The sequence below is a fragment of the Danio aesculapii genome, chromosome 17 (assembly GCF_903798145.1).
Source record: "Danio aesculapii chromosome 17, fDanAes4.1, whole genome shotgun sequence".
In the NCBI taxonomy this organism is placed as follows: Eukaryota; Metazoa; Chordata; class Actinopteri; order Cypriniformes; family Danionidae; genus Danio; species Danio aesculapii.
The window spans coordinates 50,444,285-50,588,463 of record NC_079451.1 but is presented as its reverse complement, the minus strand read 5'-3'; the positions used below and the strand labels follow the sequence as shown (position 1 = coordinate 50,588,463).

At 35.9% G+C, this 144,179-nt stretch overlaps 2 protein-coding genes, 1 long non-coding RNA gene and 1 pseudogene across 3 annotated transcripts in view; all 4 read right to left on the bottom strand.

Moving 5' to 3' along the window:
* The window catches only part of LOC130244128 (tyrosine-protein phosphatase non-receptor type 21-like), a 67,522-nt gene extending 36,045 nt beyond the window's left edge, over positions 1-31,477 (bottom strand). The window contains 14 exon segments of the mRNA XM_056476412.1: positions 2,159-3,036; positions 6,275-6,353; positions 7,943-8,003; positions 10,511-10,618; positions 14,015-14,094; positions 14,281-14,368; positions 14,638-14,680; positions 14,683-14,725; positions 15,899-15,986; positions 17,992-18,062; positions 18,159-18,226; positions 23,984-24,081; positions 28,967-29,136; positions 31,472-31,477. Of these exon segments, the coding sequence (XP_056332387.1) occupies positions 2,159-3,036; positions 6,275-6,353; positions 7,943-8,003; positions 10,511-10,618; positions 14,015-14,094; positions 14,281-14,368; positions 14,638-14,680; positions 14,683-14,725; positions 15,899-15,986; positions 17,992-18,062; positions 18,159-18,226; positions 23,984-24,081; positions 28,967-29,136; positions 31,472-31,477 (1,881 nt within the window).
* A 22,187-nt stretch (positions 31,478-53,664) lies between these two features.
* On the bottom strand, positions 53,665-56,156 carry LOC130245031 (uncharacterized). The gene is made up of 3 exons (XR_008839280.1): positions 56,079-56,156; positions 55,940-55,997; positions 53,665-53,820 (listed from the first exon to the last, which is right to left on the bottom strand). It is a non-coding gene; the product is annotated as an uncharacterized LOC130245031 (long non-coding RNA).
* Positions 56,157-57,576: 1,420 nt separating this feature from the next.
* Positions 57,577-114,184, bottom strand: LOC130244127 (tyrosine-protein phosphatase non-receptor type 21-like; annotated as a pseudogene).
* Positions 114,185-116,645: 2,461 nt separating this feature from the next.
* On the bottom strand, positions 116,646-140,102 carry spata7 (spermatogenesis associated 7). The gene is made up of 12 exons (XM_056477643.1): positions 139,881-140,102; positions 138,129-138,221; positions 137,562-137,609; positions 134,939-135,048; positions 134,655-134,863; positions 130,818-131,051; positions 126,839-126,884; positions 125,530-125,636; positions 124,611-124,661; positions 124,048-124,125; positions 123,909-123,966; positions 116,646-121,795 (listed from the first exon to the last, which is right to left on the bottom strand). The coding sequence occupies exons 1-12, from the start codon at positions 139,918-139,920 to the stop codon at positions 121,388-121,390; spliced, it is 1,482 nt and encodes a 493-aa protein (XP_056333618.1). The 5' UTR covers positions 139,921-140,102; the 3' UTR covers positions 116,646-121,387.
* Between the last annotated feature and the right edge of the window lie 4,077 nt (positions 140,103-144,179).

Here is a 144,179-nt window from a genome sequence, read left to right as displayed (position 1 = left end):
TGACACAGATTCAATTTACTAGAACTTCTGTGTAAAGCTGCTTTGACACAATCTACATTATAAAAGTGATATATGAATAACACACGAGTAGCAGTGCGATGTGGCTGTATTGGCACTGTGGATATATGTTTATCAAATTGCTTAGTGTCCCCGCAGTGATGATATACAGCCACATTGCACTGCTATGAGTGTGAGATTGCATTTATACAACAGTTTTACGGCACAATCATGTATATAAAAAAGAAAATTAAACACGGAGAGTCTAAAAAACCCTTTTGTAAGAGAAACTATTTTTTTCCCACCATTCATTCACATCTGGAACTGACGTCAGAACAGCAGAAACCACTGCTCATTCACCAACGTCACTTTAGAGCTAGTGTTTGAATGATTCTCTAGCGTAATGTCTAAAACAGGTGATTTTGCTCACGTTTTAAGATTATAAGGCTGAACGGCATGAAATGCCATCAGTCTACAGAGATTTCCCAGTATTTCTCTGTTGCAATCAGGAGATCATAATATTACTATGGTATAAGTACAGCACTACAACATACAAAGAGAGAGAGATCGACTTAGAGTCCTTTACCTGTTTAATAATGATTTGATCAGACGTAGTTTGAAATTATGCTAGTTTTCTCTTAGGGTTTATTATGCGGTCTTTGTTACCATCTTGCAGATGAACAGTCAATGCTCTTTGCTCAAAGAGGCTAATGGTTGTCTGTCTCTCAGAAGTTATGCATGTATTTTAAAAAAGGCTCTATCCTTATAAATAAACTACATAGTTGCAATCTAAACAACTACATTCTTGCCTAAAAAGCCTCAAAATTACATTATGTTGTCCAATAGCTGCAATATTTGTCCAACTGTAGAGTGCTCCCTTGCTTGGTGCTGTATGTGAGCGGAGAACTACACAAGGGTAAGTGCTGTTACTTGCACGCCTATCGGCCAATTAGATTCAAGAACTAGACAGAACTGTTGTATAAAATAAACATGTTGAAAATAATGTTCAATTTCTTTCCACACACTTGCATATGCAAATCCCCATCATTCATAATTTATGTTGCGTGGTTGTTTGAACAGAAGTCCTGATGTTTCAGTGATTAAACGTGCATCATGATTCGTTACACCAGGGGTTTTCAAACTGTGGGGCACGAGACATTGAGGCGCGCACTCAAGTAAATTATGATGACGATTTTTATGCGTTCACTAGAGGCAATATGATTAACGTTAGCTCCACAGCTAACTATCAGGCACCTGTAGAGTTAATGCATTCCAGTAAAATATTTACAAATAAAATGGAGCGGGTGCTTTTTAAAACTAATGACGGTGAATGAATGAAAGTCAAACCGGTGAGCCGTCTGACAAAAAATGCCCTTCTGAATCAAATCAGCAGGATGCCCTTCTGGATCTTTCTCTTACTTTGAAAACACTACTGACTATGTTTACATGGACATCAGTTATTTGCCTTAAGACAATAATATAATTAAGGTGTTACGTGAAGTGCTTTTTGAATGTTGCGTCACCAGGCTATTCACGTTTCCTGCAGAGGCTCATGTAATTTTGAGGGTTTCATCTTTAATTTAATTTCACTGTTTCATCTTTCACTCATTAACATTTCATTCCCCAGTTTGTCACGGGGACGTGAATTAGACACGAATATAAAGGACTGGTGGATATAATTAAAATTAAAATTATATTAAAATTATATAATTTTTATATTAAAATTGTATTAAAGTCTTGTTGCCCATGTAAACATACTCAATGTTCGACTCAACCACACCATCAGGGCTCTGCGAACTTGGATCAGTGGAAGATGAATTACGGTTAGTCGTGTCAGGAATCCAACCACAGACTAGCATGTTGTCCTCACAGGCTCAGCCATCACACTGAATCAGGTAAGCTGTATATTTATGTTTCAATGTAATTAATTCTACACACTTTAAACACAGCAAGTAATATGTGAATGATGTTTGCGCATGCATTATCATTTTGGCTCGAGGGAGGGGTGCCTGGAGGGGGCGCGAGTGCAATTGGACAAATTGGAGGAGGCGTGTGTCCTAAAAGTCTGAAAACCCCTGCGTTACACCCCTACTCAGAATGGAAGCAGAATTATTTCTTGATTCAATTCTATATAAAACGTGTACAACATCACTCTCCTCACCTTCCTCTCCTTGAGCCTCATGTTCTCCAGTCCGTACGCCAGTCCTGCAATCTCGATGGAGTTGCGTTTGTGCATGTGTGGACGGCGTGCGGTGACTAGTGGTTCGCTAACCTCCTGCAGCGAGTGCGCCACCGGCAGACTGTCCTCTTGAAAGGTCTGCACTGAGTGATGCACACGGCGCGTTATCAGATCCGGGTTACTGCTGCTGACGTACAGGTGTCGGGACAGATCCGGGGTGCTGTTGGCGGGTCGAGGATGAGGGTACGGATACGGCGGCGGAGGCCAGTACACCTGATTCCTGATGATGTTCGGCGGTGGATATTCCTGCGCCTGCTGTAGCTGGACGTTGGTGAGTTCGGGAACGCTTACAGCGCCCACTACGGGCCGTCTCTCAGTGGGATAGGGGTATGGAGAAGGACTGTGGAAGCTGTAATTAAGGTGGAACGGATATTGTCCCGCGCCATGCTCTCGAATTTCCGGTTGGCTGTACACTAGCGGATCAGGTCGGCTGTAAGCGTATGAGTTTCCGATATTTAGATTCCTCATGGAGTGGCTCTGGCGCTCTGCAGGCGGGATCATGTTTTTTTGACGCATCACGGTTTCGTAATCTGGCGTGGCGCGGTAGGACGGCGGGATCAGGGCGCTGTGCCGGTGGGAGGGCACATAGTCAGGACGCATGAGGTCACTTCCTGTGATGCTGGGGTTGGAGGACATCGGCGACGGCTGCAGGTAGTGTTGTGGATTGTTCAGGGAGCTGGTGCTCTGCGCGCTGTAAACGCTGCCGTTTCGGATCCGCCCGTTGTACTCGTGTGGAGAGCGGTCCAGGCTGGTTTGGGAATGGTAGTAGAAACCATTCTGGTTGTTGATGTAGAGATTATCTGTAGGATAAAATGGAGTGTGCAAATATAGTTGAAGTCAGAATTATTCGCCCCCCCTTGATTTTTTTTTTCTTTTTTTTATATTTTCCAAATGATGTTTAACAGAGCAAGGAAATTTTCACAGTATGTCTGATAATATTGTTTCTTCTGGAGAAAGTCTTATGTTTTATTTTGGCTAGAATAAAAGCAGTTTTAATTTTTTTTTAAAAAACATGTAACCTCCTATAGGGCTTGAGCGTGGACAGCACATTTTAGCTCTTAAGTGGCTATTTAAAATACTTTGAATGTTTTAGATTTTGTTACAGACATACAGTGTCATCCTGCAACTGTTTTGCAGCATATAAAATGTCCCAAATACTATTTTTACTGTCCAAAATGGGAAAAAATGTTGTTTTTACTGTCTGATAATCAAAGCAAGTTCAAAAAAAAATGTTAATGTTAAATATTCATTAAAAAAATTCAGAAAAAAGTGTTTTATGTAAATTCAGACCACGAGTCCACATATATGGACATCATTTTTCTCTAAATTGCATCATGTTAAAAGATGCTTGTAAAAATACACCTGGGGCCTTAAGAGGTTAAGGTCAAAATTATGAGCCCCTTTAAGCTATATATTTTTTCGATAATCTACAGAACAAACCGGTGTTATGTAATAACTTTCCTAATTACCCTATTCTGCCTAGTTAACGTAATTAACCTAGTTAAGCCTTTAAATGTCACTTTAAGCTGTATAGAAGTGTCTTGAAGAATATCTAGTCTAATATTATTTACTGTCATCATGACAAAGATAAAATAAATCAGTTATCAGAAATGAGTTATTAAAACTATTATGATTAGAAATGTGTTGAAGAAAATCTTCTCTACATTAAACAGAAATTGGGGAAAAAATGAACAGGGGGGCGCCGAATAATTCAGGGGGGCTAATAATTCTGACTTCAACTGTAAGAACTTTATTATACAAATATAAGATTCTTAACTTTCCAATATATAAATGTGGACTACAAAACAAGGTATACAGTTGAAGTCTGATTTATTAGCCCTCCTGAATATTTTTTCACCAATTTCCATTTAACAGAAAGAACACATTTCTAAACATAATATTTTTAATAACTAATTTCTAATAACTGTTTTCTTTTATCTTTGCCATGATGACAGTAAATAATATTTGGCTAGATATTTCTTACGATACTAGTATTCAGCTTAAAGTGCCATTTAAAGGCTTAACTAGGTTAATTAGGCAAGTTAGAGTAATTAGGCAAGCCACTGTATACGGTGTTAATTTTGACAGCACATTTTGATTTAGTTTTAGTCTTTAGTTTTGGCCATTTTATTTTTTAGTCATATTTTAGTCTTCTGCATCACTTCAGTTTCGTCTTCGACTACATTTCATAAGATTTTAGTTACTAAATCTACTCTAGATTGTTGACTAAAATATATTTGGTTTAATTTAAGTGTAATTTAATTAAATATTGTATACATTTGTTTATACAAAATATTCTAACTTAAAATTAAATAAAATAGTTTAATTAAAACATGGAATACAGCTTTTTGCATAGAAGATTGTTTATATCATAAGTAATATGTAAAATTATGTGTCGACAAGACCAGTACACTACTGAAAATGTAGGACATTGCAATTATTTAGCAAACGCTTAATTTTAACGTGGTAAACTACAAGTCTTTTTAACCAGCCTGTTGAATAGTTTCATGCAATTAAATCTTTAAAAGCGCTTTGCAATTGCAAGGTCAGTCTATAGCAAGCTTTACTGTTGTAGATTGTGTTACAGTACATAGTGCTCAGCTTTATAGCAGAGTAAATAATTGGAGTAATGACATATGACTGGCAAATGATAATGTGTTATCTTGTAAAATGTGCACTCAGTATCATGGCTCTGTTAACTCGCAGAGGAATTATAAAGAAAAATGTCAAAATTAAAAGTGTGCTTCACTTCAAGGTGGTTTCGTTAGGATGGGACTCCCTGATAGGCAAAGATTATAACATTACAATATCATTACATCCTTGCAGTAAGAAATAATCACATCGCTGAATGACGTCCTGAATGAAGCAGGGTTTGTTTTGTGGCAGAGTTAGACTGTAAATGTCGATCGTGGCAGACGCCGACGGCACACATAAACTTAGCGCGAGTTAGATCAGGCCAGCTAAACTGTAGCCGCAGCTAAAGTAAAACAAATCCTCATGAAAATGAATGCCATGAAATAAAAAAAGATTTTTAGAGAGTTTACCGTGATGAATCCCCAGCCTGATGTCACTTTAGATTGGTTGGACTTTTTGTCTTGACATCAAACGTGAATCTTCTTTTTCTCTTAGCTGTTGCCATCTCATTATAGATAGTTTAATCAGACAGACACCCCTGTGGATTATGATGTAATTGCATCTTGCGTCTACTGTGGATCAGTTACTTTTCAAGAATGCATCACACACCAAGATTAATTCTGATTGGATATTTTCTAAAAATGTCCCTCAATCACATTCTCGTCTCGTTTTTATTAGCAAGCGAAAATGTCGGTATATTTTTATTATAGTTGTCGTCATCATCACTTCATTTTAATTTAGTTTTCGTTGATAGAAACTTGTTCATCACAAAAATTATGACGAAAATTTTGTGTCAACGAAATTAACACTGGTTCTATATCAGTGGTAGACAATCCAAAACAAGTGTTGCTTAAGGGGGCTAATAATATTGACCCTAGAATGCTTTTAAAAAATTAAAAACTGCTTTTATTCTAACTGAAATAAAACAATTAAGACTTTCTCCAGAAGAAAAAATATTATAGGAAATACTGTGAAAAATTCATGAATATGTTTAACAGCATTTGGGAATTACACCTTTAAAAGTGCAATTTCATTTAATTATTAATTAAATTAACTAATTAATTTTCAGTAGTGCATTTAGAAACAACTATTAAGGTGTCTAACTTTGTGATATGTGAATATTCACTACAAAACCTGTCATGTGTTCATTTTTGGAAACTGAGATTTATGCATTATATAAAAGTTGAACAAACTGATGTCTGGTTTGTTATGATAGGACAATATTTGGCTGAGATATGACTATTTGAAAATCTGGAATCTGAGGGGCTCTAATATAATATCTAAATATAGAGAAAATCTTTTTTTTAAATTGCAAAATCTCTTTGCAATAAAAACTTAAATAAAAAAAGAAAAACGACACAAAAAATATGAAATAATAATGATTGTTTATGGCAGATGATTTACCTTGTGAAGACGTGTATGGTTCGTTATAGTGGCCGTTAAAGTGCATCTGAGGTGGCATCATGTAGGGCTGTGGTTTTGGCTGCATCACATGACAAAACAAAGACAGCATTATTCAGCTGAACACATTACTTATTGCATCTCAAACCTAATGAGCTGCCTTCCTAGGCTGCATTTCAGCACTAAACAGAGTTTTCAAAAAATAAACAGTTTCAAAATTAAACAATTATATTAAAAGCTATTTATTGTATGACATTGTTTTTAAAAATCTATGATGCTGCCTTTATAGACAGTAGGGCTCCACAATAGATCGTTTCAGAATGGATGTCGCAATGTGTTTGTCTGCAATAGTCACATCGTAGGACATGCAATGTTGTTTTGTGGAATCATTGTAAAGTATAATTATAACAGAGTGAAACATTATCATTGCCATGTATTTTAAAGACACAGAGACATCACCTATATACTATCTAACTGCCGGTCAACTATGTTTATGTATAATAACTTTAACTGTTAAGAGCTATTAGTTACTAGTTAAAGTTATTAGTAGCTAATAAAGTCATGGTAACTAATAACCTTAACTTTTCTGATTAAAAATTTTTCTTGATTTTGATTTGACTTGACTTTGATTTTAATTTATAGAAAGCTTGATAACCTTAATTAGCGTCTACCCGTACCTCAATCCTGTAGCGCGGTAAAGTCTAGATGGAATAAAGCTGAGGATACTCATGTTAATATAGCATATTTTTGTGACACGGCACAACAAATAATATTTTTATATTACTGTGAGGGTTGGGTTTAGGGTTGAGGTAGGGGGTAGACGTTAATAAAAAACAATTAATACATAATTTAATAAATAATATAAATACTTCTCATTAACCTCCGAACAACCGCAGGACAGATCCAAGCTGCTGGATATACGTCATGTCTATTCATTAAACTCCAAAATAGATGAAGGTAAGCAACAGAGAAAATATTGTAGTAACATAAAAAGAGTGTATCTTATGTGAACAAAGCTCATCGTCTAGTTATATTGAAAAATAATTATTATTGCTGTCTGCATTGACATTCGCGTGTATTTTACAAACATTAAATGGTATGTTTTGCTTGTAGTTTTGTGTATTTGAATGTCTAAATTTTAATTTTAGCAGCTGATGAGGTGTGCTCTGACCATTCTTGGTCGTTACTCTTGACCATTATTGTTCGCTTCAGGGACCAGCCAATACTGATCACACCGGTGTGATCACATGTGTGAAAGGGTTAAATTAAATTATAATTACAATCTGTATCTGAATAGTGTTAACTAAGTAAAACAACCATAAATCCCTGCTTATTTTACTTTTTTTGTTGCTCTACTGTAATAATTTAATACACAGGGAAAAAATAAATCTCCCCGATCGATCTAAATTAGTGATTTCTTTGCAAATAGAGGTATTCAAGCCATCTGGTCAAATTGTATTTATATTGCAATGTATAATTGAAGAAAAACTAAATATTTCAATGTCAGATATTTCTAATATCGTGCAGCCCTAGACGGCAAACTTTCAGGTTTGAGATTGTATCAAAAACAAATGAGATTCTGCAGAGCTGACAAACACCAGAAGCGTCCTACAGAAAAAGCTCCAAAGCAAAACTGTTGTACAGTCCATGAATAACTGGAATAATGCTGACCAGAGACATTCTTGTGGAGGACCGTCGCCTCACTGGGTTTACAGGAGCTGGCTGAGTTTGTCTGCAATAAAACACAAAACAATAAAAGACACATTTGAAATGAACCAGAATGCAATAAAGCTCTATCTCTCGCATGCACTGGTATAATCGCAGCAGGTTTGCTTTGCATTGCAATCGCCTTTTTGTTTCGTTAACAAGTTTAGATTTGTCCACCTGAGGGGTTTGTGAGACGTATGCATCACCATATGGGGCATAAGTACAGGATGTGTGTTTGGATATAACTGGAAATTAAAACTGAATTTAGAAATAGTTTTAATCAAATCTTTGCGCTTAACAAACGAAATGCTAATGTATGTCTTCAGTGGAGTGCATACAACACTGTTTCCTTTTTCACCAAAGTAAAGGAGAAAAGTCAAGAGAAAGTAAAGAGGCTGAATGGAGGAGGTTCGTTCTTTATCCTCGCGCTGCAGATGCTCTGTTTAACTGTTTTCTTGCTAGTGAAGCATTCAATTTTTACACTTACAAAGTCCGCCATGTAAATGGCAAATGCACCATGGTGCGATGCAACTGACTCTTAAAGGGAATGAGAGGAGAGTCTGATTGTTTTTTTTCTGTATTTTTCTATCCTTAATATAGCAAAAGTGGATTCAGACAGGCCCTTAATGCTTTTGTGCCATGTGCTTTAGACTTTGTGCCTAGATCGTTAAAATAGAGCCCTAAATGTTTGCACCTTGACAGTTTTTAGCCTAAATTTGATCTGAAAAATATTAAATATATAATTCATTTTAAAACATAGCTAATAAAAATAGCATTGATACATCGTAAGAACTATTATCGCAATACTGAACAACAGTATCACATATCTTTCCAGTATCCTGTAGCCATAAGCTGCCTTACCACTCCACACGACTGTCGGAATACGCCCCCTTGTGGCATTCACACAGAATTATTAGCCTTGTCATCCACCATGGGAGAGAAGCGTAGCCCGAAATAAAGAAGTGCAAAAGCAAGAGCCATGATTCTCTGTGCTTGAATGAACGAATGAATACTATAAACCCATAGACCATTAAAACTTTTGGAGGGAATATGGAGACATATTAAAATAATATACATTCAATGCTCATTTATGAATAGAAACATTTTATGTTTAATAAAAACTTTTTTCGGATAAAAAAAAAAAATAACCAAAAACTCGTATTTCTCATCTCGCACGCACAGACCTGCTTGGACAACACTGTCCGGTCATGTTGCAGGAGGTTTGTCGCAAATATTTTAACGAATCCGCAGCTCAAATCAGATCCAAATTTTCCACATACGGAGATGATGGGAACTCCACGCAGCTCCCGGACTACTCTCCATTGAAAATGAATGACTTCCCGTCTGTTGTTTGTCATGTGCAGTGGCAAGGCGGCCTTAGTAACAATGCAGCAAGTCGCAAGAATGCACAGTAATGATATGAGAAGTAACGCAATGAGCAGTAACACAGCAAATAATAGTGCAGTGAAGAGTGCTGCTTATCAGGAAGTGATGTTGTTCTCTTTCATTCATTGGAAATGTTATTCGCGTATGTTTTATGCAATATTCCAGCTTCTGGCACACATCTAATTCGCATCTTAGGATGGAAACACAGCTAGTGAGTAGTAACACAGTAGGCACGGGAGGATAACTGGTTTCAAGATTCACAATGGTTTGGAAAAGTTTTAAAACTGCAAAATATTTCTGTTAAACTATATCTAAACTTATAAAGCGTATAAACCAACATCCAAGCCTGCTGTAGAGCAGTGCCGTGACTTTCCTGTATATCCACAAATAAAAAATATCTCCAAAGATGCCTTTTCAAGCTGTAAAGGAGGGTGTTTTTGAAACTAATGAAGACAGCAGAAGTCAACGGTTCACTTTCTTTATCCTAAGGCGTTTACATGGGGGGGGGGGGGGGGGGCTATTTGTAAAGCTTAAGCTGTAAAGCTTAACTTTTCGATTTTAGGTGAAGAATCGAATCTGTTTGAGACGTCCAATAGATTAATAGGTACCGAAAAAGTAGACGGTGAGGAATGGGGAAGTCCCAGAGTAAAATGAGAAAATATGATACACCAGTGTTTTGGAATATGGAAAAACTCTATTTAAATCTTCATCTATTTTTATATTACTTTTATATTACTATATTACTGTTTCTGTTTTATTTATACTTCTCTTTTATTCCTGTTTATGTAAAGCACTTTAAATTGCCACCATGTATGAAATGTGCAATATAAATTAACTTGCCTTGCTGCTCCAAATTTTTTCAAATGTTTCTTAAAATAAAATATAGTGTGTTCAACGGGGAAAAAGGCTGCTGTTTTTTAACCAGACATTTAAAACGAACTTATTTTACAGCAGTAATCACGATACTGTAAATCCGTGATATTTTTATCCAAGGTTATCATACTGTCAGAATCTAATACCAATTCATGCCTATAACACAGTGACCAGTAATACAGCAAGATGTAATGTAGTGAACATTAACTCAACAGCAGCACAATGAACAGCAGGAAATAACGCAGTGTGCCATCCGCATGCAGCCGTTCTCACCCTTTATCAGCCGGCACAGAGAGACGAGAGAGGGCTGGAAAGCGAGGAAATGAAAGAGAGAGAATGGACCTTTGAGGGCCCTCACAGTTCGGGCCACAAGCCGGCTCTCTGGAGACAGTAAAGGACAGCGGTGAAGAAAAGGACAGGAGGAGATTTGAATCATTAGAGTATTAGGTAACACTTTAGTTTAGGGGTATATACAGAAGGACATTTTAAATTTCAGTAACCCAGTTCAAGTGCCTTGTTTAAGGTCTGTTTTCTTTAAAAGTGAGTGATCTTCACTGCCTGATTGAGATACGATAAAAAGTGGGTCTCCGAATGTATAAGCAGCACTACATTAAACTACATGTTTTTGTGAATTGTGAGGACATTACATAGGTTTCCAGTGTTTTAATACTGTAGAAACTGTATTTTGTATTGCCTTAACCCCACCCTACTACTAAACCCAACCTTCACAGGAAACTGTGTGCAGTTTTACTCTCTGAAAACTCATCCTGTGTGATTTATATGCTTTTTGAGAGAGGAGAACATAAGCAATGTCCTCATAAGTCACCACTCTTGGAATATCTGTGTCATACCCATGTCATTATACGGATTTGTGTCCTGCTATGTCACAAAAACACATACATGCAGACACACACACATGGACAAACACTCACACAGAACAGAAAACACACACACTCCCCACTTTCCTAACCGCCCACCTGAACACCATCTTGACTATTTTCTCAGTTTAGATACGGGCCAGAAACATTTAATATCAGCTATTTATAATTTAATATGTACACTAAATGAAAATCCTATAGTTTCTCTCAAAGAATCTTGGGGAAATGACCTTGGTGTTGATATTACGGAAGAACAATGGGAGGATATATTGAAGATGGTCCACTCCTCCTCTATATGCACCAGACATGGCCTAGTGCAGTGTAAGGTGCTCCATAGAATCAGAAAAAGCTTTATTGCTAGGTAAACACACATACGAGGAATTATTTTTGGTGTCAGAGCTTCTACAGTGCAACAGGATAACAGAGACGGGACAAAAAACAGATAATAAATATATTTAAAAAACAGAAGTAAGTAGTGAATGCAAATATACAAATTGACAAGTGTATTCACAGGTATATTACTATATGCAACGTTATATGTGCAGCTGTTATGTGCAAATTGGCATGTAAAGTGTGTTGTTAAATAAGTGTATATGTGTATAATAAAAGTGTATTATTATCATCAAGTGTTCATGAGATGGATTGCCTGAGGGAAGAAACTGTTTCTGGGTTGGGTTGTTCTGGTGTGCAGTGCTCTGTAGCGTCGACCAGAAGGTAAAAGTTCAGAGGCAGTGTGCTGGGTGTGAGGGGTCCAGAGTGATTTTAGCAGCCCTTTTACTTGCTCTGGATAAGTATAGAGCTCATTTAAACAATGCCAAATTAGTCACATTTTTCCCTGATAGAAGCGATGCCTGTCATCGTTGTAAGCAGTCTCCTGCTAGCCATCTCCATATGTTCTGGAGTTGTTCTCAATTGAAAAATTTCTGGTCCAGTGTTTTTGACACGCTTAATAAATCTATTAACATAAATCTAGACCAGTGGTGCTCAACCCTGATCCTGGAGATCGACCTTCCTGCAAAGTTCAGCTCCCACCCTGATCAAACACACCTGAACCAATTCATTAGGATCTGAACAGCACTTGATAATTACAGACAGGTGTGTTTGATATGGGTTGCGACTGAAATCTGCAGTAAGGTCGATCTCCAGGAACAGGGTTGGTCACCCCTGATCTAGACCCTAACCCCTTGACAGCCCTTTTTGGTATTTCAAAAAGAGCTGACTTGACTGTTGCATCCCACCAGGTTACTGCTTTTTCTACTCTTTTAGCTAGACAAGCCATTCTTATCAAATGGAAACAGGTGATTCCTCCATCACATGACATGTGGATCCGAGAAATCTTTAGTTACATAAAACTTGAGAAATTAAGATGTTCACTTACAGGATCTCTCAAATCTTTTAACAAGACATGGAACCTTGTTTTAGACTATATCAAAGGCTTACCCTGTTCAGTTGATATCAGATCTAATAATACACAGTAATTAATCGGAAAGAGGAAATATCGACTCCTTAATGTGAACTTTTAAATCTTTTTTTTGCTTTTATTGTAAACTTGCTCATTTATTATTATTTTTTTAAAGAATTTCTTTTAATGGCGATGCAGTGGCGCAGTAGGTAGTGCTGTCGCCTCACAGCAAGAAGGTCGCTGGTTTGAGCCTCGGCTGGGTCAGTTGGCGTTTCTGTGTGGAGTTTGCATGTTCTCCCTCCGTTCGCACGGGTTTCCTCCGGGTGCTCCGGTTTCCCCCACAGTCCAAAGACATGCGGTATAGGTGAATTGGGCAGACTAAATTGTCCGAAGTGTATGAGTGTGTATGGGTGTTTCCCAGAGATGGGTTGCGGCTGGAAGGGTCTGCGTAAAAACATGTGCTGGATAAGTTGGCGGTTGTTACGTATTTTCTTTAAATAATTAAATAATGATATAAAAATAATAATATAAATAGTTTTTGTGAGTTTTTGTTTGTTGTTGTGTGTGCGCATTGCTTGGTTCTTTTCTCTCCGCCTCCAAATAGGTTTCATCATACCACACAGGTGCGGTGAATCAGGTGCCAGCAGATGGACGCCGGCTTGTTTGTGAATACCATTTAAACCGGACTGGAACATCATTCGGAGAGTCTCCTCTCTCCCGGCTTGTGTTGTGAAGAAGAAACTGTGTTGCATTTACTCAGCTAAAGTGTTGCAAGTTGAACGCTGAGTGTTGACTTTGAGATCTATACGGAGACACGTGTGCTGAGGAGGGTGCCTTTTTGTTTGATTACATTTTCCTCATGTTTTGTGGTTAGTAGGGAGGTAAGTGAATGTTATTTTATTTGTGTTTATTTCATGTGCAGGTAAGAGGGTTAACAACTTAGTAAGCTGTTGAGTTTTGTTTGTTACTTACTCCATAAGCTTTTTATAGTCTCCTTTTTAAAGTTTAAGTCAAATAAAATAGACTAAGTTATTTCCTTGGTCATTCGTCTTTGTTTTTCTTTTTTGACGGGAGATGAGACTCCGGGCTCCTCGTTAAATTAGAGGAGTTCTAATTATTTGAATTTAATATTATTTATTGTTACGGGTCTGGCTTGCTGTGTGGAGCCGAGCAAGGTTAGATTTCGTAACAGCGGTAAATTCCGCTGTGGCGACCACAGATTAATAAAGGGCCTAAGCCGAAAAGAATATGAATGAATGAATTTCTTTTCATTTTATTTTTAGTTTATTATTATTATTATTTTTTTCTTTCAGAGGATGTTGGTTTATAATTCATACATTTTATTTATTTTATTTTGAGGGGATAGTGGGAAAATAAGACTTTAAAGAAGTAATTTTTCCTATGTTGAATTGTATACTATGATGTATTGTCCTGTTAAACACCAATAAAAACAAAATAAAATAAAAAAAGAGAACACAAACACTTATATAAACTTACAGACTGCTGTTGTTAATCTTGTAAAACTTGTGCCTCGCCAGCCACATTCTGCACACATATTTGGACGTCTCCATGTCCTCCTGAAACACAGCCAGAACATTTTTACTCAAATCAAATCAGGCCAGAACATCAGCTCTTGTGTTTCAGCCGCTAAACGAATGGCGTTTGTTAGAGATCAGCAACAAACCCGGTCACTGACATACCGAACATCACCATGTAGTGTTTGTTTATTTTAGCCAAAAAAATACGATTATCTGCAGACTTACGGTCTGGAACTGGATTGTGTCTTCTTTGTTAGCGAGCTCCAGGGCAAAGAAGGACCTATTATGAGTCATATTATTAATGTCATTCCACCTGCAGAAACAACCCAGAGCTCGAGTCAGACACATGACAGCAATACAGCACCCAAAAACAGAAAATGAACAGCTTTCTGAAGACTAGGGCAACACTCATGGCCTGCAGGATTATAAAGGGACCACGCTTTTCTTATCGCTGGCCTAAAATGACAGCTTTTGTGACGTCTTTTCTCAAAATGCATGCCACCGTTTGCTTCACATCTTGTGTTTTGATGTGAAAAATGCAGGAATGCCAAACATGCACAAAAGAGATAAATGCACGCGCACCGAAACATGAGAGGAGCTTTCCCATTTTTGTGCTTGACAAAATCCCATCCAGACAGGAGCCGATGATCACGTCTGTGGCCTGAGAGTCCTGTTCAGACAACACAGAAGAACATAACACAGAAATCTGAAAAAAATATTCATTTAAAGAGCTGCAATTGACTTTTGTAGATGCAATTCATTAGATGATAAAAATAACCCCAGAGGACTAGGTGTTGGTTTAAATTAATATTAAACTTAAGTAACTTTTTTTCAGGAACAGACTTTTTTTTTAAACCATGCACTGTGACCATAGACTGTAAAATATATAGACGTAGTATCCATGAGGTCACCCATAGGTTTCTGAACACTGCAAAAGAAGCAACAAGTAGGCGCGGCCAACCGTCGCCATTTTGTTCCCACGGCGGGATACCAAACAAGGGCAAAGAGGCGGAGAGTGAGCAGAGCCACCTTTTTTTTTAGGACTACACCACTGGTTTCTAACCTACTATTCTCTAATTAGCTATTTCAGAGGTTACTGTAGGTCAAACTACCCAAACTATGTATCTAATTTGGCTTTACATTTTGGCTACATTGACGTAATTATGCATTCACAATGGTATGAACCATTATAGGGGTGGTCCAAATGTATATTTATATTATCTATTGTTTTATTTATTAATATTTTTTTAAGATACAGATCAGAGAAAACTATGCCACAGTGTTAAAGGGCTGACCTCCCCCACACATCTAGTTTTGACATCGTAAGAGGGGGAGGGTTATCAAGCATTAGTTATTCACAGCCTGCTTGCTTTATTTAAAGCTTTATTTTGTTTCTGAATGAAAGAGAATGTGACTTACTATTGTGAATTTTTCAAATATCAATTTTTCCACAGTGTGACTCATAATCGGGTGTGTATTATTTTAGGAAAAATATTGCAATGGCAGTAATGTTAGCAATCCCTGCCTTAACAAATCCTTTAATACATTTTTCCATCATTTACTTAAATAATGGGACTCCGGCTATGCATGCACGCATGAACATGTACTGGACTATTTTAAATTCATGCATTCACTGTGCTAATATTCTTTTTTCCATCAGTGTTATACATCTGCTTCTTGTTTTGACAACATCATGCCAAAACTGGACTGATTCCGGAAGATGCTTTGTGGTATTTCTAGTGCATGTGTTTCACACTTTCAAAGCAGTCATGTGCTTCCATGCATAATCTGTTGGCATGCATGAAACTGAATCTGCATTGCTGTTAACTGTCTGCAGCTTCACCTTGGCTTGGATGCTCTCCTCGCCGTAGCCCTCAATCTTCTCCACCTCCTGCATGTACAGTAACTCAGCCTCTGGTGCAGAAAGACCTCTGAGAAAGCAAACACACAGACAGACACACAAAACAGTTTCAGTCACCTCATTATCACACACATATATCATCTGTGCTGATTCTTCCTAATGCATCACATAAAACACTTATATAAAACCGTATTCATTAACTGTATGATTATTAGCTGTATGACTGTATTTATTTTATTACCGTATTCATTTTGTTTTTACAAATGTATTTATTTTGTTACAGTTTTTAATTTGTACTTATTTTTATTTTATCTAGATTTGACTTATTCTTTATGCTCTTTGGACATTACACAAAATATAGCATCAGAAAAACATGCCACATGCATTGAATGGCATGAAAAACAAAAAAGGTGTAGTCATTTATTTTACAATCAAGAAATATACCATCAACATTTTAATCATTGCAATCATTTTATTTAGATTTTATTTGACAAATATGATTTATTTATCAAATGTTTTCACGCATCTAAATATATTTTAAAATTTTATTTAAATCGTTTTTACCAATTTGTCCTCATGCTTAAGCTGGATTTATCCTTTCGCCTGGCACCGCATCGCACACCTTGTTAAACGGACGAGGCTTTTATACCCCCTGCGTTCGCCGATGTGATATTCTTTTAAACGACAGATGGCGGTCAACAGAAACTGACCATAAAGCCAGACGGATAAAGTAGAAAGTTTCCAGGAGAACGCCATATCATTAATATCTTTCAAGATTTTTAAACTAATCATATTTATAAACAATTTTAATGATAAGGATTTTTAAAACCATTCAAGATTTTTTAAATCAAACTTTGATGCATCACTTGCTTTTGTTCATATCTCGGACAGTTTTTTCTATTAAAGTTTATTAAAATATTAAATCGCAACAGAACATGGGCTGCTCTACAAATATATTTTTATTATGGCAGGAATACAAGCAAAAAAAAGCACATTTACTAAAAAATACTGATGTTTTGTTAGATTTTGCCCAATCCACAATTTACACATTACTGTCTGGCTAGTTTCTGTCCTATACTTATGATAAAAAGGCAATAATAGTCCAACATTCCTGACCATTATCACCAATAAAGCCTAGAAAAACAGGCCATCAGTATATTGTAAACCGATAGGTTCAAATATTCCTTCCCAGTTATCAAAGAAATAATTTGTTCCTTAATTATAGTTTTGTCACTATTAAATTGTTTTCAATTCAAAATTGTAATATAATCATCAGTGTAAAACCTCTGACAGGTGGAAAAACATATTTCAGTAATTATGTACCCGAGTCTCCACTTTTCTCATGGCCTCTTTTGGCTTTAACAAACTCATCCCTCAGGTTTTTCCAAAAACTTTCCTACTTTCCACACTGCTGTTGCAAATTCTAGCCAAGAATTATTGATCATCTGTTTTTTTCTATGATCACGGATCCTAAAGATGTCTGTACAGTCGTACCTGTTTCAGACAAAATATCTTCAAAGTGGTTCATTCAACTCAAATCAAATGAGGTGGCGCGCGAACTGTTCGCTCAAGTCTCAAAAAAAAATCATGCGCTCCGCCGGCTGTAATCATGTCGCGCGCACCCAAAGCGAACTCCTGCAAACGATGACGTCACATTCGCCACGCGCACTCAAGCAAACTAGCGGACACGTCAAGTATAAACCAGGCTTTACTGTGCATGACTCAAAATACTTCACAGAAATGTAATGCATTAATGCACATTTCTGCATGACAAAGAAAAAGAAACCCGGAGTGCACCAGAAATGGTTGAATAATCCAATTTAAATCATCAGTTAATTTAATTTCTGTCTCAAAATGGGACAAATATTTCACTTCACATCTCATGTCTGCTGAAGACACACAAATGTGCACTGAAATCAACCTTCGAAGGAAAGCCAAGAGCGTTTATGAAGCTAAAGCAGAAACTCTGCTTATAATTCAGGTCAGGGTTTGACGGCTGCATTGAAATCCTCTAACAGTAATCATCTGAACACTCAAACAGGGTGAAACAAACAAAGAAGGCTACAGAAACTCACCGATAGTTCTGATAGAGCATGGTGACTTTCTGAGTGGCTTCTTCCACAACCCTCTCGTCTTGTATCCATGGCTGAGAAAAGAGAAAACAGCATATTTATTAAGCTTATGATATTATTATGCGTTTTAAAATCAGGACAAGACAATCAAATATTCAATGATTGCTCACCATTGGAAAAAGCACGATTTTTTGAAGGAACTCCTGGGAATCATATCGATTGAAGTCTCCGAGGTCAGCTGAAAATATTGGGAAAACGTAAGTATAGTGTTAAATTGAAAAGTATTCATTAGGGCTGTGCGATTAATTGAAATAGTATCAAAATCACGATTTCTAAATTGCCTTACAAACACGATTTTCCTGCTGTATGCTATTCGAACCAATCATAACACAGTGCACAGAGCGCGAGAACAGGAGAGTGAGCTTAATGACAGAAAGGATGATGTACCGCAGAACCAGGTCATTCGTGAAACCTGTCAGTCACATATCACGTCTATAAGCGTTTGGAAAGCGCGAGCCGCATCACTTGCTTTAGCCGAGCTCCTCCATTCTAAAAAAACAAACTTGTATGCACAAAAGAGGTGATATATGAACAGCCTATTTCACAGCAGCGTCACATGACCCATGCATGCAATAATAAAAAAAATCTGTGGACACATAGAAATGTACATGCAACTACTTCTGTTATGTGGTCAAGCAGAAGAACAAAGCCTTTCTTGAATTTCTCACACACACGTTTGTTTTTGTGAAAAGTGGGTACATTACATTTCCTTTCATTTTATACTGTCCAAACCGTATATTGTATTGCCCTAACCCCACCCTACCCCTAAACCCAACCATCACAGGAGACAGTGTGCAGCTTTACTCAGGATTTATAAGCTTTCTGAGAAATGAGGATGTCACCAATGTCCTCATATTTCACCTCCTTTTTGTAATACCTGTGTCATACCTATGTCATTATACAGATTTGTGTCCTGATATGTCACAAAAACACATACACACACGTTATTTTTATTTTTTTTGCCACAGGTCTGTTCTAGAGACAATTTGTTACACCTTTACTCTGTGATTTTGTGTCTTTTATTAGAGATGTGTTACAGGGATTTGATAAAGATCCAATTGTTTTCCTTTGGAAATAAGTTTCAGATTCACTCTGTAAAAAGTTTATGTGTGTCAAAATCGTGAATAAAATTTGAATTTGTCTAGAGGTGGGTAGAGTACTTTTACTCAAGTAAAAGCAACAATCTTAAAAGTTAATCGAGTAAAAGTAAAAAAAGTACCTGATGAAAGAATTACTCAAGTAAATAGGTACTAGTTAATTTTTATTATATATATATAATAAGGTATACCCCGGTTTGGAAAAGTCAAGGTGTTATTTACGTTTTTTTGTTGTTGTTGATTGACTTGAACAACAGCATCTCCGGCCGAAATGATATCCAAAGATGCCGTTTTAAATTGTAAAGAAATCTGTGTTTTTGAAACAAATGCAGACAGCAGAAGTCTATTTATATAGTTGAAGGCAAAATTATTCGCCCTCCTGTGAATTTTTATTCTTTTGCAAATATTTCCCAAATGATGTTTTATATCAGCTAAAATAAAAGCAGTTTTTTATAGTTTTAAACCCATTTTAAGGTCAGTAATATTAGCCCCCTTAAGCAATATTAGTTATTAATGTTAGTTATTAACCATTATTAATGATTTGCCTAATTACCCTAACTTGTCGAATTAACCTGGTTAAACTTTTAAATGCAATGCAATATTTTAGTTTGTCAAAAAAATGCACAGAAGTAAGATGAATAAAGAAACAAAACGTTTACCGCAATTCAATTTTTTAAATTAATTAACCTTTAAATTATTCTATATTTTATTTACAAAGAAATATTTAATCAATTTACTAAATGCTTTGTAAGTTTATTTATTTTACAAAACAATTTATGTATAAAAAATTGTCTTAAGTTTTTGTCTTTCCTTTTACTAGTCTATTTGTTTACTTGGGGTAAACAAATTAATACTTAACTAATGTATTCTTATTGTACAACTTATTTAAATCTTTTTATTTTACAAATATAACCACTTTTTTAAAAATAAAGTCTTATCATAAATAAAAATGCATTGGCTTATGGCTTCAATGTTGTGTTTGCAATGTAAGATGTGAAGACGTGAGCTGACACTCCAGCAGGAGCACGTCTAATGTAGAGCAATCACATGTCTAAATTTAGCGAAGCCGAGAGAGGTTTTGTTATGGAAGGAATGGATTTAGCCTTTGTAACAGTAGTAGCTGAACATTAACAGCACGTCTAATCAGCCCGTTAGAAATGTTCACAGCTATGCAGAACATCTGAAGCATGAAGCTCCTTACACAGCAATGCTACTGCTCAAAAATAACTGCACAAACCATGCAGAAACAAAGGTCTTTTGACAGTGCAAATGCATCAGGATGATCAGTGCGGGATGTCAGTTTAACAACAGTCTGATAACTCACTCATGTTGCTAGATATATATAGTATTATTTGCCCTCCTCTGAAATAAATATATATATATATATATATATATATATATATATATATATATATATATATATATATATATATATATATATATATATATATATATATATATATATATATATATATATATATATATATATATATATATATATATATAAATATATATATATATATATATATATATATATATATACACACACATACATATATACACATATATACACACACACATATATATACATATACATATATATACATATATACATACATACATACATACATATACATACACATACATACACATACATACATACTTACATACATACATATATATATATATTTTATATTTCCCAAATGAAGTTATGGAGTAAGGAGATTTTATAAGTCAATGTATTTACTAAGATGAACTAAAAACAAACAATACTTGTACAGAATTTTGACACTTTAGGATTATAAGGTTCTATCTGACATTTTTGTCAAAACTGAGCCATTCACATTTTCTTATTTATTGACAACATATTTACATTGTGATTTTTTTTATAAGTTGTTTACATTTTAAGTCTTTTTAAAAAACAAAATAGTTTATCTACAAAGTTGAACTCTAGCTTGGTTTAATAAGGGTCTTTCTGTGAGCCAATCAGAATTTCGAATGCACGCAGGAGGACCAATCAGGATGAGCTTTTTTGTCATTTCACCGGACTGCTCCATTGACATACGGGAAAGACCGGAAAGACAAAAATCACACAAAAACAGAGCCAGCCAAATAATGCTGCACCACACAACATTGAGATGTGTGTAAATGTGATGATTTAGAAGTGTTTATTTGACATTGAGATGAAATGTTAAATTTTACTTTGTTGATTGTTTGTTTATTATAGTCATTTGCTCATTGTCTGTTGTCTTTTAAAGTCTCTAAATGTGATATTAAGCCTTGAAGGGCAAATACTTAATTTAATTCATGGGGCTTACAATTCAATAAATATAATTCAATAATTCATATAAAAGCATAACATTTAATAAATAACATATTACATAAAATTAACATCTGCACTGGACAAATATTTAGCACACCCCTGTACGCTTAATAAGAACAAGAAAAAAATATTCATACTAAAACATGAAATAAATGTAATATAAAGCAAATATTTTACTTTCTCAAGCATCAACATATTGTTACAACAACAACTTATGAATTTTTGGATTGTATTTGATTGTAAAGTAATGCTTCAGTGAACGATGTGCCAGATAGAACCTTATAATTCCAGGTGGAAAAAATAAGAAGGTTCTATCTGCATTTACAGTGTGGTTTACTCCAATTTGCAAATGTAAGAGAACTTACATAATTTACATTTAGAGAGCATTTAAGGTCTCTGTCATGTTAACGTAAGAAAGAGAACTGTTACTCGATTAATATTTGCTGTATGGAATATAAAAACTTTGATGCTCAATATCTCTAAATCATTTAGAACGCAGATAAAACCTTATAATTCCAAGGTGATGATTTAATTCTCCTACTTCATTTCCTAATGCCTTATTAAAATCCAAATTTATGTTTGTTAACATTATTGTTATATGTTTAAAAGAAATATAATTTAACAGAAGGGCTTATTCTTTTGCCTTCAGCTGTGTATTTGTGAGCGGTGTGCGAGTTGGAGCCTGGCAGCTCAGTTTGATGAATGGCACTGTGATTTTTTAGACTTCACAGGCTGTAGTAATATTAAACCGCACCTTTAAGGGGGAGTATGTGAACCCGTGAACCAGACACTGGCCACACGTTATCTGATGAATGCTAACGCAAATGTGTTCTTGCAACATCACTAAACACCATCCACTTCATATACTTGAGTCAAATAGAGTTTAATAGTACATTTTCAGAGCGGAAGCAAACATTTTTACAGACGTACAGTTGATTTTGAGTTTTCTTCTTTAAATATTTCCCAAATGATCTTTAACAGATTTAGGAAATTTTCACAGTATGTCTGATAATATTTTTTCTTCTGGAGAAAGTCTTATTTGTTTTATTTCGGATAGAATAAAAGCAGTTCAAATTTTTTAAAATCAATTTTAAGGTCAATATTATTAGCCCCTTTAAGCTATTTTTTTCCCGATAGTCTCCAGAGAAAACCCTCATTATACAATAACTTGCCTAATTACCCTAACCTGCCTAGCTACCCTAATTAACCTAGTTAAGCGTTTAAATGTCACTTTAAGCTGTATAGAAGTGTCTTGAAGAATATCTAGTCAAATATTATTTACTGTCATTATGGCAAAGATAAAATAAATCAGTTATTAGAGATGAGTTATTAAAACTATTATGATTAGAAATGGGTTGAAAAAAAAATCTCCATTAAAAAGAAATTGGGGAAAAAAATAAGCAGGGGGGCTAATAATTCTGACTACAACTGTAAATAATACTTACACCATAATATTTTGGAAACACTTTAGTTTAAGTACTAATTCTCACTATTAACCAGTGGCTTATTACCTGTTTATTACTGAGATACTGACTGTTTTTTACTCTTATAAAGTATGATCTTATTAAAAATGTATTAAATTAATTAAAAAAAGATTATTATAATAAATAAAAACCCACCACAAGATAAAATCCCACAAGATTTTTGTCAAGGTAAAAGGATGGCAGATTTGGTCAAATTGCTCAAGTTTTCATTTCAAACCGTTTCTTCTACACTCTTGACTCAGTTTAATTTTCAGCATCATTACTCCAGTCTTCAGTACCATGTAATCCTTCTGAAATCCTTCTAATATGTTGATTTAATAATCAAGAAACATTTAATAAATCATAGTTCTTTATTTATTTTTACAATTTGATTAAATTATTGTTCATTTTGTACATATTTGCATGCGTTTTATGTGTTTTATGTACAGCACTTTGGTACCCATTGTGGTTTGTTGAAAGTGCTATAGAAATAAATTGAGTTGAGTTACAATTATTAATTATTTATTCAATTTTATCACTTCTTTATTAATAAAAAATGCTGCGCTGATTTTTACAGCAGCAACGTTGCATTTAAAACATGAAATGTGTGGGCAGTGCAGAATAACACCTGCATCAATTCTAATATGGATATGTCGGTGCATTATTATCTTTTTATTTTTTTCCCACATTTTTTTTTCTTTTTACAATTTTGCATTATTTTTAATAATCTATTTATTTATTTATTAAAAATCATTGAATTATATTACAAATTTGGTTATCCTTTTGTTTTTTACTTATACTTTTTAAAATTGATTCTATTTTGCAAATCAATCACATCGTTTATTTTAACATACCTAATTTTACAATCATTTATTTATGAATTCTTTATTATAAAAACGCTGAACTGATTATTACAGCAGTGCCGTTTCATTTAAATATAAAATGTGAGCAACTTGGGCAGTGCAGGATAACGCCTGCATCAATTCTAATATGTCAAGTACACAGAAATCCCCCAAATGCCAAGCATAACATCAGACAGAAAAAACACACACCTTGCACAGCCAGGCTGGCCAGATGAATGGCTTGCTCAATAGAGCAGGGGATCTTTCCCTCCAGAACGTCTTTCTTCAGCTGCAGATAATACTGATATCTGTGTGAAAAACAGGAAGTGAGTAAAGCATTCCAGCAGCTCTAATCTGATCATTCCAGACATATGCTGCATCCCAATTCACATACTGCACATATTTAAAAACAGAATGAATGCGTTACTAAATGCAGTATGTTAAAATACTACATTATTAATTAGTATAATTATTATAGTATTGTCTTATTCAGATTAAACCAAATAATCAGATTACTGATGTCCATGTAAACGTAGTCATGTTGTGTTTGGTCATTCACTTCTGAACGAATAATAGAGCAAACACCTGAGGAGATTTCTAAAGTATGAAAAACTCACTCACATGGAATCTGCAGCTTTTTAGCCCATCATTGAGAAATATATATTTATATTATATAGTAATTTATATTTACTTTACATTAACACCTGCCAACCCGCCAAATGTGGGTAGATTTCAGCTCTGGCGGGTTAGACAGCCACCTCCACTAGCCACTTTGGCTGGTTGAAAATTAGTTTTTAATTGCAGTTTTCTTAATAGCAGGCTTCCACAATAAGGACGGCCCAATATTCATGCAAATGCAATCTTGCATGACTGACGAATATAATTTTGCTCGTGCGGGCAAAAGAAAGCCGGTTGAATACCGAATGAAGGGATAATCACTCGCGGCAACAGCTGATGTGATGCACTGTTTAAAACACCTGGGCGCTCCTGTTTCCTTGCTTCCTAATGACCATGCCTGGAAACGCAACTGATGTGATAGGTTCTCTTTCAAATAGACTGGACAATAAATTATGTTCATGCACCCACGGTCCTGCTGCAGATCGGTCTTTTTGTAAGTAGCACCGGTTGCTTTCTCTTTAACCATTATTTAAACAGGATATAGGATATTAACTTCCCATTTATGTGTAGTGAACTGGTGTCAACTGTTTTATTTAAGACATGTTTTGTTAAATAACAAGTATAGTATACAGCTGTATTTTGCTTGTTTGACCATAGACTGTAAAAGATATGGACGTAGTATCCGTGACGTCACCCATAGGTTTCTGAACACTGCAAAAGAAGCTACAAGTAGGCGCGGCCAACCGTCGCCATTTTGTTCGCGCGTCATCACACCCACGGTGGGATACCAAACAAGGGCAAAGCGGCGGAGAGTGGGCGGAGCTACAGACGCCTGCTGGCACTTTGCTTAGACCTGGCAGACAGACTTTACTTTGGGAGAAACGCTTAATACTTTATTACCTGCGACTCGTTTGTGTTCTGACCACATGTGCTTGGCTGTACACTATATCAATAAAGTGTTTAGACTTTTAAAAACACTGTAGTCATCAGCCTCTAAGCATTGTTCTTATGACGTTTTTCTACAGGAGGAAAACGCGAATTACTTCCAAACACTTCAGATATAGTCTGTGTTAGTAAATGCAAGACTATTGATGAACTCCAGCATAACACTGTATGATAACGCTTCAGATTACTGTTCTAGAGCCTTCAGCTAATCAATCTGTCACATTCTGGAGTGCTTTACGGGTCTAAAGAAAAATATTAATGATAAATGATCCTAAATAATACAAACACATTTATAGAGATGGTGTATAAGTATATAACTTTACTCACATGGGAAACGGAGGCCACGTGAACGGTTTGTGAGCACAATTAAATGCACACAGCATCCCATATCATCTGACAATTGTAAGAAATAATCCCAAAAGGCAGCTGACTGTGTAAAGCCACATAAAACAACACAAAATACGATGAATATGCTGAGATCAGTGGCTAATCTGCCGGATTCAGCTGAGGTGAAGTGACGGCGACCAGCGAGACCTAGCTGTCACTCAAGTGGCCACGCCCTTAATTATGCAAACTTGATATTACCTAATATAAAGGAAATGGATGAGTTATAAAAAAATTCACCCCCCTCACAGTTGTCATGGAGGGTAATAATAGCTATATTAACCAAAATCGTTCTTTGCACCAGGCTGTAAACACCTTTATTTCTGCTGTAAAGTCGGCCATTCTAACAGTGGGCTCAACTGCAATTTGCTCTATTATGGAGCCAGGACTAGCAGAATTTTGATGAATTGCAGTTTCAGTTACTTCCGTATTGGCTTCCCGAGGGAGAGCGGGAGGTTGCCGCTTGGTTTTGACACATTATTTCAAATTTGTGGCTAAGAAATAATTATTTTTTTTTAGTGTTGTTATAGAGATAAATTTAGTAAATCCTTTGAGCTCTGATAAGTCATGTGAAATAAAAACTAATTGTAATACAACACTATGAAACCATGACGTGCTCATGCTCACTGAGCAATCTCAAACACAACATACACAAAAAGTGAAATGAACGAGGAGGCATGTGGACATAACAAAATCCAAATCAAGTCATTTTAACATGTCAAAGTCATATTTATGCTTATAAAATATATTTTTCCAACACCAAAATTGTGGCTAGTGAAAATGGCGAGGGGCTAGTAATGTTGGAAAACTACTAGCCACACTGGCTGGTGATCAGAAAAGTTGATGTCAAACCCTGAATATCAGTAATACTTTTGGTTAATATGGAAATGTTTATATGATTTATATACATTGTAAACCGTAACTAAAATGTTAAAACGGTATTTTTTTTGCTTCGTTTTAACATTTTAGTTAGTATAACACTGTAAAAAAAATTACCGTTTTCAGTTTTCAGTATTTTGTAATTTATGTTTGTATTTTTTGTTTACCCCCATTTATTTCTGCTTTTGAATTGCATTATGAGATTTTGATCTTTCTTCCAAGAAGTTTTAACCTTGAAAAGTTTAAAAAAGTGGCTTTTAAAGGGCACCTATGGTAAAAAAATCTACTTTTCAAGCTGTTTGGACAGACATATGTGCATGTATGGTGTATAGACCGTCATATTGGGGTGATATAAACACACCCAGTGCTTTTTTTTCAATTTAACAACATAAAAAACGGTGGACCAACTGGAGCGGTTTTACCGATCACAACTTTACGTAGGAGTGTGGTCCTCCCGCCCACCAATATTGATTGACAGGCAGGTCATCATATCCTCAGTTTGTTGATTCACGTCCGCCATTTGCAGCGTGAGTCGAAGCGATATCACTAAAGGAACACGCTAGCTCTATTTTTAGATGCAAGGCTCATTGGGCTCAACACAAGATCAATATTCTCCACATTATCGCTCTAATCGGAATTATTGGTTGTATCTTTAGGTAGGTTTGCAAACATGTGTACTTCTCATTGAGTCTACCTTATACTTCAGCCATTTGCATTTCTCGTGATCCCAGAAGCTCCCTGTGATCTTAACTAGCATGCGTTTTAGAATTCTGAACATAGGTTTCTATCAGGGTACACTCAAGTCGACGGCTGGGTGCCGCGGACCGCTGCAGAAACCTATGTTTAGAATTCAAAAATGCGTGGCACGACGATTCGGGACACTTCATGTCTCTGCCACGCCACAGAGAGTGTCTGGTGTGCCGTGTTGCGGCTTCGAGTGGCGCATCCGGTGCCTCAGTCAAAGTTAATTCAGTGTGTGTGGTTATTAGTCTCGGTGTACAAGCTCAACACTTGAAACTAGCACACAGTTGGCTGTAAAACTGTACAAAGACACAAATGATTTTGTACTCTCTGCTTGGTCTGTGTCCGAGTCGTACATGTACTACTGAATGCGGATCCTCTCACTCCAGCTCGTTCTCGCAGTCTGCCTTTCAGACTGTTGCAAACGCAGAGCGGGTGAGCTCATGGCCCCGCCCCCTTGTTACGTTGGCGGGAAGCCGAAACTAATTAACATGTGAAGCAACACACCCCTAAATCAGCGAGCTGTGGACACGCCCCCAACATGACACTTTTTAACACATTATAATAAACAAATCTGAATTGTGTTTTAAACTGAACCTAAACTGGCACACTCAGAAGAACCAGAATATTAATATTAAATCAGAAAAAAGAGGTCAACTATGTGCTCTTTAAAATTGTTTAATAGTTTGCAGGGCTATATTGTCTGGGTTGGTGTTATATATTACGCTACAAAAACCTTGTAATAAACTGCAGCACATTTAGTGTTATTTTACATACTTATTTCTCTAGACATTACTTCTTATACATTATGCTTGTTCGGGACTACAAACTGAATTACACTGTTCCTATTTACTGTGACCTTTTATGTGAAGCTGCTTTGACACAATCTACATTGTTTAAGCGCTATACAAATAAAGGTGAATTGAATTGAATTAAATTGAATTGAATTGACTTGTAGAGCTGCACATTGATGGATTACTTTTCAGTGTTTGGACTCAGCAGCGAATATTAACCAGACTGAACGGAACCTGTTTCAATACACTATGATCTTCTATATGAAGCTGCTTTGACACGATCTACATTGTAAAAGCGCTGTACAAATAAAGGTGAATTGAACATTATATTATTTACTAAAACGTCACTAAAAGTCACTTTGTTAAAATGTTGAGTTGAATTTTTTAACATCAAAAGTCACAGAGCAGAGATCAACATCCCATAATGCAATTCACAAGCGCAAATAAACCTAAAAACACTTGTTAATCACTAAATAAGGAAACAGATATTTTTTAGTGTCCCAAAAACATTGTGCATAAATCTGCAGATTTTTATATATTTTTACTAACTTCTGCACAGAAACAGCAAAACATACATGCAGAATTTGCCTGACTTTACTCATGAATGCCAAATTAACTTGCTGCTTAAATCTCCAATACGGTAGGAAGTTTAATGTAGATGATGTGACAAGATGATTGACAGGTCGTGTAACTAAGCAACATAATGTTCCGGTATTGAGAAAGTAGTTTATCCCAATGCTTACACACTCAACTCTATGTACTTCTAAGTCTATACTTTTAGGACGCAGTAGAAGTAGGTGTATTTGGAGGCAGCAATACTCCTGCCCTTCACCTGGTTATCTCTTGTTGTAGCTGGGTGACGGTGCAGACGTAAAACACCACCCCAAAGTAAACGGTGGGCTCCAGTCCGTACTTGTCCAGCTGCTTCTTCAGCGGCTTCTCCAGATCAATCCATCTCTGCTGGTTCTGTTTGTTGTAATACCACAGGCTGAAGTACGTTATCTGTGGAATGAACACAATTTCACTCACGAGAAAATACATGCATGAGGAGGAACGTCATTCAGGTGTGTAACTCCACATCAGCTTAATGAAGGTAGAATAATAATAATAATAATAATAATAATAATAATAATAATAATAATAGTATAAGTTTTTACAGTGCATTTAACAAAGTTTTACAAGACATAATAAAACAAAGGTTTTTATTATAAAAAAAAAAACACTTCAAACTAATTAAAAACACAATCATTTAAATGAATCTACAATTTAAAAATAATAATAAGCCAAAAAAGTGTTTAAGTACGGTTGGTTTAAGATGCTTAGATTCTGTGATTTGAAGAGGGAGTGTGTGTGTAAGTAGGTAACAATAAGATTATTTATTCTAAGATTAAAAAAACCTAAAGAAAAGCATGTGCACGCACACACACGCACACGCACGCACGCACGCACGCACGCACGCACACAATTTCATTGCTCTTTCACCCAGAACAAAGTAACATCTACATCACAGGTGTCAAACTCAGTTCCTGGAGGGCCGCAGCTCTGCACAGTTTAGTTCAAACCCTAATTAAACACACCTGATCAGACTAATTGAGTGCTTTAGGCTTGTTTGATACCTACAGGTAGGTGTGTTGAAGAAGGGCTGGATTACTTTAGGAACTGAGTTTGCTACCCCTGATCTACATGGTGGAGGACAAATGTTATTCATGTGTTTAACTAGATCAGCTTTGCAGGTAGGGGTGGGCGATATGACCTAAAATTAATATCACGGTATTTTTCATCTTTTGAACGGTGACGGTATAATATCTTGGTATTACTTTAAATAGCAAAATAATATACATCTCAAGGAAGAACGGACAAAAGAAAGTCTCACTTCTATCACTCTTTAAAAGTTTTGGTTTGGGTCATTGTAAATGCTCAGTCTCGTTATGAGCTGATCTTCATTTCTCTGTGTTGGTGGAATAAAGCAGGCGAGTCAGCCGCACCAATTTATGAGCAGACAGAGCAGGATTCTCATGATGACCACCAGCGCAATTCCGCTCTTTGTTATGAGCCGTAGTTTCAGTGTAAACTTAGTAAAGGTGAGTTTCTTTGGCGATGATGTCTACAGTGTTAGACTTTATATTTAGCGGACATTTGCGATGAACACGCGGTGAATGCAATGCATCGAGATTCAGGCACCGAATCACACTCGATTGATCTCAGCTGGTGGATCAACATTTACCTCATGTTATGATCGCTGTCATCTGCGCCATTTTTATTATTATAACTTTAGGTGAGGTTTGCAAACCTGTGCACTTTTCACTCTTCAGCCGTTTGCATTTTCTGCAGTAACAAAAGCTCCCTGTTATCTGACAGCGGACACATAAATGCTCCCAAAATATATTATGAGGGCGCATAGATTAAATTTCGGGCGCTCATGCGACCAAAATGGTTGCAATTTCGAGCCCTGTACTATAAGGACATGTATTCAGACCACAACTAAACGTTTGAAGAAAATTGAATGCCTTATTATTTAGAATTACCTATTATTGATGTAAATGCAGCCGTTCAAGGCGCATAATTGATTACGGTATTGACGGTATTAGAAAATCCATGTCGTAGCGCAATGTCACACCGGTGATGACTATGACACCAGTGTACCGCCCACCCCTATCTGCAGGTGTAATAATATTAATAATAATAAGACAAAACTTTATTTTTATAGTGCCTTAAAAACAGTTTATCAATGTGCTTTACATAATAAAATAAACAAAAGTAAAGAAATTCAATCAGTTATAAAATCTAAGATAAATCAAAACTATCAAGAAAAAGTAAACCTAAAGAAAATAGTTTTTTTTTTACATTAAAACATTTTACAGAACGTTCAGTGACAGCAGCGATTATAAAAAAAAAAAAAAAACGACCCTACATGTAAATAAAAACAAATTACAAAAAAAACCCCATTATTTTCAGTTTCAAAGGGGCTGGAAATACGATGTCCTGTTCAGATACAAAGTGGCAGGTGCTGATCTTTGTTTAAAAATATCCAGGTTTAATTGAAGTTGAGCAGTCATATACTCTATTCTATTTATAGATTCCAGTTTTTCAATCCACTTTGCTATGGTTGGTGTGTGGCTTCATCCAATTTATTGTTATAGTCTTTTTTTGCACTTAGTAAAAGTATATGTAGCATATATCTCTGGTTTTTATTATATATATCCTGGGGTATCCCTTTAAGAAAGAAAAATGGGAGTAAAAGGTAGATCTAACTGCATAATTTTCATTATCTCAATCTTTACCCCTTGCCAAAATGCAAGTATTTTCAGACATCCCCAAAATATATGTGCATGATTACCCACATTCTCGCAAGCCCTCGAGCATTCCTCTATCTGTGGACGGTTTGCATAGTTTGAGACCATCAATGGTGTTCTAAAACACCTGATTTTTGTTTTCCAGTCGAACTCTATCCAATTACGGCTATTAGATTCTGAACATATGTTTTACCAAATATCATCCTCAATTTTTTCATTAACTTCGGATTCCCATTTTGCCTTAAAGGGCACCTAGGTTAGCCCTTTTTTCAGATTTAAGTCTTAAGTCTCCAGAATGTGTGTGTAACGTTTCAGCTCAAAACACCCATCAGATTTTTTATTACACCTTTTATTAAAGTCCTATTTATACATTTTTGTACAGGGTGGCGGTTTTGGTGTACTGCTTCTTAAAGGCTAGTCCTCCCCGTCCCCACCGTTTCTACGTGCCTTTCTGCGTGCCTTAATCTCCTCCCTCGGCAGCGTCAGACAACAGACAGACTTAAAGGGAGCAGATCTCACGTAGCGTTTGTAAGAAATACTACAGTAAGAACCAATGAGTATTTGTTGTGCAGTTGCATCGCAGAGTCACACAAAGTTCACGCGCACACACGCACACACAGATACACACACCGCAGCAGACACACACACCGCAGCAGACACACACACACACACACCGCCTGTTTAGCTTTGCACTCTTTTTGCATGCAAATGTGACAGGATACAGGTTAATCCTCACTGCTGTATGGATATCTCTTATATTAATGTACAAAATAAACCTGATTTAACGTCCTCGGGATTGAAGTGTCTTCCTTTATAATTGTTCTGAGACGCGGCTGTGCTGATGAAGTAAAGCTAAGCTAAATCACTGTAATTCATTACACACATGCTCTGTTTTAAAACATGTTAAGCTTGTAAAACTCACTCTTGATCACGTTTAATGATGATTGATGATCCTAGCGAACTGAACACACCTTTTATTCCCGGCTGCTCTGCGCACGTCTGGTCTTGTTGATATGATTATACACGTGACTACCGGGACATTTTAATACGCGCAGCTGTCAATCAATATTGGTGGGTCGGGGGGACCGCACTGCTACGTAAAGTTGCGATCGATCTGAAAACCGCTCCAATTGGTCCACCGTTTTTTTATGTTGTTAAATTGAAAAAAAAGGACTGGGTGTGTTTATATCACCCCAATATGACGGTCTAAACACCATACATGCACACATGTCTGTCCAAACAGCTTGTAAAGTAGATTTTTCACCATAGGAGCCCTTTAATATGAAGGATGTTATCTGTTGAATCCAGAATTATTCTATTATGTATCTGTTATATGTGTTTTTATGTAGTCCTTTTTGTTTTTTTATATCAATAAAATACTGTTCCACATTAATTGTGACTTAATATTTCCTTTTCTTTATGATTTGTAATATAGCTTCTTAATTGTAAGTATCGAAAGAAATCGCTTGATGACATATATTTGTCTTTAATAAGAAAATGAGTGCATAGTGTTTTCATTAAATAACTGATCAATTATCATAAGACCCTTATCGCACCATGTTTTAAAAGTGGCATCCCATTTGGATGGTAGGAACTCAGGGTTATCTGCTATAGACATAACTCTTGATACGGTTGCCATTCCTCTTGGTTGTTTTTTTAACTGTTTGTGATTGTTGTGTCAGAAAGGCTAATGCTCATGTCCAATCATTTTTAGAGGTTAAAAACAGCTTGTAATGCTGCTTTATGTTGCAAACTGATCTTTTCTTATTATATTATTCTACTTTTTCAGTATAATCATGCAAACACTTGTTTGTAGAGCGGGTAGTTTGACCGTTTTCTGTTGTTTATTATTTCTAGTCATTTCTTCCGTAGGCAACTGAATCGGAAGTCCTAAAACAATCGCAAAAACGAGCGCACTTCCGCATTGTAGAATAAGATAAATAGTATTGAATCAAGTGAAGTGTGACTGAATAGTGAGTACATTTTAATCTTTGAGTAAACGGTCCCTTTAAGGCCTGTGACTGTGTGAACATTTCAATATTTCACAAGACATTTTTTGTAGCTTTATTAAAGATTAAATAATATACAATGAAGACTCTGCAGTGTTGATTATTCAATATCTGTACCTGAATAGTGAATACCTGAAAACTATCATTCACTTTTATCTTTACTATATGAAGAATTCAGATGCAAAAGCCGCTAAACGCCACTTCCGCCAAGAATGAGCTAATGACATTGAGTGAATGCTTTAGGCACATAGTACATGTTCAATAAATTGTTTTGTTTGAAATCATCTAAAATTGCAGCGTCAGCGCATTCAGAAATAACAGTTTGTTTGCAAAAGCCGCTAAACGCTACTTGCCTTTGACAGCAAAAGCTACTATATTCCGAGAACCAATTAGAAGGGACGAATCGAATCATATGTTTTCAATGTAGCAGCGAGCTGATACGCCGGCTTTCATCTGTTTTATTCTGATTTAGATTTTAAAAGACAGAGTTTGATGAACTGGAGGAGCCTGTCCGACTGTCAGTGAATGGCAAATGAAAATGTCCCTTACCTCAAAACTCTGCATTATAAGAAACAGAAACCACACTGTACAGTCGGAAGTGTAATATTCATTCATAACGTTTGTTTGCGCAGCGACGCTACTTTGAATAAGTCCGATTTACTATACATTAAACAGCAACTCCATTTCACGAAAGACAGAGTTAAGATGCCGTTCTTATATCCCACATGGATGCTTTGAAGATAAACAAGAGACGAAAAAGAGACCGAGACCTTGAGTACAGTGAGGATGAATAAATGACAGCTTCTGAGAGGCATCCTCTTTATTGCACAGTAGGCCTATACCTTGTGTTCCTCATTTGTAAGTCGCTTTGGATAAAAGCGTCTGCTAAATAACTAAATGTAAATGTGTTTTATTTGCTAATGCAAGTTATGTTTTGATGAATATAAAACATGATTTGATGAATATAATGTAGAAAACTATACATCACTTTAATAAATTGTATTATTTGTTCTAGTAATGGACAATGCACAGATATTGATGCTTCACAAAGCTTTTACAGTACATTATGTGAATCTAACAAGCATGTTTACATTGCTCTACTTGCATTAAATCTAAATCCCAAGTATTGTTTGTTTGTTAAGATTAATTAATGTCAGTTTTAATGTTATTGATTAATTCACTTGACAGATTTCATTTCATTCATTCATTTTCCTTCTGCTTGGTCCCTGGTCAGGGGTTCAGTGGCGATGGCATCGTCTATCGGCCCAACCCTAGTAACTATTTAAGTGTGTTGCTTTTTTGCTCTGACAATGCATGTTTGTTGCACAACAGCACTGAAGTGTTGTGTATAGTGTTAAGCAGGTAAAACCCTGTAGTGTATTCATTTATCAAAGATTTTGTGCAGCTGTTATTTTTTGTGCTGCTGTTTATTTGTTAACAGTGAGGGAAACCCCTGTGTTTGCTCAAAAAAATGTTTAATAAAGTTTTAATAAAGGCTTTAACTCTCAAATAACCATTTATGGAAAATACCGGATATACAGTATGTCACAAAGTGAGTACACCCCCTACATTTCTGTAAATATTTATCTATAACCTTTCATAGGACAACACTGCAGAAATGACTCTTTGACGCGATGAAAAGTAGTCAGTGTGAAGTTCGTTTAGCAGTGTAAATTTATTGTCCTCTCAAAATAACTAAAATACAGCCAATAATAGCTGAACCCCTGGCAACAAAAGTGAGTACACCCCTAAGTGAAAATGTACAAATTGAGCACAATTAGTCATTTGCAGAGATTGAAGGATGGGAGGTCAGCCTGTCAGTGTTCAGACCGTACGCCGCACACTGCATCAAATTGTTCTGTATGGTTGTCGTCCTAGAAGGAAGCCTCTTCTAAAGACGATTGCACAAGAAAGCTCGCAAACAATTTGCTGCAGACATGCAAACTAAGGACCAGGATTACTGGAACCATGTCCTGTGTCTGATGAGACCAAGATAAACCTTTTTGGTTCACATGGTGTCAAGCGTGTGTGGCGGCAACCAGGTGAGGAGTACAAAGACAAGTGTGTCTTGCCTACCGTTACACATGGTGGTGGGACGGTCATGATGTGGGCCTGCATGAGTGCTGCTGGCATTGGGAAGCTACATTTTATTGAGAGAAACATGAGTTCTAACATGTACTGTGACATACAAAAGAAAAGCATGATTCCCTCCCTCGAGAAACTGGGCCGCAAAGCAGTGTTCCAGCATGATGATGACTCCAAACACACCTCCAAGATGACCACTGGCTTGCTAACGAGGCTCAGGGTAAAGGTGATGGACTGGCCAAGCATGTCTCCAGATCTAAACCCCATAGAACAACTCTGGGGTATCCTGAAAAGGAAGGTGGAGGAGCACAAGGTGTCAAATGTCCACCGCCTCCGTGATGTTGTGATGGAGGAGTGGAAGAGGACTCTAGTGGCAACCTGTGAAGCTCTGGTCAACTCCATGCCCAGGAGAATTAAAGCTGTGCTGGAAAATGATGGTGGCCACACAAAATATTAACATTTCAATTTTTTTCTTAGGGATGTACTCACTTTTGTTGCCAGGGCTTCAGCTATTATTGGCTGTATTTTTAGTTATTTTGAGAGGACAATAAATTTACACTGCTAAACGAACTTTACACTGACTACTTTTCATCGTGTCAAAGAGTCATTTCTGCAGTGTTGTCCTAGGAAAATATATAAATAAACATTTGCAGAAATGTGAGGGTGTACTCACTTTTGTGACATACTGTATACCGAATACCGTCATTCCTCCTAAAATACGGGATATGATTTTTTGCCCATATCACCCAGCCCTAGCACACAACACACACTCACAAATGTTCTCACACTCCTCTCATGAACACACTATTTCACAAATGCATTCACACTCTCTTACACACATACAACCTCTCTTCATGCACCCTTTCACAAACACACACTTTCACACACACTCTCTTACACACATGCAACCTCTCTTACATGCACACTTTCACACACACACTCTCAGCCGCACACACACCATCCTAAATTGTCAGCACAGATGCATTGAGTGTGTTTGACAGCCTTTTGGTGGCAGTCCTAGAATAGGCGAGACTCCAGACGGCCCCGGCGAGCTAAAATAAACACACGCCCATGCTGTGTTAAGGTGATTCCACCCAGATTAACCAACTTGATGCCTTAGCAGTGGAAAACAACGCGAACCAATCCTACCTCGCGTGCTCCAGCCTCTGCGCGACCCGCCTCCAGACACTCCTGTCCCGTACTCTCCACTGAAAGCGTGAACTCCACATATTCGCCATTGAGCCAGCTGAATGCGGGTCACCAGGCAGCTCTTGCTGGACACAGTATCTCCTGGTTCTCTTGAGCTTTAATCCGAACGGAAGGGGCATGTTGACCCGCGCCGCAACCTTCCTCCAACAGAACGATGCGATTCAGCTTTCCTCTGCGCTTAATCCATGGAGAGGTGCTGGATTATACAGGGCTCCACCAGACAAACACATGAGTCCCTGGATAATCAAGACAAACCGCAGCAAAACAGATTAGCAGTGACATTTGCAGACACTAACCACCCAAGCGCTCACTATTTATCTGCTTTCCTGATAAAACTGCAGATAACAGGGTTTAAAATGAGCGATATTCATGCATATACAAATAAAGAATGTTATTAAATTTTACAAAAGAAAGAGAACTAGTGCTAGACGATTTCTCCTAAAATCTAAATCTCGATTAAGTGAACATTTTAACTCGATTATGATTAATGAATTATTATTTTATTTTTTTTTTTTGCCCTCGTACTTCACTGACAGGTTTTGTACAGTAAATATGCTCACATATTACAAGCCAGAGATTTTTGAATAAAGTTGCATTACTTGATCTCAAAATAATTAAAGGAAACACACTGTACCATCTATAATAATTTATTAAACATCAACGATGAACAGCTGAAATTAAAAAACACCACACTGCCTAAAATAAACAGTCACTCTTTCTTATTAAACGTGAAACAGATAACTTGCATTTTTGTAAACAAATTTTGTAAAAAAAATACGTGACAAAAGCAGCTGATAAATCCAGCAAGATGAGGACAGATGATTTAGAGTCTGCTTTAGCCAGTCTGAGATCCTCCACGACCGAGAGCAGGGCAGTCTCAGTTGAGTGGCCTTTCTTAAAGCCAGATTGCTTGCTGTCATGAGGTGTTTTGAGTAAGAAAGCCCAGGACCTGATTGAACACTACTTTCTCCAAAATCTTGGCCATGAATGGAAGCAGGGATACCGGTCGGTAGTTTTCAAGTAGCGTTTGATCCAGGTTGGGTTTCTTTAGCAGTGGGGTTACCCTAGCCTGCTTAAATGAAGTAGGGAATAGACCAGAGTCAAGAGATGTGTTAATTATGTGAGTCAGTGTTGGTATGACTGCAGGAGAAATGGCCTGCAGGAGATGAGAGGGAATGGGATCAAGCGGACAGGTGGTTGCATTGCTTGATAGCACGAGATTGGACACCTCAGACTCAGAGAGCTGGGAAAAAGAGGTGGTGTTGGTGGTGTATCTTGCGTGTTTGTTGTCGGTGCAGCAAATTGAGCACTGATTTTTGCAGTTTTGGTGCAAAAGAATGTAAGAATGCAAAAGAGTCAGTGAGGGGCAGAGTTCAAAAGGGAGACAGCTCTGGGGAAAAAGCGGTAGAAGTTCACCAAGTTCACCAAGACGGCTGATGAAAGCTGGTTCTTCTTAAGTTGCCTTAAGAAAAATAGGCGCTGGTGAGCCTTCTTGACCAGGCTGGAGGTGTTGGTGGTCCAGGAAAGGTCCTTAGAGATGTGGGTCCCCAGGAACTTGAAGGATGAGACAGGCTCAACGGCCATCCCATTAATGGATGGGATCATGTGAGCCTGTTCGTCCCTTCCTGAAGTCCACAATGAGCTCCTTGGTCTTATTGGTGTTAAGGAGCAGATTATTGTCGGTGCACCAAGTGGCCAGACGCTGTATTCCTCCCTGTAGCAGTCTCATCATTATTGCTGATTAGACCAGTGTTCCCAACCCTGTTCCTGAAGGCACACCAACAGTACACATTTTCAACCTCTCCCAATCAAACACATCTGAATCAACTTATAGCATCAGAAGAGACTCCAACACCTGAAGTTAATGGGTCAGAAAAGGGAGACACTCAAAACATGTACTGTCGGTGTGCCTCCAGGAACAGGGTTGGGAAACACTGGATTAGACCAATCACTGTGGTGTCATCTGCAAATTTGATGATGGTGTTGGATCTGTTCACAGGCCTACAGTCGATGGTAAAAGGGAGTAGAGGAAGGGGCTCAGCACGCAGCCCTGTGGTACACCAGTGTTGAGTGTGACGGTGGTGGACAGATGTGGCCTGATCTCACATTCTGAGGTCTGTTAGTCAGAAAGTCCATAACCCAGTTGCAGAGAGACGCGTTGATATCCAGGTCTCTGAGTTTGATCAGTAACTTAGAGGGTATGACAGTGTTGAATGCTGAGCTGAAGTCAACAAACACATTCGTGCATAAGTGTTTTTATTGTCCAGGTGTGTGAGGTACAGAGTGCAGTGCTATGGAGACGGCATCTTCTGTGCTCCTGTTGCCACGGTAGGCAAACTGATGTGGGTCCAGTGTGGATGGCAGAGAGTCTTTCAGATGTGCCAGGACCAACCGCTCGAAGCACTTCATGATGATGGGTGTAAGTGCTACAGGGCGGTAGTCATTAGAGTTGGCACAGTTTCTAGGTTAAGCGACAGGTTGAAAATGAAGATTTTCCATTTTCAAAAACGACACACAAAATTACTTTTTTCCCAATATAAACAGTAATTGTGGACTGGATTTTCCTTTTCTCACAGTCTTGGACATGTGAACGATTAGTAACAACATTGGCTTTCATGCATTGTTAGATTTTCGTTTTTCTCCTTAATCTACTGTTGGTAGCTGTTTTGACCAAGCGGCAACCTCCCGCTCTCCCTCGGGAAGCCAATACGGAAGTAACTGAAACTGCAATTCATCAAAATTCCGCTAGTCCTGGCTCCATAATAGAGCAAATTGCAATTGAGCCCACTGTTAGAATGGCCGACTTTACAGCAGAAAAAAAGGTGTTTACAGCCTGGGACAAAGAGCGATTTGGGTATATATATAGCTATTATACCCTCCATGACAACTGTGAGGGGGTGAATTTTTTATAACTCATTCATATCCTTTATTTTAGGTTATATTAAGTTTGCATAATTAAGGGCGTGGCCACTTGAGTGACAGCTAGGTCTCGCTGGTCGCCGTCACTTCACCTCAGCTGAACCTGGCAGATTAGCCACTGATCTCGGCATATTCATCGTATTTTTGTTTGTTTATTGCTTTACACAGTCAGTTGCCTTTTGGGATTATTTCTTACAAGTATCAGATTATATGGGATGCTGTGTGCGCTTAATTGTGCTCACAAACCATTAATGTGGCCTCCGTTTCCCATGTGAGTAAAGTTATATACTTGTATCTCTATAAATGTATTTGTTTTATTTAAGATCATTTATCATTTATATTCTTTAGACCCGTAAAGCACTCCAGAATGTGACAGATTGATTAGCTGTAGCTCTAGAACAGTCATCTGAAGCGTTATCATACAGTGTTATGCTGGATTTCATGAATAGTCTTGCATTTATTAACAACACTATCTGAAGTGTTTGGAAGTAATTCGCGCTTTCCTCCTGTAGAAAAACATCATAAGACAATGTTAGTGGCTCAATGTGTTACAGCAGTGTTTTTAAAAGTCTAAACACTTTATTAATATAGTTACAGTCAAGCACATGTGGTCAGAACACAAACGAGTCGCAGGTAATAAAGTATCAAGCGTTTCTCCCAAGTAAAGTCTGTCTGCCAGGTCTAAGCAAAGTGCCAGCAGGTGTCTGTAGCTCCGCTCACTCTCCGCCTCTTTGCCCTTGTTTGGTATCCCCCGTGGGTGTGATGACGCGAACAAAATGGCGACGGTTGGCCGCGCTACTTTTAGCTTCTTTTGCAGTGTTCAGAAACCTATGGGGGACGTCACGGATACTCCGCCATATATTTTACAGTCTATGTTTTTGACATATTGACTTCCATTATAACCATATTTGATGCATAAATATTGTTATTGTTACTCCACGTAGTTCTGAGAGCGGAGATGTACATGTTATTTTTCTCGACACATAAAGGTAAGTGCACAAAGGTCACTCTTACACACTCAGACACACAAACACGACTTAAATTTGCTGCTATATTCTGTATAAAATCCAGAAACAAAGCTTTTTAACACAGCCTCTAAAAAGGTTAATGGTGCCAACTGGTGATCAAGTAAAAATGACAAATTTTATCTGGAAAACCACCAACAATCAGAAATGCATGATTATATGGGTCATGGCTTTGCAATCACAACAATGTGTTAGAATTGAAGTAAATGGAGCAAAACAGCACCAACAGTAAATTAGGGAAGGAAAAAATTTAAATGAATCAAAACAAGGCATCAAAGGCAATGTTGTTTCACATGTCCAAGACTTTGATAAAAGGTAAACAAAAAAAAATCCAGTCCACAATTACTTATTGTGTCATTTTGTGTGTGTTTTTTCCCCAAATCAGTGACATCATTTGAGAATTGGCAATTCAATAGTTAAATCCTGTAATTTCCTAAGCAATTAGAACATTTGTTCTGATCAGGACTGAGGTTGATTAACAGATTTATGCAAAAAATGTGAAGAATTTATCTGATGCATTTTTACAGCAGTTTAATTCAGTGGATGTTTTCATCCCGAACATAACAAGAGTAGTAATTTGCCAGTGTGTATTGTTGAGGTTTAAAAAAAAATTCTAAAATAAGATTTGTCAGCAAAAATCATTCTGCTAGCTGAAACACAGAAAGTTGTGGCTAAATTAAGCCTCAAAATCACCCCAGAGTGGATAAAAAACATCCCCAACAGCACATGAGGGTTGAAATCAATCACCTATCACAAAGTAATTGAGGTCAGTTGTTTTATAGTTGCATATTGGTTCATTTTTGAACAGTTACAGCTTGTGACACTATAGTTTTTACTACACAACTTTGAATATTGGGTCTAAAAATGCATGGAAGTTTAAGACAACATTAGCACTGTTTAATCGACTGTGAACTAGGGCTGCACAATATTGGAAAAACGTATATTGCGATATTTTCATTTTCTGCGATTTATATTGCAATATTTCAATTTTATTTTATTGCGACTATTGTGTGTTATTTACCAAATAACTTAATAATAACTCGATTTGGAAATATTTAATACTTTTATATTCTCTGGGAAGATTTTGTAGAGTGCATTTGCAGAAAATATATTTGAACTATACCAGCATAGACCGATAAAGTAGAGCAACGATATAAATAAACACTATTCAGGTACAGAAATTAAATTAAATGAACAATAAAGTTGCTTAGTCTTCATTGCATAAATAATTAATAAAACTATTTTTGCTTAAGCTATATAATGTAATAATTCCTTGAGCCTAAATGCTTTTAACTCACTGATAACACGCAACTTTCTATTATTATGGTTAAAATGAAATGACTCCACAATATTCATGTGTTCTGAAATGTTTACCAGGTCAGCAAAATATAGACTCCACATTGCAGATCCTGCGTTGTGATTATTGTGGATTACACATTGCGATATCGATGCTAAAATGATATATTGTGCAGCCCTACTGTGATCAATGTCATACATTGATAATCATTGATTGCTAAATGATTTCACTAATTAGAATTTGCAATTAATACTTTCTGAAATTATAACATTTGTCAAAGATAAAAGTTTGAATGCAGGAATATAAAAGCAACTTGACACCAATCACTAGTAACACTAATACAATGTTAACCTTGACAGTAAACAACATCTATGCACTTGTTTATGCACATCACAGATGGTTTATTAACATAATAAATGTTTGAATTTAGAGATTTTTTCATTGCTTGAGTCACTAACAACTTGGTTATCAAGCTGATCAAGCTGCATTTAATAAGCAAGCGCTCCAAGTTGAAGATAATGTATTTATTGAACTGAATTTAGAAATGATTGAGGTAAAGTTGGGTTAATATTCACACTTTCAACATTCTCCTTAATAATATAATTTCAGAGAAGTATTCTTTGCAAATTCAAATAGTGAAATCATATGATAGCCAATGACTGTCAAAGTACAACATTGAATAGTGTTACTGTTAATTTGAAGTCATACTTGCATGCTAATTAGACCCAATATTTAAAGTACCATGGTAAACATTATAGAGAACATTAAATGAATGAAGGTGCAAATACAAAACCAACTTTACTCCAGTCGCTACTTTGAATATTGGGTCAGAAATCGCATGTGAGCATGACTTTAAGGCAACATAAGCACTATTAATTGACAATGTTGACTAATATAATAATATATAATGTCAACTCTAACATAAATAAACATCCATGCACTGGTTATTACAATAAAAAAATGTTTGAATTTAGAGATTTCTTTCGTTACTTTTGTGCGAATAAAACCAACTTTACCTCAATTGCTACTTTGAATATTGGGTCAGAAATTGCATGCAAGTATGACTTTAAGGCAGTTTATTGGCATTTATTAAACTGTATTTACAAATGATTAAGGTAAAGTTGGTTTTATATTCGCACATTCATTCATTTTTGAACAGTTACAGCTTGTGACACTATATTTTTTACTACGCAACTTTAAATATTGGGTCTAAAAAAAAAAACTAATCGCATAGAAGTTTAAGACAACATTAGCACTGTTTAATCGACTGTGAACTAGGGCTGCACAATATTGGAAAAAACGTATATTGCAATATTTTCATTTTCTGCGATTTATATTGCAATATTTCAATTTTATTTTAATGCGACTATATGTGTTATTTACCAAATAACTTAATAATAACTCGATTTGGAAATATTTAATACTTTTTATTCTCTGGGAAGATTTTGTAGAGTGCATTTGCAGAAAATATTTTAAACTATACCAGCATAGACCGATAAAGTAGAGCAACGATATAAATAAACACTATTCAGGTACAGAAATTATATTCGCACATTCGCTCAGTGATAACTTGTGACATGCTCCCTATATTGTTTACCATGCTACTTTAAATATCAGTCTGAAATCACATGCAAGAACGACTTCAAAACAACATTAGCACTATTTATTTGACTGTGAACAATGCTGAAATTATATTATTAAGGAGAAAGAATGAATGTTTGAATATAAAACCAACTTTAGGCCAATCATTAAATAACAATAATATAATGTTAACTTTGTCAGTGCTCTATAGTCAACATCTATACACTAGTTTATGCGTGTCACAAATGGCTTATAAACAATAATAAATGTTTGAATTAGAGAGATTTTTTTTATAAACAAAATACTAACTTGGGTTATCAAGCTGATGACTGCATTTTGTAAAAAATATACTCAAAGCTGAAGATAAGGCATTTATTAATTTGTATATAGAAACACACACAGTTCTTTAAGATTCTTTTTATATCTTAAAACTGTGTGTGTGTGTGTGTGCGTGTGTGTGTGTGTGTGTGTGTGCGTGTGCGTGTGGTATTTTTGAAATTGTTTTGAATCAGTCAGTCAGTCATACATACATACATACATACTATTAAAGCAAAGATTGAGGTAAAGTTGGTTTTATATTTGTACATTCATTCAGTGACAAATTGTGACGTGCTCCCTATAGCGTTTACCATGGTATTTGAATATTTGGTCTGAAATTGCATGCAAGTATGACTTAAAAACAACATCAGCACTATTTCATTGACCGTGAACAATGTTATACTTTGATAGTCATTGGCTGATAATATGATTTCAAATTAGAATTAGCAAATAATACTTTTCAGTAATTATAAGGAAAAAGTTAATATGGTGAATATAAAACCAACTTTATCTAATTTAGAAATGTAACACTCACAGAAAAATGCACAAGCGGTCAAAGATACAAAAATAAAGATAAAAAATAATTTTTTTGGATTCAATAAGTAATACAGCAGTATATTGAAAGCAAACCAACACTTCAATATTACGCTGACTCGAAAATGTGCTTATATCTAATTACACAAATATACATTTACGATAAAAGAAATATCAAAACTGTAAAAAAAAATTGGGGTAAACGTTGGTTTTATATTCGCATTTTTGTTGAGTCGCAAACAACTTTGGTTATCAAGCTGATCGTTGCATTTAATAAACAATGCTCTCCAAGTTGAAGATAATCCATTTATTAAGCTGAATTTAGAAATGATTGATTCAGGTAAAGTTTATTACTTTCCACACATTTATTTAAGTGACAACTTGTGACATGCTCCCTATATTGTTTACCATGCTACTTTGAATATTGGGTATGAAATCGCATGCAAGAACGACTTCAAAACAACATTAGCACTATTTATTTGACTGTGAACAACGTTGAACTTTAATAGTCACTGACTGCTAATATGACTTCACTAATGAGAATTTGCAAATAATACTTTTCTAAAATTATATTAAGCAGAAAGTCTGAATGTGCAGATATAAAACCAATTTTACCTCAATTTAGAAATGTAACACACTCATGCACAAACTATCACAAAGATTTAACAAAATTGATATTGTTTTGATTGAGTAATAGAGCAGTATATTCAAATGAAACCAATACTTACATATTATACTAACAAAGGTGTTATGCTTATATCTATTTATGCAAATATACATTTATATAAAAAGAAATAACGAAACTGTTAAAAGAATTGAGATAAAGTTGGTTTTATATTCGCACATTTGTTCAGTGACAACTGGTGACATGCTCAGTGTATTGTTTACCACGCTACTTTTATATTCAGTCTGAAATCACATGCAAGTATGACTTCAAAACAACATTAGCACATTTCATGCTCAAATGACTGTGAACCATGTTATCCTTTGATAGCCATTGACTGCTAATATGATTTCACTAATTAGAATTTGGAAATAGCACTTTGTGAAATTATATTAGGGAGAAAGTCTTAATGTGAAATATATAACCAACTTTACCTCAATTCATACAGTTCAAAGCAAACAAATGTTACACTGACTCAAAAGGTTACGTTTATGTCTAAATATGCAAATATAGATTTAAAACAAAAACAGAAAATATCAAAATTGTCAAAAGATTTATCATAAACATGACAATTCTCCAATGTGACTACGTTAACGTTATAATGAAAATAATGAGAGTAAACAAAAACAATAACAGACAGAGCGTGATTTGGGCCTTTTAAATCCGCAAATCTCTAAAAACAAGCATATTATTAATTATAAGTACATTAAAGCTCCTAAATCTGCTCTCGTGTCAACATAAGATGCATTTAAAGAATATTAACGGGATATAAACAAACGCCAAAAATGTCTGACTAACTTTTTATGGAGCAACAAGTGACCACAAAACCGCAGGCGCACATACTGGACTCAAACCCTTCATAAATTAAGACGTCAAAGTCTCCAAACTCGCATTTTAACATCCAAACGCGTCAGATTTACTAAAAGTAAATGAGTTTGATGTTAAATTATAAATTTACGAGCGCGACTTAGCTAACGGTGCTAACACTTCAGAGTAAAACTATGGAAAAGAGTCGTTTAAACTGCTCTCCGCTGCTTACCTGTTGGATTATCTGATCGGATATGTCCTTAAATCACAACATTAATACTTTGTGGATGAGGAATTACGGTTTGTGGTGATAATCCGCCATTTGGTGGAGTTTGTTTTTTTCGGGATTGACGCATGTTTGAGGTTCCTCAGGTCACGCTCCTGCTGGCTGCGTCACTTCCTCCGGGATGCCAGAGAAAAGGTGACCGGGAATAAATCCATCCGCCGCTCTACTTTCTCTCACTTCCGCGCAGGACTCATCACATTTATTTCAATTTCTCCGTGTCTGTGCGATCTGCTTTTTGATTAGGATCGCGTATAACTAGTATTAGATATTTCTGGAAAAGGAAAGTACGCTAGGATTTTATTTAAATTAAAATAAGACGCTTAAATTGAAGAATCGCGCTACGTCTGGACGCATGACGTCAGCTGCGGGGAATGCGTGGAATGAGCGCAGCTGCTATAAAGCCGCCTGAATAATAATACTTGCAGTAAAACTCTCAGTGTTGCAGTGATAAGTGATCTCTTGGGGGTTTTCTAGGTCTGTCGTAAAGCTAAAGTGTTGTCATGTTATCTGTTAAACTTTAAATGAAGTTACAGGACACTTTATTGCTCGTTTAACTCACGATAATGCGATTTAAATCATTATGTTTTGATAAAATGTGCAAAAAACAAGACAGATGTGATTGCAACAGCATTCATTTAATATTTTAAATGAAATTTTATTAAAATACAGTAGTCAAATCATTCGAGAATATAAAAATAACACAGTAATGTTTTTCATTCAATGCTAAACACTCAATTAAATCAATCAAACATAACAGTGTTCACAATTGAGCTCTTTAATACTGGCTATATTATGAATAATATTATATTACATATAACATTAGCCATTATAATAAAGCCATAAAGCAAAAGTGTGATTGCAACAACATTTATTTATTATCTCAATATTACAATAATAAGACCCAGGGTTTCTGGATCTGTCATTAAACAAAAGGGTTGTCATGTTATCTGTTAACCTTTAAATATAGTAGAGTACACTTTATTGCTCATTTAACTTACAATAATGCGATTTAAATACTTATGTTTTCCTAAAATGTGCAATAAAATAAGCCAAATGTGATTGCGATAGCATTTATTTATTATTGATACATAATATTATTAACATAAGACCCGGTTTCTGGATCAGTCGTAAAACAAAAGTGCTGTCATGTTATCTTAAGCTTTAAATAAAGTTAGAGGACACTCTATTGCTCATTTAACATACAATAATGTGATTTAAATCCTTATGTTTTCCTAAATGTGCAATAAAATAAGCTAGATGTGATTGCGACAACATTTATTTATTATCTATATTCAATATTACAATAATGAGACCCAGGGTTTCTGGATCTGTCATTAAACAAAAGGGTTGTCATGCTATCTGTTAACCTTTTAAATAAAGTTAGAGTACACTTTATTGCTCATTTAACTTACAATAATGCGATTTAAATACTTATGTTTTCCTAAAATGTGCAATAAAATAAGCCAAATGTGATTGCGACAACATTTATTTATTATCTATATTCAATATTACAATCATAAGACCCAGGGTGTCTGGATCTGTCATTAAACAAAAGGGTTGTCATGTTACCTGTTAACCTTTAAATGAAGTTAAAGGACACTTTGTTGCTCATTTAACATACAATAATGTGATTTAAATCCTTATGTTTTCCTAAAATGTGCAATAAAACAAGACAGAAGTGATTGCAACAGCATTTATTTATTATTTATACTCAATATTATTAAAATACAGTAGTCAGATCATTTAAGAATATAAAAATGACACTTGCAGTAAATTGTTTTTAATTCAATGCCAAACACTCGATTAAATCAATCATACATAACAGTGTAAAATCATCAATCATATATACAGTGTTTACAATTGAGCTCTTTAAGACTGGCTATAATATAAATAATATTATGGTTACATATATCTATTATAACGAAGCCATAAAGCAAAAGTGTTGTCATGAGTGTGTCTTGTTATTTGGTAAACTATAAATGAAGTAACAGGACACTTTATTGCTCGTTTAACTTAAGATAATGCGATCTAAATCCTTAGGTTTTAATAAAACGCGCAATAAACAAGACTGATGTGACTGCAAAAGCATTTATTCATTATTTATATTCAATATTACTATAAAAAACCCAGGGTTTCTGGGTCTGTCGTAAAACAGAAGTGTTGTCAAATTCTCTTAAACTTTAATTAAGTTTCAGGACACTTATTGCTCGTTTAACTCACGATAATGTGATTTAAATCATTATGTTTTAATAAAAGTGCAAAAAAAACAAGACAGATGTGATTGCATCAGCATTTATTTATTAGTTATACTCAATATTATTAAAATAAGACCCAGGGCTTCTAGATCAATCGTAGATCATGTAATTAAACTTTAAATGAAGTTCCATGACTATACTTATTTAACTTAAGATAATGCGATTTAATTCATTATGTTTTAATAAAATGTGCAATAAAAAAAGCAAGCCGGATGTGATTGCAACAGCATTTATTTATTGTTTTTATATTCAATATTATTAAAATACAGTAGTCAAATCATTGAGAATATAAAAAAATCACAGTAAAAAGGTTTCTCATTCCTCAGTAGTTAAATAATGCAAAACACTCGATTAAACCAGTCATATCTAACAGTAAATTATAGTAATTATATTGTATCTTTCAGTGTAACAAGATTTGAAATGTTTAAACCATATTTAAAGACAGCTTTAATGTATTTACTAAATCGATCTATATCAATACTACACTTTTTAATCGCAAACTAAAAGAAAATAATTAAATTGGATTACTCTTAGGCTCGCTTCTCATTTAGTCTAATCCATTATCTGAATTATATATCATTTAATGGTTATATTTTCAAATGTCCAATAGGAAAGAGAAGATTTAACCCTTTGTTTTTAAATCGGAAATGTAGTTTTTCTTCAATACTGTCTTTATTATAAATAATATTATGGATCAATAAATATATCATGTGTAATGATAAAGCCTAAACATCTTCCAGTTTAATTAAAGTAAACTGTATCTACTAAAACACCAGATTTGAATACTGCAACTGTATGTTATCTCATTCACAAACTAAAACACTACAGTTACCAAAGTAAAACTAAGTCACAAACAAAAGTGTTGTATTTTCAGTAATATGGCTCTTGAGTCTTAAAGGGATAGTTCACCGCAAATTGAAAATTACTCTATTTACTCACCTTTCTCTGTTAAAAATTGAAAAAATATATATATTTTGAAAAAAGCTAGAAATATTGTAGGAAAAACAAATACTATAGAAGTCAATGGTTACAGCTTTCAGCATTTTTCAAAATATCTTCTTTTGTGTTCAACAGAGCACCCAAAAATTATTGATTATGATTATTTTAAAATTTAACGACACATTTCTTGAGATTTTTCGGGGGACAACCTAATTGTTTTATGTTAAATCCACTTAAATTTATAAAAACAATTAAGCTAATTAATAATTTGGTTGGGGAAAACATCATTTTTACAGTGTTTTTTGGGTGAGATTTTGGGTGAACTATCCCTAAAACTACCAACCCAGGCTCATTGCGAATACGTATGCCAGTCTACATTGCTCTTCTCGAGTAAATCCACCAGAGGGTGCAACAACACACACACACAACTCTTCAGCTGACCGGCTTGCTGTCCAGTGACTCTCTGACTGGCCGACCGACTGACCCAACCTACCCCCTTCCCTAAACCCAACCGATAGCATTTTCAACTCGATCAGCTCGATTTTACCATGTTTTTGGATGTTTTTATTTTTTTTACTACGTTTTTGCCCTTGTTTATTTATTTACTTTTGTTTTGCCTGCTTTCCGGAACGTTATTTGCCTAACTCGAACCCCTTGTCGTCACACACAGTCCGCTCCATGTCCAAAGTCCACCAGCGTCCGTGGCAAGCCACTGGGCAAACTGGTATCAGCGGAAAAGCCGTCCACACGGAGGAGAGCAGTCAGCCGGTAGGGCGAAAAGGAAAAGAAGCTATCTGCGCCGGTGTCATACAGCGCCGTAGCGTTCGTTTTACAGATGAAATGAAGGCAAACATACCTCAGAGTGCATAACTCACGTTCTCCAGAAATGTAGACTGGGGTACGTATTCACAATGAGCCAGTGTTGAACATTACATAATCAATAAATGCTCAAATGACAAGTAGAAACATCATGGAAAGTATTAAATACTGCACAAACCGGGTAAAAATATTAAACAACACAATTCAACTTAATTGTTTTATGTTCAATCCACTCAAATTTGTAAAAACAATTAAGCTAACTAAATCATTTTGTTGGGAAAACATCAGGCAAACAGCTTTTGCTACAGTGAAGAAACTAAATCAGGATTGTGACAACACTGTAAAAACATTCCTGCTGCATTAAATTTACTTTTTAACTGAATTAAATAAACTTTTCTGAACTTACATCAATCAAACTGACTAAAAATATTAAGTTAAACTTTGTGTATCTTAAAAAGTCTAGTTGAACCCTGATTACCTTGTTAAAATAAGTTAAAGCAACATAAAATATTAGTTCTCTTGTCTTTTCTCATTACATTATTACAGTGAAGTGTGAGAAATGACAAAATTTTCTATGTCATTGCGAATATGTACCCCTGTCTACATTTCTGGAGAGCACCAAAATGTACTCCAGGGTACGTTTCCTCGCAGTTTTTGTATTGGCACTTTTTGCCGATCTCAAATATCTACGCGTGCTCTTTTCACGTAAATTCACCAGAGGGCGCAACAATACACACACACGCTTTGTGTTCAGCCAACCGGCTTGCAGTCGACTGACTGACTGACTGACTGACTAACCCAACCTACCCCCTTTCCTAAACCCACCGATAGCATTTTTAAAAGTTGATCTAGAAAAATAGGAAACCTGCACAATTTTACCGGTTGTTTTATTTTTTTCTACCACATTCTCGCCCTGTTGTTTATTTATTTCATTTAGTTTTACCTGCTTCCCGGAATGTTATTCGCTGGACTCAAATAACCCTTGTCATCACACATGCTCTGTTCTGCACCCCGAGTCCGCCGCCGTACACAGCGAGCCACTAGGAAAACTAGTTTTAACGGTGGAAAAAAGCCATCCACACGGAGGTAAGCGGTCAGCCAGTAGCGTGAAAAGTAACAGAAGCTGTCAGTGCTGGTGTCATACAGCCCTGTAGTATTCGTTTTTTACAGACAAAATAAAGCCAAACATACCTGGACTGCATAATTCGCACTCTCCAGAAATGTAGACTGGAGTATGTATTCGCAATGAGCCTGGGTTGGTTATTTTAGGGATAGTTCACCCAAAATCTCACCCAAAAAACACTGTAAAAAACAAACAGGCTCATTGCGAATACGTACCCCAGTCTACATTTCTGGAGAGCACGAAAAATGTACTCAGAGGTACGTTTCCTCACAGTTTTTGTATTGGCGAATCCGCCAGAGGCCACTGTGTGCACTTTTTGCCGATCTCAAATGTCTCCCACAAGTGCTCTTCTCACGTAAATCCACCAGAGGGCGCAACAACACACACACATTCTCTTCAGCCACCGGCTTGCAGTCGACTGACTGACTAACTAACTAACCCAACCTACCCCCTTTCCTAAACCCACCGATAGCATTTTTAAAAGTTGATCTAGAAAATAGGAAACCTGCACAATTTTACCAGATGTTTTATTTTTTTCTACCACATTCTCGCCCTGTTTATTTATTTCATTTAGTTTTACTGCTTCCCGGAACGTCATTCGCTGGACTCGAATAACCCTTGTCATCACACATGCTCTGCTCTGCACCCCGAGTCCGCCGTCGTACACAGCAGGAAATAAAGTAATTTATTTCCGTAATAGGAAAAAAAGCCGTCCACACGGAGGTGAGCGGTCAGCCGGTAGCGTGAAAAGGAACAGAAGCCATCGGTGCTGGTGTCATACAGCCCTGTAGTATTCGTTTTATACAAACGAAACAAAGCCAAACAAACCTCGGACTGCATAATTCGCACTCTCCAGAAATGTAGACTGGGGTGCGTATTCACAATGAGCCCGTGTTGAAAATGACATAATCAATAAATGCTCAAACGACAAGTAGAAACACCATGGGAAGTATTAAATACTGCACACATCATGTTAAAAATATTTAACACAATTCTTGAGATTTTTGGGGGGGAAAACTAATTGTTTTATGTTCAATCCATTCAAATTTGTAAAAACAATTAAGCTAACTTAATCATTTGTGTTGGGAAAACATCAGGCAAACAGCTTTTGCTACAGTGAAGAAAGAAACTAAATCAGGATTGTGACAACACTAAAAACATTCTTGCTGCATTAAATTTACTTTTTAGCTGAATTAAAAAACTTTTCTGAACTTACATCAATCAAACTGACTAAAAATATTAAGTTAAACTTTGTGTATCTTAAAAAGTCTAGTTGAACCCTGATTACCTTGTTAAAATAAGTTAAAGCAACATAAAATATTAGTTCTCTTGTCTTTTTCTCATTACATATTTACAGTGAAGTTTCTATGTCATTGTGAATATGTACCCCAGTCTACATTTCTGGAGAGCACCAAAAATGTACTCCGAGGTACGTTTCCTCGCAGTTTTTTGTATTGGCGAATTCGCCAGAGGCCACTGTGTGCACTTTTTGCCGATCTCAAATGTCTCCCACGCGTGCTCTTCTCACGTTAATCCACCAGAGGGCGCAACAACACACACACACACATTCTCTTCAGCCAACCGGCTTGCAGTCGACTGACTGACTGACTGACTAACCCAACCTCCCCCCTTCCCTAAACCCACCGATAGCATTTTCAAAAGTTGATCTAGAAAAAAAGGAAACCTGCACAATTTTACCGGATGTTTTATTTTTTTTACCACATTCTCGCTTAGTTTTACCTGCTTTCTGGAATATTTTTCGCTGGACTCGAACCCTTGTCATCACACATGCTCTGCTCTGCACCGCGATTCCGCCGCCATACACAGCAAGCCACCGTGAAAACTAAAGTAAACTAAAATAAAGCCAAACAAACCTCGGACTGCATAATTCGCACTCTCCAGAAATGTAGACTGGGGTGCGTATTCACAATGAGCCCGTGTTGAAAATGACATAATCAATAAATGCTCAAACGACAAGTAGAAACACCATGGGAAGTATTAAATACTGCACACATCATGTTAAAAATACTGGCATAGAAAATGATTTTAAAAAAGTAAACAAAGAACATCTGAAAATCTGCTGCTAAAAAAAGTATAGCGCTGTTTGCCAACTGAATTAAAACTCCTCACCATCGCTGATGTCTCCTCTGGTTTGCTCCTTCAGAGTCTCAGACACTGATAAACACTCCTCCATGTTTTTTCTGAGCTCCTCCACCTGCTCCAGCGCTTCATTATCGTCTTCTGCGCTCCTGGGATTCTCCTCAGTGCAGGTGAGATGTGGATTATCATTCAGAGAGAACTCGCTGTCTTCATTATGGTGAGATGATACTGCAGGAGAAACAGCTTCAATCTGTGCTGCTCCTCATCAAACACTCTATGAAGAAGATCATCCACGTCATCTGATGCTTTGTTCCTCAGCTGTGAAGGTTTGTGAGATTTTTCTGCGCTCAGAGACGTGACGGGGACCGAAACGGGAGATTGCAGGTCATCCTGAAGATTGTCTAGAAGGTGCCGCATTTTGTTCTGTTGAGAATTGTGGAGAATTTAAAAGCATACAGACCATTTTGAGGGATGTAAACAATAACAGTGGTCTCAACATATTTCCTGCTTTACATTTTTAATTTTCATAGCTTCGAGGAGTTCAAAAAATTCCACATTTTGATAAATCATGCTATGACGGCTGTTTTTAATGTTAAGTTATGATTGAATTGCCTCTTGTACAGTTATGAAAATGGTTTGACAACAAACAGGAAATGTTCATACTGTAGGCCAATGACATGACCAAATCGAAATGGTTTCACCACTAGAGGGCGTGTATTCACAACAAACAAAGGCGTTAGTTTATGGCCCGTTTCCACTGAGTGGTTATGGTACGGTACGGTTCGGTTTGGTATGCTTTTATGGCTGTTTCCACTGTCAAAAAGCGTACCGAACCGAACCAAACAAACCTTGTCGTCGTCTGAATGCCAGTCTGAGGCGCGAGCGGTTTCGCTTTCTTGCTTGCATTCGTCGGCGGTCTAACGATATATCTGAAACAACAAACTTCTTGAGCTGATGAGAATAACCCTGCCGCTTGATTATTGACGTGCTTTTGAAACCCGATCCTGTCAGACACTGACCAACGCTGGAGAGTGAAGCGTTGAAGAAACAAAGGAGAAGCCGGAAAAAAAGGGCCACATTATTTTTCAGCAAACCTGAACAAAATGCCATGATTAACTAACTTATATCTTCACATTTTGGACTAATATGAACGGGAATGAGGGAATTACTGTCTAACAGAGGCTACATGTGCTGCTGAAGATTACAGACACAGATGAGAGGTTTTACAATGACTGTAGGCTATATTTTGTGTTGTTTTGACCTAAATACGGGCGAAATGTCTGCTTTATGTAGTTCTTCTGTAGTTGGCTAACATATTGGAGACTGTAAGGGGCTGTATGTGTTTATATATGTTCATTTATTTAGTTATTTAATATAATTACAGACGTTACAGTAGGCTGTTTCGCACTGTCATTGATCTGCAGTTTATAATCAACTCATGTTCATTGAAAGTTAGTAATAAACATTTCTACACAAGTATTTATGTGTGTAAAGCCTCTGTTTTGTGAGAAGAGCTTCTAATGATATTTGAGTGACCTGTACAGCTTTACTGTAGGACATTTCCTCGAGTGAGAATGACGTCCACTGAAACTTTCTGTCGTACACCACGCCCACCAAAAGGGTACCCTTGTTAGTGGAAACGCCAAGCCTGATAAAAGTGACCGTACCAAACCGAACCGTACCGTACCATACCAGTCAGTGGAAACGAGCCATAAATAATGACTGAGTGTGGAATCATAGGAGTTGTGGTCTTCATTAAATCCTATGGGACTCCAGCAGAAATCATGCAGATTTTCCATCACAGAACAAATATTATTCACACAAGCAGCCAGTTTTAGTTACTTATTTTTTTAAAGATTATGATGATTTTGTTGTCACTAAAAGCATTTAAGATAATCTGACAGAGTACAACTTCATAAAAAATGTATGATTTGGATTTTGATAGCAAAAAAATGATATAAAAATACTATAAAAGTATCAAAGATATTTTAAAACACTTAAATTAAGGTAAATAAAATACATTATATATATAATGTATTTTATTTAATTTTTAATATTATGAAATGACTTTGTATGAAAGCATTAAAGGGGGCCTATTATGCAAAAATCACATTTATAAGGGTTTTAAACACAGTTGTGTGTGAGCAGTGTGTGAATATCTCCAGCCTCTAATGGTAAGCATGAATAATTGTATTTGTTCTAATCAGACTTGATAAAAACAGTCTGCAGAAACACTTTGATTGACATTCTCCCTTTGTACGTGTCATCAGAGGGAGAAAGCCCCGCCCATTACTGACTATCTCAATGAGCCATAGCCATTAGTAGCTCCATTCTCTTTTAAAAAGAGCACAATCCTATTAGAATTTAAAGCGACAGTCACCAAAATGCCACATTTAGGATCAAAGGTCAGTGATCAGAGAGTTAGAAACAATTATCTGCAGGGTATTTTGAGCTGAAATTTCACCAGGGACCTCAGAGACTGTATGTAAAAAGGGATATAATAGGTCCTGTTTAAAGGTAATCTGATTATTAAAAAGCTCACCTCATCTAATCGATGCCTGTTCATATCAATGTGGCGTTCGAATACTCTCTTCAGCACCCTGTGAGGACAGATACTCCATAAACACCAAGTCACAGGGAGAAAAATTCATTGCAGATACTAAATCAAAGTTGTCTCACACCTGTCCGAGTAAAGGCCCTGAGTTAAGATCTCATTCGTCACGTCTGTAATAAACTCCAGGTACAATAATTCTTCCTCCCTGGTGGGGAAAAAATAACATAACTTATAAATAAGTTTAGAGTGAGGGTTTTAAGTACTTTCCAAGCCTTGAATCCATATGTCTGAAATTCACAGGACTTTTAAGTACATTCAAGGAGCATGGGAACCCTGAATAATCTAAGGTTTACTTTTGATAAACAGTTCACATTTAAAAATATTTCTTTAAAGTCTCTCCAGATAAAAATCATTGTGTGATACCATTAAAAATGGGGCATTACAATATATATATATATATATGTTTATTAGTTTGGTTTCTGGTGCAATATTAACATTTAACAAGTTCAGAAAGTCCACAGCATGACACAGCCACATTGATGAGTTTAAACACACATGATTGTTATGATTTAATGCATATTCATATCACATCAAATACGTAATCATTTGTAAAAGTCTCTGTTTTCTTTATGTTATAGGTGAGTAAGTAGTTTGAATGGCACATTTGATGTAATTCAGACACTCACTCTGCTGAAACTTTTCTCAATATAGAGATCTCATGCCTTCTGGTGAAATCCTGAAACAAAGGAATTAGTACATTGTATTCAATATAAATGTAAAAATGCATGCGTTTGATACACATATTGTTATATTTCTTGCATCTTTTCAATGATATACAGTTGAAGTGAAAATGTTAACCCTGCTGTTTTTTCAACACATTTTTCAAGAGTTCACACTTAGATATTGTTTGACAACTGTTAGCATGTTTGGCATGCTGTCCCAGGAGAGAACCCTGAGCTCGGAGATAGGTGAGCCCAGGGCTTCCGCCTGGTCCATAGAGCATATGAGGGGAGTACGAGATCAGGTGGTTCTCGAGAGCTCCCCGTGGTAAAGGAAGAAAGGGGAGAAGGGTGGATGGGGGGTTTCTTCGGAAAACGAAGATAAGAGAGTAGTTCTAGCTAGGCTACTTATAGTGAGTTGGGGTTAATCTGATTGGCTAACTAGTGAATGTAGATGAGTGGCCACTGCAGTCAATCATATCACGTGCTCCTCTCGAAATTAGTTTGTGAAACTTCACTTAAACATAATAGTTTACCAAAATAACTTCTAATAACTTTTTGTTTGTATTTGCTATGATAACAGTAAATAATTTTTATACTTAATATTCAAAATATTTAGTATCTAGTATAAAAATTGAAAAAAAAAAAAAATAAATAAATAAATAAATAAGACTTGTCAATTAAAAAACAAAACAAAAACAAAACCATATTTTAAGAAATAATGTGAAAATGTCCTTGGTCTGTTGAACATCATTGGAGAATTATTTGAGAAAAAGAATTTAAAAAAATCATAAGAGGGCTGAAAATTTTGACTTAAGTAATGCAAGTAATGCAAGTAATGCAAGTAATTTATATGCAAATGTATGATTCCTTTACCTGGAGGACGAGAGAAGAAAATCCCCATCCCTAAATCTGTTTGCCTTGCTGTGGAGTCTGAATGTCTGTTTCTACATCCGACCACTCATGATCGAGAACAAATGGCTGCAGAAACAAAAAGAAAAGATAAATATTTAACAAAATGTAGGTGCTTTTACATTGGTTGTCTTTTCTGACTATGTTCCAGTTTTGCACACTCTGGAGATTCACCAGCCAAATTCATCAAGTGCTGCTGTCCACTTCAACTCATGATTTAAAAAAATTAAATAAATAAGTACATATATGCATACATAATAATGCATGAATAAATAAATAATACATATACTTTACATGAGAAAAATAAACAAATAAGTTCTTAAATAATTGAAAAAAATACATATGCAATGCATACATTTATAAAGTAAACAAAAAGTTAGTGCTGTCAAAAGACTCAAAAAAGCTTGTATTTACATAATGTTTATTTAATTTCATACAAATTATACATATTAATATTTAGGTTTTGTATTTTATATACTTTATATTTACACAATATTTATACGCAGTGAGTGCACATGTGTAAATACAAACATTTTATCCAATTAATCATTTGACAGCACTAGATTAAACTCCTAAATGCATGCTCATATAGACACATAGTTGAAGTCAGAATTATTAGCCCCCATGAATTATTAGCCCCTGTTTATTTTTTTTCTTCAATTCCTGTTTAACGGAGAGATTTTTTTTGTTCAACACTTAAAGGGGCTAATAATTTAAAATGGCTTCAAAATGTTTTAAAAAAAATTTAACTGCTTTTATTCTAGCCGAAATAAAACAAAAAGACTTTCTCCAGAAGAAAAATATTATCAGACATACTGTGAAAATTTCCTTGCTCTGTTAAACATCATTTGGGAAATATTTGAAAAAGAAAAAAATTCAAAGGGGGGCTAATAACTCTGACTTTAATTGTTATCAATGCATTTATGAATGTATAAGCAGATGGATATACAAAAACAAAAAGCTTAAATGGATAGTGTAGAAAATGTAAATTTGTCAACAAAATGTATGAATAAATGCACAATGCATGCATAAATGCATAAATGCATAAACGCATGCCTATAGACACATAAATCAATGTATTTATGAATGTATACATGTGCATATACAAAGAAACAAAAGCATACATGGACAGTATGTAGAAATGTTCTAATGTCAACAAAACAGTTTCAACAATTCATCACTGAAACCTTCAGTTATAATTTGACCTTGATCTAATGTCAAATCACAAATACTTCACAGATACTTCAGACTTGCCTGTGGCGACTCGATCTGTGAAGAAGAGGCTTGTTTGGAGCGTGTGCTGCAGAAAACAGAAAAAACACCTCGTTATAGGATCAGATCCACAAATACCATCTTATATATCATACTGTAAAAAGCTATTACGTCCCCGCTGCTGGAATCAGCTTCCAGAAAATCAGATGTGCTCCAACACGAGGCACATTCAAATCAAGACTGAAAACACATCTGTTCAGCTGTGCCTTTACTGAATGAGCACTGTGCTACGACCCACAGATTGCACTATTGTGTCTTTCTATTCTTTTATAACCTGTTTAACACGTTTTTAATCATTTTTATTATTTGTTTTATTTTCTTACACGTGTCTTTTCTTCCTGTTTATGTAAAGCACTTTAAATGCCACTGTGTATGAAATGTGCTACATGAATAAACTTGCCTTGCCTTGCTGTTAGTTTAGTAATGCTGACTTGTAACTGTTAATGGCTGGATTGATTTGGCGAGCACACAGTGTGGAGCCTACACTTACAGTATGCTTTATTGAAGATATTGTATGTTGTGGTCGACATTCTGTGTATTGTGAAATGGGTTTCTGTTTAGTTAATGTTATTGTTTATGTTCCTATGCTAAAAGCAATAAAAATTATTTAAAAACAATTATCGACAAGCGACAAGTTGACTCTACTTACAAAACCAAGTTAACGTTGTAACTTCAGACTGTTAAGTTTACTTAATTTTTATAATTAATCACATAGTTCATGTACTTAATCATTTTAAGGAAACAAGTTTACTGACAGGTGGCACGGTGGCACAGTGGGTAGCGCTAGGGCTGGGCAATTTGGCCTAAAATCAAAATCTTGATTAATTGAACATTATATATATATATATACATACACACACAGTTGAAGTCAGAATTATTCGCCCCCCTTAGAAGTTTTTTTTTTTCAAACATTTCCCAAATGATGTTTAACAGAGTATGGAAATTTTCACAGTATGTCTAATAATATTTATTCTTCTGGAGAAAGTCTTATTTGTTTATTTCGGCTAGAATAAAAGCAGTTTTAAATTTTTTATGAACCATTTTAAGGTCATAATTTTTAGCCCCTTTAAAGCTATATTTTTATTCGATAGTCTGCAGAACAAACCATCATAATACAATAACTTGCCTAATTACCCTAACCTGCCTAGTTAACCTAATTAACCTAGTTAAGCCTTTAAATGTCACTTTAAGCTGTATAGAAGTGTCTTGAAGATTTACTGCTATAAAATATGTTCTTTAAATGTCTTGGTAAAAATCAACAACTTTTTCCTACTGAACACAATATATTATTTTATTTAAAATATTTGGGAACAGTAACAGGTAACACTTTAGAATAATGGTCCATGAAAAACATTAATGTATTTACTAACATTAACCAAGTATGAATAACCTTAACTAACCTTCAACATAACTAATGAATTATTAAAATCTAAAATTGTGCTTGTTAGCATGAGTTAATGCACCGCGAGTTAACATGAAGTAACAACTTGAATAACATTAACTAACATTAGCAAAGATACATAAATGCCATAATAAATGTATTACTAATTGTTTGTTCATGTTAGTCACTACATTAACATTAACTAATGCATAGGTCATCAGGGAATCTGTGCGCGCAGAATTCAGCAGATTTTTAGCCCATCATTAATTCTGTTTATTTACTTGTGTAAATGTGTGTAAATCTATATTTATTCAGTTTTTTAATTCATTACAGTAATATTATTGACTAATATGAAAATGTTCATCTGATTTATGTACAGTGCAGTTTGTACAGTAATATGTTCTGTCTTTAGTGGAGATATTATATGAGAGATTTGCTTTGTTTACCAAATAAAAGTTAATCTAATTAGATTTGCATTTGAAACATTAAAGTTAAAAAGATAATATTTTTTATTTCACATATTATGGTTTTAGTTATGATACTGCCAAAATAATTCGGCATAAATCCGCAGGTTTTTACCAAAATTCTCAGCAGAAATAGCAAAAAAAGTCTGCAGATTCCATCTGGCCCTACTGATGGACCATTATTTTAAAGTGTTACCCAGTAATAAATCATTGACTTCTGCTGTCTTCATTAGTTTAAAAACAAAGATTTCTTTACAGCTTGACAAGGCATCATTGGAGATCTTTCTGTTCTGTGGATATAAAGTAAAGCCACTGCACTGTTCAGCTCTACAGCATGCTGGGATGTTGGTTTATAAGTTATCTGTTTTTTTTTACTGTTTGCTGAATTGTGACCAGCAGCTTTTGATGTGGGGGTTTCTTTTCTGATGGAGATACTGTTGCCATAAAAAACTAAATACAATAACATGCAAAAAAAAGTGCATCTATCGTGGGAGCGATGAAACAGAATTTGTTTAGGTTTTTAAAACCTTGACTTTTCCATACCACAGTAAACTTTGAAATCGGTTTTTGTCCCATGCCTAGATGGTTGCTGAACAAAATCAGAATTACAGGATTAGCTATGAGTAGCTCCACACGGAATCTGCGCGCGTAGAAATCTGCAGATTTTCAACAGGGTATATGCAGGAATCCTTAATTTCAATACCTTTTCAAGTTCAAATCAGTATCAAACCTTTAACCTAATAAACAGTTGCTAATAAACAGCTGTAGTTTAATAAATGAATGGAGCACAGCCATGCAACAGAACTTAGGTAAGCTCGGAAGAAACAAAATGTGATAATAATTAATAAATTACGTGGTTGTTTTCAGCGACAGGCTTAGCCACTGTTTAAACTCATTTTTGTCCAACCAGGAGCACGCAAACTTACATTTTCCCATTTTACCATCTGTTTCGCTCTATGGTTTCGGTACATGTGGAGAGCATCACATCACCTTCTCGCGTTTGACGCAAATTACATGACATCACCCGGTCAGAGGAGCTTGACCGGACTCGCCCCGGCCCGAATCAATCACATGGATCGAGCACACCATTGTTAATATTAGGAGGAAAATAAATATATTTCTGCTTTTTTTTTTGGAGTCAAACACTTTGGACAACGCTTCAATAAAAATTGAGACATCGTAAAAATGTGATTAAGACTTTTTAAGGGCCTTAATTTTCTCATAACTGATTTATCAATTTTACTTTTAAAGACCCAGCGGACACCCTCTTCAAGGATTCAAGGAAATGTTTTGAACTTGTTTAGTTCTCATCTCTTAGGGAAAACCTTTCTATTGAATTAGAATTTATTCTTCCTCAACTGCACATATGGAGTGTGGTGTCCCCCAAGGATCAATTTTGGGCTCAGCTTTTTTCCATCTACATGGTTCCCTTAGCTGCTATCTGTAAGAAGCATAATGTAAGCCATCATCTTTATGCTGATGATACTCAGCTTAATATGTCCATGAAAATGGGTGAAAACGCTGTTTTACAGTCTTTTTTCCCCGTTTTTACGAGATTAAGGAATGGTTGGCTGGACATTTTTTTACATTTAAATGAATCAAAAACTGAGGTGATAGTGTTTAACCCTCCAAGTGTCTGTGAATCTACAATTAATCAATTAGGTTCGTTTAAGCCTAAGGTGCACAGTCATGCAAAAACAGGGTATATGCAGGAATCATGAAGAACATTTTAATACCTTTTTAAGACTTATTAAAGACCTTCTGAAAATATTTCTATTTCTGCCACTTAGTATCAAACATTTAACCTAATAAACAGTTTCTAATAAACAGTTGTAGTTAAATAAATGAATGGAGCACAGCCATGCAACAGAACTCAGGTAAGCTCGGAAGAAACAAAACGTGAAATAATAAATTACGTGGTTGTTTCAGCGACAGGCTTCAGCCACTGTTTAAAACTCGTCTTTTTCCAACCAGGTGTAGGCAAACTTGCATTATCCCATTTTGCCGTCTGTTTTGCCCTATGGCAAGGCCATTCAATTAGTTTGTCATGGGGACCAGTTCATGAAAAGCATCCCAAATGAAGAACCGGAGAGAGATGACTTGCAATATGAGTGATGACACAACAGCATATAAGAGCCTATATGTTGTATTTTTGCCCCTTAAGACATCCACGTTGTATTTTCCTACATTTTTGGAGTCAAACACGTTGGACAACGCTTGAACAAAATTTAAGACCTCGTAAAAACGTGATTAAGACTTTTTAATACCTTTTAAGGGCCTTAATTTTCTCATTATTATTGATTTATCAACTTTTAATACTTAAGACCGTGCGGACAAACTGATTATATGAGAGACTGGCTTTGTTTACCAGATTTTTAGCCCATCATTGAGTGCATTTGGTTACTTATGTAAACCTCGGTAAATATATATATTTTTTCAGATTATATATTAATTAACTAATTTTAATAACTAATATGCAAATGTTTATATCATTTATTCAGTCTTTCAGTAGATTATTATATAGAAAACTTGCTTTGTTTACCAAACAAGTGGATCCAATTTGATTTGCACTGTAAACCTAATTATTTTTCCATCTGCTGTTTAAACTAGCCTAGAGTACAAAGCGCCGTCTGCTGTTAAACACTAGCCTAGAGCGCCGTCTGCTGTTAAACACTAGCCTAGAGCACTGCGTGTAGTTAAAAAGTAGCCTAGAGCGCCGTCTGCTGTTAAAAAACTAGCCTAGATCGCAGTCTGCTAATTAAAACTAGCCTAGAACACCATCTGCTGTTAAAAGCTAAGCTAGAGCGCCATCTGCTGTTAAAATCTAACCTAGAGCATCATCTGCTGTTAAAAACTTGCCTAGAGCGTCACCTGCTGCTAAAAACTAGCCTAGAGCGTCATCTGCTGTTAAAAAACAGCCTAGAGCGCTGTCTGCTGTTAAAAACATGCCTACAGCACCATCTGCTGATAAAAACGAGTCTAGAGCCCCGTCTGCTGTTAAAAACTAACCTAGAGCGCCATCTGCTGTTAAAACCTAGCCTTGAGCACCATCTGCTGTTAAAAACTAAGCTAGAGCACAACCTGCTGTTAAAATTAGCCTAGAGTGCCATCTGCTGTTAAAAACTAGCCTAAAGCCCCTTCTGCTGTTAAAACTAGCCTAGAGCGCAGTCTGCCGTTAAATACTGACCTAGAGCGCCGTCTGCTGTTAAAAACTAGCCTAGAGCGCCGTCTGCTGTTAAAAACTAGCCTAGAGTGACATCTGCTGTTAAAAACTAGCCTAGAATGCCGTCTGCTGTTAAAAACTAGCCTAGAGCACCGTCTGCTGTTAAAAACTAGCCTAGAGCACCGTCTGCTTTTAAAAACTAGGCTAGAGCGCCAACTGCTGTTAAAATCTAGCCAAGAGCGCCATCTGCTGTTAAAATATAAGCTAAAGCGCCATCTGCTGTTTAAAAACTAGCCTAGAGCACCGTCTGCTGTTAAAAACTAGCTTAGAGCACCTTCTGCTGTTAAAAACTAGCCTAGAGCACCATCTGCTGTTAAAAACTAGCTTAGAGCACCTTCTGCTGTTAAAAACTAGCCTAGAGCACCATCTGCTGTTAAAAACTAAGATAGAGCGCCATCTGTTGTTAAAAACAAGCCTAGAGCACCATCTGCAGTTAAAAACTAGACTAGATCCCCACCTGCTGTTAAAAAATAGCCTAGAGCACCGTCCGCTGTGAAATACTAGCCTAGAGCATCATCTGCTGTTAAAAACTAAGCTAGAGCGCCATCTTCTGTTAAAAACTAAGCTAGAGCGCCATCTGCTGTTAAAAACTAAGCTAGAGCATCATCTGCTGTTCAAAACTAGCCTAGAGTGCCAACTGCTGTTAAAAACTAGCCTAGAGCGCCATCTGCTGATAAAATCTAGCCTAGAGCACTGTCTGCTGTTAAAAATCTAGCCTAGAGCCCCATCTGCTGTTAAAAACTAGCCTAGAGCACCATCTGCTGGTAAAAACTAGCCTACAACACCATCTGCTGTTAAGAACTAGCCTAGAGCGCCATCTGCTGTTAAAAACTACGCTAGAGCATCATCTGCTGTTAAAAACTAGACTACAACACCATCTGCTGTTAAAAACTAGCCTAGAGGATCATCTGCTGTTAAAAATCTAGCCTAGAGCACCGTCTGCTGTTAAAAACTAGCCTTTAGCAACATCTGCTGTTAAAAAAAAAAAAAATCGAGCCTAGAGCACCGTATGCTGTTAAAAACTAGCCTACAACACCATCTGCTGTTAAAAACTAGCCTAGAGCGCCATCTGCTGTTAAAAACTAGGCTAGAGCATCATCTGCTGTTAAAAACTAGCCTACAACACCATCTGCTGTTAAAAACTAGCCTAGAGCGCAATCTGCTGTTAAAAATCTAGCCTAGAGCATCATCTGCTGTTAAAAATCTAGCCTAGAGCACAATCTGCTGTTAAAAATCTAGCCTAGAGCACAATCTGCTGTTAAAAACTAGCCTACATTGCATCACCAACACAAAAACAACAAACAATCCTAGAGCACCATCTGCTGTTAGAAACTTGCGCCATCTTCTGTTTAAAACTAGCCTAGAGTGGCGTCCTAGAGCGCCGTCTGCTGTTAAAAACTTCCAGGTTAAATTTCATTCCAGAGAGAATCACAATGCATGCCAAAAATTTAAGAATTGATGCAGAATAACTCCTCGATTTAATGTACCGGCACAGCTTCAGTAAACAGATGAATCAATCACAATAAGAACATGCATGAAGTAAATAAATAGGCCAGTGACTCATTCATCTCTGCTCTGTAACTGAACTTACCGCGGGTGGCAGCCCATCGATTTCCTCTGCCTGGAGGCACGTCAGACACAGGTCTTTTCGAGATGTCTCTACTTTTCCTCAAGCGTCCGCTCAAATCTCCCTCTGACACTGAGGGCATCATGAGTCCGGGCTCCCTCAGAGGCGGCAGCTGCCCCACATCCTCTGCTTTCTGCACGATGGAATGCGCCTGGTAGGCCGGAGGACTCGTCAGCACCGTCTCCATACTGTGGCTGAAGGGATAAGCAGGAGGATCTCCGAGCGAGCGTCCCAGCGAAGTCATGGGGTGCTCTGGGCCACTCACTGCATCCTGAGACTGTGGTGTGTGTCTGCCGCTGTCGTCCTCAAACTCCTCTTCCTCTCCGCTGCTGTGCACCAGCATGGTGGCGTCCGACAAAGATTTCTTGTGGCCGTAGAAAACATCCTCTTTGATGCCTACGTCTTCTGGTTTTGACACTTCCAGGACCACATTGATGTCGGAGCCGGATGATGCATGGGGCACCGCCGCAGCAACAGGGGGCGGGGTATCGGCTGCTGATGCAGATACCTGGGTCAAAGTAAATGACAATAAATGAATGAAATATCGTGCATGCAAATATTGTTCGATATACAATTAGCATTGATAAATTAATATATTGCTATTGTAAACCTAGATTCTGAAAACAGACTCCTAAATTCTTAAAAATTCATTACGTTTATTCTAATAATAATAATAATTGTATATTTACTTTAAAACTTTTATATTTATATTATAATAAAACTGTATATTTTCATTTACTTCTATAATGCTTTAGATTATTATTCACATTATACAAATTTGCTAAAAGATTTATTATTTAGGAGTACACTACCTGAAAAGTCTTGTTGCTTATCCAAGTTTTAGGATCAACAAATAACTTGACTTCTAGTTGATCATTTGGTATCAGAAGGGGCTTATTTATAAGTCAAAGGCCTCTAGATGACGCTTATTTGACCACAATAAAATATGATCATGCCTTGGTTTTGAATGATTTCATTAGGACAGTAACGTCTGACTTTGCTTAGACTAAAGTCTTGTCACTGAACAGACATAATGTCCAGTATAGAATATGTGGTCATGCTGCAGTGGAAACAGAATGAATATTGTGTCTGACTCCATCATGAGCTTGGAGGACTGCATCCATACATCTCTGCAATGACTCAAATCACTGATTAATAAAGTCATCTGGAATGGTGAAGAAAGCCTTCTTGCAGGACTCCCAGAGTTCATCAAGAGTCTTTGTGTTCATCTTCAACACCTCCTCCTTCATCTTACCCGAGATATGCTCAATAATGTTCATATCTGGGGAATGGGCTGGCCAATCCTGGAGCACCTTGACCTTATCTCTTTCAGGAACTTTGATCTGGAGGCTGAAGTATGAGAAGGAGCGCTGTCCTGAAGAATTGCCCTCTCCTGTGGTTTGTAATGTAATGGGCAGCACAAATGTCTTGATACCTCAGGCTGTTGATGTTGATCATCCACTCTGCAGATTTCTCGCACGCCCCATACTGAATGTAACCCTAAACCATGATTTCTCCTTCACCAAACTTGACTGATTTCTGTGAGGATCATGGGTGCATGCTGGTTCCAGTAGGTCTTCTGCAGTATTGGTGATGATTGGGATGCAGTTCAACAGATGATTCAGCAGAGAAATCCACCTTCTGACACTTTTCCAAATGATCAACTAAAACTCGAGTTATTATTTGATGCTCTTACAACTGGGATCAACAACAAGACTTTTGTCAGGCAGTTAATAACATTATACTTCTCGCATTTTCTCTCAAATTCAACTCGCACTTGAAACTAAGATTAATATATAAAATAATATACATATTGGAAATGACTTACAAAATGCTTAGAATTGGTATAAGTTTCTTTAAAATTAATTCAAATGAAATCATTAAATCAATAGAGAAATGATTCTGCATCGATTCTAAGATCTTAGTTCTTAGTGTATTTGAGTCTTGCTCGAGTGTGCTGAGATGAGCTTCCTGTTGTGCGCGAGAGTTTAGACAGGAGGTCAGGTGATGCAATTTATTGAGAAGACAGCAAGGAGTGCATGCTTGCCAAAATGCTCCTTTTACCTGTGGCAATCAATATTAAAATTACAAACTGCATCACCTGACCTCCGTCTGCCCTTCAGAGCATTCGTCATCAAAGCAACAGGAAGTTTGGCTCAACACAATTGCACAAGACATGCATGTGCCGAGGACAGGCTGTGGACAAAAGCTAATAATATTAGATTAGACTAAGAATCTAGGAAGTTTGGCCAGAGGAGAAATGATCGTGCTCAACTGAGCCTGGTTTCTCTCAAGGTTTTTTTCCCTTCACTTTCATCAACCAGTGAAGTTTGCTCCTCCACGGTCACCACTGGCTTGCTTGCTTGGTTTGGGACTTGTGGAGCTGCGCATCAATGGATTTGCTGTTCAGTGTTTGGACTTTCAGCAGTGAAAATTAAACCACACTGAACTAAACTTTACCTCTGAGAACTGAAGACTGACACAGATTCAATTTACTAGAACTTCTGTGTAAAGCTGCTTTGACACAATCTACATTATAAAAGTGATATATGAATAACACACGAGTAGCAGTGCGATGTGGCTGTATTGGCACTGTGGATATATGTTTATCAAATTGCTTAGTGTCCCCGCAGTGATGATATACAGCCACATTGCACTGCTATGAGTGTGAGATTGCATTTATACAACAGTTTTACGGCACAATCATGTATATAAAAAAGAAAATTAAACACGGAGAGTCTAAAAAACCCTTTTGTAAGAGAAACTATTTTTTCCCACCATTCATTCACATCTGGAACTGACGTCAGAACAGCAGAAACCACTGCTCATTCACCAACGTCACTTTAGAGCTAGTGTTTGAATGATTCTCTAGCGTAATGTCTAAAACAGGTGATTTTGCTCACGTTTTAAGATTATAAGGCTGAACGGCATGAAATGCCATCAGTCTACAGAGATTTCCCAGTATTTCTCTGTTGCAATCAGGAGATCATAATATTACTATGGTATAAGTACAGCACTACAACATACAAAGAGAGAGAGATCGACTTAGAGTCCTTTACCTGTTTAATAATGATTTGATCAGACGTAGTTTGAAATTATGCTAGTTTTCTCTTAGGGTTTATTATGCGGTCTTTGTTACCATCTTGCAGATGAACAGTCAATGCTCTTTGCTCAAAGAGGCTAATGGTTGTCTGTCTCTCAGAAGTTATGCATGTATTTTAAAAAAGGCTCTATCCTTATAAATAAACTACATAGTTGCAATCTAAACAACTACATTCTTGCCTAAAAAGCCTCAAAATTACATTATGTTGTCCAATAGCTGCAATATTTGTCCAACTGTAGAGTGCTCCCTTGCTTGGTGCTGTATGTGAGCGGAGAACTACACAAGGGTAAGTGCTGTTACTTGCACGCCTATCGGCCAATTAGATTCAAGAACTAGACAGAACTGTTGTATAAAAATAAACATGTTGAAAATAATGTTCAATTTCTTTCCACACACTTGCATATGCAAATCCCCATCATTCATAATTTATGTTGCGTGGTTGTTTGAACAGAAGTCCTGATGTTTCAGTGATTAAACGTGCATCATGATTCGTTACACCAGGGGTTTTCAAACTGTGGGGCACGAGACATTGAGGCGCGCACTCAAGTAAATTATGATGACGATTTTTATGCGTTCACTAGAGGCAATATGATTAACGTTAGCTCCACAGCTAACTATCAGGCACCTGTAGAGTTAATGCATTCCAGTAAAATATTTACAAATAAAATGGAGCGGGTGCTTTTTAAAACTAATGACGGTGAATGAATGAAAGTCAAACCGGTGAGCCGTCTGACAAAAAATGCCCTTCTGAATCAAATCAGCAGGATGCCCTTCTGGATCTTTCTCTTACTTTGAAAACACTACTGACTATGTTTACATGGACATCAGTTATTTGCCTTAAGACAATAATATAATTAAGGTGTTACGTGAAGTGCTTTTTGAATGTTGCGTCACCAGGCTATTCACGTTTCCTGCAGAGGCTCATGTAATTTTGAGGGTTTCATCTTTAATTTAATTTCACTGTTTCATCTTTCACTCATTAACATTTCATTCCCCAGTTTGTCACGGGGACGTGAATTAGACACGAATATAAAGGACTGGTGGATATAATTAAAATTAAAATTATATTAAAATTATATAATTTTTATATTAAAATTGTATTAAAGTCTTGTTGCCCATGTAAACATACTCAATGTTCGACTCAACCACACCATCAGGGCTCTGCGAACTTGGATCAGTGGAAGATGAATTACGGTTAGTCGTGTCAGGAATCCAACCACAGACTAGCATGTTGTCCTCACAGGCTCAGCCATCACACTGAATCAGGTAAGCTGTATATTTATGTTTCAATGTAATTAATTCTACACACTTTAAACACAGCAAGTAATATGTGAATGATGTTTGCGCATGCATTATCATTTTGGCTCGAGGGAGGGGTGCCTGGAGGGGGCGCGAGTGCAATTGGACAAATTGGAGGAGGCGTGTGTCCTAAAAGTCTGAAAACCCCTGCGTTACACCCCTACTCAGAATGGAAGCAGAATTATTCTTGATTCAATTCTATATAAAACGTGTACAACATCACTCTCCTCACCTTCCTCTCCTTGAGCCTCATGTTCTCCAGTCCGTACGCCAGTCCTGCAATCTCGATGGAGTTGCGTTTGTGCATGTGTGGACGGCGTGCGGTGACTAGTGGTTCGCTAACCTCCTGCAGCGAGTGCGCCACCGGCAGACTGTCCTCTTGAAAGGTCTGCACTGAGTGATGCACACGGCGCGTTATCAGATCCGGGTTACTGCTGCTGACGTACAGGTGTCGGGACAGATCCGGGGTGCTGTTGGCGGGTCGAGGATGAGGGTACGGATACGGCGGCGGAGGCCAGTACACCTGATTCCTGATGATGTTCGGCGGTGGATATTCCTGCGCCTGCTGTAGCTGGACGTTGGTGAGTTCGGGAACGCTTACAGCGCCCACTACGGGCCGTCTCTCAGTGGGATAGGGGTATGGAGAAGGACTGTGGAAGCTGTAATTAAGGTGGAACGGATATTGTCCCGCGCCATGCTCTCGAATTTCCGGTTGGCTGTACACTAGCGGATCAGGTCGGCTGTAAGCGTATGAGTTTCCGATATTTAGATTCCTCATGGAGTGGCTCTGGCGCTCTGCAGGCGGGATCATGTTTTTTTGACGCATCACGGTTTCGTAATCTGGCGTGGCGCGGTAGGACGGCGGGATCAGGGCGCTGTGCCGGTGGGAGGGCACATAGTCAGGACGCATGAGGTCACTTCCTGTGATGCTGGGGTTGGAGGACATCGGCGACGGCTGCAGGTAGTGTTGTGGATTGTTCAGGGAGCTGGTGCTCTGCGCGCTGTAAACGCTGCCGTTTCGGATCCGCCCGTTGTACTCGTGTGGAGAGCGGTCCAGGCTGGTTTGGGAATGGTAGTAGAAACCATTCTGGTTGTTGATGTAGAGATTATCTGTAGGATAAAATGGAGTGTGCAAATATAGTTGAAGTCAGAATTATTCGCCCCCCCTTGATTTTTTTTTTCTTTTTTTATATTTTCCAAATGATGTTTAACAGAGCAAGGAAATTTTCACAGTATGTCTGATAATATTGTTTCTTCTGGAGAAAGTCTTATGTTTTATTTTGGCTAGAATAAAAGCAGTTTTAATTTTTTTTTAAAAAACATGTAACCTCCTATAGGGCTTGAGCGTGGACAGCACATTTTAGCTCTTAAGTGGCTATTTAAAATACTTTGAATGTTTTAGATTTTGTTACAGACATACAGTGTCATCCTGCAACTGTTTTGCAGCATATAAAATGTCCCAAATACTATTTTTACTGTCCAAAATGGGAAAAAATGTTGTTTTTACTGTCTGATAATCAAAGCAAGTTCAAAAAAAAATGTTAATGTTAAATATTCATTAAAAAAATTCAGAAAAAAGTGTTTTATGTAAATTCAGACCACGAGTCCACATATATGGACATCATTTTTCTCTAAATTGCATCATGTTAAAAGATGCTTGTAAAAATACACCTGGGGCCTTAAGAGGTTAAGGTCAAAATTATGAGCCCCTTTAAGCTATATATTTTTCGATAATCTACAGAACAAACCGGTGTTATGTAATAACTTTCCTAATTACCCTATTCTGCCTAGTTAACGTAATTAACCTAGTTAAGCCTTTAAATGTCACTTTAAGCTGTATAGAAGTGTCTTGAAGAATATCTAGTCTAATATTATTTACTGTCATCATGACAAAGATAAAATAAATCAGTTATCAGAAATGAGTTATTAAAACTATTATGATTAGAAATGTGTTGAAGAAAATCTTCTCTACATTAAACAGAAATTGGGGAAAAAATGAACAGGGGGGCGCCGAATAATTCAGGGGGGCTAATAATTCTGACTTCAACTGTAAGAACTTTATTATACAAATATAAGATTCTTAACTTTCCAATATATAAATGTGGACTACAAAACAAGGTATACAGTTGAAGTCTGATTTATTAGCCCTCCTGAATATTTTTTCACCAATTTCCATTTAACAGAAAGAACACATTTCTAAACATAATATTTTTAATAACTAATTTCTAATAACTGTTTTTTTTATCTTTGCCATGATGACAGTAAATAATATTTGGCTAGATATTTCTTACGATACTAGTATTCAGCTTAAAGTGCCATTTAAAGGCTTAACTAGGTTAATTAGGCAAGTTAGAGTAATTAGGCAAGCCACTGTATACGGTGTTAATTTTGACAGCACATTTTGATTTAGTTTTAGTCTTTAGTTTTGGCCATTTTTTTTTTAGTCATATTTTAGTCTTCTGCATCACTTCAGTTTCGTCTTCGACTACATTTCATAAGATTTTAGTTACTAAATCTACTCTAGATTGTTGACTAAAATATATTTGGTTTAATTTAAGTGTAATTTAATTAAATATTGTATACATTTGTTTATACAAATATTCTAACTTAAAATTAAATAAAATAGTTTAATTAAAACATGGAATACAGCTTTTTGCATAGAAGATTGTTTTATCATAAGTAATATGTAAAATTATGTGTCGACAAGACCAGTACACTACTGAAAATGTAGGACATTGCAATTATTTAGCAAACGCTTAATTTTAACGTGGTAAACTACAAGTCTTTTTAACCAGCCTGTTGAATAGTTTCATGCAATTAAATCTTTAAAAGCGCTTTGCAATTGCAAGGTCAGTCTATAGCAAGCTTTACTGTTGTAGATTGTGTTACAGTACATAGTGCTCAGCTTTATAGCAGAGTAAATAATTGGAGTAATGACATATGACTGGCAAATGATAATGTGTTATCTTGTAAAATGTGCACTCAGTATCATGGCTCTGTTAACTCGCAGAGGAAATAAAGAAAAATGTCAAAATTAAAAGTGTGCTTCACTTCAAGGTGGTTTCGTTAGGATGGGACTCCCTGATAGGCAAAGATTATAACATTACAATATCATTACATCCTTGCAGTAAGAAATAATCACATCGCTGAATGACGTCCTGAATGAAGCAGGGTTTGTTTTGTGGCAGAGTTAGACTGTAAATGTCGATCGTGGCAGACGCCGACGGCACACATAAACTTAGCGCGAGTTAGATCAGGCCAGCTAAACTGTAGCCGCAGCTAAAGTAAAACAAATCCTCATGAAAATGAATGCCATGAAATAAAAAAAGATTTTTAGAGAGTTTACCGTGATGAATCCCCAGCCTGATGTCACTTTAGATTGGTTGGACTTTTTGTCTTGACATCAAACGTGAATCTTCTTTTTCTCTTAGCTGTTGCCATCTCATTATAGATAGTTTAATCAGACAGACACCCCTGTGGATTATGATGTAATTGCATCTTGCGTCTACTGTGGATCAGTTACTTTTCAAGAATGCATCACACACCAAGATTAATTCTGATTGGATATTTTCTAAAAATGTCCCTCAATCACATTCTCGTCTCGTTTTTATTAGCAAGCGAAAATGTCGGTATATTTTTATTATAGTTGTCGTCATCATCACTTCATTTTAATTTAGTTTTCGTTGATAGAAACTTGTTCATCACAAAAATTATGACGAAAATTTTGTGTCAACGAAATTAACACTGGTTCTATATCAGTGGTAGACAATCCAAAACAAGTGTTGCTTAAGGGGGCTAATAATATTGACCCTAGAATGCTTTTAAAAATTAAAAACTGCTTTTATTCTAACTGAAATAAAACAATTAAGACTTTCTCCAGAAGAAAAAATATTATAGGAAATACTGTGAAAAATTCATGAATATGTTTAACAGCATTTGGGAATTACACCTTTAAAAGTGCAATTTCATTTAATTATTAATTAAATTAACTAATTAATTTTCAGTAGTGCATTTAGAAACAACTATTAAGGTGTCTAACTTTGTGATAGTGAATATTCACTACAAAACCTGTCATGTGTTCATTTTTGGAAACTGAGATTTATGCATTATATAAAAGTTGAACAAACTGATGTCTGGTTTGTTATGATAGGACAATATTTGGCTGAGATATGACTATTTGAAAATCTGGAATCTGAGGGGCTCTAATATAATATCTAAATATAGAGAAATCTTTTTTTTAAATTGCAAAATCTCTTTGCAATAAAAACTTAAATAAAAAAAGAAAAACGACACAAAAAATATGAAATAATAATGATTGTTTATGGCAGATGATTTACCTTGTGAAGACGTGTATGGTTCGTTATAGTGGCCGTTAAAGTGCATCTGAGGTGGCATCATGTAGGGCTGTGGTTTTGGCTGCATCACATGACAAAACAAAGACAGCATTATTCAGCTGAACACATTACTTATTGCATCTCAAACCTAATGAGCTGCCTTCCTAGGCTGCATTTCAGCACTAAACAGAGTTTTCAAAAAATAAACAGTTTCAAAATTAAACAATTATATTAAAAGCTATTTATTGTATGACATTTTTTTAAAAATCTATGATGCTGCCTTTATAGACAGTAGGGCTCCACAATAGATCGTTTCAGAATGGATGTCGCAATGTGTTTGTCTGCAATAGTCACATCGTAGGACATGCAATGTTGTTTTGTGGAATCATTGTAAAGTATAATTATAACAGAGTGAAACATTATCATTGCCATGTATTTTAAAGACACAGAGACATCACCTATATACTATCTAACTGCCGGTCAACTATGTTTATGATAATAACTTTAACTGTTAAGAGCTATTAGTTACTAGTTAAAGTTATTAGTAGCTAATAAAGTCATGGTAACTAATAACCTTAACTTTTCTGATTAAAAATTTTTCTTGATTTTGATTTGACTTGACTTTGATTTTAATTTTAGAAAGCTTGATAACCTTAATTAGCGTCTACCCGTACCTCAATCCTGTAGCGCGGTAAAGTCTAGATGGAATAAAGCTGAGGATACTCATGTTAATATAGCATATTTTTGTGACACGGCACAACAAATAATATTTTTATATTACTGTGAGGGTTGGGTTTAGGGTTGAGGTAGGGGGTAGACGTTAATAAAAAACAATTAATACATAATTTAATAAATAAATAAATACTTCTCATTAACCTCCGAACAACCGCAGGACAGATCCAAGCTGCTGGATATACGTCATGTCTATTCATTAAACTCCAAAATAGATGAAGGTAAGCAACAGAGAAAATATTGTAGTAACATAAAAAGAGTGTATCTTATGTGAACAAAGCTCATCGTCTAGTTATATTGAAAAATAATTATTATTGCTGTCTGCATTGACATTCGCGTGTATTTTACAAACATTAAATGGTATGTTTTGCTTGTAGTTTTGTATTTGTATTGAATGTCTAAATTTTAATTTAGCAGCTGATGAGGTGTGCTCTGACCATTCTTGGTCGTTACTCTTGACCATTATTGTTCGCTCAGGGACCAGCCAATACTGATCACACCGGTGTGATCACATGTGTGAAAGGGTTAAATTAAATTATAATTACAATCTGTATCTGAATAGTGTTAACTAAGTAAAACAACCATAAATCCCTGCTTATTTTACTTTTTTTGTTGCTCTACTGTAATAATTTAATACACAGGGAAAAAATAAATCTCCCCGATCGATCTAAATTAGTGATTTCTTTGCAAATAGAGGTATTCAAGCCATCTGGTCAAATTGTATTTATATTGCAATGTATAATTGAAGAAAAACTAAATATTTCAATGTCAGATATTTCTAATATCGTGCAGCCCTAGACGGCAAACTTTCAGGTTTGAGATTGTATCAAAAACAAATGAGATTCTGCAGAGCTGACAAACACCAGAAGCGTCCTACAGAAAAAGCTCCAAAGCAAAACTGTTGTACAGTCCATGAATAACTGGAATAATGCTGACCAGAGACATTCTTGTGGAGGACCGTCGCCTCACTGGGTTTACAGGAGCTGGCTGAGTTTGTCTGCAATAAAACACAAAACAATAAAAGACACATTTGAAATGAACCAGAATGCAATAAAGCTCTATCTCTCGCATGCACTGGTATAATCGCAGCAGGTTTGCTTTGCATTGCAATCGCCTTTTTGTTTCGTTAACAAGTTTAGATTTGTCCACCTGAGGGGTTTGTGAGACGTATGCATCACCATATGGGGCATAAGTACAGGATGTGTGTTTGGATATAACTGGAAATTAAAACTGAATTTAGAAATAGTTTTAATCAAATCTTTGCGCTTAACAAACGAAATGCTAATGTATGTCTTCAGTGGAGTGCATACAACACTGTTTCCTTTTTCACCAAAGTAAAGGAGAAAAGTCAAGAGAAAGTAAAGAGGCTGAATGGAGGAGGTTCGTTCTTTATCCTCGCGCTGCAGATGCTCTGTTTTAACTGTTTTCTTGCTAGTGAAGCATTCAATTTTTACACTTACAAAGTCCGCCATGTAAATGGCAAATGCACCATGGTGCGATGCAACTGACTCTTAAAGGGAATGAGAGGAGAGTCTGATTGTTTTTTTTCTGTATTTTTCTATCCTTAATATAGCAAAAGTGGATTCAGACAGGCCCTTAATGCTTTTGTGCCATGTGCTTTAGACTTTGTGCCTAGATCGTTAAAATAGAGCCCTAAATGTTTGCACCTTGACAGTTTTTAGCCTAAATTTGATCTGAAAAATATTAAATATATAATTCATTTTAAACATAGCTAATAAAATAGCATTGATACATCGTAAGAACTATTATCGCAATACTGAACAACAGTATCACATATCTTTCCAGTATCCTGTAGCCATAAGCTGCCTTACCACTCCACACGACTGTCGGAATACGCCCCCTTGTGGCATTCACACAGAATTATTAGCCTTGTCATCCACCATGGGAGAGAAGCGTAGCCCGAAATAAAGAAGTGCAAAGCAAGAGCCATGATCTCTGTGCTTGAATGAACGAATGAATACTATAAACCCATAGACCATTAAAACTTTTGGAGGGAATATGGAGACATATTAAAATAATATACATTCAATGCTCATTTATGAATAGAAACATTTTATGTTTAATAAAAACTTTTTTCGGATAAAAAAAAAAATAACCAAAAACTCGTATTTCTCATCTCGCACGCACAGACCTGCTTGGACAACACTGTCCGGTCATGTTGCAGGAGGTTTGTCGCAAATATTTTAACGAATCCGCAGCTCAAATCAGATCCAAATTTTCCACATACGGAGATGATGGGAACTCCACGCAGCCCGGACTACTCTCCATTGAAAATGAATGACTTCCCGTCTGTTGTTTGTCATGTGCAGTGGCAAGGCGGCCTTAGTAACAATGCAGCAAGTCGCAAGAATGCACAGTAATGATATGAGAAGTAACGCAATGAGCAGTAACACAGCAAATAATAGTGCAGTGAAGAGTGCTGCTTATCAGGAAGTGATGTTGTTCTCTTTCATTCATTGGAAATGTTATTCGCGTATGTTTTATGCAATATTCCAGCTTCTGGCACACATCTAATTCGCATCTTAGGATGGAAACACAGCTAGTGAGTAGTAACACAGTAGGCACGGGAGGATAACTGGTTTCAAGATTCACAATGGTTTGGAAAAGTTTTAAAACTGCAAAATATTTCTGTTAAACTATATCTAAACTATAAAGCGTATAAACCAACATCCAAGCCTGCTGTAGAGCAGTGCCGTGACTTTCCTGTATATCCACAAATAAAAATATCTCCAAAGATGCCTTTTCAAGCTGTAAAGGAGGGTGTTTTTGAAACTAATGAAGACAGCAGAAGTCAACGGTTCACTTTCTTTATCCTAAGGCGTTTACAGGGGGGGGGGGGGGGCTATTTGTAAAGCTTAAGCTGTAAAGCTTAACTTTTCGATTTTAGGTGAAGAATCGAATCGTTTGAGACGTCCAATAGATTAATAGGTACCGAAAAAGTAGACGGTGAGGAATGGGGAAGTCCCAGAGTAAAATGAGAAATATGATACACCATGTTTTGGAATATGGAAAAACTCTATTTAAATCTTCATCTATTTTTATATTACTTTTATATTACTATATTACTGTTTCTGTTTTTTATACTTCTCTTTTATTCCTGTTTATGTAAAGCACTTTAAATTGCCACCATGTATGAAATGTGCAATATAAATTAACTTGCCTTGCTGCTCCAAATTTTTTCAAATGTTTCTTAAATAAAATATAGTGTGTTCAACGGGGAAAAAGGCTGCTGTTTTTTAACCAGACATTTAAAACGAACTTATTTACAGCAGTAATCACGATACTGTAAATCCGTGATATTTTTATCCAAGGTTATCATACTGTCAGAATCTAATACCAATTCATGCCTATAACACAGTGACCAGTAATACAGCAAGATGTAATGTAGTGAACATTAACTCAACAGCAGCACAATGAACAGCAGGAAATAACGCAGTGTGCCATCCGCATGCAGCCGTTCTCACCCTTTATCAGCCGGCACAGAGAGACGAGAGAGGGCTGGAAAGCGAGGAAATGAAGAGAGAGAATGGACCTTTGAGGGCCCTCACAGTTCGGGCCACAAGCCGGCTCTCTGGAGACAGTAAAGGACAGCGGTGAAGAAAAGGACAGGAGGAGATTTGAATCATTAGAGTATTAGGTAACACTTTAGTTTAGGGGTATATACAGAAGGACATTTTAAATTTCAGTAACCCAGTTCAAGTGCCTTGTTTAAGGTCTGTTTTCTTTAAAGTGAGTGATCTTCACTGCCTGATTGAGATACGATAAAAGTGGGTCTCCGAATGTATAAGCAGCACTACATTAAACTACATGTTTTTGTGAATTGTGAGGACATTACATAGGTTTCCAGTGTTTTAATACTGTAGAAACTGTATTTTGTATTGCCTTAACCCCACCCTACTACTAAACCCAACCTTCACAGGAAACTGTGTGCAGTTTTACTCTCTGAAAACTCATCCTGTGTGATTTATATGCTTTTTGAGAGAGGAGAACATAAGCAATGTCCTCATAAGTCACCACTCTTGGAATATCTGTGTCATACCCATGTCATTATACGGATTTGTGTCCTGCTATGTCACAAAAACACATACATGCAGACACACACACATGGACAAACACTCACACAGAACAGAAACACACACACTCCCCACTTTCCTAACCGCCCACCTGAACACCATCTTGACTATTTTCTCAGTTTAGATACGGGCCAGAAACATTTAATATCAGCTATTTATAATTTAATATGTACACTAAATGAAAATCCTATAGTTTCTCTCAAAGAATCTTGGGAAATGACCTTGGTGTTGATATTACGGAAGAACAATGGGAGGATAATTGAAGATGGTCCACTCCTCCTCTATATGCACCAGACATGGCCTAGTGCAGTGTAAGGTGCTCCATAGAATCAGAAAAAGCTTTATTGCTAGGTAAACACACATACGAGGAATTATTTTTGGTGTCAGAGCTTCTACAGTGCAACAGGATAACAGAGACGGGACAAAAAACAGATAATAAATATATTTAAAAAACAGAAGTAAGTAGTGAATGCAAATATACAAATTGACAAGTGTATTCACAGGTATATTACTATATGCAACGTTATATGTGCAGCTGTTATGTGCAAATTGGCATGTAAAGTGTGTTGTTAAATAAGTGTATATGTGTATAATAAAAGTGTATTATTATCATCAAGTGTTCATGAGATGGATTGCCTGAGGGAAGAACTGTTTCTGGGTTGGGTTGTTTCTGGTGTGCAGTGCTCTGTAGCGTCGACCAGAAGGTAAAAGTTCAGAGGCAGTGTGCTGGGTGTGAGGGGTCCAGAGTGATTTTAGCAGCCCTTTTACTTGCTCTGGATAAGTATAGAGCTCATTTAAACAATGCCAAATTAGTCACATTTTTCCCTGATAGAAGCGATGCCTGTCATCGTTGTAAGCAGTCTCCTGCTAGCCATCTCCATATGTTCTGGAGTTGTTCTCAATTGAAAAATTTCTGGTCCAGTGTTTTGACACGCTTAATAAATCTATTAACATAAATCTAGACCAGTGGTGCTCAACCCTGATCCTGGAGATCGACCTTCCTGCAAAGTTCAGCTCCCACCCTGATCAAACACACCTGAACCAATTCATTAGGATCTGAACAGCACTTGATAATTACAGACAGGTGTGTTTGATATGGGTTGCGACTGAAATCTGCAGTAAGGTCGATCTCCAGGAACAGGGTTGGTCACCCCTGATCTAGACCCTAACCCCTTGACAGCCCTTTTTGGTATTTCAAAAAGAGCTGACTTGACTGTTGCATCCCACCAGGTTACTGCTTTTTCTACTCTTTTAGCTAGACAAGCCATTCTATCAAATGGAAACAGGTGATTCCTCCATCACATGACATGTGGATCCGAGAAATCTTTAGTTACATAAAACTTGAGAAATTAAGATGTTCACTTACAGGATCTCTCAAATCTTTTAACAAGACATGGAACCTTGTTTTAGACTATATCAAAGGCTTACCCTGTTCAGTTGATATCAGATCTAATAATACACAGTAATTAATCGGAAAGAGGAAATATCGACTCCTTAATGTGAACTTTTAAATCTTTTTTTTGCTTTTATTGTAAACTTGCTCATTTATTATTATTTTTTTAAAGAATTTCTTTTAATGGCGATGCAGTGGCGCAGTAGGTAGTGCTGTCGCCTCACAGCAAGAAGGTCGCTGGTTTGAGCCTCGGCTGGGTCAGTTGGCGTTTCTGTGTGGAGTTTGCATGTTCTCCCTCCGTTCGCACGGGTTTCCTCCGGGTGCTCCGGTTTCCCCCACAGTCCAAAGACATGCGGTATAGGTGAATTGGGCAGACTAAATTGTCCGAAGTGTATGAGTGTGTATGGGTGTTTCCCAGAGATGGGTTGCGGCTGGAAGGGTCTGCGTAAAAACATGTGCTGGATAAGTTGGCGGTTTTACGTATTTTCTTTAAATAATTAAATAATGATATAAAAATAATAATATAAATAGTTTTTGTGAGTTTTTGTTTGTTGTTGTGTGTGCGCATTGCTTGGTTCTTTTCTCTCCGCCTCCAAATAGGTTTCATCATACCACACAGGTGCGGTGAATCAGGTGCCAGCAGATGGACGCCGGCTTGTTTGTGAATACCATTTAAACCGGACTGGAACATCATTCGGAGAGTCTCCTCTCTCCCGGCTTGTGTTTGAAGAAGAAACTGTGTTGCATTTACTCAGCTAAAGTGTTGCAAGTTGAACGCTGAGTGTTGACTTTGAGATCTATACGGAGACACGTGTGCTGAGGAGGGTGCCTTTTTGTTTGATTACATTTTCCTCATGTTTTGTGGTTAGTAGGGAGGTAAGTGAATGTTATTTTATTTGTGTTTATTTCATGTGCAGGTAAGAGGGTTAACAACTTAGTAAGCTGTTGAGTTTGTTTGTTACTTACTCCATAAGCTTTTATAGTCTCCTTTTTAAAGTTTAAGTCAAATAAAATAGACTAAGTTATTTCCTTGGTCATTCGTCTTTGTTTTTTTTTTGACGGGAGATGAGACTCCGGGCTCCTCGTTAAATTAGAGGAGTTCTAATTATTTGAATTTAATATTATTTATTGTTACGGGTCTGGCTTGCTGTGTGGAGCCGAGCAAGGTTAGATTTCGTAACAGCGGTAAATTCCGCTGTGGCGACCACAGATTAATAAAGGGCCTAAGCCGAAAAGAATATGAATGAATGAATTTCTTTTCATTTTATTTTTAGTTTATTATTATTATTTTTTTTCTTTCAGAGGATGTTGGTTTATAATTCATACATTTTATTTATTTTATTTTGAGGGGATAGTGGGAAAATAAGACTTTAAAGAAGTAATTTTTCCTATGTTGAATTGTATACTATGATGTATTGTCCTGTTAAACACCAATAAAACAAAATAAAATAAAAAAGAGAACACAAACACTTATATAAACTTACAGACTGCTGTTGTTAATCTTGTAAAACTTGTGCCTCGCCAGCCACATTCTGCACACATATTTGGACGTCTCCATGTCCTCCTGAAACACAGCCAGAACATTTTTACTCAAATCAAATCAGGCCAGAACATCAGCTCTTGTGTTTCAGCCGCTAAACGAATGGCGTTTGTTAGAGATCAGCAACAAACCCGTCACTGACATACCGAACATCACCATGTAGTGTTTGTTTATTTTAGCCAAAAAATACGATTATCTGCAGACTTACGGTCTGGAACTGGATTGTGTCTTCTTTGTTAGCGAGCTCCAGGGCAAAGAAGGACCTATTATGAGTCATATTATTAATGTCATTCCACCTGCAGAAACAACCCAGAGCTCGAGTCAGACACATGACAGCAATACAGCACCCAAAACAGAAAATGAACAGCTTTCTGAAGACTAGGGCAACACTCATGGCCTGCAGGATTATAGGGACCACGCTTTTCTTATCGCTGGCCTAAAATGACAGCTTTTGTGACGTCTTTTCTCAAAATGCATGCCACCGTTTGCTTCACATCTTGTGTTTTGATGTGAAAAATGCAGGAATGCCAAACATGCACAAAAGAGATAAATGCACGCGCACCGAAACATGAGAGGAGCTTTCCCATTTTTGTGCTTGACAAAAATCCCATCCAGACAGGAGCCGATGATCACGTCTGTGGCCTGAGAGTCCTGTTCAGACAACACAGAAGAACATAACACAGAAATCTGAAAAAAATTCATTTAAAGAGCTGCAATTGACTTTTGTAGATGCAATTCATTAGATGATAAAAATAACCCCAGAGGACTAGTTGGTTTAAATTAATATTAAACTTAAGTAACTTTTTTTCAGGAACAGACTTTTTTTTTTAAACCATGCACTGTGACCATAGACTGTAAAATTATAGACGTAGTATCCATGAGGTCACCCATAGGTTTCTGAACACTGCAAAAGAAGCAACAAGTAGGCGCGGCCAACCGTCGCCATTTTGTTCCCACGGCGGGATACCAAACAAGGGCAAAGAGGCGGAGAGTGAGCAGAGCCACCTTTTTTTTAGGACTACACCACTGGTTTCTAACCTACTATTCTCTAATTAGCTATTTCAGAGGTTACTGTAGGTCAACTACCCAAACTATGTATCTAATTTGGCTTTACATTTTGGCTACATTGACGTAATTATGCATTCACAATGGTATGAACCATTATAGGGTGGTCCAAATGTATATTTATATTATCTATTGTTTTATTTATTAATATTTTTTTAAGATACAGATCAGAGAAAACTATGCCACAGTGTTAAAGGGCTGACCTCCCCCACACATCTAGTTTTGACATCGTAAGAGGGGGGGTTATCAAGCATTAGTTATTCACAGCCTGCTTGCTTTATTTAAAGCTTTATTTTGTTTCTGAATGAAAGAGAATGTGACTTACTATTGTGAATTTTTCAAATATCAATTTTTCCACAGTGTGACTCATAATCGGGTGTGTATTATTTTAGGAAAAATATTGCAATGGCAGTAATGTTAGCAATCCCTGCCTTAACAAATCCTTTAATACATTTTTCCATCATTTACTTAAATAATGGGACTCCGGCTATGCATGCACGCATGAACATGTACTGGACTATTTTAAATTCATCATGCATTCACTGTGCTAATATTCTTTTTTCCATCAGTGTTATACATCTGCTTCTTGTTTTGACAACATCATGCCAAAACTGGACTGATTCCGGAAGATGCTTTGTGGTATTTCTAGTGCATGTGTTTCACACTTTCAAAGCAGTCATGTGCTTCCATGCATAATCTGTTGGCATGCATGAAACTGAATCTGCATTGCTGTTAACTGTCTGCAGCTTCACCTTGGCTTGGATGCTCTCCTCGCCGTAGCCCTCAATCTTCTCCACCTCCTGCATGTACAGTAACTCAGCCTCTGGTGCAGAAAGACCTCTGAGAAAGCAAACACACAGACAGACACAAAACAGTTTCAGTCACCTCATTATCACACACATATCATCTGTGCTGATTCTTCCTAATGCATCACATAAAACTTATATAAAACCGTATTCATTAACTGTATGATTATTAGCTGTATGACTGTATTTATTTTATTACCGTATTCATTTTGTTTTACAAATGTATTTATTTTGTTACAGTTTTTAATTTGTACTTATTTTTATTTATCTAGATTTGACTTATTCTTTATGCTCTTTGGACATTACACAAAATATAGCATCAGAAAAACATGCCACATGCATTGAATGGCATGAAAAACAAAAAAGGTGTAGTCATTTATTTTACAATCAAGAAATTACCATCAACATTTTAATCATTGCAATCATTTTATTTAGATTTTATTTGACAAATAGATTTATTTATCAAATGTTTTCACGCATCTAATATATTTTAAAATTTTATTTAAATCGTTTTTACCAATTTGTCCTCATGCTTAAGCTGGATTTATCCTTTCGCCTGGCACCGCATCGCACACCTTGTTAAACGGACGAGGCTTTTATACCCCCTGCGTTCGCCGATGTGATATTCTTTTAAACGACAGATGGCGGTCAACAGAAACTGACCATAAAGCCAGACGGATAAAGTAGAAAGTTTCCAGGAGAACGCCATATCATTAATATCTTTCAAGATTTTTAAACTAATCATATTTATAAACAATTTTAATGATAAGGATTTTTAAAACCATTCAAGATTTTTTAAATCAAACTTTGATGCATCACTTGCTTTTGTTCATATCTCGGACAGTTTTTTTCTATTAAATTTATTAAAATATTAAATCGCAACAGAACATGGGCTGCTCTACAAATATATTTTTATTATGGCAGGAATACAAGCAAAAAAAAGCACATTTACTAAAAAATACTGATGTTTTGTTAGATTTTGCCCAATCCACAATTTACACATTACTGTCTGGCTAGTTTCTGTCCTATACTTATGATAAAAAGGCAATAATAGTCCAACATTCCTGACCATTATCACCATTAAAGCTCAGAAAAACAGGGCATCAGTATATTATAAACCGATAGGTTCAAATATTCCTTTCCAGATATCAAAGAAATAATTTGTTCCTTCGTTATAGTTTTGATATTAAATTGTTTTCAATTCAAAATTGTAATATAATCATCAGTGTAAAACCTCTGACAGGTGGAAAAACATATTTCAGTAATTATGTACCCGAGTCTCCACTTTTCTCATGGCCTCTTTTGGCTTTAACAAACTCATCCCTCAGGTTTTTCCAAAACTTTCCTACTTTCCACACTGCTGTTGCAAATTCTAGCCAAGAATTATTGATCATCTGTTTTTTTTCTATGATCACGGATCCTAAAGATGTCTGTACAGTCGTACCTGTTTCAGACAAAATATCTTCAAAGTGGTTCATTCAACTCAAATCAAATGAGGTGCGCGCGAACTGTTCGCTCAAGTCTCAAAAAAAAATCATGCGCTCCGCCGGCTGTAATCATGTCGCGCGCACCCAAAGCGAACTCCTGCAAACGATGACGTCACATTCGCCACGCGCACTCAAGCAAACTAGCGGACACGTCAAGTATAAACCAGGCTTTACTGTGCATGACTCAAATACTTCACAGAAATGTAATGCATTAATGCACATTTCTGCATGACAAAGAAAAAGAAACCCGGATGCACCAGAAATGGTTGAATAATCCAATTTAAATCATCAGTTAATTTAATTTCTGTCTCAAAATGGGACAAATATTTCACTTCACATCTCATGTCTGCTGAAGACACACAAATGTGCACTGAAATCAACCTTCGAAGGAAAGCCAAGAGCGTTTATGAAGCTAAAGCAGAAACTCTGCTTATAATTCAGGTCAGGGTTTGACGGCTGCATTGAAATCCTCTAACAGTAATCATCTGAACACTCAAACAGGGTGAAACAAACAAAGAAGGCTACAGAAACTCACCGATAGTTCTGATAGAGCATGGTGACTTTCTGAGTGGCTTCTTCCACAACCCTCTCGTCTTGTATCCATGGCTGAGAAAGAGAAAACAGCATATTTATTAAGCTTATGATATTATTATGCGTTTTAAAATCAGGACAAGACAATCAAATATTCAATGATTGCTCACCATTGGAAAAAGCACGATTTTTGAAGGAACTCCTGGGAATCATATCGATTGAAGTCTCCGAGGTCAGCTGAAAATATTGGGAAAACGTAAGTATAGTGTTAATTGAAAAGTATTCATTAGGGCTGTGCGATTAATTGAAATAGTATCAAAATCACGATTTCTAAATTGCCTTACAAACACGATTTTCCTGCTGTATGCTATTCGAACCAATCATAACACAGTGCACAGAGCGCGAGAACAGGAGAGTGAGCTTAATGACAGAAAGGATGATGTACCGCAGAACCAGGTCATTCGTGAAACCTGTCAGTCACATATCACGTCTATAAGCGTTTGGAAAGCGCGAGCCGCATCACTTGCTTTAGCCGAGCTCCTCCATTCTAAAAAAACAAACTTGTATGCACAAAAGAGGTGATATATGAACAGCCTATTTCACAGCAGCGTCACATGACCCATGCATGCAATAATAAAAAAATCTGTGGACACATAGAAATGTACATGCAACTACTTCTGTTATGTGGTCAAGCAGAAGAACAAAGCCTTTCTTGAATTTCTCACACACACGTTTGTTTTTGTGAAAAGTGGGTACATTACATTTCCTTTCATTTTATACTGTCCAAACCGTATATTGTATTGCCCTAACCCCACCCTACCCCTAAACCCAACCATCACAGGAGACAGTGTGCAGCTTTACTCAGGATTTATAAGCTTTCTGAGAAATGAGGATGTCACCAATGTCCTCATATTTCACCTCCTTTTTGTAATACCTGTGTCATACCTATGTCATTATACAGATTTGTGTCCTGATATGTCACAAAAACACATACACACACGTTATTTTTATTTTTTTTTGCCACAGGTCTGTTCTAGAGACAATTTGTTACACCTTTACTCTGTGATTTTGTGTCTTTTATTAGAGATGTGTTACAGGGATTTGATAAAGATCCAATTGTTTTCCTTTGGAAATAAGTTTCAGATTCACTCTGTAAAAAGTTTATGTGTGTCAAAATCGTGAATAAAATTTGAATTTGTCTAGAGGTGGGTAGAGTACTTTTACTCAAGTAAAAGCAACAATCTTAAAAGTTAATCGAGTAAAAGTAAAAAAAGTACCTGATGAAAGAATTACTCAAGTAAATAGGTACTAGTTAATTTTTTATTATATATAATAAGGTATACCCCGGTTTGGAAAAGTCAAGGTGTTATTTACGTTTTTTTGTTGTTGTTGATTGACTTGAACAACAGCATCTCCGGCCGAAATGATATCCAAAGATGCCGTTTTAAATTGTAAAGAAATCTGTGTTTTTGAAACAAATGCAGACAGCAGAAGTCTATTATATAGTTGAAGGCAAAATTATTCGCCCTCCTGTGAATTTTTATTCTTTTGCAAATATTTCCCAAATGATGTTTTATATCAGCTAAAATAAAAGCAGTTTTTTATAGTTTTAAACCCATTTTAAGGTCAGTAATATTAGCCCCCTTAAGCAATATTAGTTATTAATGTTAGTTATTAACCATTATTAATGATTTGCCTAATTACCCTAACTTGTCGAATTAACCTGGTTAAACTTTTAAATGCAATGCAATATTTTAGTTTGTCAAAAAAATGCACAGAAGTAAGATGAATAAAGAAACAAAACGTTTACCGCAATTCAATTTTTTAAATTAATTAACCTTTAAATTATTCTATATTTTATTTACAAAGAAATATTTAATCAATTTACTAAATGCTTTGTAAGTTTATTTATTTTACAAAACAATTTATGTATAAAAAATTGTCTTAAGTTTTTGTCTTTCCTTTTACTAGTCTATTTGTTTACTTGGGGTAAACAAATTAATACTTAACTAATGTATTCTTATTGTACAACTTATTTAAATCTTTTTATTTTACAAATATAACCACTTTTTTAAAATAAAGTCTTATCATAAATAAAAATGCATTGGCTTATGGCTTCAATGTTGTGTTGCAATGTAAGATGTGAAGACGTGAGCTGACACTCCAGCAGGAGCACGTCTAATGTAGAGCAATCACATGTCTAAATTTAGCGAAGCCGAGAGAGGTTTTGTTATGGAAGGAATGGATTTAGCCTTTGTAACAGTAGTAGCTGAACATTAACAGCACGTCTAATCAGCCCGTTAGAAATGTTCACAGCTATGCAGAACATCTGAAGCATGAAGCTCCTTACACAGCAATGCTACTGCTCAAAAATAACTGCACAAACCATGCAGAAACAAAGGTCTTTTGACAGTGCAAATGCATCAGGATGATCAGTGCGGGATGTCAGTTTAACAACAGTCTGATAACTCACTCATGTTGCTAGATATATAGTATTATTTGCCCTCCTCTGAAATAAATATATATATATATATATATTATATATAATATATATATATAATATATAATATATATATATATATAATATATATATATATATATATATTATATATATATATATATATTATAATATATATATAAAATATATATATAATAATATATATATATATATATATACACACACATACATATATACACATATATACACACACACAATATATACATATATACATATATATACATATATACATACATACATACATATACATACACATACATACACATACATACATACTTACATACATATATATATATATATATATTCCCAAATGAAGTTATGGAGTAAGGAGATTTTATAAGTCAATGTATTTACTAAGATGAACTAAAAACAAACAATACTTGTACAATTTTGACACTTTAGGATTATAAGGTTCTATCTGACATTTTTGTCAAAACTGAGCCATTCACATTTTCTTATTTATTGACAACATATTTACATTGTGATTTTTTTTATAAGTTGTTTACATTTTAAGTCTTTTTAAAAAAAAATAGTTTATCTACAAAGTTGAACTCTAGCTTGGTTTAATAAGGGTCTTTCTGTGAGCCAATCAGAATTTCGAATGCACGCAGGAGGACCAATCAGGATGAGCTTTTTTGTCATTTCACCGGACTGCTCCATTGACATACGGGAAAGACCGGAAAGACAAAAATCACACAAAAACAGAGCCAGCCAAATAATGCTGCACCACACAACATTGAGATGTGTGTAAATGTGATGATTTAGAAGTGTTTATTTGACATTGAGATGAAATGTTAAATTTACTTTGTTGATTGTTTGTTTATTATAGTCATTTGCTCATTGTCTGTTGTCTTTTAAAGTCTCTAAATGTGATATTAAGCCTTGAAGGGCAAATACTTAATTTAATTCATGGGGCTTACAATTCAATAAATATAATCAATAATTCATATAAAAGCATAACATTTAATAAAAACATATTACATAAAATTAACATCTGCACTGGACAAATATTTAGCACACCCTGTACGCTTAATAAGAACAAGAAAAAAATATTCATACTAAAACATGAAATAAATGTAATATAAAGCAAATATTTTACTTTCTCAAGCATCAACAATTGTTACAACAACAACTTATGAATTTTTGGATTGTATTGTAAAGTAATGCTTCAGTGAACGATGTGCCAGATAGAACCTTATAATTCCAGGTGGAAAAAATAAGAAGGTTCTATCTGCATTTACAGTGTGGTTTACTCCAATTTGCAAATGTAAGAGAACTTACATAATTTACATTTAGAGAGCATTTAAGGTCTCTGTCATGTTAACGTAAGAAAGAGAACTGTTACTCGATTAATATTTGCTGTATGGAATATAAAAACTTTGATGCTCAATATCTCTAAATCATTTAGAACGCAGATAAAACCTTATAATTCCAAGGTGATGATTTAATTCTCCTACTTCATTTCCTAATGCCTTATTAAAATCCAAATTATGTTTGTTAACATTGTTATATGTTTAAAAGAAATATAATTTAACAGAAGGGCTTATTCTTTTGCCTTCAGCTGTGTATTTGTGAGCGGTGTGCGAGTTGGAGCCTGGCAGCTCAGTTTGATGAATGGCACTGTGATTTTTTAGACTTCACAGGCTGTAGTAATATTAAACCGCACCTTTAAGGGGGAGTATGTGAACCCGTGAACCAGACACTGGCCACACGTTATCTGATGAATGCTAACGCAAATGTGTTCTTGCAACATCACTAAACACCATCCACTTCATATACTTGAGTCAAATAGAGTTTAATAGTACATTTTCAGAGCGGAAGCAAACATTTTTACAGACGTACAGTTGATTTTTTTTCTTCTTTAAATATTTCCCAAATGATCTTTAACAGATTTAGGAAATTTTCACAGTATGTCTGATAATTTTTTCTTCTGGAGAAAGTATATTTGTTTTATTTCGGATAGAATAAAAGCAGTTCAAATTTTTTAAAATCAATTTTAAGGTCAATATTATAGCCCCTTTAAGCTTTTTTCCCGATAGTCTCCAGAGAAAACCCTCATTATACAATAACTTGCCTAATTACCCTAACTGCCTAGCTACCCTAATTAACCTAGTTAAGCGTTTAAATGTCACTTTAAGCTGTATAGAAGTGTCTTGAAGAATATCTAGTCAAATATTATTTACTGTCATTATGGCAAAGATAAAATAAATCAGTTATTAGAGATGAGTTATTAAAACTATTATGATTAGAAATGGGTTGAAAAAAAAATCTCCATTAAAAAGAAATTGGGGAAAAAAATAAGCAGGGGGGCTAATAATTCTGACTACAACTGTAAATAATACTTACACCATAATATTTTGGAAACACTTTAGTTTAAGTACTAATTCTCACTATTAACCAGTGGCTTATTACCTGTTTATTACTGAGATACTGACTGTTTTTTACTCTTATAAAGTATGATCTTATTAAAAATGTATTAAATTAATTAAAAAAAGATTATTATAATAAATAAAAACCCACCACAAGATAAAATCCCACAAGATTTTTGTCAAGGTAAAAGGATGGCAGATTTGGTCAAATTGCTCAAGTTTTCATTTCAAACCGTTTCTTCTACACTCTTGACTCAGTTTAATTTTCAGCATCATTACTCCAGTCTTCAGTACCATGTAATCCTTCTGAAATCCTTCTAATATGTTGATTTAATAATCAAGAAACATTTAATAAATCATAGTTCTTTATTTATTTTTACAATTTGATAAATTATTGTTCATTTTGTACATATTTGCATGCGTTTTATGTGTTTTATGTACAGCACTTTGGTACCCATTGTGGTTTGTTGAAAGTGCTATAGAAATAAATTGAGTTGAGTTACAATTATTAATTATTTATTCAATTTTATCACTTCTTTATTAAAAAAAATGCTGCGCTGATTTTTACAGCAGCAACGTTGCATTTAAAACTGAAATGTGTGGGCAGTGCAGAATAACACCTGCACCAATTCTAATATGGATATGTCGGTGCATTATTATTTTTTTTTTCCCACATTTTTTTTTCTTTTTACAATTTTGCATTATTTTTAATAATCTATTTATTTATTATTAAAAATCATTGAATTATATTACAAATTTGGTTACCTTTTGTTTTTTACTTATACTTTTTAAAATTGATTCTATTTGCAAATCAATCACATCGTTTATTTAACATACCTAATTTTACAATCATTTATTTATGAATTCTTTATTATAAAAACGCTGACTGATTATTACAGCAGTGCCGTTTCATTAAATATAAAATGTGAGCAACTTGGGCAGTGCAGGATAACGCCTGCATCAATTCTAATATGTCAAGTACACAGAAATCCCCCAAATGCCAAGCATAACATCAGACAGAAAAAACACACACCTTGCACAGCCAGGCTGGCCAGATGAATGGCTTGCTCAATAGAGCAGGGGATCTTTCCCTCCAGAACGTCTTTCTTCAGCTGCAGATAATACTGATATCTGTGTGAAAAACAGGAAGTGAGTAAAGCATTCCAGCAGCTCTAATCTGATCATTCCAGACATATGCTGCATCCCAATTCACATACTGCACATATTTAAAAACAGAATGAATGCGTACTAAATGCAGTATGTTAAAATACTACATTATTAATTAGTATAATTATTATAGTATTGTCTTATTCAGATTAAACCAAATAATCAGATTACTGATGTCCATGTAAACGTAGTCATGTTGTTTGGTCATTCACTTCTGAACGAATAATAGAGCAAACACCTGAGGAGATTTCTAAAGTATGAAAAACTCATCACATGGAATCTGCAGCTTTTTAGCCCATCATTGAGAAATATATATTTATATTATATAGTAATTTATATTTACTTTACATTAACACCTGCCAACCCGCCAAATGTGGGTAGATTTCAGTGGCGGGTTAGACAGCCACCTCCACTAGCCACTTTGGCTGGTTGAAAATTAGTTTTTAATTGCAAGTTTTCTTAATAGCAGGCTTCCACAATAAGGACGGCCCAATATTCATGCAAATGCAATCTTGCATGACTGACGAATATAATTTTGCTCGTGCGGGCAAAAGAAAGCCGGTTGAATACCGAATGAAGGGATAATCACTCGCGGCAACAGCTGATGTGATGCACTGTTTAAAACACCTGGGCGCTCCTGTTTCCTTGCTTCCTAATGACCATGCCTGGAAACGCAACTGATGTGATAGGTTCTCTTTCAAATAGACTGGACAATAAATTATGTTCATGCACCCACGGTCCTGCTGCAGATCGGTCTTTTTGTAAGTAGCACCGGTTGCTTTCTCTTTAACCATTATTTAAAGGATATAGGATATTAACTTCCCATTTATGTGTAGTGAATGGTGTCAACTGTTTTATTTAAGACATGTTTTGTTAAATAACAAGTATAGTATACAGCTGTATTTTGCTTGTTTGACCATAGACTGTAAAAGATATGGACGTAGTATCCGTGACGTCCCCATAGGTTTCTGAACACTGCAAAGAAGCTACAAGTAGGCGCGGCCAACCGTCGCCATTTTGTTCGCGCGTCATCACACCCACGGTGGGATACCAAACAAGGGCAAAGCGGCGGAGAGTGGGCGGAGTACAGACGCCTGCTGGCACTTTGCTTAGACCTGGCAGACAGACTTTACTTTGGGAGAAACGCTTAATACTTTATTACCTGCGACTCGTTTGTGTTCTGACCACATGTGCTTGGCTGTACACTATATCAATAAAGTGTTTAGACTTTTAAAAACACTGTAGTCATCAGCCTCTAAGCGTTCTTATGACGTTTTTCTACAGGAGGAAAACGCGAATTACTTCCAAACACTTCAGATATAGTCTGTGTTAGTAAATGCAAGACTATTGATGAACCAGCATAACACTGTATGATAACGCTTCAGATTACTGTTCTAGAGCCTTCAGCTAATCAATCTGTCACATTCTGGAGTGCTTTACGGGTCTAAAGAAAAATATTAATGATAAATGATCCTAAATATACAAACACATTTATAGAGATGGTGTATAAGTATATAACTTTACTCACATGGGAAACGGAGGCCACGTGAACGGTTTGTGAGCACAATTAATGCACACAGCATCCCATATCATCTGACAATTGTAAGAAATAATCCCAAAAGGCAGCTGACTGTGTAAAGCCACAAAAAAACAAAAATACGATGAATATGCGAGATCAGTGGCTAATCTGCCGGATTCAGCTGAGGTGAAGTGACGGCGACCAGCGAGACCTAGCTGTCACTCAAGTGGCCACGCCCTTAATTATGCAAACTTGAATTACCTAATATAAAGGAAATGGATGAGTTATAAAAAAATTCACCCCCCTCACAGTTGTCATGGAGGGTAATAAATAATTAACCAAAATCGTTCTTTGCACCAGCTGTAAACACCTTTATTTCTGCTGTAAAGTCGGCCATTCTAACAGTGGGCTCAACTGCAATTTGCTCTATTATGGAGCCAGGACTAGCGGAATTTTGATGAATTGCAGTTTCAGTTACTTCCGTATTGGCTTCCCGAGAGAGCGGGAGTGCCGCTTGGTTTTGACACATTATTTCAAATTTGTGGCTAAGAAATAATTATTTTTTTTAGTTGTTATAGAGATAAATTAGTAAATCCTTTGAGCTCTGATAAGTCATGTGAAATAAAAACTAATTGTAATACAACACTATGAAACCATGACGTGCTCATGCTCACTGAGCAATCTCAAACACAACATACACAAAAAGTGAAATGAACGAGGAGGCATGTGGACATAACAAAATCCAAATCAAGTCATTTTAACATGTCAAAGTCATATTTATGCTTATAAAATATATTTTTCCAACACCAAAATTGTGGCTAGTGAAAATGGCGAGGGCTAGTAATGTTGGAAAACTACTAGCCACACTGGCTGGTGATCAGAAAAGTTGATGTCAAACCCTGAATATCAGTAATACTTTTGGTTAATATGGAAATGTTTATATGATTTATATACATTGTAAACCGTAACTAAAATGTTAAAACGGTATTTTTTTTGCTTCGTTTTACATTTTAGTTAGTATAACACTGTAAAAAAAATTACCGTTTTCAGTTTTCAGTATTTTGTAATTTATGTTTGTATTTTTTGTTTACCCCCATTTATTTCTGCTTTTGAATTGCATTATGAGATTTGATCTTTCTTCCAAGAAGTTTTAACCTTGAAAAGTTTAAAAAAGTGGTTTAAAGGGCACCTATGGTAAAAAAATCTACTTTTCAAGCTGTTGGACAGACATATGTGCATGTATGGTGTATAGACCGTCATATTGGGGTGATATAAACACACCCAGTGCTTTTTTTTCAATTTAACAACATAAAAAACGGTGGACCAACTGGAGCGGTTTTACCGATCACAACTTTACGTAGGAGTGTGGTCCTCCCGCCCACCAATATTGATTGACAGGCAGGTCATCATATCCTCAGTTTGTTGATTCACGTCCGCCATTTGCAGCGTGAGTCGAAGCGATATCACTAAAGGAACACGCTAGCTCTATTTTTAGATGCAAGGCTCATTGGGCTCAACACAAGATCAATATTCTCCACATTATCGCTCTAATCGGAATTATTGGTTGTATCTTTAGGTAGGTTTGCAAACATGTGTACTTCTCATTGAGTCTACCTTATACTTCAGCCATTTGCATTTCTCGTGATCCCAGAAGCTCCCTGTGATCTTAACTAGCATGCGTTTTAGAATTCTGAACATAGGTTTCTATCAGGGTACACTCAAGTCGACGGCTGGGTGCCGCGGACCGCTGCAGAAACCTATGTTTAGAATTCAAAATGCGTGGCACGACGATTCGGGACACTTCATGTCTCTGCCACGCCACAGAGAGTGTCTGGTGTGCCGTGTTGCGGCTTCGAGTGGCGCATCCGGTGCCTCAGTCAAAGTTAATTCAGTGTGCGTGGTTATTAGTCTCGGTGTACAAGCTCAACACTTGAAACTAGCACACAGTTGGCTGTAAAACTGTACAAAGACACATGATTTTGTACTCTCTGCTTGGTTTGTGTCCGAGTCGTACATGTACGACTGAATGCTGATCCTCTCACTCCAGCTCGTTCTCGCAGTCTGCCTTTCAGACTGTTGCAAACGCAGAGCGGGTGAGCTCATGGCCCCGCCCCTTGTTACGTTGGCGGGAAGCCGAAACTAATTAACATGTGAAGCAACACACCCCTAAATCAGCGAGCTGTGGACACGCCCCCAACATGACACTTTTAACACATTATAATAAACAAATCTGAATTGTGTTTTAAACTGAACCTAAACTGGCACACTCAGAAGAACCAGAATGTTAATATTAAATCAGAAAAAAGAGGTCAACTATGTGCTCTTTAAAATTGTTTAATAGTTTGCAGGGCTATATTGTCTGGGTTGGTGTTATATATTACGCTACAAAAACCTTGTAATAAACTGCAGCACATTTAGTGTTATTTTACATACTTATTTCTCTAGATTATCTTATACATTATGCTTGTTCGGGACTACAAACTGAATTACACTGTTCCTATTTACTGTGACCTTTTATGTGAAGCTGCTTTGACACAATCTACATTGTTTAAGCGCTATACAAATAAAGGTGAATTGAATTGAATTAAATTGAATTGAATTGACTTGTAGAGCTGCACATTGATGGATTACTTTTCAGTGTTTGGACTCAGCAGCGAATATTAACCAGACTGAACGGAACCTGTTTTCAATACACTATGATCTTCTATATGAAGCTGCTTTGACACGATCTACATTGTAAAAGCGCTGTACAAATAAAGGTGAATTGAACATTATATTATTTACTAAAACGTCACTAAAAGTCACTTTGTTAAAATGTTGAGTTGAATTTTTAACATCAAAAGTCACAGAGCAGAGATCAACATCCCATAATGCAATTCACAAGCGCAAATAAACCTAAAACACTTGTTAATCACTAAATAAGGAAACAGATATTTTTTAGTGTCCCAAAAACATTGTGCATAAATCTGCAGATTTTTATATATTTTTACTAACTTCTGCACAGAAACAGCAAAACATACATGCAGAATTTGCCTGACTTTACTCATGAATGCCAAATTAACTTGCTGCTTAAATCTCCAATACGGTAGGAAGTTTAATGTAGATGATGTGACAAGATGATTGACAGGTCGTGTACTAAGAACATAATGTTCCGGTATTGAGAAAGTAGTTTATCCCAATGCTTACACACTCAACTCTATGTACTTCTAAGTCTATACTTTTAGGACGCAGTAGAAGTAGGTGTATTTGGAGGCAGCAATACTCCTGCCCTTCACCTGGTTATCTCTGTTGTAGCTGGGTGACGGTGCAGACGTAAAACACCACCCCAAAGTAAACGGTGGGCCAGTCCGTACTTGTCCAGCTGCTTCTTCAGCGGCTTCTCCAGATCAATCCATCTCTGCTGGTTCTGTTTGTTGTAATACCACAGGCTGAAGTACGTTATCTGTGGAATGAACACAATTTCACTCACGAGAAAATACATGCATGAGGAGGAACGTCATTCAGGTGTGTAACTCCACATCAGCTTAATGAAGGTAGAATAATAATAATAATAATAATAATAATAATAATAATAATAATAATAGTATAAGTTTTTACAGTGCATTTAACAAAGTTTTACAAGACATAATAAAACAAAGGTTTTTATAAAAAAAAAAAACACTTCAAACTAATTAAAAACACAATCATTTAAATGAATCTACAATTTAAAAATAATAATAAGCCAAAAAAGTGTTTAAGTACGGTTGGTTTAAGATGCTTAGATTCTGTGATTTGAAGAGGGAGTGTGTGTGTAAGTAGGTAACAATAAGATTATTTATTCTAAGATTAAAAAAACCTAAAGAAAAGCATGTGCACGCACACACACGCACACGCACGCACGCACGCACGCACGCACGCACACATTTCATTGCTCTTTCACCCAGAACAAAGTAACATCTACATCACAGGTGTCAAACTCAGTTCCTGGAGGGCCGCAGCTCTGCACAGTTTAGTTCAAACCCTAATTAAACACACCTGATCAGACTAATTGAGTGCTTTAGGCTTGTTTGATACCTACAGGTAGGTGTGTTGAAGAAGGGCTGGATTACTTTAGGAACTGAGTTTGCTACCCCTGATCTACATGGTGGAGGACAAATGTTATTCATGTGTTTAACTAGATCAGCTTTGCAGGTAGGGGTGGGCGATATGACCTAAAATTAATATCACGGTATTTTTCATCTTTTGAACGGTGACGGTATAATATCTTGGTATTACTTTAAATAGCAAAATAATATACATCTCAAGGAAGAACGGACAAAAGAAAGTCTCACTTCTATCACTCTTTAAAAGTTTTGGTTTGGGTCATTGTAAATGCTCAGTCTCGTTATGAGCTGATCTTCATTTCTCTGTGTTGGTGGAATAAAGCAGGCGAGTCAGCCGCACCAATTTATGAGCAGACAGAGCAGGATTCTCATGATGACCACCAGCGCAATTCCGCTCTTTGTTATGAGCCGTAGTTTCAGTGTAAACTTAGTAAAGGTGAGTTTCTTTGGCGATGATGTCTACAGTGTTAGACTTTATTTTAGCGGACATTTGCGATGAACACGCGGTGAATGCAATGCATCGAGATTCAGGCACCGAATCACACTCGATTGATCTCAGCTGGTGGATCAACATTTACCTCATGTATGATCGCTGTCATCTGCGCCATTTTTTATTATAACTTTAGGTGAGGTTTGCAAACCTGTGCACTTTTCACTCTTCAGCCGTTTGCATTTTCTGCAGTAACAAAAGCTCCCTGTTATCTGACAGCGGACACATAAATGCTCCCAAAATATATTATGAGGGCGCATAGATTAAATTTCGGGCGCTCATGCGACCAAAATGGTTGCAATTTCGAGCCCTGTACTATAAGGACATGTATTCAGACCACAACTAAACGTTTGAAGAAAATTGAATGCCTTATTATTTAGAATTACCTATTATTGATGTAAATGCAGCCGTTCAAGGCGCATAATTGATTACGGTATTGACGGTATTAGAAAATCCATGTCGTAGCGCAATGTCACACCGGTGATGACTATGACACCAGTGTACCGCCCACCCCTATCTGCAGGTGTAATAATATTAATAATAATAAGACAAAACTTATTTTTATAGTGCCTTAAAAACAGTTTATCAATGTGCTTTACATAATAAAATAAACAAAAGTAAAGAAATTCAATCAGTTATAAAATCTAAGATAAATCAAAACTATCAAGGAAAAAGTAAACCTAAAGAAAATAGTTTTTTTTTTACATTAAAACATTTTACAGAACGTTCAGTGACAGCAGTCGATTATAAAAAAAAAAAAAAACGACCCTACATGTAAATTAAAACAAATTACAAAAAAAACCCCATTATTTTCAGTTTCAAAGGGGCTGGAAATACGATGTCCTGTTCAGATACAAAGTGGCAGGTGCTGATCTTTGTTTAAAAATATCCAGGTTTAATTGAAGTTGAGCAGTCATATACTCTATTCTATTTATAGATTCCAGTTTTTCAATCCACTTTGCTATGGTTGGTGTGTGGCTTCATCCAATTTATTGTTATAGTCTTTTTTTGCACTTAGTAAAAGTATATGTAGCATATTCTCTTGGTTTTTATTATATATATCTGGGGTATCCCTTTAAGAAAGAAAAATGGGAGTAAAAGGTAGATCTAACTGCATAATTTTCATTATCTCAATCTTTACCCCCTTGCCAAAATGCAAGTATTTTCAGACATCCCCCAAAATATATGTGCATGATTACCCACATTCTCGCAAGCCCTCGAGCATTCCTCTATCTGTGGACGGTTTGCATAGTTTGAGACCATCAATGGTGTTTAAAACACCTGATTTTTGTTTTCCCAGTCGAACTCTATCCAATTACGGCTATTAGATTCTGAACTATGTTTTACCAAATATCATCCTCAATTTTTCATTAACTTCGGATTCCCATTTTGCCTTAAAGGGCACCTAGGTTAGCCCTTTTTTCAGATTTAAGTCTTAAGTCTCCAGAATTGTGTGGTAACGTTTCAGCTCAAAACACCCATCAGATTTTTTATACACCTTTTATTAAAGTCCTATTTATACATTTTTTGTACAGGGTGGCGGTTTTGGTGTACTGCTTCTTAAAGGCTAGTCCTCCCCGTCCCACGTTTCTACGTGCCTTTCTGCGTGCCTTAATCTCCTCCCTCGGCAGCGTCAGACAACAGACGACCTTAAAGGGAGCAGATCTCACGTAGCGTTTGTAAGAAATACTACAGTAAGAACCAATGAGTATTTGTTGTGCGGTGCATCGCAGAGTCACACAAGTGCACGCGCACACACGCACACACAAGGATACACACACCGCAGCAGGACACACACACCGCAGCAGACACACACACACACACACCGCCTGTTTAGCTTTGCACTCTTTTTGCATGCAAATGTGACAGGATACAGGTTAATCCTCACTGCTGTATGGATATCTACTTATATTAATGTACAAAATAACCTGATTTAACGTCCTCGGGATTGAAGTGTCTTCCTTTATAATTTTCTGAGACGCGGCTGTGCTGATGAAGTAAAGCTAAGCTAAATCACTGTAATTCATTACACACATGCTCTGTTTTAAACATGTTAAGCTTGTAAAACTCACTCTTGATCAGTTTAATGATGATTGATGATCCTAGCGAACTGAACCACACCTTTATTCCCGGCTGCTCTGCGCACGTCTGGTCTTGTTGATATGATTATACACGTGACTACCGGGACATTTTAATACGCGCAGCTGTCAATCAATATTGGTGGGTCGGGGGGACCGCACTGCTACGTAAAGTTGCGATCGATCTGAAAACCGCTCCAATTGGTCCACCGTTTTTTTATGTTGTTAAATTGAAAAAAAAGGACTGGGTGTGTTATATCACCCCAATATGACGGTCTAAACACCATACATGCACACATGTCTGTCCAAACAGCTTGTAAAGTAGATTTTTCACCATAGGAGCCCTTTAATATGAAGGATGTTATCTGTTGACTCCAGAATTATTCTATTATGTATCTGTTATATGTCTTTTATGTAGTCTTTTTTGTTTTTTTTATATCAATAAAATGCTGTTCCACATTAGTTTAGGAATATTTTGGAATATTTCATTTTCTTTATGATTTGTAATATAGCTTCTTAATTGTAAGTATCGAAAGAAATCGCTTGATGACATATATTTGTCTTTAATAAGAAAATGAGTGCATAGTGTTTTCATTAAATAACTGATCAATTATCATAAGACCCTTATCGCACCATGTTTTAAAAGTGGCATCCATTGGATGGTAGGAACTCAGGGTTATCTGCTATAGACATAACTCTTGATACGGTTGCCATTCCTCTTGGTTGTTTTTTTTAACTGTTGTGATTGTTGTGTCAGAAGGCTAATGCTCATGTCCAATCATTTTTAGAGGTAAAAACAGCTTGTAATGCTGCTTTATGTTGCAAACTGATCTTTTCTTATTATATTATTCTACTTTTTCAGTATAATCATGCAAACACTTGTTTGTAGAGCGGGTAGTTTGACCGTTTTCTGTTGTTTATTATTTCTAGTCATTTCTTCCGTAGGCAACTGAATCGGAAGTCCTAAAACAATCGCAAAAACGAGCGCACTTCCGCATTGTAGAATAAGATAAATAGTATTGAATCAAGTGAAGTGTGACTGAATAGTGAGTACATTTTAATCTTTGAGTAAACGGTCCCTTTAAGGCCTGTGACTGTGTGAACATTTCAATATTTCACAAGACATTTTTTGTAGCTTTATTAAAGATTAAATAATATACAATGAAGACTCTGCAGTGTTGATTATTCAATATCTGTACCTGAATAGTGAATACCTGAAAACTATCATTCACTTTTATCTTTACTATATGAAGAATTCAGATGCAAAAGCCGCTAAACGCCACTTCCGCCAAGAATGAGCTAATGACATTGAGTGAATGCTTTAGGCACATAGTACATGTTCAATAAATTGTTTTGTTTGAAATCATCTAAAATTGCAGCGTCAGCGCATTCAGAAATAACAGTTTGTTTGCAAAAGCCGCTAAACGCTACTTGCCTTTGACAGCAAAAGCTACTATATTCCGAGAACCAATTAGAAGGGACGAATCGAATCATATGTTTTCAATGTAGCAGCGAGCTGATACGCCGGCTTTCATCTGTTTTATTCTGATTTAGATTTTAAAAGACAGAGTTTGATGAACTGGAGGAGCCTGTCCGACTGTCAGTGAATGGCAAATGAAAATGTCCCTTACCTCAAAACTCTGCATTATAAGAAACAGAAACCACACTGTACAGTCGGAAGTGTAATATTCATTCATAACGTTTGTTTGCGCAGCGACGCTACTTTGAATAAGTCCGATTTACTATACATTAAACAGCAACTCCATTTCACGAAAGACAGAGTTAAGATGCCGTTCTATATCCCACATGGATGCTTTGAAGATAAACAAGAGACGAAAAAGAGACCGAGACCTTGAGTACAGTGAGGATGAATAAATGACAGCTTCTGAGAGGCATCCTCTTTATTGCACAGTAGGCCTATACCTTGTGTTCCTCATTTGTAAGTCGCTTTGGATAAAAGCGTCTGCTAAATAACTAAATGTAAATGTGTTTTATTTGCTAATGCAAGTTATGTTTTGATGAATATAAAACATGATTTGATGAATATAATGTAGAAAACTATACATCACTTTAATAAATTGTATTATTTGTTCTAGTAATGGACAATGCACAGATATTGATGCTTCACAAAGCTTTTACAGTACATTATGTGAATCTAACAAGCATGTTTACATTGCTCTACTTGCATTAAATCTAAATCCCAAGTATTGTTTGTTTGTTAAGATTTAATTAATGTCAGTTTTAATGTTATTGATTAATTCACTTGACAGATTTCATTTCATTCATTCATTTTCCTTCTGCTTGGTCCCTGGTCAGGGGTTCAGTGGCGATGGCATCGTCTATCGGCCCAACCCTAGTAACTATTTAAGTGTGTTGCTTTTTTGCTCTGACAATGCATGTTTGTTGCACAACAGCACTGAAGTGTTGTGTATAGTGTTAAGCAGGTAAAAACCCTGTAGTGTATTCATTTATCAAAGATTTTGTGCAGCTGTTATTTTTTGTGCTGCTGTTTATTTGTTAACAGTGAGGGAAACCCCTGTGTTTGCTCAAAAAAATGTTTAATAAAGTTTTAATAAAGGCTTTAACTCTCAAATAACCATTTATGGAAAATACCGGATATACAGTATGTCACAAAAGTGAGTACACCCCCTACATTTCTGTAAATATTTATCTATAACCTTTCATAGGACAACACTGCAGAAATGACTCTTTGACGCGATGAAAAGTAGTCAGTGTGAAGTTCGTTTAGCAGTGTAAATTTATTGTCCTCTCAAAATAACTAAAAATACAGCCAATAATAGCTGAACCCCTGGCAACAAAAGTGAGTACACCCCTAAGTGAAAATGTACAAATTGAGCACAATTAGTCATTTGCAGAGATTGAAGGGATGGGAGGTCAGCCTGTCAGTGTTCAGACCGTACGCCGCACACTGCATCAAATTGGTCTGTATGGTTGTCGTCCTAGAAGGAAGCCTCTTCTAAAGACGATGCACAAGAAAGCTCGCAAACAATTTGCTGCAGACATGCAAACTAAGGACCAGGATTACTGGAACCATGTCCTGTGGTCTGATGAGACCAAGATAAACCTTTTTGGTTCACATGGTGTCAAGCGTGTGTGGCGGCAACCAGGTGAGGAGTACAAAGACAAGTGTGTCTTGCCTACCGTTACACATGGTGGTGGGACGGTCATGATGTGGGCCTGCATGAGTGCTGCTGGCATTGGGAAGCTACATTTTATTGAGAGAAACATGAGTTCTAACATGTACTGTGACATACAAAAGAAAAGCATGATTCCCTCCCTCGAGAAACTGGGCCGCAAAGCAGTGTTCCAGCATGATGATGACTCCAAACACACCTCCAAGATGACCACTGGCTTGCTAACGAGGCTCAGGGGTAAAGGTGATGGACTGGCCAAGCATGTCTCCAGATCTAAACCCATAGAACAACTCTGGGGTATCCTGAAAAGGAAGGTGGAGGAGCACAAGGTGTCAAATGTCCACCGCCTCCGTGATGTTGTGATGGAGGAGTGGAAGAGGACTCTAGTGGCAACCTGTGAAGCTCTGGTCAACTCCATGCCCAGGAGAATTAAAGCTGTGCTGGAAAATGATGGTGGCCACACAAATATTAACATTTCAATTTTTTTCTTAGGGATGTACTCACTTTTGTTGCCAGGGCTTCAGCTATTATTGGCTGTATTTTTAGTTATTTTGAGAGGACAATAAATTTACACTGCTAAACGAACTTTACACTGACTACTTTTCATCGTGTCAAAGAGTCATTTCTGCAGTGTTGTCCTAGGAAAATATATAAATAAACATTTGCAGAAATGTGAGGGGTGTACTCACTTTTGTGACATACTGTATACCGAATACCGTCATTCCTCCTAAAAATACCGGGATATGATTTTTTGCCCATATCACCCAGCCCTAGCACACACACACACACTCACAAATGTTCTCACACTCCCTCTCATGAACACACTATTTCACAAATGCATTCACACTCTCTTACACACATACAACCTCTCTTACATGCACCCTTTTCACAAACACACACTTTCACACACACACTCTCTTACACACATGCAACCTCTCTTACATGCACACTTTCACACACACACTCTCAGCCGCACACACACCATCCTAAATTGTCAGCACAGATGCATTGAGTGTGTTTGACAGCCTTTTGGTGGCAGTCCTAGAATAGGCGAGACTCCAGACGGCCCCGGCGAGCTAAAATAAACACACGCCCATGCTGTTAAGGTGATTCCAACCAGATTAAACCAACTTGATGCCTTAGCAGTGGAAAACAACGCGAACCAATCCTACCTCGCGTAGCTCCAGCCTCTGCGCGACCGCCTCCAGACACTCCTGTCCCGTACTCTCCACTGAAAGCGTGAACTCCACATATTCGCCATTGAGCAGCTGAATGCGGGTCACCAGGCAGCTCTTGCTGGACACAGTGTATCTCCTGGTTCTCTTGAGCTTTAATCCGAACGGAAGGGGCATGTTGAACCCGCGCCGCAACCTTCCTCCAACAGAACGATGCGATTCAGCTTTCCTCTGCGCTTAATCCATGGAGAGGTGCTGGATTATACAGGGCTCCACCAGACAAACACATGAGTCCCTGGATAATCAAGACAAACCGCAGCAAAACAGATTAGCAGTGACATTTGCAGACACTAACCACCCAAGCGCTCACTATTTATCTGCTTTCCTGATAAAACTGCAGATAACAGGGTTTAAAATGAGCGATATTCATGCATATACAAATAAAGAATGTTATTAAATTTTACAAAAGAAGAGAACTAGTGCTAGACGATTTCTCCTAAAATCTAAATCTCGATTAAGTGAACATTTTAACTCGATTATGATTAATGAATTATTATTTTATTTTTTTTTTTTTGCCCTCGTACTTCACTGACAGGTTTTGTACAGTAAATATGCTCACATATTACAAGCCAGAGATTTTTGAATAAAGTTGCATTACTTGATCTCAAAATAATTAAAGGAAACACACTGTCTACCATCTATAATAATTTATTAAACATCAACGATGAACAGCTGAAATTAAAAACACACACTGCCTAAAATAAACAGTCACTCTTTCTTATTAAAACGTGAAAACAGATAACTTGCATTTTTGTAAACAAATTTTGTAAAAAAAATACGTGACAAAAGCAGCTGATAAATCCAGCAAGATGAGGACAGATGATTTAGAGTCTGCTTTAGCCAGTCTGAGATCCTCCACGACCGAGAGCAGGGCAGTCTCAGTTGAGTGGCCTTTCTTAAAGCCAGATTGCTTGCTGTCCATGAGGTTGTTTTGAGTAAGAAAGCCCAGGACCTGATTGAACACTACTTTCTCCAAAATCTTGGCCATGAATGGAAGCAGGGATACCGGTCGGTAGTTTTCAAGTAGCGTTTGATCCAGGTTGGGTTTCTTTAGCAGTGGGGTTACCCTAGCCTGCTTAAATGAAGTAGGGAATAGACCAGAGTCAAGAGATGTGTTAATTATGTGAGTCAGTGTTGGTATGACTGCAGGAGAAATGGCCTGCAGGAGATGAGAGGGAATGGGATCAAGCGGACAGGTGGTTGCATTGCTTGATAGCACGAGATTGGACACCTCAGACTCAGAGAGCTGGGAAAAAGAGGTGGTGTTGGTGGTGTATCTTGCGTGTTTGTTGTCGGTGCAGCAAATTGAGCACTGATTTTTGCAGTTTTGGTGCAAAAGAATGTAAGAATGCAAAAGAGTCAGTGAGGGGCAGAGTTCAAAAGGGAGACAGCTCTGGGGAAAAAGCGGTAGAAGTTCACCAAGTTCACCAAGACGGCTGATGAAAGCTGGTTCTTCTTAAGTTGCCTTAAGAAAAATAGGCGCTGGTGAGCCTTCTTGACCAGGCTGGAGGTGTTGGTGGTCCAGGAAAGGTCCTTAGAGATGTGGGTCCCCAGGAACTTGAAGGATGAGACAGGCTCAACGGCCATCCCATTAATGTGGATGGGATCATGTGAGCCTGTTCGTCCCTTCCTGAAGTCCACAATGAGCTCCTTGGTCTTATTGGTGTTAAGGAGCAGATTATTGTCGGTGCACCAAGTGGCCAGACGCTGTATTTCCTCCCTGTAGGCAGTCTCATCATTATTGCTGATTAGACCAGTGTTTCCCAACCCTGTTCCTGAAGGCACACCAACAGTACACATTTTCAACCTCTCCCCAATCAAACACATCTGAATCAACTTATAGCATCAGAAGAGACTCCAACACCTGAAGTTAATGGGTCAGAAAAGGGAGACACTCAAAACATGTACTGTCGGTGTGCCTCCAGGAACAGGGTTGGGAAACACTGGATTAGACCAATCACTGTGGTGTCATCTGCAAATTTGATGATGGTGTTGGATCTGTTCACAGGCCTACAGTCGATGGTAAAAAGGGAGTAGAGGAAGGGGCTCAGCACGCAGCCCTGTGGTACACCAGTGTTGAGTGTGACGGTGGTGGAGCAGATGTGGCCTGATCTCACATTCTGAGGTCTGTTAGTCAGAAAGTCCATAACCCAGTTGCAGAGAGACGCGTTGATATCCAGGTCTCTGAGTTTGATCAGTAACTTAGAGGGTATGACAGTGTTGAATGCTGAGCTGAAGTCAACAAACAACATTCGTGCATAAGTGTTTTTATTGTCCAGGTGTGTGAGGACAGAGTGCAGTGCTATGGAGACGGCATCTTCTGTGCTCCTGTTGCCACGGTAGGCAAACTGATGTGGGTCCAGTGTGGATGGCAGAGAGTCTTTCAGATGTGCCAGGACCAACCGCTCGAAGCACTTCATGATGATGGGTGTAAGTGTTACAGGGCGGTAGTCATTTAGAGTTGGCACAGTTTCTAGGTTAAGCGACAGGTTGAAAATGGAAGATTTTCCATTTTCAAAAACGACACACAAAATTACTTTTTTCCCAATATAAACAGTAATTGTGGACTGGATTTTCCTTTTCTCACAGTCTTGGACATGTGAACGATTAGTAACAACATTGGCTTTCATGCATTGTTAGATTTTCGTTTTTTCTCCTTAATCTACTGTTGGTAGCTGTTTTTGACCAAGCGGCAACCTCCCGCTCTCCCTCGGGAAGCCAATACGGAAGTAACTGAAACTGCAATTCATCAAAATTCCGCTAGTCCTGGCTCCATAATAGAGCAAATTGCAATTGAGCCCACTGTTAGAATGGCCGACTTTACAGCAGAAAAAAAGGTGTTTACAGCCTGGGACAAAGAGCGATTTGGGTATATATAGCTATTATTACCCTCCATGACAACTGTGAGGGGGTGAATTTTTTTATAACTCATTCATATCCTTTATTTTAGGTTATATTAAGTTTGCATAATTAAGGGCGTGGCCACTTGAGTGACAGCTAGGTCTCGCTGGTCGCCGTCACTTCACCTCGGCTGAACCTGGCAGATTAGCCACTGATCTCGGCATATTCATCGTATTTTTGTGTTGTTTTATGTTGCTTTACACAGTCAGTTGCCTTTTGGGATTATTTCTTACAAGTATCAGATTATATGGGATGCTGTGTGCGCTTAATTGTGCTCACAAACCATTAATGTGGCCTCCGTTTCCCATGTGAGTAAAGTTATATACTTGTATCTCTATAAATGTATTTGTTTTATTTAAGATCATTTATCATTTATAATGTTCTTTAGACCCGTAAAGCACTCCAGAATGTGACAGATTGATTAGCTGTAGACTCTAGAACAGTCATCTGAAGCGTTATCATACAGTGTTATGCCTGGATTTCATGAATAGTCTTGCATTTATTAACACACACTATATCTGAAGTGTTTGGAAGTAATTCGCGCTTTCCTCCTGTAGAAAAACATCATAAGAACAATGTTTAGTGGCTCAATGTGTTACAGCAGTGTTTTTAAAAGTCTAAACACTTTATTGATATAGTGTACAGTCAAGCACATGTGGTCAGAACACAAACGAGTCGCAGGTAATAAAGTATCAAGCGTTTCTCCCAAAGTAAAGTCTGTCTGCCAGGTCTAAGCAAAGTGCCAGCAGGTGTCTGTAGCTCCGCCCACTCTCCGCCTCTTTGCCCTTGTTTAGTATCCCGCCGTGGGTGTGATGACGCGCGAACAAAATGGCGACAGTTGGCCGCGCCTACTTTTAGCTTCTTTTGCAGTGTTCAGAAACCTATGGGGGACGTCACGGATACTCCGGCCATATATTTTACAGTCTATGTTTTTGACATATTGACTTCCATTATAACCATATTTGATAGCATAAATATTGTTATTGTTTACTCCACGTAGTTCTGAGAGCGGAGATGTACATGTTATTTTTCTTCGACACATAAAGGTAAGTGCACAAAGGTCACTCTTACACACTCAGACACACAAACACGGACTTAAATTTGCTGCTATATTCTGTATAAAATCCAGAAACAAAGCTTTTTAACACAGGCCTCTAAAAAGGTTAATGGTGCCAACTGGTGATCAACAGTAAATATGACAAATTTTATCTGGAAAACCACCAACAATCAGAAATGCATGATTATATGGGGTCATGGCTTTGCAATCACAACAATGTTGTTAGAATTGAAGTAAATGGAGCAAAAACAGCACCAACAGTAAATTAGGGAAGGAAAAAATTTAAATGAATCAAAAACAAGGCATCAAAGGCAATGTTGTTTCACATGTCCAAGACTTTGATAAAAGGTAAACAAAAAAAAATCCAGTCCACAATTACTTTGTGTGTCATTTTGTGTGTGTTTTTTCACCAAATCAGTGACATCATTTGAGAATTTGGCAATTCAATAGTTAAAATCCTGTAATTTCCTAAGCAATTAGAACATTTGTTCTGATCAGGACTGAGGTTGATTAACAGATTTATGCAAAATAAATGTGAAGAATTTATCTGATGCATTTTTACAGCAGTTTAATTCAGCGGATGTTTTCATCCCGAACATAACAAGAGTAGTAAATTTGCCAAGTGTGTATTGTTGAGGTTTGAAAAAAATTCCTAAAATAAGATTTGTCAGCAAAAATCATTCTGCTAGCTGAAACACAGAAAGACTTGTGGCTAAATTAAGCCTCAAAATCACCCCAGAGTGGATAAAAAACATCCCCAACAGCACATGAGGGTTGAAATCAATCACCTATCACTAAGTAACTGAGGTCAAGTTGGTTTTATAGTTGCATATTGGTTCATTTTTGAACAGTTACAGCTTGTGACACTATAGTTTTTACTACACAACTTTGAATATTGGGTCTAAAAATCGCATGGAAGTTTAAGACAACATTAGCACTGTTTAATCGACTGTGAACTAGGGCTGCACAATATTGGAAAAAACGTATATTGCGATATTTTCATTTTCTGCGATTTATATTGCAATATTTCAATTTTATTTTATTGCGACTATTGTGTGTTATTTACCAAATAACTTAATAATAACTCGATTTGGAAAATATTTAATACTTTTATATTCTCTGGGAAGATTTTGTAGAGTGCATTTGCAGAAAATATATTTGAACTATACCAGCATAGACCGATAAAGTAGAGCAACGATATAAATAAACACTATTCAGGTACAGAAATTAAATTAAATGTACAATAAAGTTGCTTAGTCTTCATTGCATAAATAATTAAATAAAATCTATTTTTTGCTTAAGCTATATAATGTAATAATTTCATGAGCCCAAATGCTTTTAACTCACTGATAACACGCAACTTTCTATTCATTATGGTTAAAATGAAATGACTCCACAATATTCATGTGTTCTGAAATGTTTACCAGGTCAGCAATAATATAGACTCCACATTGCAGATCCTGCGTTGTGATTATTGTGGATTCACACATTGCGATATCGATGCTAAAATGATATATTGTGCAGCCCTACTGTGATCAATGTCATACATTGATAGTCATTGATTGCTAAAATGATTTCACTAATTAGAATTTGCAATTAATACTTTCTGAAATTATAAATTTATCAAAGATAAAAAGTTTGAATGCAGGAATATAAAAGCAACTTGACACCAATCACTAAGTAACACTAATACAATGTTAACCTTGACAGTAAACAACATCTATGCACTTGTTTATGCACATCACAGATGGTTTATTAACAATAATAAATGTTTGAATTTAGAGATTTTTTCATTGCTTTTGAGTCACTTACAACTTCGGTTATCAAGCTGATCAAGCTGCATTTAATAAGCAAAGCGCTCCAAGTTGAAGATAATGTATTTATTGAACTGAATTTAGAAATGATCGAGGTAAAGTTGGGTTAATATTCACACTTTCAGACATTCTCCTTAATAATATAATTTCAGAGAAGTATTCTTTGCAAATTCTAAATAGTGAAATCATATGATCAGCCAATGACTGTCAAAGTACAACATTGAATAGTGTTACTGTTAATTTGAAGTCATACTTGCATGCTAATTTAGACCCAATATTTAAAGTACCATGGTAAACATTATAGAGAACATTAAATGAATGAAGGTGCAAATACAAAACCAACTTTACTCCAGTCGCTACTTTGAATATTGGGTCAGAAATCGCATGTGAGCATGACTTTAAGGCAACATAAGCACTATTTAATTGACAATGTTGACTAATATAATAATATTATAATGTCAACTCTAACAGTAAATAACATCCATACACTGGTTTATTAACAATAAAAAAATGTTTGAATTTAGAGATTTCTTTCGTTACTTTTGTGCGAATATAAAACCAACTTTACCTCAATTGCTACTTTGAATATTGGGTCAGAAATTGCATGCAAGTATGACTTTAAGGCAGTTTATTGGCATTTATTAAACTGTATTTACAAATGATTAAGGTAAAGTTGGTTTTATATTCGCACATTCATTCATTTTTGAACAGTTACAGCTTGTGACACTATATTTTTTACTACGCAACTTTAAATATTGGGTCTAAAAAAAAAAAACTAATCGCATAGAAGTTTAAGACAACATTAGCACTGTTTAATCGACTGTGAACTAGGGCTGCACAATATTGGAAAAAACGTATATTGCAATATTTTCATTTTCTGCGATTTATATTGCAATATTTCAATTTTTATTTTAATGCGACTATTATGTGTTATTTACCAAATAACTTAATAATAACTCGATTTGGAAATATTTAATACTTTTATATTCTCTGGGAAGATTTTGTAGAGTGCATTTGCAGAAAATATATTTAAACTATACCAGCATAGACCGATAAAGTAGAGCAACGATATAAATAAACACTATTCAGGTACAGAAATTATATTCGCACATTCGCTCAGTGATAACTTGTGACATGCTCCCTATATTGTTTACCATGCTACTTTAAATATTCAGTCTGAAATCACATGCAAGAACGACTTCAAAACAACATTAGCACTATTTATTTGACTGTGAACAATGCTGAAATTATATTATTAAGGAGAAAGAATGAATGTTTGAATCTAAAACCAACTTTAGGCCAATCATTAAATAACAATAATATAATGTTAACTTTGTCAGTGCTCTATAGTCAACATCTATACACTAGTTTATGCGTGTCACAGATGGCTTATAAACAATAATTAATGTTTGAAATTAGAGAGATTTTTTTTATAAACAAAATACTAACTTGGGTTATCAAGCTGATGACTGCATTTTGTAAACAATATACTCAAAGCTGAAGATAAGGCATTTATTAATTTGTATATAGAACACACACAGTTCTTTAAGATTCTTTTTATATCTTAAAGAACTGTGTGTGTGTGTGTGTGCGTGTGTGTGTGTGTGTGTGTGTGTGTGCGTGTGCGTGTGTGTATTTTTGAAATTGTTTTGAATCAGTCAGTCAGTCATACATACATACATACATACATATTAAAGCAAAGATTGAGGTAAAGTTGGTTTTATATTTGTACATTCATTCAGTGACAAATTGTGACGTGCTCCCTATAGCGTTTACCATGGTATTTTGAATATTTGGTCTGAATTAGCATGCAAGTATGACTTAAAAACAACATCAGCACTATTTCATTGACCGTGAACAATGTTATACATTGATAGTCATTGGCTGATAATATGATTTCACTAATTAGAATTTGCAAATAATACTTTTCAGTAATTATATTAAGCAGAAAGTTAATATGCGTATATAAAACCAACTTTATCTTAATTTAGAAATGTAACACTCACAGAAAAATGCACAAGCGGTCAAAGATACAAAAATAAAGATTAAAAAAATAATTTTTTTGGATTCAATAAGTAATACAGCAGTATATTCAAAGCAAACCAACACTTCAATATTACGCTGACTCGAAAATGTGCTTATATCTAATTACACAAATATACATTTACGATAAAAAGAAATATCAAAACTGTAAAAAAAAATTGGGGTAACGTTGGTTTTATATTCGCATATTTTGTTGAGTCGCAAACAACTTTGGTTATCAAGCTGATCGTTGCATTTAATAAACAATGCTCTCCAAGTTGAAGATAATCCATTTATTAAGCTGAATTTAGAAATGATTGATTCAGGTAAAGTTTATTACTTCCACACATTTATTTAGTGACAACTTGTGACATGCTCCCTATATTGTTTACCATGCTACTTTGAATATTGGGTATGAAATCGCATGCAAGAACGACTTCAAAACAACATTAGCACTATTTATTTGACTGTGAACAACGTTGAACTTTAATAGTCACTGACTGCTAATATGACTTCACTAATGAGAATTTGCAAATAATACTTTTCTAAAATTATATTAAGCAGAAAGTCTGAATGTGCAGATATAAAACCAATTTTACCTCAATTTAGAAATGTAACACACTCATGCACAAACTATCACAAAGATTTAACAAAATTGATATTGTTTTGATTGAGTAATAGAGCAGTATATTCAAATGAAACCAATACTTACATATTATACTAACTAAAAAGGTGTTATGCTTATATCTATTTATGCAAATATACATTTATAATAAAAAGAAATAACGAAACTGTTAAAAGAATTGAGATAAAGTTGGTTTTATATTCGCACATTTGTTCAGTGACAACTGGTGAGATGCTCAGTGTATTGTTTACCACGCTACTTTTAATATTCAGTCTGAAATCACATGCAAGTATGACTTCAAAACAACATTAGCACTATTTCATGCTCAAATGACTGTGAACCATGTTATCCTTTGATAGCCATTGACTGCTAATATGATTTCACTAATTAGAATTTTGGAAATAGCACTTTTGTGAAATTATATTAGGGAGAAAGTCTTAATGTGAAAATATATAACCAACTTTACCTCAATTCATACAGTTCAAAGCAAACAAATGTTACACTGACTCAAAAGGTTACGTTTATGTCTAAATATGCAAATATAGATTTAAAACAAAAAAGAAAATATCAAAATTGTCAAAAAGATTTATCATAAACATGACAATTCTCCAATGTGACTAACGTTAACGTTATAATGAAAATAATGAGAGTAAACAAAAACAATAACAGACAGAGCGTGATTTAGGCCTTTTAAATCCGCAAATCTCTAAAAACAAGCATATTATTAATTATAAGTACATTAAAGCTCCTAAATCTGCTCTCGTGTCAACATAAAGATGCATTTAAAGAATATTAACGGGATATAAACAAACGCCAAAAATGTCTGACTAACTTTTTATGGAGCAACAAGTGACCACAAAACCGCAGGCGCACATACTGGACTCAAACCCTTCATAAATTAAGACGTCAAAGTCTCCAAACTCGCATTTTAACATCCAAACGCGTCAGATTTACTAAAAGTAAATGAGTTTGATGTTAAATTATAAATTTACGAGCGCGACTTAGCTAACGGTGCTAACACTTCAGAGTAAAACTATGGAAAAGAGTCGTTTAAACTGCTCTCCGCTGCTTACCTGTTGGATTATCTGATCGGATATGTCCTTAAATCACAACATTAATACTTTGTGGATGAGGAATTACGGTTTGTGGTGATAATCCGCCATTTGGTGGAGTTTGTTTTTTCGGGATTGACGCATGTTTGAGGTTCCTCAGGTCACGCTCCTGCTGGCTGCGTCACTTCCTCCGGGATGCCAGAGAAAAGGTGACCGGGAATAAATCCATCCGCCGCTCTACTTTCTCTCACTTCCGCGCAGGACTCATCACATTTATTTCAATTTCTCCGTGTCTGTGCGATCTGCTTTTTGATTAGGATCGCGTATAACTAGTATTAGATATTTCTGGAAAAGGAAAGTACGCTAGGATTTTATTTAAATTAAAATAAGACGCTTAAATTGAAGAATCGCGCTACGTCTGGACGCATGACGTCAGCTGCGGGGAATGCGTGGAATGAGCGCAGCTGCTATAAAGCCGCCTGAATAATAATACTTGCAGTAAAACTCTCAGTGTTCGCAGTGATAAGTGATCTCTTGGGGGTTTTCTAGGTCTGTCGTAAAGCTAAAGTGTTGTCATGTTATCTGTTAAACTTTAAATGAAGTTACAGGACACTTTATTGCTCGTTTAACTCACGATAATGCGATTTAAATCATTATGTTTTGATAAAATGTGCAAAAAAACAAGACAGATGTGATTGCAACAGCATTCATTTAATATTTTAAATGAAATTTTATTAAAATACAGTAGTCAAATCATTCGAGAATATAAAAATAACACAGTAAAATGTTTTTCATTCAATGCTAAACACTCAATTAAATCAATCAAACATAACAGTGTTCACAATTGAGCTCTTTAATACTGGCTATATTATGAATAATATTATAGTTACATATAACATTAGCCATTATAATAAAGCCATAAAGCAAAAGTGTGATTGCAACAACATTTATTTATTATCTATATTCAATATTACAATAATAAGACCCAGGGTTTCTGGATCTGTCATTAAACAAAAGGGTTGTCATGTTATCTGTTAACCTTTAAATATAGTTAGAGTACACTTTATTGCTCATTTAACTTACAATAATGCGATTTAAATACTTATGTTTTCCTAAAATGTGCAATAAAATAAGCCAAATGTGATTGCGATAGCATTTATTTATTATTGATACATAATATTATTAACATAAGACCCAGGGTTTCTGGATCAGTCGTAAAACAAAAGTGCTGTCATGTTATCTTAAGCTTTAAATAAAGTTAGAGGACACTCTATTGCTCATTTAACATACAATAATGTGATTTAAATCCTTATGTTTTCCTAAAATGTGCAATAAAATAAGCTAGATGTGATTGCGACAACATTTATTTATTATCTATATTCAATATTACAATAATGAGACCCAGGGTTTCTGGATCTGTCATTAAACAAAAGGGTTGTCATGCTATCTGTTAACCTTTAAATAAAGTTAGAGTACACTTTATTGCTCATTTAACTTACAATAATGCGATTTAAATACTTATGTTTTCCTAAAATGTGCAATAAAATAAGCCAAATGTGATTGCGACAACATTTATTTATTATCTATATTCAATATTACAATCATAAGACCCAGGGTGTCTGGATCTGTCATTAAACAAAAGGGTTGTCATGTTACCTGTTAACCTTTAAATGAAGTTAAAGGACACTTTGTTGCTCATTTAACATACAATAATGTGATTTAAATCCTTATGTTTTCCTAAAATGTGCAATAAAACAAGACAGAAGTGATTGCAACAGCATTTATTTATTATTTATACTCAATATTATTAAAATACAGTAGTCAGATCATTTAAGAATATAAAAATGACACTTGCAGTAAATTGTTTTTAATTCAATGCCAAACACTCGATTAAATCAATCATACATAACAGTGTAAAATCATCAATCATATATAACAGTGTTTACAATTGAGCTCTTTAAGACTGGCTATAATATAAATAATATTATGGTTACATATATCTATTATAACGAAGCCATAAAGCAAAAGTGTTGTCATGAGTGTGTCTTGTTATTTGGTAAACTATAAATGAAGTAACAGGACACTTTATTGCTCGTTTAACTTAAGATAATGCGATCTAAATCCTTAGGTTTTAATAAAACGCGCAATAAACAAGACTGATGTGACTGCAAAAGCATTTATTCATTATTTATATTCAATATTACTATAATAAAACCCAGGGTTTCTGGGTCTGTCGTAAAACAGAAGTGTTGTCAAATTCTCTTAAACTTTAATTAAGGTTTCAGGACACTTTATTGCTCGTTTAACTCACGATAATGTGATTTAAATCATTATGTTTTAATAAAAGTGCAAAAAAAAAAACAAGACAGATGTGATTGCATCAGCATTTATTTATTAGTTATACTCAATATTATTAAAATAAGACCCAGGGCTTCTAGATCAATCGTAGATCATGTAATTAAACTTTAAATGAAGTTCCATGACTATACTTATTTAACTTAAGATAATGCGATTTAATTCATTATGTTTTAATAAAATGTGCAATAAAAAAAGCAAGCCGGATGTGATTGCAACAGCATTTATTTATTGTTTTTATATTCAATATTATTAAAATACAGTAGTCAAATCATTTGAGAATATAAAAAAAATCACAGTAAAAAGGTTTCTCATTCCTCAGTAGTTAAATAATGCAAAACACTCGATTAAACCAGTCATATCTAACAGTAAATTATAGTAATTATATTGTATCTTTCAGTGTAACAAGATTTGAAATGTTTAAACCATATTTAAAGACAGCTTTAATGTATTTACTAAATCGATCTATATCAATACTACACTTTTTAATCGCAAACTAAAAGAAAATAATTAAATTGGATTACTCTTAGGCTCGCTTCTCATTTAGTCTAATCCATTATCTGAATTATATATTCATTTAATGGTTATATTTTCAAATGTCCAATAGGAAAGAGAAGATTTAACCCTTTGTTTTTAAATCGGAAATGTAGTTTTTCTTCAATACTGTCTTTATTATAAATAATATTATGGATCAATAAATATATCATGTGTAATGATAAAGCCTAAACATCTTCCAGTTTAATTAAAGTAAACTGTATCTACTAAAACACCAGATTTGAATACTGCAACTGTATGTTATCTCATTCACAAACTAAAACACTACAGTTACCAAAGTAAAACTAAGTCACAAACAAAAGTGTTGTATTTTCAGTAATATGGCTCTTGAGTCTTAAAGGGATAGTTCACCGCAAATTGAAAATTACTCTATTTACTCACCTTTCTCTGTTAAAAATTGAAAAAATATATATATTTTGAAAAAAGCTAGAAATATTGTAGGAAAAACAAATACTATAGAAGTCAATGGTTACAGCTTTCAGCATTTTTCAAAATATCTTCTTTTGTGTTCAACAGAGCACCCAAAAATTATTGATTATGATTATTTTAAAAATTTAACGACACATTTCTTGAGATTTTTCGGGGGACAACCTAATTGTTTTATGTTAAATCCACTTAAATTTATAAAAACAATTAAGCTAATTAATAATTTGTGTTGGGAAAACATCATTTTTACAGTGTTTTTTGGGTGAGATTTTGGGTGAACTATCCCTAAAACTACCAACCCAGGCTCATTGCGAATACGTATGCCAGTCTACATTGCTCTTCTCGAGTAAATCCACCAGAGGGTGCAACAACACACACACACAACTCTTCAGCTGACCGGCTTGCTGTCCAGTGACTCTCTGACTGGCCGACCGACTGACCCAACCTACCCCCTTCCCTAAACCCAACCGATAGCATTTTCAACTCGATCAGCTCGATTTTACCATGTTTTTGGATGTTTTATTTTTTTTTACTACGTTTTTGCCCTGTTGTTTATTTATTTACTTTTGTTTTGCCTGCTTTCCGGAACGTTATTTGCCTAACTCGAACCCCTTGTCGTCACACACAGTCCGCTCCATGTCCAAAGTCCACCAGCGTCCGTGGCAAGCCACTGGGCAAACTGGTATCAGCGGAAAAGCCGTCCACACGGAGGAGAGCAGTCAGCCGGTAGGGCGAAAAGGAAAAGAAGCTATCTGCGCCGGTGTCATACAGCGCCGTAGCGTTCGTTTTTACAGATGAAATGAAGGCAAACATACCTCAGAGTGCATAACTCACGTTCTCCAGAAATGTAGACTGGGGTACGTATTCACAATGAGCCAGTGTTGAACATTACATAATCAATAAATGCTCAAATGACAAGTAGAAACATCATGGAAAGTATTAAATACTGCACACAACCGGGTAAAAATATTAAACAACACAATTCAACTTAATTGTTTTATGTTCAATCCACTCAAATTTGTAAAAACAATTAAGCTAACTAAATCATTTGTGTTGGGAAAACATCAGGCAAACAGCTTTTGCTACAGTGAAGAAACTAAATCAGGATTGTGACAACACTGTAAAAACATTCCTGCTGCATTAAATTTACTTTTTAACTGAATTAAATAAACTTTTCTGAACTTACATCAATCAAACTGACTAAAAATATTAAGTTAAACTTTGTGTATCTTAAAAAGTCTAGTTGAACCCTGATTACCTTGTTAAAATAAGTTAAAGCAACATAAAATATTAGTTCTCTTGTCTTTTTCTCATTACATTATTACAGTGAAGTGTGAGAAATGACAAAATTTTCTATGTCATTGCGAATATGTACCCCTGTCTACATTTCTGGAGAGCACCAAAATGTACTCCAGGGTACGTTTCCTCGCAGTTTTTGTATTGGCACTTTTTGCCGATCTCAAATATCTCCTACGCGTGCTCTTTTCACGTAAATTCACCAGAGGGCGCAACAATACACACACACGCTTTGTGTTCAGCCAACCGGCTTGCAGTCGACTGACTGACTGACTGACTGACTAACCCAACCTACCCCCTTTCCTAAACCCACCGATAGCATTTTTAAAAGTTGATCTAGAAAAATAGGAAACCTGCACAATTTTACCGGATGTTTTATTTTTTTCTACCACATTCTCGCCCTGTTGTTTATTTATTTCATTTAGTTTTACCTGCTTCCCGGAATGTTATTCGCTGGACTCAAATAACCCTTGTCATCACACATGCTCTGTTCTGCACCCCGAGTCCGCCGCCGTACACAGCGAGCCACTAGGAAAACTAGTTTTAACGGTGGAAAAAAGCCATCCACACGGAGGTAAGCGGTCAGCCAGTAGCGTGAAAAGTAACAGAAGCTGTCAGTGCTGGTGTCATACAGCCCTGTAGTATTCGTTTTTTACAGACAAAATAAAGCCAAACATACCTTGGACTGCATAATTCGCACTCTCCAGAAATGTAGACTGGAGTATGTATTCGCAATGAGCCTGGGTTGGTTATTTTAGGGATAGTTCACCCAAAATCTCACCCAAAAAACACTGTAAAAAACAACACAGGCTCATTGCGAATACGTACCCCAGTCTACATTTCTGGAGAGCACGAAAAATGTACTCAGAGGTACGTTTCCTCACAGTTTTTGTATTGGCGAATCCGCCAGAGGCCACTGTGTGCACTTTTTGCCGATCTCAAATGTCTCCCACAAGTGCTCTTCTCACGTAAATCCACCAGAGGGCGCAACAACACACACACACATTCTCTTCAGCCAACCGGCTTGCAGTCGACTGACTGACTAACTAACTAACCCAACCTACCCCCTTTCCTAAACCCACCGATAGCATTTTTAAAAGTTGATCTAGAAAAATAGGAAACCTGCACAATTTTACCAGATGTTTTATTTTTTTCTACCACATTCTCGCCCTGTTGTTTATTTATTTCATTTAGTTTTACCTGCTTCCCGGAACGTCATTCGCTGGACTCGAATAACCCTTGTCATCACACATGCTCTGCTCTGCACCCCGAGTCCGCCGTCGTACACAGCAGGAAATAAAGTAATTTATTTCCGTAATAGGAAAAAAAGCCGTCCACACGGAGGTGAGCGGTCAGCCGGTAGCGTGAAAAGGAACAGAAGCCATCGGTGCTGGTGTCATACAGCCCTGTAGTATTCGTTTTATACAAACGAAACAAAGCCAAACAAACCTCGGACTGCATAATTCGCACTCTCCAGAAATGTAGACTGGGGTGCGTATTCACAATGAGCCCGTGTTGAAAATGACATAATCAATAAATGCTCAAACGACAAGTAGAAACACCATGGGAAGTATTAAATACTGCACACATCATGTTAAAAATATTTAACACAATTCTTGAGATTTTTGGGGGGGAAAACTAATTGTTTTATGTTCAATCCATTCAAATTTGTAAAAACAATTAAGCTAACTTAATCATTTGTGTTGGGAAAACATCAGGCAAACAGCTTTTGCTACAGTGAAGAAAGAAACTAAATCAGGATTGTGACAACACTAAAAACATTCTTGCTGCATTAAATTTACTTTTTAGCTGAATTAAATAAACTTTTCTGAACTTACATCAATCAAACTGACTAAAAATATTAAGTTAAACTTTGTGTATCTTAAAAAGTCTAGTTGAACCCTGATTACCTTGTTAAAATAAGTTAAAGCAACATAAAATATTAGTTCTCTTGTCTTTTTCTCATTACATATTTACAGTGAAGTTTCTATGTCATTGTGAATATGTACCCCAGTCTACATTTCTGGAGAGCACCAAAAATGTACTCCGAGGTACGTTTCCTCGCAGTTTTTGTATTGGCGAATTCGCCAGAGGCCACTGTGTGCACTTTTTGCCGATCTCAAATGTCTCCCACGCGTGCTCTTCTCACGTTAATCCACCAGAGGGCGCAACAACACACACACACACATTCTCTTCAGCCAACCGGCTTGCAGTCGACTGACTGACTGACTGACTAACCCAACCTCCCCCCTTCCCTAAACCCACCGATAGCATTTTCAAAAGTTGATCTAGAAAAAAAGGAAACCTGCACAATTTTACCGGATGTTTTATTTTTTTTTACCACATTCTCGCTTAGTTTTACCTGCTTTCTGGAATATTTTTCGCTGGACTCGAACCCTTGTCATCACACATGCTCTGCTCTGCACCGCGATTCCGCCGCCATACACAGCAAGCCACCGTGAAAACTAAAGTAAACTAAAATAAAGCCAAACAAACCTCGGACTGCATAATTCGCACTCTCCAGAAATGTAGACTGGGGTGCGTATTCACAATGAGCCCGTGTTGAAAATGACATAATCAATAAATGCTCAAACGACAAGTAGAAACACCATGGGAAGTATTAAATACTGCACACATCATGTTAAAAATACTGGCATAGAAAATGATTTTAAAAAAGTAAACAAAGAACATCTGAAAATCTGCTGCTAAAAAAAGTATAGCGCTGTTTGCCAACTGAATTAAAACTCCTCACCATCGCTGATGTCTCCTCTGGTTTGCTCCTTCAGAGTCTCAGACACTGATAAACACTCCTCCATGTTTTTTCTGAGCTCCTCCACCTGCTCCAGCGCTTCATTATCGTCTTCTGCGCTCCTGGGATTCTCCTCAGTGCAGGTGAGATGTGGATTATCATTCAGAGAGAACTCGCTGTCTTCATTATGGTGAGATGATACTGCAGGAGAAACAGCTTCAATCTGTCTGTGCTCCTCATCAAACACTCTATGAAGAAGATCATCCACGTCATCTGATGCTTTGTTCCTCAGCTGTGAAGGTTTGTGAGATTTTTCTGCGCTCAGAGACGTGACGGGGACCGAAACGGGAGATTGCAGGTCATCCTGAAGATTGTCTAGAAGGTGCCGCATTTTGTTCTGTTGAGAATTGTGGAGAATTTAAAAGCATACAGACCATTTTGAGGGATGTAAACAATAACAGTGGTCTCAACATATTTCCTGCTTTACATTTTTAATTTTCATAGCTTCCGAGAGTTCAAAAAATTCCACATTTTGATAAATCATGCTATGACGGCTGTTTTAATGTTAAGTTATGATTGAATTGCCTCTTGTTACAGTTATGAAATGGTTTGACAACAAACAGGAAATGTTCATACTGTAGGCCAATGACATGACCACATCGAAATGGTTTCACCACTAGAGGGCGTGTATTCACAACAAACAAAGGCGTAGTTTATGGCCCGTTTCCACTGAGTGGTATGGTACGGTACGGTTCGGTTTGGTATGCTTTTATGGCTGTTTCCACTGTCAAAAAGCGTACCGAACCGAACCAAACAAACCTTGTCGTCGTCTGAATGCCAGTCTGAGGCGCGAGCGGTTTCGCTTTCTTGCTTGCATTCGTCGCGCGTCTAACGATATATCTGAAACAACAAACTTCTTGAGCTGATGAGAATAACCTGCGCTTGATTATTGACGTGCTTTTGAAACCCGATCCTGTCAGACACTGACAAACGCGAGAGTGAAGCGTGAAGAAACAAAGGAGAAGCCGGAAAAAAAGGGCACATTATTTTTCAGCAAACATGAACAAAATGCCATGATTAACTAACTTATTATCTTCACATTTTGGACTAATATGAACCGGGAATGAGGGAATTACTGTCTAACAGAGGCTACATGTGCTGCTGAAGATTACAGACACAGATGAGAGGTTTACACTGACTGTAGGCTATATTTTGTGTTGTTTTGAACCTAAATACGGGCGAAATGTCTGCTTTATGTAGTTCTTCTGTAGTTGGTAACATATTGGAGACTGTAAGGGGCTGTATGTGTTTATATATGTTCATTTATTTAGTTATTTAATATAATTACAGACGTTACAGTAGGCTGTTTCGCACTGTCATTGATCTGCAGTTATAATCAACTCATGTTCATTGAAAAGTTAGTAATAAACATTTCTACACAAGTATTTATGTGTGTAAAGCCTCTGTTTTGTGAGAAGAGCTTCTCATATGATATTTGAGTGACCTGTACAGCTTTACTGTAGACATTTCCTCGAGTGAGAATGACGTCCACTGAAACTTTCTGTCGTACACCACGCCCACCAAAAGGGTACCCTTGTTAGTGGAAACGCAAGCCTGATAAAAGTGACCCGTACCAAACCGAACCGTACCGTACCATACCAGTCAGTGGAAACGAGCCATAAATAATGACTGAGTGTGGAATCATAGGAGTTGTGGTCTTCATTAAATCCTATGGGACTCCAGCAGAAATCATGCAGATTTTCCATCACAGAAACAAATATTATTCACACAAGCAGCAGTTTTAGTTACTTATTTTTTTAAAGATTATGATGATTTTGTGTCACTAAAAGCATTTAAGATAATCTGACAGAGTACAACTTCATAAAAAATGTATGATTTGGATTTTGATAGCAAAAAAAATGATATAAAAATACTATAAAAAGTATCAAAGATATTTTAAAACACTTAATTAAGTAAATAAAATACATTATATATAAAATGCATTTTTATTTAATTTTTAATATTATGAAATGACTTTGTATGAAAGCATTAAAGGGGGCCTATTATGCAAAAATCACATTTATAAGGGTTTTAAACACAGTTGTGTGTGAGCAGTGTGTGAATATCTCCAGCCTCTAATGGTAAGCATGAATGAATTGTATTTGTTCTAATCAGACTTGATAAAAACAGTCTGCAGAAACACTTTGATTGACATTCTCCCTTTGTACGTGTCATCAGAGGGAGAAAGCCCCGCCCATTACTGACTATCTCAATGAGCCATAGCCATTAGTAGCTCCATTCTCTTTTAAAAAGAGCACAATCCTATTAGAATTTAAAGCGACAGTCACCAAAATGCCACATTTAGGATCAAAGGTCAGTGATCAGAGAGTTAGAAACAATTATCTGCAGGGTATTTTGAGCTGAAATTTCACCAGGGACCTCAGAGACTGTATGTAAAAAGGGATATAATAGGTCCTGTTTAAAGGTAATCTGATTATTAAAAAGCTCACCTCATCTAATCGATGCCTGTTCATATCAATGTGGCGTTCGAATACTCTCTTCAGCACCCTGTGAGGACAGATACTCCATAAACACCAAGTCACAGGGAGAAAAATTCATTGCAGATACTAAATCAAAGTTGTCTCACACCTGTCCGAGTAAAGGCCCTGAGTTAAGATCTCATTCGTCACGTCTGTAATAAACTCCAGGTACAATAATTCTTCCTCCCTGGTGGGGAAAAAATAACATAACTTATAAAATAAGTTTAGAGTGAGGGTTTTAAGTACTTTCCAAGCCTTGAATCCATATGTCTGAAATTCACAGACTTTTAAGTACATTCAAGGAGCATGGGAACCCTGAATAATCTAAGGTTTACTTTTGATAAACAGTTTCACATTTAAAAATATTTTCTTTAAAGTCTCTCCAGATAAAAATCATTGTGTGATACCATTAAAAATGGGGCATTACAATATATATATATATATATGTTTATTAGTTTGGTTTCTGGTGCAATATTAACATTTAACAAGTTCAGAAAGTCCACAGCATGACACAGCCACATTGATGAGTTTTAAACACACATGATTGTTATGATTTAATGCATATTCATATCACATCAAATACGTAATCATTTGTAAAAGTCTCTGTTTTCTTTATGTTATCAGGTGAGTAAGTAGTTTGAATGGCACATTTGATGTAATTCAGACACTCACTCTGCTGAAACTTTTCTCAATATAGGAGATCTCATGCCTTCTGGTGAAATCCTGAAACAAAGGAATTAGTACATTGTATTTCAATATAAAATGTGTAAAAATGCATGCGTTTGATACACATATTGTTATATTTTCTTGCATCTTTTCAATGATATACAGTTGAAGTGAAAACGATTAACCCTGCTGTTTTTTCAACACATTTTTCAAGAGTTCACACTTAGATATTGTTTGACAACTGTTAGCATGTTTGGCATGCTGTCCCAGGAGAGAACCCTGAGCTCGGAGATAGGTGAGCCCAGGGCTTCCGCCTGGTCCATAGAGCATATGAGGGGAGTACGAGATCAGGTGGTTCTCGAGAGCTCCCCGTGGTAAAGGAAGAAAGGAGGAGAAGGGTGGATGGGGGGTTTCTTCGGAAAACGAAGATAAGAGAGTAGTTCTAGCTAGGCTACTTATAGTGAGTTGGGGTTAATCTGATTGGCTAACTAGTGAATGTAGATGAGTGGCCAGCTGCAGTCAATCATATCACGTGCTCCTCTCGAAATTAGTTTGTGAAACTTCACTTAAACATAATAGTTTACCAAAATAACTTCTAATAACTTTTTGTTTGTATTTGCTATGATAACAGTACATAATTTTTATACTTAATATTCAAAATATTTAGTATCTAGTATAAAAATTGTAAAAAAAAAAAAAATAAATAAATAAATAAATAAGACTTGTCAATTAAAAAACAAAACAAAAACAAAACCATATTTTAAGAAATAATGTGAAAATGTCCTTGGTCTGTTGAACATCATTGGAGAATTATTTGAGAAAAAGAATTTAAAAAAATCATAAGAGGGCTGAAAATTTTGACTTAAGTAATGCAAGTAATGCAAGTAATGCAAGTAATTTATATGCAAATGTATGATTCCTTTACCTGGAGGACGAGAGAAGAAAATCCCCATCCCTAAATCTGTTTGCCTTGCTGTGGAGTCTGAACGTGTCTGTTTCTACATCCGACCACTCATGATCGAGAACAAATGGCTGCAGAAACAAAAAGAAAAGATAAATATTTAACAAAATGTAGGTGCTTTTACATTGGGTTGTCTTTTCTGACTATGTTCCAGTTTTGCACACTCTGGAGATTCACCAGCCAAATTCATCAAGTGCTGCTGTCCACTTCAACTCATGATTTAAATAAAATTAAATAAATAAGTACATATATGCATACATAATAATGCATGAATAAATAAATAATACATATACTTTACATGAGAAAAATAAACAAATAAGTTCTTAAATAATTGAAAAAAATACATATGCAATGCATACATTTAGAAAAGTAAACAAAAAGTTAGTGCTGTCAAAAGACTCAAAAAAGCTTGTATTTACATAATGTTTATTTAATTTCATACAAATTATACATATTAATATTTAGGTTTTGTATTTTATATACTTTATATTTACACAATATTTATACGCAGTGAGTGCACATTGTGTAAATACAAACATTTTATCCAATTAATCATTTGACAGCACTAGATTAAACTCCTAAATGCATGCTCATATAGACACATAGTTGAAGTCAGAATTATTAGCCCCCATGAATTATTAGCCCCTGTTTATTTTTTTTCTTCAATTCCTGTTTAACGGAGAGATTTTTTTTTGTTCAACACTTAAAGGGGCTAATAATTTAAAATGGCTTCAAAATGTTTTAAAAAAAAATTTAAAACTGCTTTTATTCTAGCCGAAATAAAACAAATAAGACTTTCTCCAGAAGAAAAAATATTATCAGACATACTGTGAAAATTTCCTTGCTCTGTTAAACATCATTTGGGAAATATTTGAAAAAGAAAAAAAATTCAAAGGGGGGCTAATAACTCTGACTTTAATTGTTTATCAATGCATTTATGAATGTATAAGCAGATGGATATACAAAAAACAAAATCTTAAATGGATAGTCTGTAGAAAATGTAAATTTGTCAACAAAATGTATGAATAAATGCACAATGCATGCATAAATGCATAAATGCATAAACGCATGCCTATATAGACACATAAATCAATGTATTTATGAATGTATACATGTGCATATACAAAGAAACAAAAGCATACATGGACAGTATGTAGAAATGTTCTAATGTCAACAAAACAGTTTCAACAATTCAATCACTGAAACCTTCGGTTATAATTTGACCTTGATCTAATGTCAAATCACAAATACTTCACAGATACTTCAGACTTGCCTGTGGCGACTCGATCTGTGAAGAAGAGGCTTGTTTGGAGCGTGTGCTGCAGAAAACAGAAAAAACACCTCGTTATAGGATCAGATACCCACAAATACCATCTTATATATCATACTGTAAAAAGCTATTACGTCCCCTGCTGCTGGAATCAGCTTCCAGAAATGATCAGATGTGCTCCAACATGAGGCACATTCAAATCAAGACTGAAAACACATCTGTTCAGCTGTGCCTTTACTGAATGAGCACTGTGCTACGACCCACAGATTGCACTATTGTGTCTTTCTATTCTTTTATAACCTGTTTAACACGTTTTTAATCATTTTTATTATTTGTTTTTATTTTCTTACACGTGTCTCTTTTCTTCCTGTTTATGTAAAGCACTTTAAATGGCCACTGTGTATGAAATGTGCTACATGAATAAACTTGCCTTGCCTTGCTGTTAGTTTAGTAATGCTGACTTGTAACTGTTAATGAGCTGGATTGATTTGGCGAGCACACAGGTGTGGAGCCTACACTTACAGTATGCTTTATTGAAGATATTGTACTATGTTGTGGTCGACATTCTGTGTATTGTGAAATGGGTTTCTGTTTTAGTTAATGTTATTGTTTATGTTCCTATGCTAAAAGCAATAAAAATTATTTAAAAACAATTATCGACAAGCGACAAGTTGACTCTACTTACAAAAGCAAGTTAACATTGTAACTTCAGACTGTTAAGTTTACTTAATTTTTATAATTAATCACATAGTTCATGTACTTAATCATTTTAAGGAAACAAGTTTACTGACAGGTGGCACGGTGGCACAGTGGGTAGCGCTAGGGCTGGGCAATTTGGCCTAAAATCAAAATCTTGATTAATTGAACATTATATATATATATATATACATACACACACAGTTGAAGTCAGAATTATTCGCCCCCCTTAGAAGTTTTTTTCTTTTTCAAACATTTCCCAAATGATGTTTAACAGAGTATGGAAATTTTCACAGTATGTCTAATAATATTTATTCTTCTGGAGAAAGTCTTATTTGTTTTATTTCGGCTAGAATAAAAGCAGTTTTAAATTTTTTATGAACCATTTTAAGGTCATAATTTTTAGCCCCTTTAAAGCTATATTTTTATTCGATAGTCTGCAGAACAAACCATCATAATACAATAACTTGCCTAATTACCCTAACCTGCCTAGTTAACCTAATTAACCTAGTTAAGCCTTTAAATGTCACTTTAAGCTGTATAGAAGTGTCTTGAAGATTTACTGTCATCATGGCAAAGATAAAATAAATCAGTTATTAGAAATGAGTTATTAAAACTATTATGTGTAGAAATGTGTTGAAGAAGTCTGCTCTCCGTTAAACCGAAATTGTGGAAAAAAAGAACAGGGGGGCGGCGAATAATTCAGGGGGCTAATAATTCTGACTTCAATTCCAAAGACCTCCAAAGACTACGTCGAATAGTTCGGACTGCTGAGCGAATCACTGGTACAACCCTTCCTACTCCCCAAGAACTGTACTTATCCAGAGCGAGCAGAAGGGCTGCCAAAATCACTCTGGACTCCTCACACCCAGCACACTGCCTCTTTGAACTTTTACCTTCTGGTCGACTCTACAGAGCACTGCGCACCAGAACAGCTCGACACAGAAACAGTTTCTTCCCTCAGGCAATCCATCTCATGAACACTTGATGATAATAATTGTGGAACCAACATCACTACTGCTATACACTTTTATACACATATACACTTATTTAACCACACACTTTACATGCCAATTTGCACATAACAGCTGCACATATAACGTTGTATATAGTAATAAACATGTACATACACTTGTCAATCTGTATATTTGCACTCACTACTTACTTCTGTTTTTTTAAAATATATTTATTATCTGTTTTTTGTCCTGTCTCTGTAATCCTGTTGCACTGTAAAAGCTCTGTCACCAAAACTAATTCCTCGTATGTGTGAACATACCCGGCAATAAAGCTCTTTCTGATTCTGATTCTGTATATATATATATATTTTAAATAATATTATATATTTTTTTCTTACCTCATACACTGACAGGTTTTGTACAGTAAATATACTCACATATTACAAGTGAGAGATTTTTGAATGAAACACACTATTTACTATCTATGATAATTAATTGAACATCAACACTGAACAACTGAAATTAAAACACACAATGTCTAAAACCAAGTCACTTTTTTCCTATAAAAAAGTGAAAATGAATAGCCTGCACTTTTGGAAACAAAATAAATTAAGCAGTATAAGCAGTATCTCTTCTAAATAAAATAACTCTCTTGTATATCCTGTAAATAATATTTTAAACAGTGCATTTCTTGCATCTTCTGTAAACAAATATTTTCGTCAATAATATTTTGAATGTAATGGAAAATATGCTGTCTCAAAGCATCTCTGGCGCAGCTTAATATCATCGTCAATGTAGTGCAAAGTTGTCACGGTTTATGGATCTGTGTGTTCCTCCTGTATGTTATGTGTCATGCCATGTGTGTTGTCGTGTGCGAGGGTGTGTGTTTGTTTACCTTCTTGTGTTGACAGCGTGCTATAGAATCAGCTGTTGTCATCAACTGACTTAATCATCCTCCAGCTGAACCTTATTTGGCTGACTATATATCCCGCCTGTGGTATGTTCTGGTTATCTGTTGTTCCCCAGTCTCTTTTGCTGTCCGTTTGATGTCTTGGTTGTGGCCTGTGGCTCGCTTATTTTGATCATTCAAGTATCCAGAACATCCAGTGGTATTCTTAGTTACATTTTTTTATCAGTTCATTAAATACTTGCATTTGGATACTCTCTGTCTAAGTGGCGTGACACAAAGTAAGCTCAAGAATGGGTCCATCGTCCTACCTGACCAGAGATCAGACTCAGAATTTTAAGGCTGATTTCTACTTCTGCATCGAGTGATCACCATGACCCATGGCGCCTACCTTGTGGTAGCCGTGCATTTACACTTCAGCGTGATGTTTGTGTTGCCCTGCAACAACACTTCCGAAATGCTGGCTGGCAGTGGGTTTTTATGTCATGGGGGTTTGTTTTTTTTAATGCTACCTTAATGTACAAGTTAAAGCTCACTCATACAGAGGCGGGAACTAGCATACATGCAACAACTTTAATAATAAGGTAAACACAACACAAAGGTTTCCATCTGGAGCTCCTTCACGGCATTCCACACTTGTAAACACTCACTCCTACAACAGGTTCTCTGCTGTCCCGCGGCTCTCTTCGCCGCCCACGTGTGTCAACACTGACTCCGCACATGGTAGGAAAAATAATCTAAAAAATTAGATTGATTATAGGCCCTGAATGTCGATTATTTTTCGATTAATCGGCCAGTCCTAGGTAGCGCTGTCCCCTCACAGCAAGAAGGTCGCTGTTTTGAGCCTCGGCTAGGTCAGTTGGCGTTTCTGTGTGGAGTTTGCATGTTCTCCCGGTGTTGGTGTGGGTTTCCTCCGGGTGCTCCGGTTTCCCCCACAGTCCAGAGATATGCGTTTTAGGCAAATTGGGTAAGCTAAATTGTCCGTATGTGTTGGGTTGCGACTGTGAAGGGCATCCGCTGCGCAAAACATATGCTGGAATAGTTGGTGGGGACTAATCATAAAGGGACTAAGCCGAAAAGAAAAGGAATGAATGAAACTTTACTGACTTTTTTAGGTGAACTAATAGTTTTTTTTCTGTTGAGCATAATAGATATTCTGAAGAATGTTGGAAACCCGTAACCATTACCATCAATAGTAGGAAAAACAAACTCGATGGAAGTCAAAGGTTACAGGTTTCCAACATTTCTTTCTTCTTTTGTGTTCAAGTCAAGGTTGGGTACATGATGATGATGAGAATTTAGATTTTTGAGTAAACTTTTGAGATTTTTGAGTAGTTTTGGAGTAAATCTCTTTAAGTAAAGTAACTCAAGTCTTTTTACAGTGCATATACAGTAGCATCTAATTGAGCATCATCGGTTTTACCTCCCGTGATAAGTCTCCTGTCGAATCATCCTTGAGGATCTTTTCTCCTCCTCGTTGGCTTTACTGCGTGGCGGAGTGTAATATCGATACTGCAAGAGCGTGGACTGCTGCTCAGATCTGAGTGTTCTGGGTGTGAAGGGTTTCTCTGGAGTGAAGCGGTGAGCGTGTTTCTGCAGGACGTCTCCGCTGTAGGTCTTCTGAACAGGATCCTGAAAACTGCTGTACGCTCTCTGACTGTCAGAAGAGGAGCAAGGTTAGGAAAGTAAAACTATCAGTCAAAGCAGCTTCTTTAACTGAAATAAAATGTTACAAATTCACACTAATCGAAACAAAGCTCAAAACAATCACTGAAAAAGTGAACTGAAATAAAAGAGTAATTATCAAAAATAATAATCGCTTTTTTCAGAATTAATAAGCACTAATTCTGTGGTGGAAAAACACATCAGTCAAGCACATGATTATTTACAAAAACATATTTTATGATAAACAGTTAAAGAATTATTAGCCCCCTGTTTATCTTCTCTGTTTAACGGAGAGAAGATTTTCTCAACCCATTTCTGAATATAATAGTTTTAATAATTAATCTCTAATAACTGATTTATTTTATCTTTATCATAATGACAGTAAATAATATTAGACTAGATATCTTACAAGACACTAGTATTCAGCTTAAAGTGACATTTAAAGGTTTAACTAGGTTAATTAGGGTAAAGTTAGGGTAATTAGGCAAGTCATTGTATAACAGTGATTTGTTCTGAAGACAATAGAAAACAAATATTGCTTAAGAGAGCTAATAATATTGACTTTAAAATGGGTTTAAAACTATTAAAAACTGCTTTTATTCTAAACTAAATAAAATGAATAAGACTATCTCCAGAAGAAACAACATCACATGAAATACTGTGAAAAATTCCTTGCCTAATCATTTAGGAAATATTTGAAAAATGAATATATATACAGTTGAAGTCAGAATTATTAGCCCCCCGTTGAATTTATTTTTTCTTTTTCAAATATTTTCCCAATGATGCTTAAAAGAGAAAGGAAATTTTCACAGTATGTCTGATAATATTTTTTCTTCTGGAGAAATTCTTATTTGTTTTATTTCAGCTAGAATAAAAGCAGTTTAAATTTTTTTAAAAACATTTTAGGGTCAAAATTATTAACCCCTTTAAGCTATTTTTTTATTCGATAGTCTACAGAACAAACCATCATTATACAATAACTTGCCTAATTACCCTAACCTGCCTAGTTAACCTAATTAACCTAGTTAAGATTTTAAATGTCACATTAAGCTGTATAGAAGTGTCTTGATATCTAAAAAATAAGATAAAATAAATCAGTGATTAGAAATGAGTTATTAAATCTATTATGTTTAGAAATGTTTTGAAAAAGTCTTCTCTCTGTTAAACTGAAATTGTGGAAATAAATAAACAGGGTGGTTAATAATTCAGGGGGGCTAATTATTCTGACTTCAACTTTGTGTGTATGTATGTATATATATATATATATATATATATATATATATATATATATATATATATATATATATATATATATACACATCTGATATTATAACTAGATTATAACTAAAAAATTAAAATAAAACAGCATTTTATATAACATTTTTACATTTTATTTACTTAATTAAAACTTATTTTTAAAAATGTTTATATTATTTCTTGAAATCAAAATCCAAATCGTAAATTTTTCATGACGTCTATATGATTTGTTTCTCATTAACATGTTCTAACTTTTCCTCAGCTGCCAAAAAATGTAAAATAGGCATGTTTAATCTTATTTCTTCATAATTTTTACTTTTATTTGCTTACAAGTTCCATTTTGTATGGTTTTGGTTTCAGTGTTAATTCAAACAGATATTTTATTTTTATTTTTAAGGGGAACAAAAGAACAAAACCCTAAGCTTTGCCTAACACTGATAAACTAGAATAACTCAAATTTAAATGTACTAAAATTAAAATTAAAAAAAGAAACTAAATATATAAAAACTAGCGCTTTCACGATCCTGCTTAATTACATTTAAAATAAAAGTTTGTTTTGATGTATGTGTGTGCTTTATATATATTTATTATGTGTTTGTGATAAACACACATACAGTGCTCAGCATATATGAGTCCCCCACACACACACATCTGCACATACATTAGATTAGTCAGTACTGAAGCCAAATCTGGAGCTAATTTATCAAAATAACTTACAATAATGGTTCCAAAACTAGTACACCCAAATGTATACATTAGGGAAAAATATGAAATACAATTCTCAAAAATAGCAAAAATCAGGAGAAACATAAAATAGATACAATTTTGTTGAAATGTTGCAGTTTGTAATTTTTTTTGCAATATTTTGCATGAATTTAAATGTATTATCTTTCAATTTCTAAATATGTTTAGTGACTAAAATATTATTTTACTAAATATATCTGTTTAATAAATCTGTTTTGTTTAAATGCACTGAAATACATTGCCTATATTCACTGAGAAATGGAGAAAAATTTTCATTTTCAAAATGGGCTAAACTCAATTATGCTGAGCACTCTACATAGAAACAAAACTACAAAACATTACAAAACAATTATATATAGTTTGTATCATATAGCTATATGTTTTATATCTAAATATAAATAAAGTGGTGATGAAGTAGTGTGCTACGTTCGACAGATCACACTATTGTCTTTTCTTTTTTTTATTTCTTTAAAACCTGTTTTCTTTTCATCCTCTGTATTTACCCATTTATTTATTTATTTATTTATTTATTTATTTGTTTATTTATTATTTATTTTATTTACAATCTTTTCAAATGGCTTATTATTTATTTCTCAGTGTCTTGGTTCACCTTTACATACTTATTGAAGGCCTCAGAAAATAGGGAGGGGTGGGAGATGGGAGGGATGGTGCATAGAAGGGGGTAGAAAAGTGTAAGTTTGATTTAAGAGTTCTACAGTTTTCTTGTTTTTATTGCTATGTATTTCATGCAATCTCTTTGCTGATAGGACTTCTAATTTTCATATACATTTGTAAGTTTGTATAATATCTGGAAAAAATGCAATAAATATATTGGGGAAAAAAAACCTGTTTTCATCTGTTTTTCATCATTTTTATTGTGTTTCTTTTATTCTTAATTACGTAAAGCACTTTGAATTTCCATTGTGTATGAAATGTGCTAAAGAAATAAACTTGTCTTGTCTAAACATTTTCTCAAATATATGCATGCATGCATGTGTGTATTTATATATACATCATACACACACATATATTATTCATTAATTAATTTTCTTTTTGGCTTAGTCCCTTTATTAATCCGGGGTCGCCACAGCGGAATGAACCGCCAACTTATCCAGCATATGTTTTACGCAGCGGATGCCCTTCCAGCTGCAACCCATCTTTGGGAAACATGCATACACACTCATACACTACGGATAATTTAGCCTACCCAATTCACCTGAACCGCATGTCCTTGGACTGTGGGGAAACCACCCGGAGGGAACCCACGCGAACACAGGGAGAATATGCAAACTCCACACAGAAACGCCAACTGACCCAGCTGAGGCTCGAACCAGCGCCCTTCTTGCTGTGAGGCGACAGCACTACCTACTGCACCACTGCGTCGCCCCACATATATTATGTCAAAACAAACTTTTATTTTGGATGTGATTAATCATGATTAATTTTTGCCCCGCACTAATGAAAAGTAAATAGAAATGTGCTCATAAAATCAAAACTAAACTTATGAAACTAACTAAAACTAACCTGAAATTTACAGCAAATATAAAAAAGCATCACAATAAAAACAAAATTAAAAATGCAAAACTATAGTGACCTCGAGGTGGAGTGCTGCCATTGAGGATTTGGGCTGCGGAAACTCAACTCTGAAGCAGATCTGAAATTGTTGGCAGGGGTTGCGGATCTACAGACGGTTTGGGACGGATAAACGATTTGTTTGGAGTGGAATGATGTGCTGATTCTGGGCGATGAGGACATCAGAGAGTGATTCAGGTAATGATAGTCACCCTGAGCAGACGGTCGGCTCTGAAAAGAAGAGAAAACTTCAATGTGATCGACAGAAATGTGATACAATGAAGCCTAAAACCTTAAACACCTTACATTCTTAGAGGAACAGGAGCTTCTCGAGTTTATTCTTGTGCTTGTCTGAGAATCAGATCTTCCTGATTGGCTGTTTTTCCTCTGCTGCTCACGACGCTTTTGATCAACATCTGGAAAGGTACAACTTTTTAGTAAAAATCATGAATTTTTTAATTATTAAATGAGGTACTGTTGTGGCACGGTGGCTCAGTGGTTAGCACTGTGGCCTCACAGCAAGAAAATCACTGGTTCAAGTCCCAGCTGGGTTGGTTGGCATTTCTGTGTGGAGTTTGCATGTTCTCCCTGTGCCTGTGGGTTTCCTCTGTGTGCTCGTTTCCCCCACAGTCCAAACACATGCGCTATAGGGGTATACTAAATTAAGGATAAACTAAATTGGCCGTAGTGTATGAGTGCATAAGGGTGTTTCCCAGTACTGGGTTGCAGCTGGAAGGGTATTCGCTGTGTAAAACATATAACAGAATAGCTGGCGGTTCATTCCACTGTGGCAACCTCTGATAGATAAGGGACTACGCCGAAGGAAAATGAATGAATGAATGAGTTACTGGTGTATTATGTCTGGCTTAAATATTTAAAAATATTTGTACTTGATATATAAAATAAAGGTCACACCTTACAATAAGGAGGCTTTAGTTATTTAATAACATGAGCTGATAATACAAGAACAACACTGTTCATTAATCATAGTTCAACATTTACTAACGCATTATTAAAATCCAAAGTTGTGCTTGTTAACATTAGTCAATACACTGTGAGTTGATAGGAACTAATAATGAATGACTCTTTTCAATAACTAAAGTTAACAAAGATGAACAAATACTGTAATAAATGTATTGTTTATTGTTTGTACATTAACTAAAATGAACTAAAGTAACCTTAGTGTAATGTGTTAACAAAATATCTGATTTGGGTCAAAAATTAAGCAATACATATCTGATATAGCTTTACATTGTTTTCTCCTCTATACGTTAGAATGTATCCTAAATAATTTAACTTTTTCGGAGCAGAAATAATGACTGTAATACATTATGATAATGATTTAAATAGAAAATACAATTAAATAGGATCTTAAAATAATTGTGTAAGTGTATTTATGTTTTGCTGTTGTGTGTGAGCCTCTGTCTAAAGATATTTTTTAATCCCTGAGGGGATAGACAGTGACGTTTATTGAATTTAATTTAATTGAAATCCACTTAAATGTCATTCAGTCTAACAATACATTATCTGTCAAAAATAATTATTTGAATACATACCAAATGACAATTTAAGGATCAAATTCACACACATAAATAACTAACTAAATAAATAAATGTCATTTATTTCTGTGCCGAAATGCAATCCTTAAATTGTATTTGGTATGTGATCAAATAAATTATATTTATTTAATTATAAAATAAATAATTAAGTAAAAAAAACTATAATTTGATCACATAAAAAGACAGATTACATACATTTAAACAAGTACAGAATATGTATGTTCTTTTATTTGTACATAAATGCATTACTTCATTACTTCACCCATATTTTGAAATTTTATTCAACAAAAGTTATTTAAATCATAAAGCAGCCATTTTATTCATTTTTAATCTTCTCTCTATGTGTATAAGAAACACTTCTGTAAATTCAATTTGATGCAGCCACCATGGATGGATGGATGGATGGATGGATGGATGGATGGATAGATAGATAGATAGATAGATAGATAGATAGATAGATAGATAGATAGATGGATGGATGGATGGATGGATGGATGGATGGATGGATGGATGGATGGATGGATGGATGGATGGATGGATGGATGGATGGATGGATGGATGGATGGATAGATAGATAGATAGATAGATAGATAGATAGATAGATAGATAGATAGATAGATAGATAGATAGATAGACAGAATGATAGATAGAATGATAGATAGAATGATAGATAGATCAAACGATAGATCGATAGAACGACAGAACGATAGATAGAACGATAGAACGATAGACAGACAGACAGACAGACAGACAGACAGACAGACAGACAGATAGATAGATAGATAGATAGATAGATAGATAGATAGATAGATAGATAGATAGATAGATAGATAGATAGATAGATAGATAGATAGATAGATAGATAGATAGATAGATAGATAGATAGATAGACAGAATGATAGACAGAACGATAGATAGAACGATAGATAGATCGATAGAACGATAGAACGATAGATAGACAGACAGACAGACAGACAGACAGACAGACAGACAGACAGACAGACAGACAGACCAGACAGACAGCAGACAGACAGACAGACAGACAGACAGACAGACCAGACAGACAGACAGACAGACAGACAGACAGACAGACAGACAGACAGACAGACCAGACAGACAGACAGACAGACAGACAGACAGACAGACAGACAGACAGACAGACAGACAGATAGATAGATAGATAGATAGATAGATAGATAGATAGACAGATAGACAGAATGATAGACAGAACGATAGATAGAACGATAGATAGATCGATAGAATGATAGAACGATAGATAGACAGACAGACAGACAGACAGACAGACAGACAGACAGACAGACAGACAGACAGATAGACAGATAGACATGTAATAAAGAATGTTCACTCACATTTGACACTAGCGTGCATGCTTTTAGGCACTGAACAATCCACAGCAGCTAGAAGACAACAAAACAAGTGGTTGACACATAAAAGTTGGCAAGGTAACAGAATGTGAAATAGACTGTCGAACAAATAGCTTAAAGGGGCAAATAATTTTGATCTTAAAATTGTGTTTAATTAATTAAAAACTGCTTTTATTCTAGCCGAAATAAAACAAATAAGACTTTCTCCAGAAGAAAAAATATTATCAGACATACTGTGAAAATTTCCTTGCTCTGTTAAACATCATTTAGGAAATATTAAAAAAGAAAAAAAATTCAAATGGAGGCTAATAATTCTGACTTCAACTGTATATCACAGAGAAAAAATATTGCAGTGTCAAATTTTTCCAATATCGTGCAGCCCTAATAGAGACCCTGTAACAAGCTGTCACTATTCAGAAATGAACAAATGTGCAAATATAAAACCAACTTTACCTCAATACCCAATAATACTTTCCAGTAGTCAGCGGCTTGATGGCAAATACACAAAATCTATAAGCTTGACATACTTAGGTATTTTAATTTTGCACTTACCTTTTGCTGAATACAGCTTTCTGTAATGTGACAGCATGTGGTCTTTAATCAGATACTGATCCATCAGTTTACCAGATGAGCCAAGACAGAATCCTGAAACATGAATATTACATTCGTTACCAAAATTAATATCTTTAGATTAGATTAGATTAGATTAGATTAGATTAGATTCAACTTTATTGTCATTACACATGTACAAGTACAAGGCAACGAAATGCAGTAGGCAACGAAATGCAGTCTTTAAAAAAAACATTAAAAAACACAAGCTAAAATAAGATTATGGTATACTATTCCAATCAGAAAACAATAAATCCAATGGTATTTCATGGTATTGTCTTTAATTTGTTTCAAAATAGTGCAAATAAATGTGGTAATATTATTTATGTGATATCTAAAAACGTAATTATAATAAAAAAAAACACCTAAACACAAAAACACACCTAAAATGAGATTATTATATACTAGTCCGATCAGAAAACAGCAAATCTAATGGGAGTACATGGTATTGCAACTTTAATTAGCTTCAAAATAGTCCAAATAAATGTGGTAATATTATTTATGTGATATCTAAAAACGTAATTTTAATTTTAAAAACACCTAAACACAAAAATACACCTAAAATGAGATTATTATATACTGTTCCTATCAGAAAACAGCAAATCCAATGGTATTACATGGTACTTCAACCTTAATTTGTTTAAAAATAGTCCAAATAAATGTAGTAATATTATTTATGTGATATCTAAAAACGTAATTTTAATAAAAAAAACACCTAAATTAGATTATTAAATACTATTCCTATCAGAAAACAGCTAATTCAATGGTATTACATGGTATTACTACTTTAATTTTTTCAAAATATTCAAAATAAATGTGGTAATAATATTTATGTGATATCTGAAAACGTAATTATAATTTAAAAATAAAACACCTAAACACAAAAAGACAACTAAAATTAGATTATTATATATTCCTATCAGAAAACAACAAATCTAATGGGAGTACATGGTATTGCAACTTTAATTAGCTTCAAAATAGTCAAAATAAATGTAGAACTATTATTTATGTGATATCTAAAAATGTAATTTTAATAAAAAAAACACCTAAATTAGATTATTAAATACTGTTCTTATCAGAAAATAGCAAATTCAATGGTATTACATGGTATTACTACTTTAATTCGCTTCAAAATATTAAAAATAAATGTGATATTATTTATGTGATATCTAAAAACGTAATTCTAATAAAAAACACCTAAACACAAAAACACACCTAAAATGAGATTATTATATACTAGTCCGATCTGAAAACAACTAATTTAATGGGAGTACACGGTATTACAACTTTAATTAGCTTCAAAATAGTAAAAATAAATGTGGTGATATTATTTATGTGACATCTAAAAACGTAATAATAATAAAAAAAAAACACCTAAATGAGATTATTATACACTATTCCTGTCAAAAAACAACAAATCTAATGGGAGCAGATGGTATTGCAACTTTAATTAGCTTCAAAATAGTCCAAATAAATGTGGTGATATTATTTATGTGATATCTAAAAACGTAACTTCAATGTTATTACAACGTTACTAGAAACCGATAGTGATACCATAGTACTTTTTGCTTAGTACTGTTACTGTACATTAGCGTGAATAAACGTTAACATAAACATCAATAGCAAGTTCAACATTAAATAGTCGTCTATATCTGTTCAGAACATTGTATTTAATTCAGAGAATAGATCATTTACCTGGTTTCTTGTCCATGATGAGAAACTCTGGCATTCTCATGCTCAAAATACTGGAGTTTCACCAAATAAACATTGCATTAAGCGTTCATATGAACCTGTGAGGTCATACAATCATACCAGTAATACTTCATAAATATATTTGTGCTGTATTTTCATCTTTCACAGCTATACTGAGCGCTGCAAGCTTTCTGTCCACAGATCATCTCTACTGTGAAGCTTCGCCGTCGCCATGTTGGTTGCTATGCGTGTGTACGCCTGACGTCGATGAGTCTGTGTACGTCAACACGCACACGTTCTCAGATTAGTGTGAGTTTTAAGAGGCTTTGTAAAGACTTTTCTCTCTCTCTTTCCAAGCTTTTGTTATTGTGTTTTCTCTTCAAAATGCAGTGATACCATTTTTCTTGTATTCAATAAAAATATGTGTTTTAAAATAAATAGAATTAATTAAACATAGCTGTAAAACATTTTGTATTTATAAGCAAAACGCTGCAGACAAAAAAAGTCAGTAGCCTAACTAAAACTCATTATACTTCAAAGACTTTTTTTCCATTACAGGTTTTCGAAATTGTAAAATTTATATGCAAACAAGGCAGTTTTTTTTATTAAATATGCGATAACTTACATTAAAAAAATTAAAAGTGAGCTTTTTAGCTTTACTATACAAATCAATCTTTAATAATCTTTTAATAACAAACATAACATAACATTCTGCTTAATAGTCTGGGTGAAAAGAAAAGAAAAAATAAACAAAAGTAAACCGGTCACTTTAGTAGGTACACCTGTCCAACTGCTCGTTAACGCAAATTTCTAATCAGCCAATCACATGGCAGCAACTCATATAAAATTCTGATAGAAAGGCAACAGTAACTCAAATAAGCACTCATTACAACCGAGGTCTGCAGAAGAGCATCTCTGAACACACAACACGTCCAACCTTGAGGCGGATGGGCTACAGCAGCAGAAGACCACACCGGGTGCCACTCCTGTCAGCTAAGAACAAGAAACTGAGGCTACAATTCACACAGGCTCACCAAAACTGGACAATAGAAGATTGGAGAAACGTTGCCTGGTCTGAGGAGTCTCCATTTCTGCTGCCACATTCTGATGGTCGGGTCAGAATTTGCCATCAACAACATGGAAGCATGGATCCATCCTGCCTTGTATCAACGGTTCAGGCTGGTGGTGGTGGTGTAATGGTGTGGGAGATATTTTCTTGGCACACTTTGGGCCCATTAGCTCCAACTGAGCATGGTGTCAACACCACAGCCTACCTGAGTATTGCTGCTGACCATGTCCATCCCTTTATGACCACAGTTTCTCCATCTTCTGATGGCTACTTCCAGCAGGATAAAGCACCATGTCATAAAGCCTGAATCATCTCATACTGGTTTCTTGAACATGACAATGAGTTCACTGTACTCAAATGGCCTACATAGTCAGCAGAGCTCAATCCAATAGAGCACCTTTGGGATGTGGTGGAAAGGGAGATTCACATCATGGATGTGCAGCCGACAAATCTGCAGCAACTGCGTGATGCTATCATGTCAATATGGAGCAAAATCTCTGAGGAATATTTCCAGTATCTTGTTGAATCTATGACACGAAGGATTAAAGCAGTTCTAAAGGAAAAAGGGGTCCAACCCGGCACTAGTAAGGTGTACCTAATAAAGTGGCCAGTGAGTGTATGTTTCATTGTTTCATGTTCAATCATCTGGATAAACGTAACTTTTAGTGAAAATAAAAATTATTCAACAAAATAAAGGCTTTTTCTAAAAAAAAAATATGTTTCTCTGAATTAATTTATCCAGATCTGTTAAATTAATTTACAGTATTTAGGCAAGAATACCTGAATACCTGCAATTAAATGACTTAACAATAAAGCAGTAATGTCTACTTTTTCAGATAAGTCATTTAATTACACTATCCTCGTAACTACAGTAATTTCACCCAACACCACACACACATAAATAGCCTCTTACATCATATTGGCCTACTAGTATATCCACTAATAAATACATCTGTGTTACGACTTCACGATGTTAGACTAGGGACAGAAGTAAATAACATTTAACAAATAACAAGACCCATGCATCAAGCAAAAATACTGCCAAAAGGAGAGTAATTTATTATACAAAAATCCAAAATAAACAGAAAATAGTAATAATGAAGGATGAACAGCTTCACCAGTAGACTGAATATTGCATCTGCAAACATGCATGTGTGGTTCTGACTTCATCATTAATAGATGCGAGTCTTAAGGATGTTCAGAACAGTTTAATTCATATTTCATGAGGAATCTCCGGGAGCTTCCTTCTCAGTGCATAAACACACACACACACACACACACACACACACACACACACACACACAATACACATCACAAATCATGAAGCATGCCTGTAAATCAGAATCTGCAGTGATTTTACAAGCAGAATGATTTTATTATTTGTTATTTAAATGCGCGACACGGTGGCTCATTGGTTAGCACTGTCACCTCACAGCAAGAAGGTCGCTGGTTCGAGTCCTGGCTGGTCAGTCGGCATTTCTGTGTGGAGTTTGCATGTTCTCCCCGTGTTGGCGTGGGTGACCCCACAGTCCAAACACATGCGCTGTAGGGGAATTGGATAAGCTAAATTGGCCGTAGTGTATGAGTCTGTGTGTGAGAATGTGGGAGTGTATGAGTGTTTCCCAGTACTGGGTTGCAGCTAGAAGGGCGCTGTCTAAAACATATGCTGGATAAGTTGGCGGTTCATTCTGCTGTGGTGAACCCTGATTCATAAAGGAACGAAGACAAGAAAATGAATGAATGATTTGAAATTATATTTAAATCTAAATTATTGGGGAAAAAATCATTTAAATAAGAATTTTAAACATTAAATTAGTCTGTTACATTTGTTTGTTTGTTAAAGCATTTGTTAACACCTATAGCTAATGTTAATAAATATATTAAATAATGAAACCTTATAGTGATAGATTATTTTAATGATCTTTTTTCTATAATATTATCATCAAACATGATATTTAAATGGATTAACAATAGCCTAAAGTATTCAATCACATGAAAATATATATAGTAAATACTATAGTAAAGTATATTATACTGTATAGGCTATTATAGTAATTACAACTCTTTGTTATTGAATGCTCCAGCTGTAGTATTAACTGATAAACAATAAATACAGCAGTATAATTGAATTTTTACTACGGTAAACTGCTGTGTAATGTAATATACTCTTTGCTGCTTGTTTAAACTACTTACAGTGGGGAAAATATTGAACACGTCATGGTTTTACCTGGAAATAATATTTGTAATGGAGCTGTTGACATGGAATTGAACCAGATTTTGGTAAAATTTTTGGCTTTTTGGTGCTGACCAGCTTAAAGACGCCTTTATGGAGAATGAAGTCACATGCATTGCTCAGGTGGGAGTTTTTCACAGACTTCAACAGTGTGTCAATATCTTGATGGTTCTGTGGGTCTCGTCTATCAAATCTGAGCTTTATTCTGTATTCTTTATTGAATTCGAGTCAGGTGGTTGGCTGGGCCATTCTACAGCTTGATTTTCTTTCTCTGAAAGCATCTGATAGTGTCCTTGGCTGTGTTTTGGATCATTGTCTTGCTGAAATGTCCACCCTGGTGTCATCTTCATCCTCCTGTTAATGTAGACGTTGAACTGAAGCAGCTGATATTCATTTACACTGAGGAAGGGCAGAGGAGTGCTGAAGAACTCAGCTTTCACTGCTGAACTACACCTCCCTTTCTTCATGTGTTCAATACTTTTTGCCTCCGTCATTTCAGTTTGTTACGCATAACTTAATTTGTAAACTAATTAGATTTGTTTTATTTGCATAAATGTATTTTTTTTTTTTTGGTTTTCCTAACATCCGGGGAGAATTTCAAGTCAGCAGCACCTTAATATGCTTGCTAAGAAAAATGGTGACGTGTTCAATACTTATTTATCCAGCTGTGTTTAAAATGAGTTGAAACGACACAATTCTGGAGATTTTTCTTCGGGGAAACTTAAATTTGTTGTTAACTTAATCAATTTGTGTTGTGACAACATGAATGAACTGTGTGGAACACAGAATTTTACAGTGTAAAAAACTACAGGGTCATTTGTTTATATTATCATAGTCGTTGGTATTACCATAGCAACTATATAATCACTACAACAGTTTAATTCAGGTGTGGTTCAAAAACACTACAGTATTTACTATGAATTGCTATAGTAGCCTATTTTATGTGGGGGACGTAACGCTAAATTGATGGTAGGGTCTTATGTTTTATTTATAAATTTTA

Coding starts and splice junctions, on each gene's coding strand:
- spata7 (XM_056477643.1), bottom strand. CDS start 139,920: ATGAGAATGCCAGAGTTTCTCATCATGGACAAGAAACCAG. Junction 125,637..126,838: donor CACAGATCGAGTCGCCACAG/GCAAGTCTGAAG, acceptor TTGTTTCTGCAG/CCATTTGTTCTCGATCATGA. Junction 124,662..125,529: donor TTTCTTCTCTCGTCCTCCAG/GTAAAGGAATCA, acceptor CCTTTGTTTCAG/GATTTCACCAGAAGGCATGA.